We start from the raw sequence: 103343 nt of genomic DNA on the forward strand, positions 1-103343 counted from the left end.
CGAACAAATTTGGTTCGAATATAAATACTACATATTTAATATTTATTCGGTTTGATTCGATTTCGATTTTTTATATCTTTTTGGTTTGGTTATACCGAACCGAATATATTTATATATTTATATTATTATATTTTAAATTTTATATTAATAATTATATTCGATTCGATGGTTCGAATATTTACAAATATTTTTATTTAATTAGAATTTTAATTATTTTTAAATTTTTTTAATTTCAGTTCGATTCGAATTATTTACAAATATTTTCGATTAACCGAAATTTGAATATGGTTCGCAGTTTCGAATATTTATTTAATTCGACTCGAATATCAAATATCTATATATTTGTAAATATTCGAACTGCGTCAACCTCTAAGTGCAGTTTAATTATTAAGTTGTTTCTTATTGAAGTATTAAGTTGTTTTCCATTTATTACAAATCTCAAAATACACCTTGAAAGCATTTCAAAATACCACAAACTTCATATTCGATCGATCAATAGAGATGCGGAGGGAGCCTTGGCTTTATAACAACATTCAGCGGCGTAGCCTTAGCGTTGGTCAATCCCGCACTCTCCGTCATGTCAACCAATTCATCCGACGGCGTCGAGAAATCGAATGCCTGTAAGAACCTCGCCAGCCCAAAATGCAGTAATTGGATCCCAAAATCGGCGCCGGGGCAGATTCTGCGCCCGGCGCCGAACGGGATCAGCTCGAAATGTGTTCCCTTAACGCTAATGTCCTTATGCTCTGTTAGGAATCTCTCCGGTTTGAACTCCATTGGATCGCTCCACACTGTCGGATCCCTTTGTATCTTCCATAGATTGACGATGAGCCACGTGCCATTCGGAATGTGGTACCCTCCCACCATGCAATCCTCCCTAAATTCTCGCGGCCCGGCTAAGGCGCCGGCCGGGTATAATCGAAATGTCTCCTTGGCTATTGCTTGGATATACTCTAAGTTGTTGATGTCCGATTCGACAACTACCCTTTCTCTCCCGACCTTGTTGTCCAATTCCTCTTGCGCCTTTTTTAGGACATCGCGGTTGTTCAATAGCAGAGACAATGACCATACTAACATCACCGATGTAGTGTCCGTCCCACCGGCCATCAAAGCCTACAAATATAGTTCATTGTTTATTATTTGATATAATATTTTGTGAGAGAAAAAAAAAAAATTTATTATTGATAAAAAGTATTAAAAGGTTCATAAGTATCTATATAACGTACCATAATTGTCGACTTAATAATAGTGTCGACATTGTAATCAGCCTTGAAGTCGGTCTTATCGACGAGGGAAAGCATGACGTCGGTGAAATCCCGCGGCTTGAAATCCTTGCTCGAATAATTGACGGGATCACGGCGATGATCGTCGACCCATTCTCCGACGAGTGCCTCGATTTCTTTGCCGCAATTTTTCATCTTCTTTTCGAGCCCGCTAAAGTCGAGCCAGCCGAGGTAAGGCAGGACGTCGGCGAGGACGAAGAGGCCCGAGTAATAGAAGACCTCCCTCATGAGGCGGCGGCAGTGGTTGGCCTCCGGCGTGTCGCCGTAGAATCTCTTCCCGACGAGCACGCTGAGGATAATGTTCAAATTCAATTCTCCGATGTACTGCTTCATATCGACGAGGAGGTGTCCTGACGGATCCTTGCTGTCCTGCCATGCCCTGTAGAGCTCCTTCATGGTGTGTCCGAATTCCGACGAGCGCACGTGACTCATGAGCTCGATTCGGCGGCTCGAGAGCAGCTCGACTTTGGTGAGCTTGCGGATTTCCCGCCAGTAGGGGCCGTACGGAGTGACCCCGAATTGGACGAAGTCGTAGCCAAAGTGCTTGTTGGCACGGACCATCGGGCGCGACGAGATTGCCACGTCATGCTTCGTGTAGAGCTCTTTGGCGACTTCCCAGTCGCTGACGACCAGGGCGCGCCGCGCGCCGAGCCGGATGGTGAAAGCCGGCCCGTATTTTTCGGCTAGCGCGCCGAGGGTGAAGTGGGGGAGTTTTGGGTAAGGCCCGTCACTCATCACGTGGAGATGCCCTAAAATCGGCCACGCGCCGCCGGCCTCCGGCGGGGATTTGGCGGCGGCGATGGATTTGGAGCGGCGTTGAAGGTAACGACAGAGGAGGATTATGGCGATTGCGCCATAGATGGCTGAGGTCGTAAACTCCATTAAAATATCTATGGCTTCTCTGAACTTACGGTTTTGGAAGAATGGGGTTTGGGGATTATATATAGTGAGAGGTTTTTGCAATCATCAATTTAAAATCAAATCAACTTACCAAAATAATGAAATCATGCAAATAAAGCAAAAACATCTCTCATAGAATTATAGAAGCTACATAATGAAACGTGTGACCACATAAGAAGTATCATTTACACAATGTCTTATTTACTCAATACCATTTTTAATAGAAATAAATTATTTAATTTTACAAAATGTTATATATTAAGATAAATGTTATATATTAAGATACTATTTTAAACGAAAATTTAAATCAACAATTCATTTTAAAATAATTTTGAATCACAAATAATTAACAACTACGGATTCATCGTGTAAAAAAAAAACACGTATGTAGAAATAAAAAGAGAGGAAAATGAAAATTTGGCAAACAAAAATTTATTATTAAATTTACCGATTAAAAAGAAAATCAAATGTAATTTCATAAGTTGTTTCATAAGCTAGAAACATTAAAAATTCGAATAGGAAAGACATGTAGTCCGTTTTTGTTTCAAAGTTATCTATACGGATCTTTCAATTATGATGTTTATCAGATCAAATTATCACATTCAATCAAAACTGTATTGATTTGACACAATCAACATATATAATTAACATAGACATTACAATTATTATACAATATAATATATAGTTGTGTGATATAAAAATATATTGTATAATTTTATATTTATATTATATTGTATGTATATATATATATATATTTAATGTGTGGAAATCAATATGTATTTTACTATGTGTAATTATATTATGTGCTGTCAAAATAAATAACATATATTGTTAGACATAGAGATATTTATTTTGATTATATGTGTTGATTCTGACATATCCTATGCTATTAAGAGATTTTTTAAACTAATTAAATTCATTTTTACTTGGTAGATATTATAATTGTACATCTAATTATGCAATTACCAACTAATTAAATATACCTATTAAATAGTTGAGTATCGTGTTACTCTACCACATATTTTCACTATCTCCAAGTATTTTGATTAAAAAATAATTTACATACCATAACTATTCTAATATATTGAAGACTTTTCCTTTTAAATGTAGTATATATCCATTACAAATAATTTTAAATTTTTGAATAATATTTTTCATCCCAATACAATGTATTTTTTTATTATTATTATTTTCATTTACTTTTACAAAAACACTTGTATTTGAAAGGACAAAATTGTCAAGATCATATTACATATTTCTCTTAACTAATTAGGTATTATTTTTTTACTTTATTATCAGTTGTTAATTTTCGTGAAAATTAGATTTATTTAAGATGTGTTTGTTTGGGAGATTGGATTTTGAGTTGAGATTTGAGAAGTAAAAATTTTGAATTTGAATAGTTGTATGATGTGATGTTTTGAATGTAAAATTTATTTTTAGTATAATATAAAATGAAAAATAAGTGTTTGATTTGATGTTTTTTGGGAAAAAAATTAGATAAATAGTGTAAATCCAATTCAATCACCCAAACAAACAAACACTTTAGATTTTGTTTTTAATTTTAATTACAAAGAATGATGAAAACTATATAAAAAAGATTAATATCAAATTATAATTATACAAAATTTCTCGTTACTAAATTAATTTAAAGAAAAAAAAAAATTATAATTTAAATATATAAGGTGTGTTTAGTTTGATTTCAAATTGTTCATTTATACTAATATAAGTAAAAATATATTATTCAATATATTAAGATATTATTTTAAAAAAATATTTAATTTTGATTTTAAATTCAAATAACCATTGTTCAGTTTATATTATGATAAATAAAAATACATTATCATATCATGAAATACTTACTAGAATATTCTTTTAATATAATTGTGTGCTTATTTTATAATTCCTCCCTTCTTGATTTAAGAATTATACGATTAAAAAATAATTAAAAATATATTAGTAAAAATAATTATAAATTATAACAATAATTAATGTATGATTTCATGAATTTTAAAAATGCTAATTTTTATTATTTTCTTATTATTCTCCTTAAAAAAATATACACCATAAAAGACCATAGTCAATTATTATTATTAATTCAAAATTATCAAAATTAGAAATATAAGAATAAAATAATAGCAAAATCTAACCCACATGTTACAATTACCTTAGTTGAGTAATTCATTCCTTCTAGTAATATATTTGTGGTGAATAGTAATTTCACTTGAGTTTGTGCCTTAGCATCAGGTAGCACAAATTTTGCGTTAAGATAGCAAAATCTATTTTTTATTTAAATATTATATTAAAAACTTATTTTTAAAACAATACATAGTATATTCAAAATCGTATTTTCGATTAAAACCTGTTACATTCTCAAAAAAACTTCCACGAAACATATACAAACATGTGGTATAATCCATCCTCAGCATAATTTGTCGAGTAGCATTTTTCAAAATCAAGAAAAGCACCGCTGTGACTATCTCACCTAAAAACTTATAAGTAAACAAAAATTGGATCGAACCTGGCGGTCTGAGCCCGGGCAGAATTTGTGGGTATGGCTCGACAACAGTATACCTTTAGGACAGCATAGATAGCACTTGAATCCTGAGGATCATAACAACAAAAGCTAACGAGCCAAGTCAGCTAGCGAAGATGAAAGAGTTACTTGGAGATCGGTTTCGTGTTAATCAGAATCCGGATCTTCATCCACGATATCAGGGATTGATTCAATATCCGAGTCATCATCTGGTTTGACTCCCAACACCGTGCTTGTCTGCACGAGCGTTGCAGAAATTCTTTCGACTATAGTGTTCAATTTGTCGTCGTTGGGTTCTGATGCTTCCCGTTCTGGTGTAGCATTCATCTCTCGAAATTCTTTGTTCTCAACTGATGTAGATTTGATATTTCCTAGATCTGACACAAAAGGTGTAGAATTCATCTCTCGAAATCCTTTGTTCTCGACTGATGCAGTTTCGATATTTCCTCGTTCCGACACAATTGGTGCAATATCTTCCGCTATTCGCTGTCTTGTATTTCTAACCTGCGATTCGAGCATATGATCCTTGGTTGCATCGGTAAATTTGCTGTTAAGAACATTTGCTGACGTCGTAAGCCGGTTCTTTTCGGTCATGGGAATGGCAGAAGCAACATTAACACTCGGGAGTTCGGGAGCTCTTGCAGTAGCAGTAAGCCTTTCAGTATCGTCTGCAGTCTGCTGGGTCTCTGTCTCTTGATCTTCCATATCATCGTCATTTCCAAGCCAAGTTTCATTTAGGTTGTCTTCTTCTGATTCCGGCTCACCATTGCCTTTTCCCAGTTCTCCAAATTTGTATGTCGAAACTTGCCTGTCAGGCAACTTGTGACTTTGAAATTTATAACCATCTGAACTAGAATCCAGATCTAACGGAAGAGCCCTCGGGTGTATGAGAGCTTCCAAGGCAAGAAGCGCGTGCCTACAGTATTCAGCAAGTTTAGTGCCTGTAGCCTGCGCACCTGCAGAATGTATAAGCATTTAATTTCCAATGTAACAGTGTGAAGACAATTAAATGCAGCTTGTGTTAGAGATAAGGGATAATGTATTCATCGTATAATGACGGATAACCTCTTTGGAAAAGCTCTAGGCTTGGGCCTAGATGCGGTGGACGTACACGGTTGGGGCAGAGAATAGATGCCAAAAGCGTTCGCAAGGCAGCTAATTGAAAATCTTCCCACGTAAACGAAGGATCGCTTGAAAGAAGAAATCTTTCTTCCATGGAACATTCCCTTTTACAAGCATTTGTAGCCACACTAATGAGTAGCCGATCAACATTTCCTCGCCAGTTTTCAGCTCTTAAAGAACCACCCTGTAAACAGTTCAATATACCAAACATTTATATTAAACCAGGTGAGAATATGAAATGGCTACACTTACAGCAGATTAATCACAGGTATATCCATAAATCAGAGTTCTGCATAAAATGATATCGTAATAAAATTTATGAATTGAGCCATCTGAAATATACCACTGTCAGAAGTGCGTCTAATGCCTCCAAAGCAGCTATCCTCACAGATATTGGTGTAAGTTTACGTGCTGTTTCAACTTCCAAGGTATCAATAGCAGGTTGTTCTTGAATAGATTTTTCGGTGTTAGAATGCTTCCGTTTCTTCTGATGAGAACCTGTATGGACCTTTGAGTAGCTACTTGCACTTTTGCAATCCTTCTCACCTCCATGGACATCTAAATCAATAAACACATTGTTGACGATGGCCTGGCTCACATGCATCGTGATCCCTGCAAGAGACAAAAATAGGTTAATACAATGGCTTATTGAATCCACCATAAAGGGGTACAAATTATAGGAGTGGGACTATAATTTGTATTTCTATTCTAAAGGATAATTTAGTACCACACATTAAATAGAATATTATAATCCTATATATTGTATATTAATCACAAATTTAAGGATAAAAAGTAGTCTTAACCCAATAACATTTCTTCCCAACTTCTCAGATCGAAAGATTTAGATGCTAAAATTATAGTCATTTTGAATCCTCACACAAAATGCACGCACGTATGTAGTACGAAATACTATAAACACAAAATCCATCACACTTTTTAAAAAAAATTGGTTTAGAAATTAATAACAGAGATGATAAGTGAATATTCAAATACTTTGGATCCATACCAATGCCCATTGACATCAGCAAGACTTTCACAATCAAATATGATTTTCTCCTCAAATCCGGAACTTTGCTTCTCCTCAAGTATTCACTCAGCAGTTGCATAATGCTTGCAACATGTGGTAATGTTTGGCTGCAAGAAATTATTGGCCATTTTTAGAATCAAAACTATCAAAGATATGCATAGCAAAGCCAAAGCATTAATTGAAAAACAAATCAGATTCACCTGCCCAACCCCTCGATAACAGATGCAAGAATTTCCAGACTATGCAATTGAAGAAGTGGAATTTCTGAACAAATGAAATCATGATCCATTGTGGTCAAGAACTCATATGAGGATGGAAGCAAGGAACAGTCAATTAGCAGAGCTCTCTCAGCAAGGTATATTATAGCATGAATAGGAACAGAAACCTGCCATGTAATATTAAACTTATTTAGCATATTAAGCTATACACTTGTACGGTGAAATATGACTAGCAATGGGTAGACACTGTACCATAACAGGGTAAGTATTTGTGAGCAAGTTGCAACAGCATTGCATAAGAACAGAAATTCTAGACCCCAACAGCCGCTCGGGCCTCCTTGCTGAAAGATCTGAGATTTGTTCAAACACTGCTGGGCCTCCAAGTGGTGCTGGGGGTTCTTTTCCGGAAGGAAACAATGCTCTTGTAGTTTTAGAACTCCTAGCCTCTGCAAGTAAAAGAATGTTATGAGTCTCCCAGCAACATGGGCACTTTCAAAGAAAAACACTAGTCACACCTTCTTCTAGGCCATTTAAAATGGCAGTCAACAAATTGTTCATGCATAGCAATATCTTATCCATCAATAAGGACCAACTATCGGCATCTCCTCTTGATTTCGGAAGTAAGGACAAGCTGTAACCAAGCTTCTGTAAATGAAATTGAGCATTATTCATTAACTGAATACACAATAAATGCTAAAACATTGCAGAATTCTGCATTATTCATTAACTGAATACACAATAAATGCTAAAACATTGCAGAATTCTTACCTTAAACATGCTGCCACAGCCTTGGTCCAACAAAAGTCTTGAGGCAATAGCAACTTCAACCTGACAACGATCAATATGCTTTAGTACTTGTATGGTTGTGTTGACGGAAACTAATATAAATAATCATTGATTCACATTTAGCATATAAAACATCCAGTTGAAAAATCACATACTAAGATTATTCGCTTACACTATCATAATGCCGCTGGACAGATATTGGAAAGAGATTTATCAGGGTACATATCAGACAGACAGCTTCCTCCTGCAAATCAATCAGAGATGATTAAAAAATAATAATAATAACAACTTTGCATACATAGTCATCAGATATGGAAGGCTTAAAATAACGGAAAATAAACTTCATGAGATGAAACACAATAAGTGCATCTGCTTTGTGGTATATTCAAATGAGTTATCAAAATGTTTCAACGGTATATATATCTGGAGGTATATTAAATAGATACATGCAAATATAGCCCCGTATGTAATAATACAGTACAGCATCAGAGCAATAGTTTGATGAATTAAAAACAAACAAAAAAAAGCCTTGATATACTGACCAATACAATAGAAGATTTATCCTCATTTAGCAACTTCACTACTAGAGGAACAACTCTGGAGGCATGGGAAGTTGCATCCTTTTTCGCATTTGCAAAACCACTCAACCTAATACATATGACACGGGAAAAGGAATAAAATTTATTATTACGGTCCATTTGATATCTTGGTACATCTGTGGTGCTGAAAACAAGTAAAAATTATTGTATAATATGCACAAAAAGAAAATTTCAGTTGACAAGCTACAAAATCGAAAGACGATGACAACTTCACTAAGTCATTATATAAGCCATGGTTGCCAATATATGGGTGCATACAGAACAAGTTGTTTCAGACACGGGTTCAAGAAGATGATATAAATAACTTTGGAAACCTGCAAGTGAATTTGCATCGCCAAAAACTAAAACATGACTGAATAACCCATACGAAGTTACAAATTTACAGCTTCTCAACAAATATTCAGAAGATACATAGATTATTCACATATCCACATACCTGGTCAACAAATCCGATATTGTGGCACACGAGGCAACCTTCACAAAAGGAGATATTTCTGGAAGCTGAAAAGAGCAAAAAGGATGAAAGAAACATTGTTAAAGAAATATAACATTTGAGGCCACCACTTCTTGAAGTACAATTAAACCAATCTTGCAGCTTTACAATAATAATCTTCAGCCAACAAACTTGTAATGGCTTTCCTCACCCAAAAGAATTTCTTAAAATAGCTTAAAAGAACCTCAGAAACCTTCTGAAAAGATTTTCCAGAAAAGCTTTAAATAATTCTCAAGTTCTTTTATTTGATTGCAAGTTTGTGTAAACCAGCAATTGGCATTATTTATAGAATCAAATCAAAATATTGAAGATTGAAAACGCAACCATCCATCAACACCCAGCAAAAAATACCTGAATTTGTGATAGAAGTTTATTCAACCAAACATCGTATGAAGACACGAATCTCTCCGAACTGCATTCCAGACAGGTTATTCCAAGCAGACATATCCCAGCCCAGCACTTCTCTTGCTAAAAATCACACAAACACAGAATTCAAATATTGGAATTAATTGGCACGAACAGTGCCTGTATATGCAATCATAGCAACAATACGCACCAAATTACTTGATGCGAGAGTAAGCAATCTATTCATCCACGAATCAACAGCTAATTTCCAGGAATTCATCACATTATCGTCCGTGGGCTGCGGAGCCGATTCTGACAGCAAACTATGCGTCTTGATAACAGAAACAACAAACGACATATCCAAAGGGTTACTAAACGGGTGCTTGGCATCAGGAATGTAGTCTCGGAGAAGCGATCGGAGCAGCCTCGGCTTGCGAGCGACGTCGTGTAAGTCGTCCGACGCCATTGCAGCGGTGGCGTGGCTTCTCTTCTCGTCTCTTCGATTAAGGTGAAAGAGGGGTTTAGGGTTTAATGGTTTCAATTCGGTTTGCCTTAAGAGCCCGCCCCGAACAGACATTGTTCTAATAGGGTTCTTAGCTTCCTAAATTACTATTTTGTCCCTTACGACTTTCTTTAATAATAGTATTGGAGAAGGAATTTTTTTTTTTTTTTCTATTATCCATTTAAAAATAAGTGATAATTAATTTTATTTAAATATTTATATTTAAGGTTGTGATTGTTTAAGGTTTATTTAGATTAATTTAAAATATAAAAAAAAAAATAGAAGAGGTCAAATTTTGATTTTATATTTGAATAAATTTTTAAAAATATTTTCTTCAATATATAAAATATATAAAACGGAGTATATATTTGCAATAAGATTGAAAGTACAAGATTACCAACCGAACAGCCCAACCGCGTCGGCTCATCCGTGCGAGGCGAGATTCAGATGAACGAACCGATCCGCCGCCACCGGTCCGATTGTGCCAAATCAGCATTATTTTCTTCATTCTTTTCCATTATGCAATTCTTTTTCAATTCTTATTCCATTATTTATCCTTCAATTTCATTACTTTTGCAATTAATTTCAATGAATTTTCTATTTCTGCATGGATTTTTCCTCTTGCTTTGCCTTACTAGGTTAATTTTCATCACACCATACTCTATCATCCCCCGTCAATTTCAATGATTTTATATTAATTCTTTTGAAAATTTAACACGTAACTCCAAATTGTTTTTAAAGAAAGCCGAAGAACCCACCAAAAGCTTGACTGGCTCAATTAGCCAAACCATCGAATAATTATTTTCTACGATAACAGAATAGCACATCCAACGGTACACACTGTATGATTTAAATCAAAAACATTATTTAAATAAAAAATCCAAACCTCCAAACACAATCCAGACCTGAAAAAAATACGTGATTTTTAGGAGGTATTTTATATGGACTGTGAAAACAAAGAAGAATTCGTTAAATTCAAAGCCACATTTTCCTCAAAATGCCATTCTATTGATCCAACTTAAGAATACTTTCTCATCTTTAATCAAGATTGAGCATCCGAGCTTGCGAACCAAACTATAATTTGGGTCGACTCAGCTTGGTTGGTAGCAACGAGCACAAAACCAATGGAAGACATCGAATGAATGGCGTAGGCGCAGAAAAGCATCTAAAACACAGCATTAGAGAACGTAAAATCAAGGATTGGAACAGACCTGGAAAGCACAAAGAAACATAGGCGCGGTGAAACTGTAAATAGAAGCCTTAAGAAGCATTGGTGTGCGATTCCTGGCCCTCTTCGGCGGTCAAGTGGCTGTGCTTCTGCTCGCCCTCTTCTGCAGCAGCTTCAAATGTTTCACCAGGGACGAGCTCAGGAACCTCATCGTCGTCGTCCTGTGCTGCATTAGCCCCAGAACCTGTATTGCTGCCGGAAGCAGGTGATTGTTTCTGGAATTGCTCTGCCAATTTCTTCAAATTCTCGAGGTTATCCGGACCTGATGAGCATGTGCAGTAACCCTGACTGAATTACGATTTTCATATAAACAAGCTGAATGATTTGCGAGAGCAATGAAAAGCTGCACTCACCCAATTGGTTGATAATTTGGGGAAGAATGTCTTGTAATTCTGAAGACAAGCATGCAAATGATATGTTAGAAATATTGCTATCATTTTCTTTTTTTCAAATTTTAAAGAGAAGAAATAAAAATATAATTATCAAGTGAAAGTCTAAGATGGGCATTAAAGAAAGGAGCATACTCTTGTTCTGTGGAGTGCCACTGACGACCCAAGTGTTGGCTGCAATGGATGCTTGAACTGAAAAACAAAAAACAATCGAGTAAGAGATGGTAAAGGCAACCTATTCGACAATGTCAAGTTTCAGTTGGCACCTTTTGGGTTAGTGAACTGGATTACTACATCCTCCTTGAAGATATTGACTTCCTCGATTGCAGGAATGGCATTCACCCCAATTCTTTTAAGTGTGCTTTGAAGTCTCTTGTCATCTGTGGTAGTTGTCTTGTGTACAGCCTTCTTCTTTCTACAACAACAATCCAAGTAGAATAGTTTAGTTTTTCGAATTGGACTATGTTAAGTGTACACTAGAATACATAAAATAAAATTTGCCATATTATCAAAAGGCAAACCTCCTCACAGTGCCTTTCCCTCCGGTGCGAACCGAACCGGCCATCTTCTGTAATTTTTCCACATTCATCTGAAATTGAACAACATAGGAAGTTGAATTAAACTTCAAAGAGTATTTTTCTTGAGTTTTATCAAGTTTTTTTACTATTTGAACTTCACATTCACCGAAAAAAAATACATCTTTATCCTCTCATAAAACATCACATAAAAAGTCCTTTTGTAAGACCAAGCAGCAAGGATTACTAAATACAGATTCTTTAAAAGCTATCTTAAGCCATCCTAGTAGCAACAAAACTTCTCAAGTTGCTGTACCAAACAAATGGGGAAATTGAAGACCAAAATCTCTATGAGCATGATGCTTCACCCACTCCACTTAAACATAAAGAAATATGAAGGATTGGAAGGAACACATTGTAAATACATACTACCCAATTGCAAATCATAGGTATAGACAACAAAGCTAGCAATGTTGTTTAATCCTATCACAAAAATATCTTATTTGCAACTTTAACATTAGCAAAAACATCCTAAGGATAATGAAAATATAATTGACAAAAAGAACCACAAAACCCACAGCCCCAACCATATAAATTCCAGTTAATCGTTTCTTCTTCCAAAAATATAAAAATCGAGGGCTAAGATTTAGCTTTCAACAAATAATCCCACAGCCAAGAGCCAAATTCAAACTGAACTGAAAACCCTAATCAATAAATTACAAGACAATAATGCCAACAACAAAGATACACCAGAGTGCCAAAAGTTCAAAAGCATCAGTAATTATCAACTAGAAGTATATTAACAAATTACGACAATACAATCGAGCATCTACCAGATCCAACAATAAGCTCTACAAACAGAGGCATGTACCAAAAGAATTAGCCCCAAAATACTAAGCCTGACCGAAAAACCAAACAAGATTGTTAGAATCCACAATCGACGGAAGACGTGAACGATATAGTAATTACCCTTGCGAGCTGCGAAGCAGACGAGACGAAACGCCAATCGAGGGAGTGAAGGTCGAGTGGCTGCGAAGCAGGGAAAATGATTTGAAATGGATAGCTGAATGTAAACCCTAAATAAGGGGTAGTTTCGACATTTAACTTGTCTTTCAGTCGCACATCTTCAAATGATGCTATCTAAGAATTTGTGTTTTTAGATTTTTTTATTTCTTTTTATTATATAGATATAAAATCATTGTAATATAAAAAATAAGATATTAGATATTTTTTAAAATAAATAAAATATATATATATATATTATATTTTTATAATATTTATAAAAAATTATGCCATAAAAAATATGGGATAAACATATTCTAAATATGATAGAAGTGACCCATTATTTATATTTTAGATATTTTAATTTTTTTAAAACTAATTCTTATAAAAACATATTTTGAAATATAAATAAAATCTAGCACTTAAACAACAAATTGTTGGTGTGAATAACTAATTGTGTGTAAGTTTGAATTTTATATAATTAAAAAAAGAACTGAATAATTATATATATATATGTTCATATAAGTTTTATACATAAAATTATAAAAAAAAATAAATTCTATAACCATTAATATAATATCACACTATCAGTCACAATCCTATAACCATTAATGTCTTCTTTGTAAACCTTAACTGTGAGAAAAGCATCTCACGGAAAATGTAAAAATTACTTAACAAGATGGTCATATAAATTGCAAAAAATGGAGGTTAGAGATTCAGCTTTCTATAGACAAATACAAAGTACAGTGATATAAATATTGAAATGAAAACCTAATTAACAAATTCAAAATGCAGCGAGTCTGAAAAGATTTGAAAACATCAAATTTGGCATCTCAGAAAGAAGCAGACTAGCGAATTACGAGTATGAATCCAAAATTCGAGCCTCAATCAGATTCAACACTCAAATAGGATTACAGGCAGGTGCCATCATGTATCGAAAAAATTACCCCCAAATACCAACACTACTAATCAAAATACAAACAAGATTACTGGCATCCACATAAATACGAGTCGATTGAAGATGAAAAGAAGATAGCAATTACCTTGACGAGGTGAGAAACAAGCGAGGCACGTAGGCAGTGGAGAGTTCGTCGGAAGGGAAAATGTAAATGTTTGGATTGATAGCTAAATAAAAACCTTTAGATTCGGAGTAATTTTGTTCATGGGTAGTTTCGGCATTTCATTTGTCTGTTGGATTTTGTAGAATTCGGCCCGAAATCTACCATGAAAGTGTCTAAAGCCCTATCCCATCGGCTTCGTGTAAATCTGAAAGAAATTTATTTATTTTTAAAAGCCAAGTATTACTTCTCCTAATTATGACACTATTTTTTTTTTCATGAAATACATAGTGTGTGTTTGTTAAGTTTTGATTTTAAAAATCTTTTATTAATGTAAAATATAAAAAATATATAAATAATATAAAAATAATAAATATATTTAATATATTAATTTTTTTTAAAAATACATTAAATTATTTTTAAAATAAACAAACAAACACAAACATTCAAATCAACTCAGATTAACCTATACAATTTTTAATAAAAGTAATACTTCCTGGAAAGATATTTGGAATTTTTTAATAAATTAAAAAATAATATAAATATAATAATGAATATAAAAATATTTTTAATATTAATATCAACTTATTATTTTTTTATGTAATATTTAAATATTAATTATTATTAATAAATATAGTACAAATTAAAAAAAATAACAAAAATACTTCTATTAATGATATTTGTACAAAAATTATATAAATATAAAAATATTTTTAATATTAAACACAATGACAAAAAAATATAATTATAATTCTTAAAGACGAACATAAAAAATAATATTTTTAATTAATAAAATAAAAATTAACCTTTTTGTTTTTAAAACTTTTTTATTTAAAATAATTATATATATAATAATATATTTATAATATAAATAAAAATTAAAAATATTTTGATATTAGTAAATTATTACTTTTTCCCTTATAAATACTTTAAAATGAAATAGAAGTCAAAAAATGACAAAAAATACTTTGAATGGAATAATTTTTTTAAAAGAAAAAATCCAATCAAAATATTATTTGAAAGCAAAAAAAAAACTCTAATAAAAACCTCAAACTCAAGTAAAAACAAACCCTTTATTCAACTTTTTTTTTTTTTACTATTTAATATAAAAATATACTATTTCTTCTTACAAAACACCCCAAAAAAAAAAAAAAAGACCTAAAATACCACACACCAAAAATAATAGCAGATAAAATAAACCGGAAGCAATATTAATTTTGTAAAATAATTGTGTCTAAGAGCTCTCATTTTTTACTCTTCCAGGCGATCAAAAATAAAGAACACCCCTGCGCCATGGCTGGCAATAAAGCTCAACAAAACATCAATATAACAAATCAAAAAGGGGCCGAATCACTAAAAGCATTTACCAATTTTGTAAAGCATCACTAGATTTCTTGTTATGGTTCACAAAAGATGTAAAGTCGAGTATTGCAACAGACCTGAAAAGCATGAAGATAGAGAGACAAAGGCGACCCAAAATTGTAACAATGAAGCCTCAGGAAGCATGGTCGTGCGATTCATGCCCCTCCTCCACTGCCGAGTGGGTGTGCTTTGGCTCGCCCTCCTCTGCAGCAGCTTCAAATGTTTCTCCAGGGACAAGATCAGGAACCTCGTCGTCTTCTATAGTGTCCAGTGCCGAAGTAGCACCTGTATTACTTCCGGAAGCAGGGGCATGTTTCTGGAACTGTTCTGCCAATTTCTTCAAATTCTCGAGGTTATCCGGACCTGATGAGCATGTGTAATAACCCTGACTGAGTTACAATTTTCACATAAACAAGCTGAATGATTTTCGACGGCAATGAAAAGCTGCACTAACCCAATTGGTTGATAATTTGGGGAAGAATGTCTTGTAATTCTGAAGACAACCATACAAATGATATGTTAAAAATATGCTTATCATTTTCTTTCTACAAAATTTAAAGAAAATAAATAAAAACATAATTATCAAGAGAAAGTTTAAGATGGGCATTGAAAAAAGAGATCATACTCTTGTTCTGTGGAGTGCCACTTACGACCCAAGTGTTGGCTGCGATGGATGCTTGAACTGAAAAACAGATAACAATCGAGTAAGAGATGATAAAGGCAGCCTACTTGACATACTGAAGTTTCAGCTGGTACCTTTAGGGTTAGTGAACTGGATTACTACATCCTCTTTGAAGATATTGACTTCCTCGATTGCAGGAATGGCATTCACCCCAATTCTTTTCAGTGTGCTTTGAAGTCTCTTGTCATCTGTGGTAGTTGTCTTGTGTACAGCCTTCTTCTTTCTACAACAACAATCAACGTAGAATAATTTAGTTTTTCGAATTGGACCAGGTTAAGTGTAACAGGCACTTCTGTATGCACTTACTAATTTATTCGAGAGCACTACTTCTCAAAATTAACCTAGTGTACACTAGAATACATAAATAAAATTTTCCCTATTATCAAAAGGCAGACCTCCTCACAGTGCCTTTCCCACCGGTGCGAACCGAACCGGCCATCTTCTGTAATTTTTCCACATTCATCTGAAATTGAACAACATAGGAAGTTGAATTAAACTTCGAAGAGTTTTTTTCAAGCTTTTTTACTATTTGGACTTCACATTTACCGAAAAAAAATACATCTTCACCCTCTCATAAAACATCACATAAAAAGTCCTTTTGTATGACCAAGCAACAAGGATTACTAAATACAGATTCTTTAATAGCTATCTTATGTCATCCTAGTAGAAACAAAATATCTCGAATTGCTCTGCCTAACAAATCAACACCAAAATTGCTATGAGCATGGAACTTCACCCACTCCACTTAAACAAGAAGAAATATGCAGGGACTGGAAGGAACACATTGTAAATACATACTACCTATTTGGAAATCATAATTATAGACAACAAGGCTAGCAATGTTGTTTAATCTTATGACAATAATGTCTTATTGCAAACTTAAATAATGGCAAAAACATCCTAAGGATAATGAAAATATAATTGACAAAAAGAACCACAAAACCCACAGCCACAACCATATAAATTCCAAGTAAATATTTATTCTTCCAAAAACATAAAAATAAAAAAAGAGGGCTGAGATTCAGCTTGCAACAGATAATCACACAGCCAAGAGCCAAATTCAAACTAAAATGAAAACCCTAATCAATAAAAAAAACAAGACAAAACAATAGAGATACACCAGAATGCGAAAAGTTCAAAAGCATCAATAATTTTCTACTAGATGTATATTAACAAATTACGACAATATAATAGAGCATCTACCAGATCCAAGAAGAAGTTCTACAAACAGAGGCATGTACCAAAAGAATTAGCCCCAAAATACTAAGCCTGACCGAAATACAAACAAGATTGTTAGCATCCACAATCACCGTAAGACGTAAACGATACAGTAATTACCCTTGCGAGCTGCGAAGCAGACGAGACGAAACGCCAACCGAGGGAGTGAAGGTCGAGTGGCTGCGAAGCAGTGAAAAAGATTTTAAATGGATAGCTGAATGTAAACCCTAATATCAGGGGTATTTTCGACATTTAACTTGTCTTTCAGTCGCACATTTTCAAATGATGCTATATAAATATGAGAGAGGTTTTTTTATTTATATTTTGAGGAAAAAAAAATCAAAATAAGTCTTATTAAAATTAAAATTAATTAATTTTATTTTACTTTATATTAAAATTATTAACTTTAATTTCAATACGACATCTGATCGGGACCAATAAGTTCGTATTTAAGAAAATACAATCTTGTACAACATCCTAAAGGACTTTCGGATTAAATTCTGAATTTTCATTACACTATATAAAAAAAGTTTAGTAATGATAAATGGTCATATCTACTTGCGCAGTTCTTCAGGGAAGAAAGTTGAGATGAGAATAATAAAATAAGATTTTTTGTCCAATCTCAAATTTTTATCTAAAGATGTGACGATCATTTAAGACTTTTGTTTCTTCCTTGTAAAGTATAGCATTCTTGTTTGTTTCGCGTTTCTTTTCGAATATACTCTAGCTTTTAATGGCATTCAAGCATAGATTATTATGGATATTTTCAATGTTAACTCATTAATTGACTACACCGCCGTAGTCACGCCATTTCTAAAATTTTTAGGCTAGAGAAAGTAATAAGAGTGATTTTTGGATATTTTTAATATTAAATTGATGAAAATGATATAGAATTAAGGTAGCTATTGATGTTCGGCTATCTTGACACGTAGTCTGACATGTTCACATCAACCATTGTAATTAATTTTATAAAGATTGAACAAAAAATAATTAAAATTATTTATATTAAAATTAAAATAAAAAATAGTTTATAATAAGAATAGAAGAGTACTTCTTTTTCTTTTTTTCGTAAATACAAAAATTTAAATAAAATATATTTATAAGTAATTAATAAGGGTGTGTTTGTTTAGGGACTAGATTTACACTATTCATCCATATTTTTTTCTACAAAAAATATCAAATCAAACACTTATTTTTATTTTTTATATTATACTAAAAATTAATTTTACATTCAAAACATCACATCAACACCTATTTATATTAGATCATACAACTATTCAAATTAAAATTTTTATTATTCAAATCCCAACTTAAAATCCAAAACCCCAGACAAACACACCCAAAATATATTAATAAAAAATGAAACATAGTATAATTTAAAAGCTTCACAAAGTATGCGTATATCTAAATTAAACTACTTTATATTTTTTTTATATAACTTCATTAAAATTATATGGTATTAAAAATTTACTAAGATAAAGTAAATAAAAGCTCTACGAAGGACATACATATATGGTAATATATATATATATATATATCTTCTTAATTAGGTATTGAAAAATTTGAAAATGAAAATTGGAAAGTCAACAGAATGTTGAGCATCCTGGGACAACGGGAGAAACGTGAAGGTAGCAAAGCACAGACCGAACGAATCCGCAGGCCTCTCGAATCACGCCACGTGTCGCACATAGCTGCATCCACTCCATTTAAACCTTCGCGGCTTTTTTCCCCTCTCATTCTGTTAGCACAGAGCTGTTTGTGCTTCTCTCGTTCCATCGCTACCGGACCAGAACATTCCAAATTTTGTGAGATTTACCGATCGTTTTGCAGTTACTCGGCTTGTGTTTCCGTCGAATTTTTGCATGCATTCGTCCTGACGAAATTGGAATTTTCGCCTTCTGTGGTGATCAGGAAGGACAGGAGGATGACCGCAGGGCGGTTGAGAGGTTGTTGAGAGGACAACGGAATTCGCGCGGCTCGACTGACTGATTGAGCTGTTTAGGGCAATTGGTGAGTTGCGCATCGTAGAAGAGGACTAAGAAAGCGGAGGAGATGGCGGCAGCGGGGAGCCACGATCAGCCGACACTCTCACGGCGAGCCTCTCGCAGCGCCGCCATTACCGTGTTTTCCATGGAGGTGTTCGACAAGGAGGTAGTCCCTTCCTCCCTGCAGTCCATCGCCCCCATTCTCCGCGTCGCCAGCGAGATAGAGAACGAGCGTCCTCGCGTTGCATACCTCTGTACGTCACCATCCGTCTGTCGATTGATCTCCTTTTTCGTTCTCCGTACTTTGAACAGAAATGTCACCGAATTTATTATTGGATGAGTATGCTCGCTTTTCTCAAGTATTCGATAACATTGAGGTTTGAACGAAATTGTATTTTTGATTTAGGTCGGTTTTACGCATTTGAGAAGGCACATAGGTTGGATCCTAATTCCAGCGGCCGTGGTGTGCGGCAGTTTAAAACTAGTCTTCATCAAAGGCTAGAAAGGGTAATTATATGATATTAACAGTGTTTTAGCATATACAGCAGCGTACTTTAGCTTGAACAAAGAATTGTCAAATAGAGAGGATTAGATTGTTCCATGATGTTTCGATTCATCTGCATTGCAGACGTAAACTGTCATGTAGCATCAGGATAAAAATATTTTTTCTCATATACGTCTCTCATTCAGTTATTCGCTTCATATTTTTTACCGTTTTGTTTTTTTGATCTATTGATAATGATAACATTACTTCACGTTAAATAGTTAGTGTTGTGTACTTGTTGAGCATCTGGAGTTTTTTTTTACAATCCCGCACTGTGGAGGGTAGAAACTTGAAACATTCTGCAAAGCGATAGGACCTAGTTGTTTTCTCTCAATTTCAATAGTTTTCTTGGAGGTGAGTTAGAGATTAGCTGAAAGCAGCCACAACACCTAAAGCATTTGGTTTTGAGGCAGAGCTCCTGTTAGGAGGAGTCCATACTAATTTGATCCGCATAAGAGGGCAATATTAAGTATTAATTTAAAACAGAGATGAAATTTTCATTCCATGTAATGACTTGATCAAACTACACTTCACTGTAAAGCACATGAACCACAATGCAAGTATGCAATCTGTTTCTGTTTGGTATCTAGTTGATCTTCTTTTATTTGAATGAATGTAGAAACTTAATCCATATGTTGTGGTTCAGAATGATTTGGTTCCCTTGTCTTTTTTTTTTTTTAAAAAAAATAATAAATAAAATAAACAACACAGCTTCTGCCCTTTTAGTTTTTGCAGTGGTAGTACCCAGTATAACAAATGTTTGAGGCTATATGGATGGTTTAGGATACATGATTTCTTGCCATTTCCTTTCATATTAACAGTTAATAATTGTAATAAATTTGCATACAGGATAATCCAGTAACTCTTGCTGCTCGCGTCAAGAAGACTGATGCTCGAGAAATTGAGAGCTTCTACAAGCAATACTATGATAAATATGTCATGGCACTTAACAAGGGGGAGCAAGCTGATAGGTACTAACAGTTCTTTTGTCTTGCAGGAACTATATACATAGAATAGTGTAATTTCAGTAAAAGCATCTGAGCAAGGCTGATGGGGATTTGTAAAACTTGTGTGTCAGAGCTCAGCTTGGAAAAGCTTACCAGACAGCTGGAGTGCTGTTTGAAGTGCTTTGTGCTGTTCACAAGACTGAGAAAGTTGAGGAAGTTGCTCCAGAGGTTAGTTTTCACGTTACCTTATGCATGTTTTTATATGATAATCTGTAGCCCCTGCCTTTCTTCATGTCCAGCACATTTGGAGGTTGATATTGATGCCACACCATATTAAGTTTTCTGCATTTCACAGATTATGGCTGCAGCAAATGATGTCCAGGCTAAGAAGGAAATTTATGTTCCCTATAACATTCTACCTCTTGATTCTGCTGGGGCATCACAGTCCATAATGCAGTTTGAAGAGGTGATGCATATCCACCATGATGTTTCTATCCTAGGCCACATAATATTAAGACATTGCACCCTTTGCTGATACCAGGTTAAAGCAGCTGTGAATGCTTTAAAAAATACCCAAGGCTTATCATGGTCCACTTCATTTGAGCATCAAAGGCTAAAAGCTGGGGACTTGGATCTCCTTGATTGGCTGAGAGCCATGTTTGGGTTTCAGGTATGTTAATCTGTTCAATCAAACATAGAAACGATCAATTCATTCTTTTAAATAGTAATATTTAGCTGAATTATTTATGTTTTTGCAGAGGGACAATGTCAGGAACCAAAGAGAGCATCTGATACTACTTCTTGCAAATATTCATATAAGGCTAACCCCGAAGCCTGAGCCACAAAATATTGTATGTGCCTTTCTAGTAATTTATCATCAGGCTGGATGTAATGTATTTACCATCTCCTAAAGTTATTCATATGGAGCATTTAATATCCCATTATGTTTTCCATAGCAGTCTATAATTTTGGAGTCTGTTTTATCTTGAAATTTGTAAATCAGTTGACCAATAATATTGCCTCTTGTGCAGCGTTCCTTTGCCTGTAACTTCATTATATATATAATCCACATTTTCTGTATATCATGGTATTTCGATCTTGATTGTGTACTTTTCTGAGTAAATTATTTAACCTTGCATATGATTGTTAGCTTGACAATCGAGCTGTTGATGCACTCATGCATAAGCTTTTCAAGAACTACAAGACATGGTGTAAATACTTGGGAAGAAAACACAGCTTAAGGTAAAGTGATGGATTGTCCAGTAAAGAAATTTACGATGCTTACAGAAAAGTTGAATTTCCTGATTTAAACATTTGCACTCAGGCTCCCCAAAAGTCTGCCAGAGGCACAACAGAGAAAGATACTCTATATGGGTCTTTATCTTCTTATTTGGGGTGAAGCAGCTAACATTCGTTTCATGCCAGAGTGCCTATGCTATATCTTCCACAATGTGAGCAATCTAGTGTTTATCAAATTTGATATGAATGAACTTCCTTGATGTAAATAGTTGGAGTGAAATAAAAGAGCAACTTCAGAATCATTTTTGAAGCAGAACTGTTTGTACAGATGGCTTATGAACTCCATGGCCTCTTGGCGGGAAATGTTAGCATTGTCACAGGCGAAAACATCAAACCTTCTTATGGTGGGGATGATGAATCATTTTTGAGGAAAGTTATAACGCCAATTTATCGGGTGATTGAGAAGGTAATCCCTTGTTTGGGAGGATTGTGTTATTGTTGCAATGTGTTCCACTTCGTAGATAACAAAAGTGTACCTTTTCTTTGGCTCCAGGAAGCAAAAAAGAGTAAAAATGGGAAAGCCCCCCACACAAGTTGGTGCAACTATGATGATTTAAATGAATATTTCTGGTAATGTTTGAGATGAAAATTTTTTGACAGTTGTTGATATTAATTTCACTCTTTCGGCAACTTGGAATTTTATAAACTTTTACAGGTCATCGAGTTGTTTTCACTTGGGTTGGCCAATGCGCGATGATGCTGAATTTTTCACATCAACACGTGATACTGGACAGGTAAGGTTTGTGTCCTGGAGTGAATCTGTTTTAATGATTTAAAATGTAACTGCTTGCCTAATATGCTTATTACTCCAGAGGAAGAATCATACAGATACTTCTGGAAAGCTGGGGAAGTCTTTCTTTGCAGAAACTAGGTCATTTTGGCACATTTTCAGAAGTTTTGATCGTTTGTGGACATTTCTAATTCTTTCCCTTCAGGTACAAACTTAATTCATATTAAAAATGAATAATCCAGATTAATTATGCCCTATGCTGAATGTTGGGGTCGTTCTACTGCAGATTATGCTTATAATTGCATGGAACAATGTTTCTGTATTTGATATCTTCCAGAAGCATGTTTTATACGAGCTGTCTAGCATTTTTATCACTGCAGCCTTTCTTCGATTGCTTCAGAGTATGTGATGTTATCACTTATAGTTTATACTTTTCCATATACCAAAATTTTCTGGAAGAATATAACTTCAACTTTTGAATTATAACTAATACTCATAACATATTGACTAATCTCTTTTGAATTCCTTTAGGTATGTTGGACCTTGTTCTGAACTTTCCAGGCTATCTTAGATGGAAGTTCACTAGTGTTTTGAGGACTCTACTGAAGTTAATTGTTAACCTCGCCTGGAGCATCATCCTTCCCACATTTTATTTACTCCAACAAAATATTGAATTTGAACCACTGAATGATGTGCTGAAGTACCTAAATAATCTTAAGGGAGTACCACCTTTGTACATCCTAGCAGTAGTACTCTACCTGCTTCCAAATTTATTGACCGTATTCTTATTTGTCTTTCCCATGCTCCTACGTTGGATTGAGAATTCCAATTGGCTTATTGTTAGGTTTCTCTTATGGTGGTCACAGGTATATTTGTTATATCTTTTTCTTGTGTTCTTTAACTGCAAGCATCCAAATTATGTTTATAGGAGGGGAACATTCTATGATAGTTTAGCTGTTGCTTTCATTCTATTCGAAACATAGCATAATCCATGATATTGGTTTTGTCAATTAGTGGTGTTCTCTTTATCTAATTGATTTTGAACAATGTATTTGATCCCCATGAGGAGAAAATTTTGTCTCTGCAATTATTTTTCATTTTTCATATTAAATATTTCATTTCTTTTCACCGGGGACTCTGATTAGCTACACTGGTGTATATGTACGTCATACTAGGTAAAGGCATGCTTTAAGTTTCAGGATCTTAATTTCCATTATAGATGCGTCAGTTTTCCTGAGTTGTTTACGACCTTATTTTTCTGTTGAATGCTGTTAGATACAGTTCCTTATGTGATAAATAAGGGTAACCATTACATGAGATGACAAAATTGTCATTCTAAAGATAAGTGCTAACCTAGGTCTAACCCCTTTTCCTGATACGAACATCATACATCCACTTTCTTTTTTTTACAACATCATATATAAATGTATTTGTCCCTCTCTTTGGATATATTGAAATTTGAATCATTGCATTTGCTTTTTATATGTATTTGTCCCTTTTTTTGTTATAGTATACAACCTTTAATCTTTAACTGTTTCACTCATAAATTGTCAGCCAAGGATCTATGTTGGAAGGGGAATGCATGAAAGTCAATTTGCACTTCTACAGTATGTTTAGAGTTCTTCACTCCTTCAATATTTTTCTGGACACATAAAATACTGACTACTGATCTATGTTTTCATTGACAACAGATACACTGTATTCTGGGTGCTGCTTCTGTGTACAAAGTTTTCATTCAGCTACTTTATGATGGTAGGTACACTTCACCATTTGGCCAATTAACTATAAAAATGCTGCCATTGAATTTTTTCTCTCATTTTGCGTTCTTTTTATTCAGATAAAACCTCTGGTGTCACCTACCAAAGATATAATGCACATTAAACATATTGACTATGCTTGGCATGAGTTCTTTCCAAATGGTATGTGTTTGATTATTCTGAGTTTTTTTTTGCCAGCCCCTTCTCGACTTTTATGTATTGGTGTTGTCTTATACCAAATGCAGCTAAGTCCAACATGGGTGCTGTCATTGCGCTATGGGCACCAGTTATCTTGGTGTGCTTTTAAAATCCTCATCATTATAGTTTACTACTATAGTTTCTTATATGTAATTTTCTTCTCAGTTTTAACAAGAAATAATTTTCATGGTTTGATGTTTTTTTATAGTGTCTGATGTTTTGCTTGCAGGTGTACTTCATGGACATCCAGATTTGGTATGCTGTATTTTCCACTGTGTATGGAGGGTTTATTGGGGCCTTTGACCGTCTGGGTGAGGTAGCATCAGCTCTTAAATTGAACAAATTAATTTTATCTTCTTGCAATAAGAAAATTTTCTCCTTCATCATCACTGTTAGCTTGGTATATGAGCTTCTGCTGAGTTTCTGATATCTTGCATACAAACCAACTATAGTTCAGGAAAAACAATTTGAATATGAATGTCATCTTTATATAAATAATTGCAAACTGAATGTTAGAGAATATCATCGTAAGAAGCTTCACCTTACTTCTAGATTTCTAGCATGGTTTTCCATACAATCGAGGCACAGTAAATCTTTATATATATTGTAACAGTGGTTGTTTATCTTCTAAATATGGTCTTTGATACAAAAATGTGCGTAATGTAGTTGAGTTGGGAGATCACACCATGTTGTATTTTAGTTTGAAAAATAACTTAATGTTTCCAGAAACTAGTTCCTCTGTTCTCTCTGGCTTCAATATTGATTTTCCTCTCCACAGATTCGAACTCTTGGAATGCTAAGGTCACGTTTTCAATCTTTACCTGGTGCATTCAATACACACTTGGTGCCTTCTGACAAACCTAAACCGAAAGTGTTTTCTCTTACAAAGGCCTTTCATAAGGTTCCAATTTTTGCAATAAATATGTTTCATGTCCTCAATTCATATTTACTTCATCTTATTTGAATGTTCCCTGTTCTTTCCACATTCAGCCCACTGCAAATAAAAGAGGCGAAGCTGCTAAATTTTCCCAGCTGTGGAATGATGTTATTTGCAGTTTCCGTGAAGAAGATGTAATAAGTGACAGGTAAAACCACTGAAAATCCATCTCTTAAGTCATGCCATATTTTCCTAGCCTATTGACGTTGATCACATTGGAACTTATCTAATTATTTAACTCAGGGAGATGGACCTGCTTCTTGTTCCTCATTCCTCTGACCCTACCTTGAAAATAATTCAATGGCCTCCTTTTTTGCTTGCCGGCAAGGTATCACAGATCTTCTGAGTTGTTGCCATGCCAATATTGTTGTTTGATTCTGTATCTTTGCAGATTCCAATTGCATTGGATATTGCAGTTCAAGTACGATCTAAGGATTCTGATCTTTGGAAGCGTGTATGTGCTGATGAATGCATGAAATGTGCTGTAATTGAATGCTACGAGTCTTTTAAAACTGTTCTGAATGCCTTGATCGTTGGAGAGACTGAGAAAAGGTTACCATTTTGAGCTCATTATTTAGAATAGCACATGCTGCATTATCTTATGCAATATATTAACCATGGAAGATAATCAGAAAAATTTGATTAAATTTGCTCTGAGAGAGGGAGGAACTGATTTATCATGTATATTTGCTGATTCAATAGACCAGGCATATCTGATTACTTGTATCATTTAGTCATAAGCCTGAGCGTTTCTATGCAGTTTGAGGTATCCCTTTTTTTTTTTTGTTCTCTAGTCAATCAACTTCTTTTCTATATTCCTGCAACTGAAATTGACGTCTTCCCATAATTTATGTACCCATAATTTATGTAGAAAATTTATGAGCAGTCTCCTGTCTTACATTTTTCAATGTAACATAACATTTTTTAATGTTTATTTATTCATTATCTCAGTTTTTGTGATTAGAGTCGCTTAGCTATTTCGTATGTGCATTTTGTACAAGCTATTAGCAGATCTTATACATTTTCTTTTAACAGCTATCATAAAATCTCTCAGTTAGTTGAAGTCGGTGTAAAGACTTGGAATTCTCAAGGTGCTGTTGGTTCTAACAACTGGTTTTCTGGAACAGGATAATGGGAATTATCATTAAAGAAACTGAAAGTAGTATATCAAGGAACAATTTCCTTGCTAATTTCAGAATGAAACGTCTGCCTGATCTTTGCAAGATTTTTGTGGAAATTGTAGAGATATTGGTAAGTCAGTCGGTAGGTTTTTTTTTTTTTTTCCTTTTTAAATTTTAAATTTTTGTTATTGGCTGTCTTTGATGTTTGTGAATTTTTTTTTTACATTTTGTGTTTTAGAAAGACAGTCAACCTTCCCAGAAGGACAGACTTGTTCTGCTTCTGCAAGATATGTTAGAAGTAATCACTCGGGACATGATGGTTAATGAAAACCGGTTAGTAGATATTGCAGTATTTGATGCTATATATAATATATTCAGCGATCACCAGTATATTTATCTTATAATTGGTTTAACATTACAAAGTTTGATCTTTCATTGAATGCAGTGAACTTGCTGAACTTAGTCAAGGTAGCAAGGATTCTGGAAAACAACTTTTTGCCAATATCACTTTGCCTCTCCCTAATACACCACAATGGGAAGAACAGGTTCATTAAATTGTGTTATCCACCACTGAATTCTTAATCATCCAAATATGTTACTTCTAGATGGTGATTAAAAAAAGCTCCACTTAATTGTCTGTTTTATAGATTCGACGCCTCTATTTGCTTCTAACTGTTAAAGAATCTGCAACTGATGTTCCAACGAACCTTGAAGCACGTCGAAGGATAGCATTTTTCTCCAATTCGCTATTCATGAACATGCCACGTGCACCCCGAGTGCGAAAAATGCTATCATTCAGGTACAATAATATTATTTAATTTTCCTGAATTATTTTTGTATGTGAGTTATTACAACCTGCTGTAAGTTCATGATGAGTGGTTATAAGTCGGCAGTTACTTAACAATGTTGATGCAGATATATATTGTTGCTTATCATTTCTATATGTTATGATGCAATTTGCTTGGTAATCAACTTCATTGCTGTAGTTACTGCTCAAATAAAATAATGAGAATTGTAATGTTAAAGTACTACCTTAGGTGATTGCTTGCCATCTTCCTTGACACATTCTAAACAATGTTAAACTTCTTGATGATTTCAATTGGGTTGGCAGTGTGTTTACTCCATATTACAGTGAGGAGACTCTCTACTCCAACAGTGATCTTAAAATGGAAAATGAAGATGGTATTTCTATCATATTTTACCTTCAAAAGATTTATCCAGGTCTGCTTGATCTTCCCATCTCAAAGTTTTTGCAATGTGGTGCTTATCTCATGTTATTATACTAATCACTTTATCTATGGGCAATTATATAAAAAATTTCATCCAGATGAATGGAACAATTTCCTGGAGCGTATAAATTGCGAAGAAAATGAACTTTGGGAAAATGAAGAAACCATACTGCAAGTACGCCATTGGGCTTCCTTGAGAGGGCAGACACTTAGCAGAACAGGTTTGCTGAGTTCTTCTCACACTTTATCCTCATTCTTCCTTTATGACTATGTGGGTTGGAACTGACTATCTTTGTTATGCAGTCAGAGGGATGATGTACTATAGAAGGGCTTTGAAGCTCCAGGCTTTTCTTGATATGGCTTCAGAAGAGGGTAAGAGAAACCTTATCACATTGTCAGAGGGTCAATTGTTAACTATAAGAAAGATTTTGGAGTAATAGGAATTCGGAAAAGTTCATCTATACTAATGTCATGGAAAGGTGAAGTAAACTGAATAATTTGTCTTCCATTAATTTTTGGAGCCTTCCAAAAGTTAATAAATAGAATGTCTGGTTGACTGCTTCTACTTGTAATATTTGGAGTTCAGCATCAGAATATATGAGAAGAAATGTAGCTCTGTTTCTGATAAGTTTGCCTAAAATAAACAGATATACTTAAAGGTTATAGAAGTATTTCAGAACCATCAGAAGAAGATAGAAAGAGTCAAAGGTCCACACATTCTCAATTAGAGGCAATAGCTGACATGAAATTCACGTATGTTGCTACCTGCCAAATTTATGGGAATCAGAAACGAAGTGGAGATCGCCGTGCAACTGACATCTTAAATCTCATGGTCAAGTAAGTTGTACAATCTTGTCAATATATAAAATGATTCTGTACTCTGTAGTAGAATTTCAATTTATGCTCTTTTTTTCATTCTCCTTGTATGCAGCAACCCATCTCTTCGTGTAGCATATATAGACGAAGTTGAGGAAAGGGAAGGTGGTAAAAATCAGAAGGTCTATTACTCTGTGTTGGTAAAAGGCATTGATAATCATGATCAGGTAAACAATATCTTTCAGCTCCAATAGAATAGCAAATTAAGTTGGTTTCAACTCGGGGATGATTCACTATTACTTTTTCTGTCTAAAGGAAATCTATCGTATCAAGTTGCCTGGTCCAGCAAAATTAGGAGAAGGGAAGCCTGAAAATCAAAACCATGCTATTATTTTTACACGTGGCGAAGCTGTACAGACCATTGATATGAACCAGGTATAGTCAACGAGTTGTGTCAGAAAATTCTCAAATACATATTTTTCTTGAGATCTGATCATAAATCACTTGTTTTTCTTCTGTAGGATAACTATTTGGAAGAAGCCTTTAAAATGCGCAACCTACTTGAAGAGTTCAATGAGGATCACGGGGTGCGACCACCTACAATTCTTGGTATTCGTGAGCACATTTTCACTGGAAGGTAGGACATAGTTGTTATTTTCTCTCAGTTTTTATGGTTTTATGCTGTAGTTCTGACTGTTCATCCTCTATTTCAGTGTATCTTCATTGGCTTGGTTTATGTCAAATCAAGAAACAAGCTTTGTCACCATTGGACAAAGAGTTCTAGCAAGGCCTTTGAAGTATGATCTTTCTTTTTCCAAATGCATCACTGAAAATTATAATTTTCTCTATGCTTGTCTTTACTAGATAATGAAAAGAAATGTTACTAGATATAATGCTCTTTAATTCAACAACTTCAGTATTTCTTGGTTTGGATGATGGCATCATGACTACATCAAATACAGGAGATTTTATTTTTAGTTAGGACCTCGATTTCCTAGATACATTGCATAAACTGATGATACCCTCTAATTTTACCAGCTTCCAACAAAGAAAGAGAGCAATAATATCATCTGACTTTTGCGTAGAATAACTTGTTTGCCTCCCCCCTCATTATATTATCAGCCAGAGAATGAATGATACTATCAGCTGACAATTTCTTAGCATGGCTACACATTATCACACACAACTGTTTAATATGCTATTGATGCTTCTGGACTTGAACCTTATGTTTGATTCCTTCTCCTATGATTGATGTCACATAGGGTGCGCTTCCACTACGGGCATCCTGATGTATTTGATAGAATTTTCCACATTACACGTGGTGGCCTCAGCAAAGCGTCTCGGGGGATTAATCTTAGTGAGGATATATTTGCAGGTAAGATCTTGAACCATATTCCTTAATAATATTTCTGATGTACATGAGTTCTAAGACATCTTTACTGTATGAAGGTTTCAATTCAACTCTAAGACAAGGGAATATTACCCACCATGAATATATTCAAGTTGGGAAGGGGCGAGATGTTGGTCTCAACCAAATATCACTTTTTGAAGCCAAAGTAGCATGCGGCAATGGGGAACAGACGCTCAGTCGTGATATCTACAGATTGGGGCACCGCTTTGACTTTTTCCGCATGTTATCATGTTACTATACAACAACAGGGTTCTATGTGAGCTCAATGGTAATATCTTCACTTATTGATCACAATATTATAGAATTTAAACTAGAGTTTTGACATATAATTATAGCTTACTTACTGCTGATGACTTTTTACTTTTGGAGAAACAAAACCATCCTTTTGCATTTTTCCTGAAGGCAAGGAAAAAAACATCGAATTTATTATGCTGCTACAATTCACATTAAGTCAATAATTTGTGCACTTACATAGTTTATTTTATTAGTGGTTTGAAGAGTAGATGAGGTTCTTTCTACAGTTATTTCTATTTTTATAAATTATATTGTTGTGAAAATAGTTATTTTAGAACAATTTCAATACTTGGACAAATTATTTTATTTTATTTTAGTTTAAATATATATTTGACTGAGATGAGTGTTCCTCCATGCCAATGCAGATGGTGGTCCTTGTAGTGTATGCATACTTGTATGGAAGGCTTTATCTTAGTCTTAGTGGAGTGGAGAAGGCTATAGCACGGTATGCAGCCACGAGAGGAAACAATCCTCTCACCACTGTCATGGCAACGCAATCGCTCGTTCAATTAGGCTTGTTGACGGCATTGCCCATGATCATGCAAATTGGACTTGAGAGGGGCTTTAGGAGTGCAACCGGAGATTTGATAATCATGCAGCTTCAACTTGCATCTGTCTTCTTTACTTTCTCCCTCGGGACAAAACTCCACTACTTTGGGAGAACAATTCTACATGGTGGAGCTCAGTACAGAGCCACAGGGCGTGGTTTCGTCGTGAGACATGAAAAGTTTGCTGAGAACTACAGGCTGTACTCAAGAAGCCATTTTACCAAAGCTCTAGAATTAACAGTCTTGCTCATAGTATATGAAATTTATAACTCGTTCGCTTCAGATTCCGTAGGCTACCTTTTCATCACTTTCTCAATATGGTTTCTGGTGGTTTCCTGGTTGTTTGCTCCATTTCTCTTTAATCCCTCTGGATTTGAATGGCAAAAGATCGTGGAAGACTTTGACGACTGGGCTAAGTGGATGAATGCTCGCGGTGGAATCGGTGTTCCAGCAACTAAGAGTTGGGAATCCTGGTGGGAGGAAGAGCAAGTACACCTCCAATCCACAGGATTCCTCGGGCGCTTCTTGGAAGTTATCCTCGCTCTTCGATTCTTTGTGTATCAGTATGGCATTGTTTATCAACTACATGTTACTCAGAATGACAAGAGTCTTGGGGTGGGTATCATGATTTGCTTGTTTAATTTACTTGAATGTCTTTGTTGTTCTTCTAATCCTCCACTGTGTTTTCCAGGTATATGGCTTGTCGTGGCTGGTCATAGTTGCCGTCGTAATCATGTTGAAGGTCAGTGACTATGTACAAGCACTTTTATTCTGTTCTAGCAGAAATATATCCCCATGAATCGCCCGCCCTATATTGTTGAAGCTCATGTATGGTTACTAAAAACAATCAAACCATTGCCTGCAGATTGTGTCCATGGGAAGGAAGAAGTTCAGTGCTGATTTCCAGCTGGTTTTCCGACTTCTGAAGCTGTTTATGTTCATTGCTTCCATGGTCACACTCTTCATCTTCATGAAATTCCTCGACCTCACGGTCGAAGATATCTTCATTAGCCTATTAGGCTTCTTGCTAACGGGATGGGCTCTTATTCAGGTAAAAACACAATGCTTTGGAAGTTTAGACAGATTTTTTGAACTTTTGGAAAATCTTGCGAATAATATAAAGTCAAAAAGAAAATCGAAAATATATACATGTAAAATTGTTTCTCGTAGAGCAATCTGTTCACACACATACCATACCGTTTTCAATGATGTTTCATTTAGAGCTCGTCTTATTCGCAACGACGCAGATAGCACAAGCATGCAGACCAGTTGCAAAGGCAACGGGATTATGGGGATCTGTTAAAGCTCTAGCAAGGGGGTACGAATACCTTATGTGCTTGACAATCTTTGCACCGGTGGCGATCTTCGCCTGGTTCCCGTTTGTCACGGATTTCCAAACGAGGCTGCTCTTCAACCAGGCGTTCAGCAGAGGCTTGCATATTCAGCGCATCCTCGCTGGTGGAAAGAAACACAAATGAGGTAACCTAACCTAACCTCCCTCCTCAATAGTAGTTGATATATTTTGTGTGCGCCTTAGCCTTATATAGGTAGAATGTGTCGTAGGAATGCATGCATGCTCTACACAAGCACACTCTACAAACTCCATCTTTGTTTACTACCATTGTTCTTCGATCACACTAGATGAGCGAGAGAGGGCACATATACATAGACGATAGATATAAATACATATATAGATACATACCTATCTGAGAGGCGATCGAAGACATAATAAGTGTGTGTATAGATGCGATCGGGCTTATGGTGAGGTGAGAAACTCAGAATATTGGTTGATCCTTTGTTTGCTTTGGTGTTTAGTGAAATGGCATGATGTTAGCTTCATTTTTCAAGTATATGGATTAGTTGAATGATAGATATGTCATGTTACACTGCCCTTTCCACAAATGTAATTCCAATTCAGCAAACCTCTTAACTACTCTCTATCCATCTATCTATCTACTTCACCATTACAAGACTAAAAGAATTAGAGCTTACATATATATATTTGTGTCTGTTTTAGGGTGCTCTTAATTCTTATTATGTGTTTTTGAGATATTGTGGCTCTGTTTATTGGTAATCTCATTTCAGTTTGTTTAAAGGACAAGTCCCACTATAAAAATACTATATCTAAATATATGTTTTTGAATTAAATTACCAAATCAAACTCCAAATAAACCCTTTCTGCTGTTAAAACATATTTTAAGTGAACCTCACTTATTTAAATGAGGTCTACCCTATTAATACTTTTAATATTTAATTAATAAATGAAATTCATCATCATTGATGCTATAATCATATATAATTATAATTATGAATGGCAAAAACCTATAATCTAAAAACGAAAAATGGAAATCACTCAAATTAAGTAAACGAAGAAATCAAAACACACACAACACACAGAATAACATCAAACGTAGAACACAAAACCCAGACTATCAGAAACACACAAAGATTCAATTTTTCGAATGCATAAACATGAACACCACAGAATAGCCTAAGATCCACACTACATTACCAATTGCACAAGCAGTGGAACCCCAAACACCCTAAAAAAAACACAAAATTTTACATTACTTAATCTACGTTATTCGATCGTCACGGCGAGCCCGTCGAACAAATGGGCTCAAGCACAGAAAACACGAGATGAGAAAAGGTCGAGCCGAGCCGTGTCTCACCTGGATTCGATTGCGAAAGTTTCCGAACCCCTCAGAAACGATCTGCGCCACCATATTTGGAACGCCTTGCTGAGGTTCGGACATTCGGTTCCGCCTTTAGAGAAACAATAGAACCAATCCATGAACAACGAGTATTGCTCCTTTAACGGAAGCGTAAGCAGCGCTTGTCCCATGGCCTCCTCCAACGCCCGTATGTCGAGCCCCTTTTTGCACCTCTGCAACCACCCGAAGTCTGACAGCATCGGCTTGAACCAAGCCTGGAGAAGCCGCAGCCTCATCTCTGACGGGCAGTGGAGTTTCCGAGTGCCCACTGCAATAAACAGCATTGCCGAGACACGGCTAAGCTCGTACCTAACCATTGGCGATGCGTCTTCATGCATTTTGATCAGTTCGTCTTGATTCGCCCACAGATCTGCAAACTCGCCCGCCATCTGGTGATCAAGCAAGATATCCAGTAGCCAATTCAAGTTGTCGACCTGTTTCGAGATGCATTCCAGCGCGGGTTTATCGTTCGTCGAATTGGATGTTCGCCCGGCGTCAATACCGCACGCCTTTTCTAATAGATGGCTGAGGATGCTGAGACATGACTTGCAAACGGCGTATATATCGTCCTTGTTGAGCTCCGGGCAGTCCTTTTCGTATACCGAGCTTTTGCATAGAAGGTCTTTAACCAAAGACTTGAGTTCATTCCTAGCCGTGGCGTCAGTGCAAGTCGTGATGGAACAAATTAGCTGCTTGGTAAGCAATCTTTGGGAATCGACGGAATTAGGACTGCTAAATCTGTCCAAGATGTTGTTCGTCGCTTGATACTCGTCGATATTGAGTTTCCCGAACAATTCGCTCAGTTTCTCCTCTTCTTCTTCGGTCCACGGCACTGCCTCAAGATACTTTAAACACGACGAGATGCCTCTTTCAAACTTGATCCCAGCCGACACCTGAAAAACATCAGAACAAGCAACAAGAAGTCATTTCCGAATCTAGTATCGACATTATGGTAGTGTTTCTTTTCGTTTTTTACTATTTGAACTCAAAAAAAGCAATATTTAAATAAAAAACCCAAATCAGACTGAAAAGAAACAGACCGTTCTTGACAAGAAACAACCTCGGTCGCACGATAGTAAAATACTCTTCTTTTGTTCGATTTTAATCAGTATGAAATTGAGCTCACCATCAACACCACCATTTTCCATATCTTCTTAAATGTAAATAATTTTCACAATTGCTGAAATATGAAGTGGGATAGCTCCATTCGAAGTTAAGAACTTTTGCTAGCACAAAAAATATGGAACACCCGAAAAATGGAAGCCAAAGAACCTCGACAACAATCTAATGTGAATATGAAGTAACAATACTAGGCAAAAGAAAGTTGAATACAAACTACATCAATCACGCTCGTGTTGAAGAAAAATAAAAAACATGATTATTTATAACGAGAAAGCGCCAACACAACCAAATCTATTCGATGCCTAAATTTCTCCCAATGTTTAGCATTTCAAGTAGCGCACAACACAATTAGTTGAGACTTGAGAGTTATGTTGCTTGTATTCCGATCATAAACAAGAAAAATGAATCACAACCCAAAAACCATCAACTAAGCTCATAAACGAGCAAAATCACAATCCAAAAACCATTTACGATGCTCAGAAACAAGCAAAATCACAATCCAAAAACCATTTACGATGCTCAGAAACAAGCAAAATCACAATCCAAAAACCATTTACGATGCTCATAAACAAGCAAAATCACAATCCAAAAATCATCATCTGACATATTTTCCACACCTCTACCATTACAACCGAACAATCAATAATAGCTCCTGTTCAATAATAGTAATTCAGCTAGCATTACCTAGACAAAGAAAATTTCGAAATCATAACATCGAAGAAGAAGACATTAAACTGAAATCCAAGAATGAAACATCCCATAGCAGCTGCTTATCCATTTATATTATTCCAAGAATGAATTTGGCAAAGTAAAAAATTCAAGAAACACAGCTAATTCATTCATTGATTGATTAAGTTAAAAACAACATAATGATGGTTATGAAGAAAGAAAGAAAATCAGTTAAGGAAAATACCTCAAGAATGTCGATAGCTCGGAAAACCCCAATTTGGAGAAGCTTGGGCTGAATATCCTCCTCGAACATGAGCTCAATCGTCTCGCGGAAAACATTCAAGTTCTCGACGTAAGGAACTTCAATCCGACACAAGCTGCCGCCGCTCAGATTCCTGCGATAATCAGAGATCAAATTCGCGAAGACAGGGCTATTCGCGGTCAATACCTCCGAACCAAGCTCCAGGACCAAGGATCCGCCATTTTTCCCCTTCAGACTCAGCCTCACGTCGTAAATCCCCAAATTGGAACTATCTCCGGCGGCGATTTCCGAATCGGCGGCGGCGGCGGACTTTGGGAGCGTTTCGGCGAGAGGAGCGGCGGAGGGGATCAATTGGTGGTCGGTGATTGGGGAGACCCGACCCGGAGAGAGGATCCGGCGGGCTAGGGCGAGTTTTTGGTGTTGTGTTTGAGGAGACGCCGCCGGAATGGTTTTTTTATTGCAGGAGGAGGAGGCGTAGGAGCGGACGGAGTTGGCATTGTCCGGGCTGAGAGGCGGCGTCGTGAAGGAGCAGCACCAGCGGCGGCGGCGGTGGTGGTGATGGTGGTGCCGCGGTGGCTTAGAGGCGTGCATTTGCGGCGATCTGTGCGGGGAAGATTGAAACCGCCGATTTGGGGAAGGGATCAGAAGAAGGATGGGATTAATGGAATCATGGCGTGGAAGGAATTAATTAATTAATCGATTGGATACGATATCACATATGATACGATGAGGAAAAGGGGAAATCAAGAAATGAAAGAAGTGAGCTAAGGTTAGGGTGAGTGAGAGAGAGAGAGAGAGAGTGTGTGTGTGTGTGTGTGTTGGGGAAAAGAACGAATTTGTGAGTGAAGTGAAGGGCTGAAGGCTGTTCTGTTCTGTTGGTGAGCTGGAAGATGCACTCTCTCTCTCTCCTTACTTTTTCTCTCACCACCTTTTTCTTTTTAATTTATTTATTATTTTTCTCCTTCAAAACAATCAGATTACAATCGTATTTGTATTAAGGTGAAAATAATTGTATTGTATTGATAATATTTTATACTATTAAATACTAATTTTTATGAAAAAATAAAATACATATTATATGTGAGAATTTTTTTATTGGGAAACAAGACCATATATAATATTTTAAGAAGATATAAAAGGGTGTGTTCTGTTTATTGTTTTAATTTAAAATGTTTTTTTAGTTGTAATATGAAATTTTAGATTAATGATATAAAAATATTAATTTTTATGTGAGAATATAATATATGTACTCCATTTATATCACGTAGATGTATATAGCCAAAATACATATAAACACAGCAAGATACCCACATAACAAATATACCAACAGTGAGTGTAAAATATACTGAATTTGTTTGTTTGGTATTTTCTTATACAAAAGTATGTAAATAATAATATATTTTCAATACACTAATAATAAATACCATATAAATAGACCTAAAACTTTAGACAATACAAACAATCACAAAAATATGTATGACATAATTTTCAAAATTATTTCTTTAAACAAATTCAAACAAGATTTTTGACCAAATCCGGGCATAAAAATTTAAAACTCAATAAACTTTCAAGCCCAAACCCATCCCTAAAATTCTTGCATTTTCAAACAACAAAAAAGTAAATAGATAGATGAAAACTGTGTAGGTAGTTCACATAGATTGGTTCAAGAATACTAATAAGTTGAAGATTGTCGATGATCCCATAGCCAACAAAACAACAAACATCATCCTTACCCAAATCAAGAAATGCTGGTAAAACAAGACAGAAACTAACCAAGGATCGAATAAATTGCACCAACTGCTGCCCGACGACTCCGCCCATCATGAATAACAAAGCTTCGTTAGTGCATTCACCAGCTCTGTGAGTCACCTCAGCCTTGGTATGCATGGGAGAGCCACCACAATTACACAAATACCAACAACGAGCAGCAGCTCTAATAGGTGCGCGAGCTGGATCCCAATCTCTAGACTCTACTCTCACTCCTGGAATAAACACAAACATCATATCATGAGTGAGGCAGATCACGACGACGACTACTGCTGCTGCAAAAGAGAAAATGTCATCTCATAAATTTAAAAACCAGGAATACGAAACAAACTAATTTTTTTTGTGCCAGAAGCAGACCACGTTCGAATCAGAAGCCATGTAGAATCCCATTTCCACAAGGCACCAAATGTGATGCACCTTATAGATACACAAAAAACAAGGGTCCGAAATGATATAGGACTTTTGTGTTTCTGTTTTTCCAGGGGGTGTTGGTAGGGGCGTACGTTCTTAGAGAAGAACAAGGTCGGATCAGTAGCCATTGCAGAATTCTGTTTCCACAAGGTATGTGCGGTCCAGAAGGCAATTTTCCGAGTCAGACAGTTCATTATATATATGTAACTGAAGTAAATGCGAGCCCTCGTTCCAAAACCAGAAATATCAGTGGTTATCAGCACATCTACCTATTTCAGCGTCTTTGGAGAACTTGCCTGGTTGCTCGTCAGAGACATGTTGTGAAGCGTCTGATCCATTGTGAAACTGGTAGTTGAACTGCAAATCATGGTTACACCTTAATGAGTTAGTAACCCGAGAAATAAATAAGCAGAGTATTGTTAGGAAATCTAGTACTAATTCAAACATGGCCTAACCATCTGATATGCGCCCGTAAAATTGCTGATATTGTACAATTCATCAGTAGGTATCATTGGGAGTTGATTTGCATGAGACGATTCACCATGGCAGAGCTGACCCACATTCTCGAGGTTGTAGGATTCAAACATATCAAAATCTGTGGAATGGTCCATCCCCGGTACTCCATTTGAGCCATACAATGGAGTCAGAAGATTGTTAATTCCTAGGGAATGGTCTGTTCCAGTTACTCCATTTGAGCCATTTAATGGATTCAGAAGATCGTCGATTTCTATGTAGTCTGAATTGTTGATAGCCTGATCACACCCACAACCTTCTTTCAATATCTCAGTGAAATCAAGCCCGGCATCAGTCATCCTGAACCGACTATCCAGGTCACCAAGACCATCATATATCCCACACGTGTCCATGCAAGGTTTCTTCCCCTTGTCATTTGGTTCAATCTGAAAATCACAATTTGCTTCAGCATTAGATCCGTCAATCGATTGAAAGCAAAGGGCATACACAAAATATTGTTAAATAAAAAGAAGACTGTAGTGACGAAAAAACTTGGGGCACACATTAAAGAGCATTTTGAAATTAAAAAGAGCACAAAAGCATATAACTATACAGGCACAAAAAACTCATCCATAAAAATGCAAAAACAAGCACATGAATATGTACATAAAATTGCAGAAACAAAAAAGGGTCTTCAACAAAAGTAAAAAGCTTATAACTTGAGCAATTTAAGACTGTCTTAAATTGAAGTGTAAACTTATAACAACGTAAATCAGAGGAGATTTTCACATGTCCAAAAGTAATATATGATGTGAATGGGAGAATTCATGCTCACAACACAATATGCAAAAACACATGTGCAAAAGTATCTATATCTATCTATCTATCTATTTATTTATATATTTCGAAAAGGTACCTTGTGAATTTCATTCTCATTCAAAGGCAATGTGCCTTCATCTGTCAATTGGGCCAACAACCGAGCAAGCTCGGGATTAGTCTCTTCCACAGGAACCTCAGCTCTTGAGAAGCCTACTGATGGTACTCGATCAGCCGAAGGAAACCTAGACATACTTCCAGGACAGAATGAGCTGGTCGGAGGAGGGCAAATTCGTCCTTCAGGCAACATAACACTAACAGGTAATGAACCGTTAGTTTCCACGGGTACAGCCTGGAGATGTGTATTGTCGTCTTCATCATCCGACCACTCTTCTTCATTGAAGGGTGCTCCATATTGAGCACCATTTTGGGGACCCGGACCACTCTTCTTGAAAACCTTACACAGCACATATGAGTCCTGTAGTGCAATGAAATCAAGAACAATCAAAAACCATTATTGGAGAGCGTATAGAGAAAGTCAATCGGAAATCAATATTATACCAGCAAAGAACTAGTTAAAAATGCATAACAAACAAGAAAGATATGGCTTTTTTTTCCATATCAAAAGCTCTACAAATCAACTCGTACCGTTTGCAATAAACATACAATATTTTCTCTCACAAAACATCACATAAGAATACTATTTAAATAAAATCTCAAATAAAAAACTTAAACTCAAATCAAAAACCAAACAAACCCATAATGATACAGTAAGATTTGTACATGAACATGGCGAACATATAATTTAAATTATAAAATAATCCCTTGCTGATTCAATGAAGGCTTCAATCCATTATGCATTGACTACCTGAAGTCCTGCTGCAGCCACCTCGTCGTCAACGATCCTATACTCATGTAGAACCCAATCGGTCCTATCCCCTTTAGGAGCATGACCAGAATGAAAAACTAATGTCTTTATATTTCCAACAGTTTTTTCATTCAACCGGACGGGCCTATCCTTTCCAGTGGTTTTCCAGTATCCATTTTCAGTAGCACGCTTCACCCGAGCACCAGTTGCATATTTTTTCTCTATTGGACAGAGAAAGTACCACTCTAGATCCTTACTTTTCAGACAAGATTTTTCTGCACCCCAAACACCACATTAATAGAAAGTTTGTATGCGATCAACATAAATAGAAATGTAAATTTGAAAAGAATATTTTTTTTTAGAACAAAAAATTAGGGAAAATTAGGTAGAAAGTCTGCACAGAAAACAAAAACAAAAATGTATGTGAAATTTCGTCTCAGAGTGTCCAAAATCCCAAATTTTGGAGGCCGAAGAGGCGAAGATGTAGCTTACCAGGTAAATCTGATGGAAAGAACTTATAGATGTTCACTTCCGCAATAGCTTCGAATCGAAGTTTCTTCCCCAAGATCTTCCTCTTGAGATAGTACATAACCAGCTCAACATCAGTAGGATGAAATCGAAATCCCGGAGGGAGTGAAGACCTCACCATCACAGCAGACCCGATACTTCAATCGACAATAAGCCTCTACACAACTTTATTCAGCCCAACCAAACCCTTCTCAATAAGCCAACGGTCTTCGAAAGCAAAGAATGAAATAATACAGTATAGTATAGTTTACAGAAACCAGAACTTCCTTGACGACAGATCTTAAAACAAAGAATACTACTTCGAAAAGCCTCTTAGGTCCAATGCCGAAACAATATCTTTCTAGAGCACCACAGCCGCCCCCGGTTCATGAAACAGAAAGCACACCAAACAGACCACAGATGCACCTTTCTGGAATCAAAAGACATCTGGTGTCGAACACAACCTACCGAGCATTTTTAACTGTGTCATAAACCTTTATATACATTCAATACATTAACATCATCGAACTACAAAATTCCATCCCAAAATCCCATTCCAATCACCATAACTAAGCCACAATTATCAAATACAAAAGGGGGACATTCAAACAGGCTCCAATATATATATATATATATATCAGATTATAGCGTAATTAAACAAGACCTAGATGAAATATCGTCCCAAATTGAATAAACCCTAGATCGAAGACCCACACATAACGCTCGAACTTCCCCCAAAATTAACCCAACAAAATCAGAATGCAAAAAACGATAATAAACATAATCAAACGAACCCACCACACGGCACAAACAGATTCCATAAGAAAAAAACTTAGACACACCTTAAAAGGTTAAAGAACCGGAGAGGGCAAGGGAGAGAATGCGAATGCGAAGAAGAATGCCAGTGAGAGAGAGCTGAAAATTGGAGGGTTGAGTGGCTTAAATAGTTGGGAGGTCAAAAGCGTACAGAGTAAGCCAGCGTGGGTGACTACAGTGTGGGATTACTGACCTTAATTTACAGCTTAGCGTGTGTTTGTTTTAGGAATTTTTTCAAGAAATCCACAATTTGTACAATTTTTTTCTTTCAAAACTATTAAATTAAATAGTCCCTCTGTCCATATAAAAAATTTATTTTTTGATACTATTTTTAGTATAATGATATTTTTGATCTGATATAAAATAAATATATTTATAAAAAAAAATATTTAATAAAATATTCTTAATTACATCATATTATTATTTTTTTAAAAAAAATATTATTTTTTAAACTTTGCGTGCAAGTAAATATAACTTGTAATATAATTTGAGCACACTCGTTTGAATAACAAGAAGAGTAATATGTTTAATTTTAAAATAACAAAAATTGTAAAAATAGAACAAACCTAAAATTACATAATAAAATGGGAGACTTGGATTAAAATCTACGTCTGACAAATATACTTGCAATTCATTCCCTATTAGAAATTAGTTAGTCTGCAGTCCCTACGTTATGAATTAGGTTTGTTATAGCTCCTTAATGTGTATTTTTCCTTCAATCACAGTTATATACGCAACATGTACTCGAAATAGGTTGATCAATACTTCAAATTTTTTAATATATACCTATATTACTTCCCGCTCTACCTCTATTGTAACCTTATATACTTCTAGTTAGAAATCGCGTACCTTTTCTTTTTGTGAATTAAAAAAAAAACAATTAATTCACGATTTAATAAGGGTAAAGGCAGGAAACCTCTCATAACTCCCCTCACACCGATTTTAAACCCTTTTTCTTCAATCTCTAGGCAAACCGATGCTCTCGAACCTCCGGCAATTAAGTAACAACCGATTCGGTGCAAAAATGTGAAGAAAACAGCTGACCGCTCCCATCTCCCAAGACAAGCTCGAAAAAGTAAGTGCCAGGTTGGACCTTTTTCAAGTTTTGATTTGTTGACCTTGATATTATACCGAAGTATGTTCGATTATTTGAGGTGTAAATCTTGGTTCCGTATTTGTATGCATTGGTTTGGTGTTGAGAAGCCCTAAGTGATCGGTGTAGTTTTATTTGTTAATCGGATTTGAAATCGTTCGTATATTTGCCCAGATACACCGAGTTGAGTGTTTTATTTTGGCACCAATTTTGGATTATTTTATTTATTTAATTTGTGATTTTTGTTAATTTTGTAGATGTACATTTTGTTTAGTTACCCGAAGTTGCATATTTTAGTTTTTTTTTTTATTGTTCGAGTAATGTGAACTTGTGGTATTTATTTACAAATCGGGGAAAGAATACAAATAGGTTATCATCCGATTTGCAGTACCATGTTTTCATCACGAGGTGGAGAAAATGAAGAAATGCATATTGGATGAATATATTAGAGCCATCAAAATGACTCAATTCGGCCATTTTCTGGACTGCCCAAAGATAAGGTTGCAGTGGCACCGCCTGCTTGCCTTGATTAATAACTTTAGCCCGGAGCCCACGTCATTCAACATCGGAGCTGACATTATGGAAACAACATGATATTATTTTTACCATTTGTTCCCACATGTTAGCATCATGAGATAGCTCATTCCATTACCAACATGCTTGCAAAATACATATATACATGTAATATTAACGTATATAACTTTATAATAGCAATGTAGTTGTGTGAGATGTGGAAATTTGATGTTTAGTTGTGCTATATAGGTAATGGTTGTACTTAGCAACAACAACGGGTTCCATGCTTAATATTATATTTAATAACATGAAAAATAACATGATATTATATTTATCATTCGTTCTTACAAAGTTGCATCATCAAATACCTCAGTACATTATTAATATACCTGCAGAATATATTTACAAACCTCTACTATTTCATTATATACTTGTGTAATAGAGTTACATACCACTTACTACAATAAAATATACCAGCAGATCCAACCGGTTATATCCTATTGACGCATAAAGTAATTATATTACACCCATTGAATAACGTTACATGCTTTGTAATCACGCTATTGAAAAATATGGCATAAGCTGTTGAATTTAAATGTATCATGTCCAAACCTTTCCACCAAGTATATATGCCCTGGTAACTTGTGTTTCAGAAACCGACCGTTCTTTGTTTGAAACATTCAATTATTGTCGGTAATCAGGGATGAATGTATCATTATAGTATTCTCGTGAATCCCAGAAATCTACGTAATGGATAAACAATACATATTTACCGTAGATGACTGAACAAGTCATAAAGGACTTAGTTAAACTATGTTGGTTGTTACTTGTACATGCTTTATTGTTTTGCCATTGAAAAGTGTGGGCATGTGCTGTCGAATGTAAACGTACTATGCCCAAGTTTTTCCATCGGGGTTGGGAGAAGAAGTACTCACACCGAGTTCGTGAATTGACCCTTCCATAAGAGGATCAACTACAATCAAACACATTCATGGATACTTGCTACTACACAGATAATACCTAAGCAACCATTATTTATACCTTAAATGTCGGTGTTTGTACCCGGAGCACATACTAACATACCTGCATCAAATACCGATATGCCCTAGCGCAGATCTTACGTAACGATAAAGTTGGTATCACATGCTTCAATATCGGGTATATATACCCTGGTAACTTGTGCTTAGGTAACCAACCATTTTCGGTTCAAAATATTCACTTATTGTCGGTAATCAGGGATGAATTCATTGTAATAGTATTTCCATAACACTCTGAATTATATAAAGAGATAAACAGTATATTTACTATAGATGACTAAACAAGTAAAAAATGACTTAATTATATTGTATGATATATGTAAAATTATACTCTAACCTCCACTTGTAGATGGCTAAACAAGTTATAAATGACTAAATTAAATTATATTAGTTGTTAGAATATATAATTTATGTCACAAATTGAAAATCTTTAGACTCATTACATAGTAATCTACATCGTAGCACACACAACAATATTCAAGTGAACACGCTAGTCGTAATCTACTATTAGGACTTCAAGTGTTTTTGGCGTAATAGGACAAACACATCTTGTCTAAAATATTTTGACCCATGACATAATAATCCAAACTACTGCACACTTATAAACTCAATATCAATTAGCCAGAAACATTTCAAAGAAGTATAACTTGGTTGAGCTGGTAAGTACTTCAGCATGGCTCCGATGTACCCCCTATTGATTTTAATGTACCAATTCTTATCAAATTATGTACCCGGGCTCTGCTTTCATGTAAATAAAAAATATAACATTATGACATAGGTGGGTAATTGTGTACCTCCATACTTTAAATGAATGCCCAAAGTGTATGAAACGGTAATCAACACATATTTACTATAGATTGTTAAACAAGTAATGAGTTACTAGGGTAAGTTATGTTGATTGTTACTCATATACCACTGTTCCCATGGATTGATTGGTTATTAAGACCTATTACCCAGTAATACACACCGTAACACACAATATAATATTTGGTCTACAAAGGTAGAGAGAGGAAGTACTCTCACCGAGTTCGCGCATTGGACCCTCTGCATGAGATTGACTAAAATAAACTACATTTGAAGATACCTGGTACTACAAATCTAACGCCTATGAAATCATTATTTATATCTCTTATATCGAGGTTTATACTCGGCTCACATGGTTACATACCAGAATCATAAATGTAGATACCCTATATAAGATATTACGTACCTACAATAACAATCAAATATACTTCAGTTACGATTACATATGCTCTGGTAACCTATAGCTGGAGAACATGCATTTTTGCTTAAAATATTCACTAAATGACAGTAACCATGAATGAATTCAACCATGGTAGTATTTCTCGTAACACCCCAAAGTGTATGGAAAGATAAACAATACATATTTACTATTAATAGTTAAGCAAATCATAAATAATTAGTTAATTTGTATGATAATATTCCAACATTCACTTGTAAATGACTAAACAAGTCATGAGTAAGTAAATTAAATTATGTTGGTTGTTAGTATAAATGACTGATGTCATAAATTGAAATTCATTAGACTTATTACGATTAATCCACATTGTTTCATACACAACAACATATAGTGAAGAACATACTTGTATAGCGCATGACTCAACTAGATAGGAAAATGCTCCAGAGCGGGCCTTCCATACCCCTAAACTCGCATAGTGTACAAAATCCTAATAATTGTGTACATTCTGTAGTCTAACGTGTAACTGAACAACGTAATCTTATGGCAAGGTTTTCGAATTGTGTACCTTCATGGCTCCATTTAATGCCTGTAAGGATTTAGCATATAACCTTCATAGATTCCGAAACAGATTAAGACTTAATCCTCATTTGTATGTTTCTAACGGATGTGATATGATTAACACAGTATGTTCGTGTACTTTATGTCACTGCGATTATTAATTATCAAGACCACATTGATATTGTTGGGACAGTAATACGCTACCACCAGATGTGCTTCGATAGATCAACTAAATACTCATCCAGATAATTCGTGTGTCTCTATTCATTTATTTGAAACCTTGTGTCATTGAATTATCATACATAAAGGAGAACTGTCACATACCCGTTGTTCATGTTCATATACCATCAGAATATCCAAATTACAACAACAGTTATATTCTTGCTATTGTATATTTACCTTCTGCATTACATTTTTATCAATTATATCAAATGTAATTACACACCAAAAAGGGCATTTAGAACAAAAACAAAAATTACACTTCAAAAGGCCTACGGTACCGCAGCTTTACAATTTCTTTTGTCATGCCCGAGATGACCACAACGTCTACATTTTCGTGACTATTTTATTTGCTGCGAGTCATAGCATCATTTTTTCGATTCATATTACAATATGTCTTCTCCTTTGAAACAATATCATGAATAACTCCGTCGAGCTACATCTCGATGTCTTCTCAACATTCTGCCAACTCATCGCCTTTCAATCCCTCTGCGCCCAGCTGTGTCTCCCCACCGCTGCATAAACATTAGGAAGATAATACATACATCTCATTATTCCGTTCCAATGTCACAACACCCGCTCCACCACCACCTCCATGTCGCCACAACACCTGCTCATCAATGCCCTCCAACTCGCCGCCTTCTCCGATCTCAATGGCATCATTTGAATCAATTTTTTTCCCTATCCGACAAGCCCCACTCGGCTTAAAAAAATTGACAATGCATCCAAAATGCTCGATCCTGGGCATGACGCCATACACATTTCGCAAAGTCCTCACCAAATCCAATCATTTAATCGTCATATCCAAATAAACACATGCCACGAGAGAAAAAGTAAACGTCACCTGATCGAGATGAATTCCCGAGTCCTCCATCCTCGAAAATAAATTGACATCCTTTTTTTCCTGCAACATTTGTTGCAAGCCTGGAGATCATAGCGTTCCGTGTTATTGTATCTCGTTCAGGCATTTCGTCAAACATCTTCTCAGCAGAACAATCGCTTGAAAAACCAAATATTCACAAATAGATTTTGAATATATTTACAGATGGATATGTTTGAAAGTTTATTAAATGTGAGTAAGCATCATCGAGTAGGGCATTATAATTTTCCACAAAATACCCTGATATTACCCCTAATCGATATATAGTTACTAACTTAAAAAAAAAATTGAAGTTTGTCGATTTGAGCGTGGAGCAATGGGTGTTCGAGATCGACAACCGGTGAATGAATAAGTGATGAAGATCAAAAGAGTGTGAGCGACCAACACGGACCGGTTCAATTTTGTAGTTGCTGGTGTTTCTTCGTGGATTTTGCGATCGAAAAATAATTGTAGAGGTTTCTTTTTCGTTGGGTGGGGAAGGAGGGTGAAAAGGGATGAAAAAATAAATAATATAAAAAATGAGGGAGTGCAGCCCAAGTTTTATCAAATAGGGATTAAATATAAATAATTTTTGGCAAATAGGAATTTAAATCCAGTTCTACCTAATAATCATTGAAGAAAGAAAAATAAATAAACTAAAAATGAACATAACAATAAAGCCAACACAAGAGAATTAAAGAACAGAGCATAGAAATGTATGAAAGCACAAAAAGCTTCACATATTCTCATTCAGACAAGACCAAATTTATACACAATACAACAAGCAGAACAAACATTATGCTGCAAAAGCATTGCACATAAAAGAATCGAAACCCTTAATAAGATGGAACCAAAATGGAGAAGAGAAAAAATTCGCACACTTAGTCTAACAAGAATGCATCCACACGCACACACACACACTCGAGGTCGAGTTCGAGTTCTCGGCTACATGGTTATCGGTGTAGCACCCGACTCAAAAATGATTTTAGGCTGAAGCCGGTGTTGAATTCATTTAGTCGATCACTCTGTACAGTGTGTTCCCACTGAAAAGGGATTCGTACAAGGACACCTCCCGACCAGTCGGCTCAATATCTTTCTCCAAACGGACTATACACCTTTTGAATACAGAAATCAAGAACTCTTCGTAAAATGTACCTTAAAGCCTGTTAGCCCTCTACAGAGATCTCTGCCGGAACTCGTGCAGTGACTTGAACAGGGATGATGAAATTCATCACTAATGATGATCAGAATCTTGTATCCTCAGGAAGCATTCGCGGGGTATCTCCAAGTCAACTATATAGAACACTATGGATGGAAAAATGATGTGGCGTGTGTTTAGAGAATCCCGTTCAAGACTCGCTGGTAGTAGTCGTATTGTCGTGTTCGCCATGCATCCAAGCTGCTGCTGATCAGCGAAAGTACCAAGGAGACGCATTGCTGCTAGAGAGGAACAGCTACTGTGAATGGGAGTAGAGTAAGGTGCGAATTTGTAAAAGTAAAATTGGATGAAAATCGAACCTCTTCTGGCAAACTAAGATGAAACCGTTTCCTCAAGTTCTGTATTGTTCGTGGACCTCCCTTGAAACAAGGAAAATCGGAATCCTGAAAAGAAAAAATAGCAGTCGGGTCAGATTGAGCAACACCAACAGTTAGGCTCGTACTTCACTATATTTTTCTGGATGTGCAGCAACGAGAAGAAGAACTGGTTTTATTTACAGGCAGCATCAAATTTAACATATACATTAAGATACCACAACGGAATGAACTTCCTGTCTATAGAAAGTTCTATGCCAGTCATTTTAATATTTTCCATACGTACACGAGAACTTTTCGAGGGTCTATTTAGATATTGTTAAACAAGAGTAAATAAGAGCTGGACAATCTGCTCAACAATAGTTGCTAACATCAAATTTACGTTTGGTGGTCGAATGTCCGGAAATGGTGTTTGAAATACTTTTAGCTTAACTGCTGTTCAGAACCAATTCTCACTATTTGGATAAATTTTGTTTGTTTATTGCACACATAATAAAGCTATAGATTTGCCATAAAGGAAATTCAATAAATCAAGTTATAATGTCAAACATTCTAGCGAACAAAGGCAAAACAAAAATTTATTTCCACTGATCAGTATGATAATTGATACCTATTGCCTGCGAAGCCAAAAATAAACCCACATTGATTGAACATCATCGACTAACATGTATAAAGGTGGAAGTTCACAAGATCAACGTACTCAATCAAATTAACTAAATTTCTTAGCTGTGTACAGAAAATTTGTAAAATCACCATCTTACCAAAAAGTTTGTGGATGGAAGATGTCTTTTCACATTCATTTAACTCCTTAAAAGAAATCAACTTTTTTAAAATAGACAAACTAATCTCACCTGCAACATCTCAACAAGAAGAATTATGCGTTCAGCATGTTTCCGACAGGTGAGGAAACCTTGAATACACAACACCTGGAAAAAAGGGTAGTAGATTATAATGAACCACGGAAACATAAAGCATTACCATGGAAATCAAGTATTGGGAGCCAAGAGACAATTTCATTACCTTAAAATAATCAAAAAATTCACTTGGAATTCCCTCAGCATCAGAGTCCATCACCTAGCACAGATCAATATCCTACTTGTTTATACATATTTCATTACCCAGACTCTAAACTTATTTGGTAAAGGACCTAAATATGTTAATCAAAGCGACACATAAACTCATGAAACAAATTTTGATTCCCTCTGAACGTGGAAAAACAAACTCACCTCAAGAAGTTCACGGGTCAATTTAAAAGGTGCACTTTCAAAATTTACACCTCCAGGTGAATTAGAAAGCATGAAACCAAAGTCGATGTGTATAATATGGCCCTCTTCATCCAATAACAAGTTTCCATTGTGTCTATCTTTTACCTATCAATAAAAGTTTCATGAAAGGAAAATGAAACAGTAAATTAAAATGTAAAAAACAACATCAATTCCAACAATACATCCAACAAGCTTGAGCCAATGGCCCACGCGTAGCCATTTGTAGGCCCAGAGGTTAAAGATACTCTGCAAATTAAGAAAGTTGAACAACACAGTATTCATGAAATTGATATAATCCTCTTCACCTGTAAGTTTTAAATGTTTTGAAACATGCAAATATGGCCCCCAAAAATGACAGAATAAGTGGCAATCAACAATGGCATCATCCAAGCATCAATTCTTAAAAATTTGTTAGCATTCATAATGATAAGACTGTTGGTAAAAAAGTAGCAAAGACATTGAGTTTGCATCGAGATAGAAAGATGGTTCACCTGTAAAAGGTAGCAAACTAGAGAGTAACCAGCCATGCTTTCGACAAAATTCCTCTACAAAAAATAATAATGCAGCAAGTTCAGAAAGACAAATCAATATCAATAATTCAATATATCTGGAACTTATTTTAAAGTTTAAAAAAGGAATGTAATCAGTATTAGCATTATGATATTTAGAGTATTTCTACTGGGACCATTCTTGGAGTCTCAGCATCATTATCCTCCATATAAGGGTGACAAGTGCAGTCCCGCCAAGAAGGGTAGGGAGCGCGAAACTCAACATTCTTGGAGACACAAATAAGGACCTCACTTGTTGCAAAGAACTATTATGCTAAAATATTTCCATCATAAGTAGAAAAGGGCCAACAAGACACATACGGCATCTGCTCACACGCCATCTTCATTCATAAAGTAGCTGGTCAAAATCTTTTACTGTTAGGTTTAACAAAGGCACAGGTAGGCGACTAGGTGGAGAATTAAAGGCAAAAACAAACCCTACATAAATCACTATGTTTTGCTTTTGTGACTTTCATACTTCAAAACGTTATACTGTTGAATATTAATATTGCACAAAACAACAAGTTATAAATGAATATGACATGAAACATTACTTAGGTAGATGCAGAGTCAGTATTTGACTAAAACAGTGATCTAGATTTTGAGTTGCACTGTTGGGGTGAAGCGGGTCTTTAGGCGTCGCTGGCCACTGCCATTGATACCCTTATAACCAAGGTTTTTGCAGCCCAAACCAGACAACACTATCACTTGGAACAGAAATAATTTGAAATATTGATTTGGTAGGATTAGATATGCCGATTCCTTTGGATTCACTTGGATCAATCTCCACTGGAAATGCAACAATATTATTCCTTGTAATATAAAATTAGCAAATAGCATGGGCAAAAGACGTAGCTAAATTTTCAGATTATATATTAAATATTCATGGCAAGAACTGTAAAAAAGATTATATGGTGAATTGGAATAGTTTTAAAGAGAGGAACAGTCTACTACTTTCCACCAAAGGTATTAACTCATTGTGATTGATAAAACGAAATGAGGTCATGAGGTGTACAATTAAGTGCAAATATATAACAATATCAAAACCCAAAAAAGAGGGTCTTAATATAAATAACTTTGATAAACAGAGAAACCATACTTAGTAAGCAGAAAAGAGGTATGGAACATGACTAGACTTCTCAACATAAGGAACTCATTTACCTGTGCAAGCTTATAACTGGGAGAATTTTCTCCATATTTAGCAACAAAAAAGTCACGTAAACTTGAAATATTTGGAAATCTACTTTTGATAGAATGAATTGATGCCTGGAAATAAATATTTGAACAGATTAGTATTGTCTGCATATGAAAATTTGATTCCAGGATATTTAACTTTTCTAGTAAACCATTATAATTACCGTGTCTGGAATAGTTTCAATAAGAGCTGTATAAGAGGAAGTAACTAATACTTCATAAGGACGCAGCCACAACGGGAGTCCAGCTTCCTGGAATATATCTAGCATTTTGGAATTGGTAGAAAAGAACAATTAAAATGTTTCTCAGATGAATAAGGATAATACATGCAACAATATTACAGTCTACCATGAATCCATGATCATTGAGTGCACTAACAAAGAAAACTGCAAAATATTTAAAAAGGAAAAGCTAGAGTATCAACTACAGTTGGTAGCCTCATGATTTTGGAACGTGAGATGTACAAATGCTGTTGTGCATACATCTCTCATCATCAGAACACTACTTGAAACTTGATTACATTAACAAATCAGACAATCTGTCCTTACTCCAAGAGACATAATTATCATACAGTTCAGCTACATTTTCCACCAGTAATATGTGGTCAACATATGCTTTATTGTTACTATTTAACAAACATACATGAAAGAATAATATGAATAAATAATAATAATAATTTATATGCTGGAAATAAAGTCGGTAACACAACTAAATGTTAAATACCATAAAAAATTCCAGTTTTACATAATTGCATATGTACAGATTCAGGATCACACTTTATTTTCCTGCTGTATCAGTGTGTTTAGGTTCGGACAGAAGGAAATTGTTTCTTGTCTTCTGAGAAACAATTTCCATTCACAAAGAAATTTTAAATTACACTTTACCTTGCAGGACTATCATAGAAATAATTGTATGGAACACATACTTCTGCCTCATTTCCTTCTCAAGCACATTTTTGTCAAGGAGTTGATGTTTAAGGTAAGGAAATGGTACTAAAGGAGCAAGATATATATATAGATATATTTCAAAAAAAGAAGAAAGAAAGCAAATAACAAATGAAGCATGCAAAACATTAATCTATTACAGATAAAAAAGCTCCAAAGCAATGTGGACCCAAAGTTCTAAGAGGCACCTACCATAAAAGTGTGATATTAGTTGCACAGCAAGGTGCTCCTGCCTACAGTCGTCCCCGCTCTTCACAATTGCCTATATATCACAAGAACCAAATAATTTAGCCAATGCAGGAGCCAAAAAGAAATGGTTGGTAAAGCACAGCTATATGTCAAACATGAGTATGTGAACTTAATAATCACAACATGTATTCATGCAATTATTATGCATCCAAGGATCAAACAATATCTACACGGAGCAAGAAGGCTTCTGCAAGTTAGGATGTCAAATTCTTTGCAGGATAGTCTCCATTACATATCTGATGAATTAGACCACTCAAAGCAAATTACATGATAACTATACCTAATTGATAATCCAAGACATATAAAATACACACACAAACACACGTTTTAAGCTTGTTTCTCTATTCTCTCATTCTTGACCATGTCCTTCCATTTTGTTACCCCACCTCACCTGATTACATTTTATAAATATCATATCATTGTTATACAAATATAAAGACCCCAATTACATTTGGCATCACATACTTACAGGAACAGTTATGATTTAAATGCAGCAACAGTAAATCAATAATACTAATTTAGAACATCCAGAAAACAAGTCCCGCGCATACACACAACCTATTTTAGCTTTCAGTTGGAATGCATGGGGAAGCTACATGGAATCATTCCTCTAAGAGGGTCAAAACCAGTTCAAGATGCATCATGCCCAATACCATTGTACACTAGGGTTGCAGGTGAATAACGATATCTAATTTGCTTCTATTATGTGCAATTATTTTCGCAGGCACTCTGGAGTTTTTACTGAACCATGAATTCCAAAGAGACTCAGCATCCTTCTTATTTATGTAGGGTGTGTTTGTTTGGGGGATTGGATTGGATTTACACTATTCATCTCATTTTTTTCCCCCCAAAAACATCAAATCAAACACCTATTTTTTATTTTTTATATTATACTAAAAATCAATTTTACATTCAAAATATCACATCAACACCTATTTATATCACATCATACAACTATTCAAATTCAAAATTTTTACTATTCAAATCCCAACTCAAAATCCAAACCCCCAAACAAACACACCCGTAGTAGTTCCATAAATATTATGAATATGTTTACTTATGTTTTTTCTACCTGCTTTTTACTATTCAATCTCATGATTCCCTTCAAAACATCGTATCAAACACCCATTTTCCATTTAAAACCTCACATTCAACAACTATTTAAAGTCAAAACCTTGAGGAAAAACAAAACAGAAAAAGAAAAACCCATATGTCAATTTAAGTATTAACATAATAGAAGCCATTCAACCCATTCAACTACTATCAGTGCCTCAACAAGATCATATAACTTTGCCAAAATAGAATCAATTATTATTGAAATATTTACCAATGCCTGAGTGATACTGAGCAATATTAACAAGTTCGAATCGTTCATTAAGTCCAACAGAATCAACATATCTCAATTGCAGTCTCATATCAACTAAAGTACCATATGCTACATACATCAACTAACTTTGTAAACCAATCATCTGAAACTGCAGCACTTCGTCCATCCCTTAAAACTCCAGTTTTAGAAGTTTTTATTTACCCACAAGATTCTACTTTGAAGACATTAACAAAGATGCACAGCCCCAAACAAAATTCCAGAAACAACGGTCTAAGTATCCAACTATATATTTATGTGCCAAACAACTGAAATTTCTCTTATATAGAACAGTAGAGTTACAAGCACAACTTACAGATCTCAAGTCCCAACCAGGTAACTTCCCATATAAGGAGGATTTACGAATTCTGTCCTTTTTCAACTCCCAAAGCTCACCTGATAATGCCTCACTAAATTTTGGAAGACCCCCATTTGCAGCCTGTTCAACTTGGAGAATTCAAAAAATGACAATCCATGGCATCATATGAACGAAAAGAAAATTCATTTTGTCTCTTTATTCACCTTTGGTTGAGCATCTGATGAGTCCTGGCCAGCCCCTTTTAAAGGAAGTCCTGGGGGTGCTTCCCCTTTCAAAGCAGCAGCCTATTGATGGGGAAATTAGTGGAGCCCAAATGAGAGGAAAGCCAAAGACCAGTCACATACCACCCCCCCCCCCCCCCCAAAGAAAAAAAAAAAAGAAATCCAAGTAGAGATTCACATGATAAGATTACCTTGACTTCCGCAATAGCTACAGTACTTGGGACTCGCCGATGTTCTTTCCTCCGAGGTGGATCTCGGTCCACCACGTCATCCATGCTAATCCCTGGTTCAGCTGACAAGACAACTCTCACCCATTCCAAATCACAGCCTCCCTTCAATTGACATGCACAACCACCCTCTCCATGATGTGAATGATTAGTAGAAACAGGTTGAGATTTGAAATACTGATTGGTATATTCCGATTGCTTTTCCACACATAATTCAACATGAACAAATTTCACATTGGCCTCCCATGATTGAGACATTGCTTGGTCGATAGCTTCAGATGTAGACCTTGACATCCTATCATAACTGTTGTGGTACATATCCTGCCCTGTTCCCAAAGGACAAGCCCATTGTGGAGGCTTTGGTAAAAGGGCATCACCATTTGCCAATGGAATTCCACCTTTGGAAAGCTTTTGTATACTGGATGAATCCTTTGAATTACTATTAAATAGTCATAGGCAAAGAATATCAATCACTGCCTCTGTCCAACGAATTATGACAAATTTACCAAGTTATTATTATTGTTAACACAAGTACCTTGGAGCTTCACTCTTCAACACTTCAACACAGATCAGATAAGGAGCTTTTTCTCTGGAGTTTAAGAGAACAGCTTCATCTTCAGGTATGTGAACCACACGACACATACCCTTTCCCATTGGAAAACAAATTCCTACAATATGAGAATAAAAAACCTTACTTCATGCAAATGAGAGATTTAATAATTAATAAATGTATTTCAAAAGGAAGTTAGATATCATTGTAGCAATACCATTAATCTACAAAATATTTACTATTGCATGAGATTCAGAAAATGAGCTCTCACCAAAACATCAAAACATATTCAAATTTCAACATTAAATGATTCTCAGGAATTGTAAGGCCCACAGAACATTGGACAAGTAGCAATTCTTTCTCCAAATCAACCATGTAACTAGCCCTCTTTCAAGTGAAAGAGGCACATGGAATCCCTCCACAGATTATCAAGACCCAAAGTATGCATAGCATGCCATATAATGAATAACATAACCCATCGATGCAAAATACAGGTTTGCATTAGGAGTACATAAAGCAACCCTATCGATGGCATCTCAAAATTACCATAAAAATCTCTGGAGAACATAGTTGCTCCTTGGTTGAACCATAAGATATTTTTTCCCAAACTTTGAGTCTGATATGCTACAAGGATAAAACCAGCAGACACAACTACTTCCAAATATGGTTTCTCAATTACCTATTAGAAATCACTCTTATCTGAATATATAAAGGCTACAGGAAAAAGTAAATAGAGAATCTCTAGAATTCCAAATAAATGTTGAGTAGATATAATTAGAAAATATTCCATGCAAGTAAACAAAAACAAAACAGCACAGCAATAATACACAAGCTCCAAGATACAACCATAAAATAAGTTCGAGGATATCATATAATCAATAAAGATAGCCAATGTCAAATTATATTTACCTCCACTGCTTTGAGCATCATCTATCCGCACATTGATATCTACAAGTGACTGAAACGCAAAAAACCAGAACATCAGTATAGCCATAATGTATGCAACACAAATATTTTGGTGCGAGAGGGATTATTATAACAAGTAATTAGGACCTCGCGAAGGGCAGTTTTACGATCTTCAACGGGAAATACATCAACGAGGCCATAAGATGTCTCACATAAAGCTTGAACGAAATCCAAAGATTCATGATAAGCCCCCTTTCTGTAATGTGATGCATTATCAGGAAGAGGCGGCTTATCATTTTGCTTTTTGTGTTGCTGTTTCAACGAGCCAGTAAATATCTGCAAGAGAAGGGTATAGTGATTGCTTGCTTAGATGGAAACTTTCAACAAGAATTTCATAATATAATTTGATAGGAAATGTCAACAACAAAAACTTAAACTAAGGAAAATCATAACAAAAACAAAAGTAGAACAGAGGGTAATAGATCATCAAACAGCTAATAAAGATGATGAGTTCACCATTCACCATTCACCATTACAAGGCCCTTCCACTTCTTATGCCATTTGAATTTAGACTAAAAGTTACAAAGAAAAATTTCAAGCGACCACCCATCCCATCCAAAAGGGTCTAACTCAATGAATTAAACCACTATCACAAACTATTACCAATAAGTCTTGGAATGTGATATAGAAGTGGACAAACAATTTCTCACGAGATAAGATATATACAATTGCTATGACTTAGCTACCTAGCATAAACAATGAAAAGTCATTTCCTTTTGTATATGTACATTCTTTCCCTCTTTATCTTCATTACATCCAATATTTCTTCAAGCCCCAAATCAACCCACACTGCCCCTTCCCTTCTCAAAACATTTGTGACAGTACAAACCATAAGGGCTATAGCTTCATAAATGAACACTTCAACAATATACATATTGCACTCAATAGAATAAATAGTTAGACCATAAAAACACACTCCGCCTCCATTCCTCCTCCTTAAGCAGAACACTGACTGAAAACTATCAATGAATTATGATGATCCAAACTAGATTAAATCGATAAATTGTTTACTTATCAATTGGTCATGCACAATATAAGTTTATAGCTGGTGAATTACAAACATCACTGAAAAAAACTCTATATAAATACACTGTGCACCAGATTAAAGCAAGGTGCAATTCAATTAATTAAAAACTCACAGGGTGCGTTTCTTTTCAGCTTGGATTGGGTTTGGAGGTTTGGATTTTTTTTTATTTATATAATATTTGAGGTAATGTTTTGTGCGTGGAAAAAATGTATTTTTTTCGGTGAATGTGGAATCCAAATAGTAAAAACATTGTATAGAAACTGAAAAGAAACACCCGCATGTTTATACAATAAAACAAAAAGAATAATTTCAATAGAATATAAAAGTTTAAGTATTTAATATTAAGAATTTAAGATATCTAAATATAAGACCATTTGGTTATGCTGTTAGATAGAATTTAAGCAAAATAGTATAAATGGAAACATAAATTTGTTATACCAAAAACACCCAAAAAACAAGAAATACAGAGGCAACAAATGGAAAAATAACAACAAAATGTGAGTTGAAAAGGAATTAAAAATCCAAGCAAGGGACAAAAAGTACAGTAGGCAAACTCACAAACACCATAAGCACGAAAAGCAAGGAACTGACCAGGTTGCTCTTTTTGTGGCCATAGAGCTCCGAATCCTCAACTGAGCGGTCACGATCCTTGAACAGCTTCTGAAAAAAATTCTCTGTTCCAGGACTGCTTTCCAGAACATTGGTATCAGAGGTGTGGTCACTGGCCATTGAAATTTTGGAATCTTCTGGATGAACACGGAATAATCTACGAAACAACAAAAATTCTGAAGAGTCTTCATCTTCCCCATTTGCGTGGTTCATCCTCTCCTCATCATTATGTTCAATCAAATCTTTTTTGTCATCAAACATTTCCTTAAAAAACTTTTTGATGAACCCTTCTCTATCATCATTTTCTGACCTCCTTGCAACTCTTTCTGGATCATCATTTTTTTCAGAACCATCCTTCTTGTCCTCAAATTTATCCTTGAAGAGCTTCTTGAAAAACCCTTCCTTTTCTTCATCTTCCATGGCTTTAGATAACAATTTCACCTCTTGCTCATTTTTACTATCACGAAACAGCCGCTTAAAAAACCCATCTGTACTGGAGCTAGCTTCTTCTTCCTCATCTTTGTTGCTCAATAACCTTCGAAAGAAACCATCTTTCTCCAATTCCTCCTCATTCTTATGGACAGCTTGCTTCATATCATCATCTCGACTGCTACTTAATAACCTCTTGAGAAACCCACCATCTTTCTCTTGTTCCTCCTGAGCTTTATGTTTATCCACTGACTTCTTTGTATCATCATCTCGACTATCCCTCAATAACCTTTTGAAAAACCCAACATCCTTCTCAGGCTCCTCATCAATCTCTTTATCTTTGCCCAATGACTTCCCCACATCCTCATCCTTATCCCTCAGCAACCTCTTAAAAAATCCACTATCCTTCTCAAACTCCTCGCCATTCTTTTTATCTTTACCCAATGACTTCTTCACATCCTCATCCCGACTATCCCGCAATAACCTCTTGAAAAATCCACCATCTTTCTCCGGCTCGTCATCATTCTCTCTATCCTTACCCACTGACTTCCTCACATCCTCATCTCGACTGTCCCTCAACAATCTCTTCAGAAACCCACCATCCTTTTCAGATTCTTCAACGGTCTCCCTGTTCCTATCCACCGCCTTCTTTGCATCCTCATCACGACTATCCCTTAACAGCTTCTTAAAGAATCCCCCTTCCTTCTCAGGCTCATCATCTTCCTTGTCCATAGATTTCCTAAACGAAAGAGCATCTCTCATCTTCGGCCCCGGGATGAACTTCTTAAAGATCTTATTACTGTCCTCTGGTGATCCCACAACCTTACCACCATCATCCTGTACATTTGAGCTCCCTGGGGAGGACGAAATTGATAAAGATCGGGGAACTGACACACTGTTTGGAGGCGAGGATGTCATTGATAACAGCTTCTGCTTTGAAGACAACAACCTGTTTAGCACCTGACTCTTACCAGTTGGACTACTGCTACTCCCACTATCATTATTACTGGAGAAAGATGACATAAAAGTACTACTGCGTGAGTGGGGTTTAACCAATGGCGGCCATTCCCCCATTAAAGTTGCTGCAACCTGACACTTCTCCTGAATCCTACTAATTCCTTCATTATCATCAACATCCTCCAGCTCCGCCATCAAAAACCAATGCACTTTGAGCGCAATTTTCAGAGATTTCGAGCAAATGTCGATTACAAACTTATCGAGCGAGGGGCTGGGCTTGTGAATTAACATATAACAAATTTGAAATAAGTAGTTCTCGAGGCCGGAGAGAGGAAGAGCATACATACGGTTGCACAAGTAGTCCCGAACCCCAGGATGATCGTGCTTGTAGAGGTAGCTGACGGCGATCCATTCGCTGAAAAACGCGGAGTCAAAGAACCTGATTAGCCACCCGTTCTCTCCGATGCTTTCACTGGTCGGAATCGTCCGCGTCACCTCGCGAGGTGTCTCAGCCCACTCGCCGAAGGCACGCGTCAATCCCAGCAGCCTCGCCATCGTCAAACCCTCCTGCTCATCCTAAAATTCCCTCTTCAATCCAAAAACCCCCAATCTAAGAGTTAAACGTAATTCGCTCAGCTCTGTATGTGTGCACTCCGAAATTGGAAGGAAGATCGAAACTGGATCCCCAACGACGTCGGGCAATTGGCCGGCTACGGCGGGGAGGTGGCGGAAGTGCTAACGTGCGCGGAAGAGGAGGGTGTTGGGGCAGGCAGAAGGGAATTGCTTTTAATTTTTGTTTTTATTTTATTTTATTTTAATTTTGGTGAAATTTCGAATTGGGAGAGGGACTCTGTGACGAGACGGCATACCCAAAAAATAATAAAATATTAAAAATAAATCAATCGATGATTTGCTTTTAATAATTTTCGTGACTTATTACTGCTTAATGATTTTGAATTTTGAAAATTATTGTTAATTTGAACAACGTACAGTTTAATAGTAGCACGGTGTCTATAATAGTTGAATTATCTGTGTTTATTTATTTTACTACTATAATTTTGTTCTTTTAACATAAATTTTAATATATTTTTCAAAAAAAAAAATTAATATATTACATACTTTTTATTTCTATATTATCTATTCAATTTATTATATTTTACATAAATAAAAGTCAAAATACAAAATAAACATACCCTACTATTTTCTTTTACAAAAATACTACTCTTATAATTAATATTTATTTTGTATATAAAATATTTTATTTAAATTATTAAAAATATTAATAATATTTTTTCATTTAGAAGAAAAGTATTCATGATTTATTCATATGAAAATTAAAAAATATTTATATTTTAATAATCAGTGATATTGATTATATATATCTAATTATAGAAATATTTAATTTATTCACTCAATTTATTTCTGAATATTACTATTTTTAATAAATATTATTAAAAAATACAATCTATACATATTAACACAATATATAATACAGTATATAATATCTTCGTCCGACTCTAATGGTTCTATGTATTTTTTATTTGTTGATCTTTAAATATTTAGTTATTTTATCAAAATTAAGTATAAACTATAAAAAACTTACAAAATACTAATAGAATGACATTCGTAAAAAAATATACAAATATAAAAATATTTTTAATTTTAATTATAATGACGCAAAGGACAAATGTGACATTTGGAGACGGACAAGACGGAGAAATTTATTTTATTCATTCTCAAAAGTCAATAATGCACCTATATTATTTTCTATATTACGGACATTATTATTTGTACCTAAGATAAAATATATATATATATATATTCAAAATACAAACGATATGTTCTTTTACTCAAAATAACCCCACATATTTTTTTTAAAAAAAAATACAAAATTAATATATTACACATAATTTATATTTTTATATTATCTATATAATTTTTTATATCTTGTATATATATAAAATAAATAAAATAAAATAAAATTCATTCAAACTATTTTCAAAACAAAATACAAAATTCCCCAACATCATTTTGAATTGCGACTCTCAAAATAATAATATAAAAAAATTTATACAAAAATAAAAATAAAATTAAAAAATAATAATAATATCATTATAAAAAATCAAATATTCAATTTAGAATAATATATTTTATATTTTTAACTCAATTCTAATTGTCATCTTCAATTCTTACAAGATTTATATCTTATAAAATTAACAAGCTGCATTATTTTCTTCACGTGCGCCGTACCGTCTTTTCCGGTGTTGGAAAAAATTCAAGGCCTCGGCGAAGTTTGCCTCATCAAAGTCAGGGAATTTTTTTTCGATGAAATAGAATTCCGTGTAGGCCAATTGCCACAACAAGAAGTTGCTCAACCTTTGTTCGCCACTAGTCCTTATGAGCAAATCGGGATCGGGGACTTCGATGAGACTTGTCATGAGGTATTGCTGTACTACATCATCGTTTATATCGTTTTCTTGTAAAATTCCGTCTCTCACTTTGATTGCAATTCTCTTTGTTGCTTGTACAATATCGAGACGACCGCTGTAGCTAATCGCCACCACGAGATGCATCCCCTTGTTTGATTTGCTCAATTCTTCAACATGAGATATTTTTGATTGCATTGATGGAGGCAATTTAGATCTTTCGCCAATGACTGAGATGCGCAAGTTTTGACTGCATTGAAATAAAAGAATGAGAATCGAAATCGACAAGTAACAACCCAAAAATTGGTAAATGAGATAATGAATTTTGTTGATTTATTTCTACATAATTTCTCAAATATATTATTAGAAAATACTATCTACACATAATTGTAAAAGTTAGTAGAAGCATACAAAGTCAATCAAAATACACAAAACAACATTTCATATAAGGGTGTGTTTGTTTGACGGATTTGTTTGGATTTCCACCATTCATTCTATTTTTTTCCCCAAAAACATCAAATCAAATACTTATTTTTTATTTTTTATATTATACTAAAAATCAATTTTACATTCAAAACATCACATCAATACCTATTTATATCACATCATACAACTATTCAAATTCAAAATTTTTACTATTCAAATCTCAACTCAAAATTCAAACCCCCAAACAAACAGACCTTCAAGTGTAATACTTTAAATATAATTTTTTTAAAAATAAAATAAAATATTTTGATGTAATATAATTAAATTTTGGTGCTATACATATATTAATATTGTTTGAGAGTTATTAGAATTTTATAAAAATATTATGATGATTTGAAATATTAAAACAAATAACTCAAAACAAACAAACCTCTTATCATTTATTTTAATTTAGGACTCAACCATTTCAAATCCAATATTTTAACAGTCACTTATATTAATTAAATTAAAGTCTATTTTATATAAAACTTTCTTCTTCTCTTTCGTTGTTGTTGTTTTTTTTTTTTTTTTTTTTTTTTTTTTTTTTAAATTAGTATTACACCATACATGCAGACGCTTAGCACATTGAAACCATAATCTCAAACACGCTATGTGTTCAACCTCTTGAGATAGTTGATTTGGATTTAGAATTTAAAAAGAATAAATTCTTTTAATTTCTTCATAAAGTTTGTTATTTTGTAATTTTAAACAAAAAATTAATATTATTTATTCTATGATTTTTAATAAAAATATTATTCAAATAAAAATTCAAATCAATATTACATTTCACATCAATTTCAAATCATAATTAAACAAACTCCTGTATTTTTCAACAAAAATACTTAAAATTATAAATACAAAACAAAGACATCCCAAAGTTTTCTTTTAAAACAATAGTGAATTTGTTCACTTTGTAATTTTTTTAATGTTAATTATGATAAATTATTTTGATAATATAAAAAATAATATATGTTAATTGTCTTTTGTGAATTGATAAAATATATATATATATTTTATATATTATATTTTTTAAATAATATTTACGAAGAATTGTTCCACTAAAAATAGTATTAAGTAAACAAACTCAATATAGATATTAAAGGCGTGTTTGACAATTAGACAGTAGTTGTTAGTTGATTCAATTAGCTGATAGCTGTTAACTGATTCAATTAGTTGGTTTGACTAGCTGATTCGATTAGCTGTTTGTATGAAAATGTTTGGTAAAACAACTGTTTGATATTAGCTGTTTATACGTAAAATGACAATTGAGGACATTTTTATTTTATTCTTGTTTCTAATATATTCAATTATGTTTTTTTGAGTTCAGAATGTTTAAAATTTTTTGTTATTAGTTATTGAAAATTGTAAAAGTGTTATAAAAATATTTATTTTTATTACAGTTAGAATTAAAATATATAAATATTTTTTTTATTGAAAATGATGTAAAATATAAAATAATAAATTTTTCGTGTATATATTTATTTCGTTAGTTATCGATTAGTTCATTATATTTATAATTTTCAATAAATTTAATTTATTTTTAGTATAAAATTTATATAATGTAATTTTAATAAAAATAAATAAAATATTTATATTTATATTTTTCATTTATGTTAGATTTTAATAAATTTATATATTTTACAATTAAAATAATTTTTATATAAAAATTAATTATTTTAAATTTATAAAAGTAAAACTATAATATAATAAAATATTCTAATATAATTAATAAATAAATAAAATATATTTATTTGTGTAAAATGTATAATAAATTTTTAAGGGCATATAAGAAATAAAAAATTTTTTACAGAAAAACTATTTCAAAACGCTGGATAAGTTAGCTTTTCAAAAATTAGCTTTTTGGGTCCAAAAAACTAATTTACCAAACACATAAATTAGCTTTTTGACCGATCAAACAGCTAAAAGCTCTTTAAAAAGCTATTTACCAAACACCCCTAAATCTAACCTTTTTATTTCGTGAATCAGATATGATGCTATCGCGTCCTCAATGCCCTTAATCAAGTAGTCAGTTTCCACCTACAAGAAAAACTTCATTCATACTTAATATGCAAATTATACTATTATGGTGGCGGTTACAGTACTGAATATAAAATTCAACACTATATTGAATAGCACATCGTGTGCTAATGGACAATACACTGTATTATAACAAACATCACACAATATGCGTTAATATAATATAAATACACACATGAACTAACAACATATGATATAGTCTCGTAGAACACATACAACACAAGTTGTAATTATAAACAAAAAACATATGTTGTTGTTTGTAATAAAAACATATGTTGTTATTTAAAAAACATATTATCTCTGTCCGGCTCTAAATGTCTCATTTTTTTATTTTTTTTTGCGTATTGATATTTAAATGTTAATTATCATGGTAAATTATTTTTTAGTTCTGTAACTGGACCCTTTTATCATTTTAGTCCCGTAAGTGGAGTATGTCACAAACTAATCCCATAAGTAAAAACTTTTCGTTGTTTTAGTTCTCCGGCTCCGGAGACGTCCGTGTGGCTCGCCGAAGGCTACGTGTCCGTCAGGTCAGCGATACCTGACGGATACATGGATTTTAATATTTTATTTTCATTTTTTTAAATTTTTTTTAAAATTGATTTTTAATTTTAAAATTTTTAAAAAAATAAATAAATAAAATCCACGTATCCACCGGATGTCGCTGACTTGGCGGGACACGTGACTTCCGGCGAGCCGCGCGGGCGTCTCCGGCGCCGGAAATTTTTCACTTATGGAACTAGTTTGCGACAGGCTCCACTTAAAGAATTAAAATGATAAGAAGGTCCAGTTACAAGACTAAAAAACAGTTTACCCTAATTATTATATCAAAACGTAGTACAAATTAAAAAAAAAATTATAAAAATACTTCAATTATTGTCTATAATACTAATAAATAAACATTTATAAAAAAAATTATATAAATATAAAAATATTTTTAAAAGCGAACAGAAAGAATATTATTTTTATTGCACAAAATATCATGTCCAATTATTATTATTATTATACAAACTTAAATCACCTATATACAAACTCAAACCAATCAAACTTACAAGTTTTGAATTCACTTGGTAAATATTTTTATTTTTATAATATTAACCATTACGATTCTATGTAAAACATATTAATTATTCTCACAAAAATCACATAAAAAAAACTTCGAATAAAAATTAAAAATAAAATGATTTTTATTTTTATTTTTTATTCAGTCTCACAAAAGAAATATTTTTCTATTTTCGGTGAATTTATCAATTTTAAACACACTTAATAAATATAAATTAATTTAATTAAATTTTTAAGCTTTACACACAGTACACCTACTCAAAATCTTTCTATTTTCATCCCTATTTAATTAACAAATATTTTTATTTATATTTAAAAATTTTTATTTTTTTTATAAGTTTAGTTTTAAATTAATTATAAATAAATAATTATTTTATTTATTTGCATTATATAAAATTTTATTTTCTACAAAATAATAATCATATTGTATACTTCCTCCATCCAATTTCTATTGTCTTTTTATGAATTGATAAATTTGTCCTTAATTGTATGGTAGAGATTAAAAGTAATAAATGAATGAAGGGTAAAAATGTAAAATTTATGTTTAAAAATGAAATAGGACAATAGTTGTTGGGCGTCCCAAATAAAAAAGTAGGACATTAATTTGTGAACAGAGAGAATATATTTTATTGAAATATAATACAAAAATATTTAAAATACCAATAAACTACTCATATAAAAAAATAATATTATAAAGGGTAAACTATTTTTTAGTCTTGTAATTAGACCCCTTATCATTTTAGTCCCACAAGTGGAGTCTATCCCAAACTAGTCCCATAAGTGAAAAATTTTCGTTGTTTTAGTCCTCTGGTGCAGGAAATGCTCGCGTGGCTCGCCAGAGGCCATGTGTCCGCCAGGTGTCCCACCATGTCAGCAACACCGGGCGGACACGTGGATTTATTTATTTAATTTTTTTTTTTAATTGGACCGAATATAAAAAATTTAAAAAGACAATAAAATTAAAAATAAATTTGACCTGGCAGAAACGTGGCCTCCGACGAGCCACGCGGGCATCTTCGGCGCCGGAGGACTAAAATATCGAAAATTTTTTACTTATAGGACTAGTTTGCGACATGCTCCACTTACGAGACTAAAATGATAATAGAGTGCAATTACGGGAGTAAAAAACAGTTTATCATATTATAAATTATTACTAATTATTTACTAATCTATATTACCTACAATAATTTTATAAATTTAATTTATAAATTAATTTAAAACTGAAAATAAAGGTAAATTCATAAAAAAGAAAAAAATATATCAAAATTACTATTTTAAAAATCCTTTCAGAAGGGGTGTGTTTGTTTGGGGGTTTGAATTTTGAATTGAGATTTGAATAATAAAAATTTTGAATTTGAATAGTTATATGATGTGATATAAATAGGTGTTGATGTGATGTTTTGAATGTAAAATTGATTTTTAGTATAATATAAAAAATAAAAAATAAGTGTTTGATTTGATATTTTTGGAGAAAAAATGAGATGAACAGTAGAAATCTAATCCAATCCTCCAAACAAACATATATTGAAACATAAGCAATATATATATATATATATTAATTTAAAATAATCATGTCAAATGAGATGATAATAAATTTACCTTGGATCGTTTCCAATTTTCATTAGAAAACATATAGACAGTAAGAAACTTGATTCCGAAAGCGAATGCGGTCCGTATAAGCCTTTCAAGGCTTTTGCCTCCAGCAAAGTGGCCTTCTTTCGTCGACAACCCTCTCTCCTCGGCCCACCTTCCATGTCCGTCCATGATTACGGCAACGTGTTCCGGGCAGAGGCCACCGGGCAATTTGGCTGTTCCATTTTCTTCATTTTCACCCCATTTTTCATTGCCCGAATACACGGTGGTGGTTGGCGGCATTCCTCCCACACGGAACCTCCGGGATGAGGAAGAGATGAGCCGGTTCCGGAGAGCCACCCGCGACAGCGGCGACGGCGCCAATTTTGGATAATTAGTAATATTGATGAAGGAGGGGGGATGATGGAATTGGTCACAATTAGGGAAGGGTGATTTGTTCTTGATAAAAGTTGAGGATGATGAAGGTGATGTTGCCATTCCTGCAATTAATGAAAACATTATTATTGTGATTTTTTTTGGTATGATTTTGATGTATATGCTTAATTATATGTATATATATATAACTAGATTTATTTTTTACGTCGAGTTTAAGAAATATTGTATTTAAAAAATAATTAGCAGATATATTTTATTTATAAAGATTTTATTGTCTTGTGTTTTAATTTGATAATATAATATTAATATAAATAAATGTGAAATTAAAGATAATTATAATTATAATGTGGAATGGAGTGCACCATTTACTAAAAAAATATATATATATATTTTGTATTTAAATATATAAAAATAAGAAAATTATATATTTTTCAAGTGAAGAGATTATTATACTTTTTAGGCATCCAGTGTGCCGAGTGAACTTCTGATCCTGATCCTGAAATTATAGATTCAAATTCCGACACTTTCCAGTTCACTTGAATACATATAATATTCATATATTTCTTATTTGTCCCACAAAATGATTAACAATGTTTTTTATTTTAATAAAAAAATACTCTTACATTTTCCATAATATTAAAATTAATATTATTAAGAAATATATGAATTTAAAGACAAATATATCTTTTATCTTTCTATTGTAGTATTTTTAAAAAAATGAGAAAAATGAACTAGTAACAAACTAATTTACATGATGAGTGTGGTTTCTAAGAGATTTTGTTATATCGCACCAAACTATTATTTTAATTCAATTTTTTATCATTCAAAATTTAATACCAAAATTCAAACTTTCAAAAAAAAAAAAAAAAAAAATAATATATTTTTATAAAAAAAATTATGAAAATTATATATATAATAGAGATAATTTTAAAGAGAAAAAGACCATGAAATTAGGAAGAAAATATAGTTTATTAAACTACGTACAAACTACGTAGAATCCTAACTTACGTATTCATTAATGATCAATTAAAGCTGCTTGTATCGTAAGTCATTAGCTGCGTAAAGCGATTCCCCAACGACCGGGTGTATTATTGATATTATATATATATATATATATATATAAGCAATATTAATTTTAGATTCGATATTTATTATTAATATATTTTTTTAAAATATTAAATTAATTTTTTTATTATATTGAGCTAAATATTAATTTTTATTTAAAATATCACATGAATATATATTTACAACACATTAAATCATTGATAGAAATAAAAAATTAAATCAATAATTTTTTTTTAAAAATTATTAAACTAAAATTATTTTGCATATATAATAAATATATTAATTAATATTCATTTATATTATAAATTGGTTGTGGTGTCGGGTTCGGATTGAAGACATTAACCCTAACCCGATCTGTTTATTCTGTGTTGAGTTTGTGTCGAATCATCGTGGCGTAATAGTTTATGCTACGTCTAAATAAATATAGTTAAAATTTGTAAAATTTTCAAAAATAAAAAACCATAAAGATAATGTCATAATAGAAGTATAAATTTATTTAGATAATATAAATATATAATATTAATTTTTATGGTTATTAATTTAAGTGAATGCAGAATTAAGTTGAGTTTGAAAGAATTTTATTATCAAACTTGTAATTCGTCTCAAATCCGGTCGAATTTAAATTTTCAAAATTTATAATCTGCCCTGCTATAAAACTTTTGAACCCAAATCTGCCCGTCAAAAGCGGATCCATGGCGAGATCTGCCCCATTTGCCGTGGATCCCTTCTTGAAAATATTCTAATTGTTATTTACAACATATTTTTTATTAAAAGCTTTTAATCCTTCAAATTTTAAGTGAGTTATCTTCCGCGACTAACCATTCTTACTTTATTAGTTATTTGTTCAGCTGAATATAATATTTTATATAAAAATATAATTTTTTTTTTTATTGAAAATGACAAAATTGCATAATATTGACTTGCAAAGTTGTTGGCATCTTCCATCCTAGGATGTTTGATTAGACCATTACAAGATTAACTAATACCTTTATGAAATTAACAAGTTGCATCTTTAATATCACGTGCGCCAAACCGTCTCTTCCGATGCTGGAAAAAATTCAAAGCCTCGGCAAGATCGGGCTCATCAAAGTCGGGGAATGCCTTTTCAACGAAATATAATTCTGTGTAGGCCGATTGCCACAACAAGAAGTTGCTCAACCTCTGCTCGCCACTAGTCCTTATGAGCAAATCGGGATTGGGAACTTGGATGAGATTTGTCATGAGGTGTTGTTGTAATACATCATTGTTTATATTGTTAACTTGTAAATTCTCATCCTTCACTTTGCTCGCGACCTTCTTGGTCGCTTGTACAATGTCGAGATGACCGCTATAGCTAATCGCCATCACGAGATGCATTCCTTTGTTGGCTTTGCTCGATTCTTCGACATGAGATATTGCCGATTGCAGGGATGACGGAAGCTTAGATCTTTCCCCGATGACGGACAAGCGCAAGTTGTGACTGAAAGATATAAAATTTTCGTATTTATGCACAAAAATATTGGCTGGATAAATATCTTGTACATTTTTTTTTTCCGTAAAATTAAAATTAAATAAAAAATAAAACTAATAGTTTATGTATCTATATATAATTCTATAATTAATAAAGTTACCTTTTTGTTAGTTCCATAACAGATGATATTATGAATTCCTCAATGATTTTCATCAATAAGCTAGTTTCCACCTACAAGAATAAATTCATTCATATTTAATGTAAAATTTTATTTACTTGATATATGTATTGGGTAAAATAAATATTCAATATGATATTTTATATAATAATAAGTGTTGAATATAATAAATGAAGGAGTTAAAAAGAAAATATATATGCATGGAAACAATATATTTTAGTGTTATAATTTGAAGATATGATTTATTGCATAATTTATCCTCATTTAACACAAAATTTAGATAAAATAAAGATAGTGTGCACATTAATCAACACATAAAATAATTATTTTTCATACTAGAATTAAATCAACATTTGTTAGTACAAATTATTATCATATGGAGTTGGTACTATAAAATTGTACTCCTTCCATCTCACGTACCGTGTCTGTTACACCGTAGACACAGTATTTTAGGAGGGGTGTAATTAGTAGATAATTAAAAATGTATTAGCGAAAATAATTATTCTATAATATAAATAATTATAAATTAAGATTAAGATAACTAATTAGTATAATCAAAATTAAAAAAAATAAAATTAAAAAGTTTAAAATGAGATTAAAGTGTATAATCATTTTCCAAAAAAAGAAAATGACATGGTATGTGGGACGGAAAGAAACGGCAACGTAGACATAATATTTGAGACGGAGAGAGTATTATGTTATTGTACCTCTTGTGTTAAAGATCAATTATGACATATACTGTGTCCATTATTGTTACATGATGTCTTGTGATGATATTAATTATGTCATATTATGCTCGAACTATTAGCGTATGTCTGTCGGTTGATACTTTTACGTGGTGATTTTATTTTATTTATGTATTTTTATTATCTAATATATTTCATTTTTCTTTAATTACAAAATTTTATTTTTATCATTCTATACTTTTTTTTATTAATTAATAAAATATATTTTATATTCCATGTTTTGTTAATAATGCGCATAATCTTTTATATTTTACTTATTACATAAAATATTCATATTAGCAAATAACAGCACCAAATACTCCTTTTCTCCCAAAAGTAAAAAGTAAGAATCATGAGACTATTATGCTGATGGTTCGAAGATGAACATGCTCTTGACTTTTATTTTTTTAGATAAGATTGAAAAACCAATATCATCAATTATTTAAAGAATAGATAACTATGTTAAAAAATGAATCACATTTTTAACAATATCATTTGTATAATAGATGCTATGCTTATAAAATTATAAGAAATATGTAACATTAAGTTACGAGGCAGACGAAGCCAAATAAAAATTATGGCTTGTGAAATTATACTTTTAGTTTTACTATTTTTTTTTTTATTTTTTCTAAAAATATATAGAATAAAACACATATTTTTTATTTATTATTATTTCAATTCAAAATTTTACTATTTAAAATTAAAATCCCTCGAATAAACAAATTGTCGAATGAGAAAACAATAGATTACCTTGGATCGTTTCCAATTGTCACTAGAAAACGCATAGACAGTAAGAACCTTAATTCCGAAAGTCGACGAGGCCATTCGGACAAGCCTTTCACATCTTTTGAGCCCTGCAAGGTGGCCTTGGTTCGTCGACAACCCTCTTTCCTTGGCCCATCTTCCATGCCCGTCCATGATTACGGCAACATGTTCCGGCATCAGCTCCGGGCGGAGGCCACCGGGCAATTTGACCACTCTATCTTCTTCATTTTCACCCCATTTTTCATTGCCCGAATCCACGGTGGTGGTTTGCGACGTTGCTCCCATACTGAACCTCCGGGTCCGGGAAGAGATGAGCCGCTCCCGGAGAGCCACCTGCAGCGGCAATTTTGGGTAATTAGTAATATTGATAAAGGAAATTGGATGGTGGAATAGGTCACAATTAGGGAAGGGTGATTTGTTGTTGATAAAACTTGAGGATGATGATGTTGCCATTCTTGTAATCAATGAAAACATTATTATTGTGATTATTATTATTTTGTATGATTTTGATGCATCTGAGGGATACTCAAGGCCTTTGCGCACAATATATATATATATATATATATGCGCATATATTTGAAGGTAAATTGGTGTCCATAAAAATAAAATAATAATAATAATTATTATTATTATAATAATTGATTTTAAATATTGTTTTATTCAGTCAAATATATTACAACAGCCTGTGCATCTAATATAGAAATCCACAATACACAATTTAATTATATTAAGATAATACAAATATATAAAATGGCAGTATATAATATAGTCTTACATAATACATGTTGTAATTGACGGTGACATATGCAAACTCATCATCCACCAATTCCTCGTATATTTGATCCACAATATCTCTGTCAATTAAGTACATCACCTTGTAATCGTTGATACAGAAATTAACAAGCTCAAAAAAAATATACAAAAATACAAAAGAAATTGATAATCTAGTTTGATAATTTTACGTTTTGAATGGTTAAGTCAGATATTTGCACTAATAATTTTAGAATATTAATACCACTCAACAAAAGTGACAATAAACGAAATAATAGGTTCTTCTTAAATTCAACTTAAGTTTCATAATATATGATCTGCCACATCATTGTCTTATTCAAACGGATGCTTTCAAATATGAATATATTTCAGAACACAAAATATATTAACAAAACAACTACAATATGTACTAGTAACATTTTTTTTTTTTTTTTATAACGTGAGAATCCCATCACTATCCAAAAATGAATAAATCCCCAATTAAATCTAATACTCTTGCAACACATTTTTATTTAATACAACAAATGAGGTTTGTTTGTTGTATCTTTGCGGTCTGAACAAATTAAAGCATTATCATTGAAATGATATAGTACGAGTAATATATAATTTTAAATTTAAATTAAATTATTAATTTTATATCAATTTTGATATAAATATAATTTTTTTTATAAGATATCACGTCAAAATACTATTTAAATAAAAATTCAAATTAATTATTTATTTCAATTTCAAACCACAAAGTTATGTTTTGTTTGGATGTCTGACGCCAGCCCATCGTTCATTAATGCTCAGGTGATGCTGATATTTTTATTCATTTGTTTTATTATTATTATTTTAGATTTAATCTAATTAAATCTAAAATAATAATAATAATAGAAAAATACAGTCTAATCAATATTAAAAGATAATTTAAGCGTATAAAGTGGAAAATGCTCGAATATAATGGCATAACATGTAAATCTTTTTCTTTTATTTTACTAACAAATCAATGCTGCTATTTTGAAATGTAAAATGCTTAAAAATACAAACAAACTGTTCTTTGGAATTTTGTTTTAAAATTTTATTTCAATAGTATTTGAAAAATATAATACTATTTTATAGAAAAAATTATTTTTTAACTCGTAACTCGAAGTTGTATAAAAAATATTTCGTAAATGAATTGTTTTAGCACAGTTGGTTCTCCGAGTTGAAAATACGCAGGGGGCACCGACCTGATAAGCCAAAGCACATTGTCCGTCAGGTTCTTTTATTACAATTTTGTTTAGCTGTGATTATCACTAGTTATTTTGTATTGTTTTAAATAAAAAAAAAATATATATATATATATAGTATTTTCTTTTTATAAAATATTATGTCAAAATATTATTTTAACCAAAATTCAAATAATATTTCATTTCAAATCACAATAAAAAATTAAAAATTTTACTTATATTTTTTTAATAAAATATTAAAAATTAAGGATAAGAAAAAAATATATTTAAAAACACTAACCATGATGATACAAGTATGGGCGGTGGAGAGCGAGATTCTCGGGGATATATATATCTTGGAATTAATTTGATACCTTAATTGTGTTTTTTAAAATCAATTTTCAACTCTCATTTAATTTTTTATACTGTATATCCATGAATACTAATTTCTTAATAATGCGTTTTAAAATCAATTATCAACTCTCATTTATATATTTTTTTATTCAAGCAGTGTTCCATGAATAGTGCAATTATTGATCATAATAATTGCCAAATGCATAGCACTTGATCCGAAGCTTAATTTATAACGAGTAAAAATCAATTTTAGTTCTAATCAAATCTTTCTTTTTTTTTTTATTAAAAAAAAAATTATCAAAATTAATCATACACAAAATATAAACTATCATTTTTAATTTCACCGTTAAATTTCAACAAAATAAGCTGACATGACCATAAAGGAATCTAATGTGACAAGGGACTTGGAACAAACACGCCAGTTTTAATAATAACACGAACATATTATTTCTAATAAACAATATATTAATTTGAACACGCCCGTGTTGAAATTCAAGGCCCATGTTCAAATTGATTGCGAGGGTTGTGGGTTATATAATAATGAGTGTGGGTACCACACTCATTGGTGTGGATCTACACTCATTATGCCGTTAAATATATTAAAATTTTAAACACATTTATATTTTAAACATTTAAAATAATATTTAAAATATTTAAAATACCAACAATACTATTCGTATAAAAATAATAAATTAATGTATTTAAAATTAATAAATTTATCAAAAATAAAAAGATATTATCTTTTTATAAAGTGAAAAAAGAAAAATCATCTAAAATATAATATTTTCAAACAAAAAAATAAAAATAAAAATGAAATAATGTTGAAACATAGAAAAATAAAATCTAATTTTAAATATTATTAAATACTATCAATTAAATTTAATTGTTGGGGGGTTGGATTTTGGATTGAGATTTAAATAGTACAAATTTTGAATGTAAATAGTCGTATATTGTGATATAAATAGGTGTTGATACGATATTTTGAATGTAAAATTATTTTTTAGTATAATATAAAAAATAAAAAATATGTGTTTGATTTAATGTTTTGGAGAAAAAAAATTAAATAAATAGTAAATTTTGAAAAAAATCCCCCAAAAAACACACCCTTAATGTATATATAACTAAATATATTAAATTAAAAAAAATAAATAAATATCATAGATAAATTATTATATATCATAATGACTGTAGGACCTACACGTTTGTTTGGGGGTTTAGATTTTGAGTTGGGATTTGAATAGTAAAAATTTTAAATTTGAATAGTTGTATAATGTGATATAAATAGGTGTTGATGTGATGTTTTGAATGTAAAATTGATTTTTAGTATAATATAAAAAAATGAAAAATAGGTATTTGATTTGATGTTTTTGGGGGAAAAAAATTGGAATGAATAATGTAAATTCAATACAATCTCCCAAACAAACACACCATAATATAAAGACTGTGGGATCCACACTCATTATTATATTACCCATAGCCCTTGCAGCCAATTTGAATATGAGACTTTAATTTCAACAGTGAACGCGCTTGTGTTGGTATAAATATAGTAATATATTGCTTATTAGAAATAACACGCCGGTGTTATTATTAACACAGACGTGTTTGTTCTAAGTCACTTGCCACATCAGATTCCGTTATGACCACGTCAGCTTATTCCGTTGAAATTTTAACGGTGGGACTAAAAATCATAATTTTTTTTTGTATAGAATTAATTTTGATAATTATTTTTGAACGAGACCAAAAATAAAAAAAAAAAGACAAATTGATTTTTACTCATTTATAATTATACTTGTTGACCAGCTCTCATTTTTATTTGTATAGTCTATTTCAAGAAATATTCCATGAATAGTGCTACTTGTTGATCAAAGTATTATTATTATTATATTCTATATTTTATGTACTGAATATCAAATCAGAAAAAAAAAAAATTAAATAATTATTATACAAATTCAAACTATTTAAATTATTATTGTCTCTGTAATGACTATTTACGCCATGATGTCTCTATTCTGACTATTTATGGCATGATGTATGAAAATAACAATAATAATATTTTAATATAAAAATTTATTATTATTTATGTCATGATGTATGAAAAAAAATAATAATAATATTTTAATATAAAAATTTATTGATATTTCTGATAATCCAAAATACAATAAAAGAAAAAAAAACTAGGTTGATCAAAAATCACGTGTGACAAACGAATTTGAAGGGGGAGAGGTTTGAATCATGACTCAAATGGTCACAAATTCTTTTTTATGACGTGGATATCCGCAGTCTGACAAGAACTACAAACTTACGGACACAACAAGAGGATCTTCACCGGCGTCGACGACAAACGTCTTCACGGCGATCTCCCCCGACAGAGCCCCGATGATCTCGACTTCATACGATCCATGAAATCCCCGAAACCCGAATTCACATTGTTCGTCGACGTAACCGTGCGCTCTCGATGACCACTCGTGCTTGAGCGCAAGAAACCTTTCCCCGGTGACATTGACGTCTCCTTCGGCGTTCACCAAATGAGCGTTGTCCCGACTCATGAACAGCTCCCAGAACCCCCACAGCACCACGCCTTCGACGGCGGGGTGCGCGTAAGCTTCCCGCAGCATAACTTCCAAGTCGTCAGCTCTAACATATTCGTTAGTCGACGACACGTCCAATTCCGTGAACCAAATAGGAAGTCCAAGAATCCCGAGCTTGTCGAGCGCCGAACAGACGATTGCCCCGACCGGGCTGTCGATGTGTCCCTGTATGCCGATCCCTCCGACGGGGGCGCCCTGCGATTGTAGATCAAGAATTTGATCAATGTACTTCTCGGGCGACGACTGGGAGTCGCAACCGTCCTCAATATGGTAGTCGTTTACGAAAAGAGTTGCGAACGGGTCGAGCTGATTCACCGTCTCGAACATCTTCGCCCGGATGTCCTTTCCGAGACGGGATTGATAGAACGAACCATGCAGCATTTCGTTGTTCACGTCGTAATGCTTGAACTTCCCCTTGTATCGGGTGAGAAGACCCGTCATTCGGTTCTGCACAGCTTTCATCAGATCTGGTTTGCTCAGAGAGCGTATCCATGGCTGAACGGTTGCTTCGACTTCCCAGAATACACAGTGGCCCCGGAGCTGAATGCCGCGGCTTTCACAGAAGTTTAACATCTCGTCGGCATCTTTGTAGTTGAAGGTCCCTTGCTGCGGCTCCGTCCAATACCATTTCAGCTCATTTCCGAAGACGGACCAGTTGAAGTTTTCGGTAAAGAAGTCGACAAAATCTTCATTGTCGAGGTTGCTCCTGCTAATACACGCTCCAAAGGGGAAACTATTTTGCGTTTGTCTGATTCGCACGAAGGTACCGGCGAGTGTGTCCGAATCGGAGGTCACAAACTTTAAGGTAACATCCCGCTTGCGAATCTACACGGTTAATTACGAACAATGAACTTAGTATAGAGATCGATGCTGTTAAGCTAGACGTGTAAATTCATAAGTTACCTTATCGGTTTCTTTCTTCAAGTATCGAAATCTTGCATGCCGATCAACTGGAAAGATTTGAAGCCCGGCAACCATGAAATCGACGCCGGCATCGGGGCCCTGTACGTAAACCATTATCTTCTCAGGCTGCTTCTCAATTCGAAAAGATCCCCCGATTTCATGCCATTTCTCGTCATCGCTGATCTCGACTTGCCCGCCGTTTACCCATTGGTTGTCCACACCAAGGGCAACATTAACACCCTGAGGTTTAGTCACCCTGCTGCCGATTCGAACCCATCCCGATACCTGATATGTTAAATAGAGTTTCACTTTATCGGTAATCATCTGAGCTGGACCCATCCACGTTTGCGTCCGGTTAGTAACGAGAATGTAGCGACCGCTCAAGGGCTCGTGAGGTCCAAGGGAGGCTTCAGCTATGGGAGGAAGGATATGAGGCGAACCATTTCTAACAGACAACGAGCAATTTCCGAGGGGGAACCACCCGTTGGTGCCGTCACTAAGGTTGCTGTTAGTGATAATATTAACTCCAAAAAGAGCATTCTGGTTAAACAAGAATCCTTCATTATACGGTTCCATTAACATTCAGCTCAAAAAACTTATCGTAGTAAAATTTGCACAGTTATAAAGGTTTGTATTCGATTACCTCAATGACCGGTGGAAAAGCAGGTGGAGCTCGGGGAGCATGCTTTACAACAAGACTGTTGAGAAGAATGTCGATGCCTGGAGGCGGACCTTCTAGATAAACAACGACCCGTGACGGGAAACCATTTAGAAGAAATTTTCCTTGCAATTGTACCCAATCTTTGTCTGTCGCCTGAATGCTGTACAAAAAGCAAAGTCCCGTGCAAATAACATTACGCTAACTATCTAGCAGTCTTCATTAAAGGACTAACACTCAATTTTAGCTTGCAAAACTACACATATGTATCGCTTTAAACATTTATTCATGTTCTAGTGCAAGACCAGCTCAAACTGTATTAAAGCACAGTATCATCAACGCCGTATAATGCAATATGTGAACCCAATTTGCTAGAACAGCAAATTTTTTTCGGATGCAGAAAAAAGAATACCTTCCAATCCCTATGTACTGTTCACGAAGATCTGCTGCTTGAACCCACAGTGTAGCTCTAACATCAGCCTTACTGACGTTATTACCAAGTATCCGAACCGCAGCAGTCACCTCATAAGCAAGCTTCCTCTGGACTCTCCCTGTTATCTCCTGCTGAATCCCGTTCCAGTTCTGTGTGCGATTTTCAGTCGAGGCAAAGAACTTTCCAGATGCAGGTAGTACTTTCCCATTTGCCATAGAATCGTGCAATGCAATCTTGCAACCTCTACCAGACCAATTTTTCAATCCATCTTCAAAATTTGAATTCTGTATGATGTTCTCCTCGTCATCACAGAAAGACCTCGTACTTTGAATATGCCGTGTCTACACACAACATAATATCAAAAATGTATGAATGATACTGAACATGCAGTCGTGAAGCACAAATTGCATTCCACGTAAACTCACATCATTTTTGCTTGGACTTGGGCCGGAAATCATTACTGTTCTTATGAGCAAGTCAATACCAGGTGGAGGCCCTTCCAGATAAAATGTAACTCGATGAGGCATAGTTGATAGTAAAAATGTGCCCTCAATCTTCTCCCAGTGCTCCATTGAAGCAGAAGTTCTGCACAAAATTTAGCTGAATCAGGGATCAGATGCGAGGGTGATAAAACCATGCAGAAGCAGAGAAAAAACCATACTTTCCGATGAACAAATAGCTAACTGGCGAATCCTTGTACTCAAGTTTCAGAGTGGCCTGCACATTTGCAACACCTTGAGAAGCCCTTGATAGTCCAACCCAAGCACAAACTGTGTAATTAGAACCAGCAGAAATTCTGCTGGTGATGTCTTGTTCGAGGCCCTGCCAACTTTCTTTTCGATTTGTAACAACAGCGAAACTGCCGCTTAACTTTGTAGACAGCCATTGAGGCGATCCAGACTCAGAGGAAATCACAAACCCATCACAACAATTCAGATGCCATAGATGAAGTCCTTCGGAAAAATCATGGTTTTGGATGACATTAATAGCTGGTCTGCTGATTGAATCCTTGAACTCCTCATCGAACTTCTGCTAGACATAAAAAGTCGATACATAGCTTGACATGAGCATGATGAAAGTTCCGCATTTTAGAACTTCACAACAAATGTTCTTTCGAACATAGTAAAAAACATTCTCAACGGATGGACACACATGCAAACATCCATAGTTATATATCAGCCAAACCAACCCTATAACACGTTTTCCCTGCTTTGAGTAATTCTTACGAGGAAAGGAAAAAGACTTCAAACTTGAAGTTTCCGAAACCAACTAAACATATTGTAGGCTTTTAAATTAAATTGGGGCCCTGTATAAAAGAATTGGTATTCATTCCGTCCACCAAATCTATGACTATTTTTCATTTTTGTTTGTCTACAAAAAAATATGTACTTTACATTTATAACAGATAATTTTTGCATATTCTTTTAATTTATACGCTTCAAGATTACACTTGTGTTTACAAATATGTGACAACTATTTACACGATCAATTTATCAAATATGTTCTCTCACATTGTTAACTTACTCGTATACTTACCCAAATATCGCTACTTTATCTCACAATTAACCAATGGAATACTATATTCATAAGAATTCGTGTTCAATTTGAATAAGCATACATTTTATAAACAAGGGGAGTACTATATAACTTCATCACCAAGAATCCAATTCCTACAATCGAACACGAAGTCCTTCTTTTCATTTCAATTATACACAATATTCAAATCCAAGAATTTTTTCAACACTTGCATCTAAACATACACAATTACAAAGACAGGATGATCCATTAAACGAACAATCAAATTCAAATCCATTTATTCATCATCAATAAACTAAAAAAAAAGCCAATAAACCAATCTCACCACTTTGCCAACGTTAGCCTCAAACTCGAAATTGGCATTGCTCGTCGACGGCCTCTCCATAACACCTCCTGATCCCTGAAAACTCAACATCGAATGATCAACAAATCATCAGACAGCAGATGAAAATCCCAAATGCGAAGGAACAAACACCAATACAAATCCCAGCACCTGTGAATCTGTCCTTCGCCTCGCAACCGGACTGGAGAAGCAGCAATTCATCAATCGGCTCATTATATACACTGCCTCCGCGAAAAAAGTTTGCAAGCAAAGTCTAATAACAGCGCGGGGTCATGTCAACCAACCAACCTAAGTTTTTGCCTCTTTTAGCCGTCCTTTTCTGCTGCGTAATCCCCAACATAAATCGCCATAATCTCTTCCTCTTCTGAGATTAAGCCGATCAAATTCCGAACCGAAAATGGCCGACTCAAATGCAATAATCATTAAATAAGTTTCCTTTGGATTGCAGATACGTGTTGCTGCCTGGAAGCTTGAATTGGAACGAAAGATTCAGAAGGAGTCAAGCAGTCCAGTTTGCTTCGATTAATCGACTTGCTGTTTCTTCCAGCTTTCGATCTTTCACCGAAAGATAATAAATGTCTCCGTCTCATACCCGAAATTGGAATTTGGAGAGGGTTTGGTGAGATGAGAATTGTCATACCTCAACGGCTCAACCAACGCAAACAGTCGTATGCTAACTTCGGCTTGTTTTTTTTATTTCTTATTTATTTCTTCCTCTGTCCCAAACACTTACGTTTGCAAAACATTTGTATTTTTGACAGTATAATAATTTAAGATAATTTAAATATTAAATAATATAATTAAAAAGATAAATAATTATTTATTTATTTTATTTGAATAATGTGATAGGATAAAATAAAATATATATTAATATATACATATAAATATTATTAATTATTTTTAAATTTAAAAATATTACATAGGATAAACAAAAACTATATGTAGGACGAAGGAAATATTATAATTATTACTACTATTTTTTTATTATTTAAATACTAATTAAACGTAACATTTTATATAAAAAATTAATAATGTTATATATTTTATATAAAAAATTTCAGAAAAATAAGGTTTAATTTATAAAAATATAAATTATTATTATTATTATTATTATGTTGTGTATTTATATATTCCATCTGCTTTATAATTAATATTACATTGGAATATAATAAAAATACAGTAAAAATGATTAAATATTGTGTGATATAATGATAATAACATTTGATTAATATATAAATTATAAGAATATTTGTAATATTTGGTAAATAATTTTTAATTAATAAAAAAAATGAATATTTTAGTTATGAACGGATGTTATGTGATAGAAGGAACATTATTTTTTTATTAAATTTTTTTTTACTGCAGAAGTATGATATAAGAATAATGGATAGAAAAATATTTATTTTTGATGTAGATATTATAAATATAGGGTATGTTTTTTTTCTTTTTATGTAATTTAAAAATTTTTTATTTAAATTTAATATTAAAATAATATATAATAAGATATTTCGTGAAAAAAAATAATAATAATAAAAACTACAAAATTAAAATAGTAAGAGATAGGGTTTGGGATTAACGAAACAAATAATATATCTGTAATGAAATATATATTTTAGTAACCGCCCTTCCAATTTAAAAAAATTTAAATTAAATCCAAAATCGTCTAAGCAAAAGCAGCATACAACAGCAATGCAACGACGACGTAACGAACTCCGACGATACTCCCCACCTTCGATCCTCCGGCGATCTCCAGCGCGAGCGGGAAGAGGCAGCCGTCGCGGGAGGCGTTGCTGTTCACAAGGCTCGCCATTCCGTCGAAATTACACGCACGCACATCCTGATTCTGCATCTGGTAGTACGAATTGAAGGCGTACGCCGCCTTGTCGGTGGTCCCCATGGCGCTGCAGCTGCTGTTGTGATTCAGCGCCGTGCAATCCCCACTCGAGCACGCATACTGGACGCGCTCCTTAACGCCGTCCATGATTTTGATATCGGTGTTGAAGACGCACCACTTCCATTCCATGTACTTGACGTCCTTCGCGGCCACCGGCATCTTCGCCTCCCCGTCGCCTTTGAAATCGATCGGAAACTTAGGCTGACCGTCGTACCGGAAAATCCCCCAGTGACGCTCGAAATCCCCCGGCGCGACGCTTTTCTGGTTCTCGTCGGTCAAGCTGAAGAGGTAATATTCGATTTTCTTAGGGTAAAGTGGAGTTCCATTACCCGAAGCTATTTTCTTCAAAAATCCGTTGCAGAATTTCTCCGCCAGCGCCGCCGTCGCCTGGTCGTCGCCGTCCGTCGGCCATCCGATTTCGCCGATAACAATATTCGGCTGAGACACTCCGGCTTTCTTCAACGCCGAAACTAAGGTATCCAGATTTGCTTCAAACATGTTCTGGTACTGAGCGTCCTTGTCCACAACAGGCTTAGCGCCGCCGTCGAAGAACGCAAAATCGACAGGGAAACCAGGATTCTGATACAGACTAAGGAAGGGGTAAATGTTGACGAGGAAGGGAGCGTTGTTTTGGTGCAAAAACCCGACGATTTCGGCCATAGTTTCGCTGATATCGGAGCGGAATTGGCCGCCGGAGGGGAGTCCAGTGCTCGTCTCATAAACGTCGCCGTTTTGAGGGATAGTTGCCTTCACATTGCCGCGAAGCTCTGCTTCTTCATCTATGGCTTTCTGAATGTTCTTCAGTGCTGGAAAAGTCGTCTTCAAATGGGATCCGTTGTACGCTTTGAGGAACGGTTCATTTCCAACAGCAACATAGCTGCCATGGACAGATTCAGGTCAAGCTTCTCTCTAATCATAATCGCTTCATGATTTTTCAATTGTACCTGATTTTGACACCATGATTGTAAGCTTTAGTGAGATTGTGTTTAACCCAATCCTTGGCATTGCCATAGCTATCAGCCAAATAAGCAAGGTGATTGTTAGGGATGCCAAGCATAACATCAATGCCAGTGTTGGCAAAATAGTTAACCGTCCAAGGATCAGAATCAAAGAGCTTGATCTTGTAAATATGGTTGTCTTTGAGGAGTTGTGCGATTGTTTTTGGATGCAGATACTGGGCAGATTGAGTACCCCAATTCACCCCAAGCCCCTCTACAGAATCATTCCACACAATGATGAAGAAGAAGAAGATCAGGGCACAAACCCATGAAACCTTCATAACAAATTAAGGTATGTATGCTTATGCTACTGTGATGCTTAATTATCTATGGCTGTTTAATTTGCAGAAACTAATTAATGAGTGTTGGTTTTGTGGGGTGGAAATGAAATGAATTTTGAGGTTTGGGATCCTTGAACGTAGATGAATTGGACATTAAGAGAGAAAATAGGATTATGAACACATGTATATATGACACGCACACACATTATTATTTTATTTATTTATTGATTTCGATGTAGAGTAGTAAGAAGGGAGTCTAGCATTGCACGCATGGATCCACTATATATTTATTTAAATACTATAGTAAATATATCTTGTTTATTTAATATATATATATATATTCTACACATGGATTCACTATATATTTATTTAAATACTATAGTAAATATATCTTGTTTATTTAATATATATATTTTATAATAGATACATCATATCAATTTTTTTTATATATAAAAATGATAAATTCAAATATATCATTATACAATTAATTTATATGTAAAATGATTTACTATAAAGTTTACAAATAAGTATAAATCCCGAAAATTCTCCAAACAATTGTGAATAAAATGGTAAAAAGAGGGACTGCACGATGTCGACGCACATGCAAAAATAATTGTGGCAGTAAGGTTTTAGGCGTGTGCATAGCGTGAAAAGTGGCACTGCCACGTGTCAATCAACGTGGCGCAGCAAAAGGCACCAAGCATCCAACATAAATGCGCCCCTTTTCTTCTTCCTTTCACCTTCCGTTGGCAACGAAGAGCACGCCATTGATGTATTCACACACATAGCCAGCTAGATTCATAGATAGATTATAGATACACTGTACATATCTATATAGACATCTAGGGAGAGACGCACGCAGTCGTTCGTCGCCGGCCGGCCGCTGAAGTAGTAATCTAGGGTTTCCTTGCATCTCCGGCGATTTACTTTCTGGTGTGTGGTGTGGTATGGGGAAGAAGAGGAAATCCGAGGCGACGCGGTTGGATGAGGTGGATCAAACCATGTACTCCGCCTTCTGTGGCGCCGCCAATTCCCTTTCCCAGCTCTACTCGCAGGCTATGCACCAGCAGCGGGCCTCCTTCCATGCCGGTGAACGCCACGCGCTGGTTTGTGCTTCCGTGTTCGTTTTCGCTTTTGCTCGGTTGTTCCTTTTGTTGATTTTGGGTTCATATTTGGTTTTTAATCTTATTAGATTGAATTAGTTGGATTGGCTTGAAATTGAGCGGCTATATATATTTGTTTCACCTTTATTGTGTAAATTTTTGGTTATACAAGTTGTTAGCACGATTTGATAGATTTTTAGGATTTTACTGCCGATAGTTTTTGATCAGGATTGTTCTCGCCCTTTTTGTTCTGATTGTAGGAGAAGCTTTATGCTTGGATGCTGAGACAGCAAGAAATCGGGGCTAGGTTGATGCCTGGTGATGTTTTCGCCTACGTGCAGGTTCTTTTGAATACTTGAATTGTTATCCTTGACATGATAATTGCTTTTTTTTTTTTTTATCTATCCATGGATTCATCATGTAGCAATTGTGCTGCTCTGCTGACAAGCATATGTGTTATACATTTTCATTGTTTTGTTAATGATGTTCTGCACTTCTATTTATTTAGTGAAGAAATTGCTCTCAAGTGCGTTGTTATTAGTCTGTTTCCTCTTTCTGGAAATATAGGTGTATACCTAAGGAAATATTGAATGTCAGATTGTTCTGTGAGTCCATGATCTTTGTATCATTGTAATTATTCCTGCTTCTACTTGAATTTTATCTAGGTATGTATTTCTCTTTGGTGAATGTGCGTTTGCTACAGTCTTGTGGCTTAGCCAAAGACTTTTTCATTGTATGAAATTATCTTCTGGGAGCTCATGTGGGCTTTTAGATGAATTTGCAAAATTATACTGATGGTCTCTTTGAATATGGTACAAGTAATATAGAATAAATGTGCTCTCTTGTTGTTGTATACTCTATCTCCATTGACTGCTCTCTTGTTAGTACTACTATTTTTGCTTCTGTAATCTTAATCACCTTTGTTTTGAGATCACACCTGGTTCAATTGTATCTTCTGCAAGTATATTGCTATTTGATAACTTTTTTTGACTTGTATGTGGTGTAGTTTGGAATATGTTGACAGACCATTCTCAACAAGCTAATGAGACTTGGTCCGACTTTTAGTTTGTTCTAGAAAATACCAGTTATGTTGCTTGTAGTCATCTGTTACCACTCTATTAAGTAAAATTATACACATTGTGAACTTTCAGAATTCCTAAGCTTAAAATTGCCTTCACTAAAGGGTATGCTACAACTTTTCAACCTCTGTGACTGATAGAAAGGGAGAACATAGGGAGTTTTAAAACTGATAAAGATTGAGAGATGTTTGGTGTATATTATTATGTATGTATTTAAGATGAACTTCATGGGACAAATAAAAAATGTTGGCTTTACATGTACTATAGAGGAAATAAAACTGTGGAAGACATCGCAAGATCTTTGGAATATTTTTTACATTTCAAATCATGCAGAGTTGCATCTTGTTACAGCTTCACACATACACACACAAGCAATCATTGCATCTTTTTCAAATCATTCAGATGGATCATATGCATCATATCATGATCAATTTTATATTGCTTGTCAAATATCATATGAAGAATACTAACATGGTGTTTGGTTCGCTTTTCTTATGGTTCCAATTCTTATTAACAGATTGCTACTAAACTCCTAAAAACACATTTATTCTGATGGGAATTTGGATTGCAGAATGAGTTCAACTATGGGGCGGAGGAACCTCCACCACAGCAACAACCCCACGGCACAATGCAGTCGACGACTCACTCTGCAAATCCAATGTTTTCAAATGCCTCTGGTCCTGCAGCCATTGGACAGCAGGGACTGCCTCTGCCCCGTGCTCTGTTTACTCGCGATCCCAACCCCCCTAGTTCGAACGATACTTCAATGGACATGCACATGCACGCCGACAGCCCCGGCCATGATTCTCCATACTGAAAACAAAAGGGACTCCTCAAAGAAAGGTTTCTTTCTTTCCTTGTCAATATTGTCATTATTACCATTATTCTTAATGATTTAATTTCATTATTGATGTTGTTAGTCCTGCGTTCATTACGTAGGAGACGACTAAACATGAATGTCACTTCTTTTTTAAAGTTATATTGTCAAATTTTATGAGTTTGTTGAGATTGGAATCTTAAAAGTTATAACTAAGGTTGCAATTTTTGGACTTGTGGCTAGTATAAATAATGAGCATAAGAATTTTTTTATAGATCAAAGCATGAGGTGCGAGTCAAAACATGAAAAGCTTGAGATGCCAGTTAAAGCATGAGGTATCACTCTCTTCTATATGAGAATCTTTAAGCATTAGGTGATTAGATGACACATTGAATATATTATGATAGGTGGTGAATCTGTCTTTGAATTTCGAGAATAGCATATGTCACATGTCCTGTGGTAATGAGATTTTGAGCTTTTTAAATTTTACACAGTTTGTATAGTGTTATTTTTCTTGTTGGTTTAATTTGCATGCTTTTAGGATGTCTAGTGGTTGAGGCCAATCTATGCTGGTTTATTGCACCAACAAAGTCGATTCAATCCTCATTGTATGTAGTATGAGAGTAAGCCAACCCTAAGGCTTAGGAAACTTTCAAGATGTTCTACTGAGAGAGCCCACAATAAAAATATAAAAAAATGAGTGTGGGCTTTAAAAATAGGCTCAAAGAATTGGGCTGGGCTGGGTCAGGTCAACCCAGTTGAAAAACTGTACCAGGCTTGGGCCTATCAAGAATCCAGTAAAACTAGTCTAGCATCAATTTTTCAGATACAATCTCGGAATTACGGCGTTTCGAAAAATTATAAAAATATATTTTTTTCATTCGTTTCTTTTTATTATATGCTAAACTTATATATAAATAATTTATAATAAACAATTTTATATACTTATGAATTTTGTTATTTATATTGTAAAACCAATTTTTATCAATCGTGTATTAAATTTCAATAGTAAAATCTTAAATAAACACAAGTTAGTTTGAAATCAATCTATGCAAAAACAAAAAATACACATCCATAAATTTAATGAGCCCAAAATTTCTAATAAAATCGTGCAGGCATTTTAAATTTAATTAAAAATCAATATTTAATTATTTAATATGCTCGTTTAATTACTTTCATCTATCCATAAAATCTCTATCCAAAAATAGAATTAGACAAAACCCTACTGCCCAAAAGTGACCAAAGCGAAACTAACCTGGATTCAACGAGCAGCATTCTTTCTACTTTGAAACCTTCTCATAGAACAACATACTTGCATTTGCCATCAGGACATCCTTCTCCCCCACCGGATACACTTCCGAATCCGATATCCGAAACCACTCCTCGATGGCCGATTCCAGCAGCCCGACTGCACCTCCTTCTTCGCCCACCCGCCCCATTACTTTTCTGTATACCGTGTAATGCCCGCTTCCGCTGCTTCCAAAGTGCTCCACAACTGACACCAGACGGTACATTTGGGGTCGTGAGCGCCGCGGTGGTTCCAAACGGCGATCACTATCTGCCTGCAACACATGAGAACAATGCCGGGGGGCGAGAAAGTCTAACTTAGCTTTTTGTTTATATAGAAGTTTTATGAGAATTTTGAAATTTTGGAAGAAGACAAAATTTATAATTTGATTTGATTTGTTGAGAAAAAATCTATTTAATTTGATATTATTTTAAAAATAAATAGTATGAAATAAGTGAAAATATGTTGAGAGCATAAGACTTTGCTTAAATAGAAAATTTGAAATATTTTGGCAATAGATTTTTCTTTTTCTTTTGAAAAAGTTTGGTGGACGAATAGTGTCTAAAGCATGAGTTAGAGCTTTGCGTCTAAAGCATGAGTTAGAGCTTTGCGTTGCACCTTTCCATCGTCGCAGCATCTTGAATCCGATAAGCTCGGTAGAGGCTCAGAAACTTTCGAGCAGTGACCACTCCCGATTGTGCCGGCATTTCTTCTTGCTTGTTCCTCGGGTGGATCTGTTTCGGCACAATCGTTAGCCTCATTCCTCGCTTTGCTATTTAGCATGTTTTGGTACACGGAGTAAGGGAGCGGGCGCATATTGTTGCTGCCCAGTTTCAACTGTCCGAATTGCAGATTCGAATCCATACTTTTAAGCCCCACTCGACTCATTACATATGACGACAGATCAAAGCTCAAAGGAAAGGACACATGGCCCTATACAGAAGAACAATAATAGTTAGCCGGACGAACTAAACATTTAAGCCTTACCGAGAGAATATCGAGTGATTAGTTTTTCAGCATAACGTGTTAAGGAAATTCATTGGACATATAGGCATGGGCAGTTTGTATAAATTAGGAAATAATGCAATATCACATTCAAGAAATCTAAGTACCTGAAGTTTTACGGATTGTCCAAACATGTCATATGAAGCTCGTTGCAGATGAATGCACAGAATCTGCACGAAAAATAATATGGGAAATCCGATCCCAGATTATATGGACATATTCCAATGTACTCCCTACAAATTCTAATGACCGGGATGTAATAGTATAGCGATTACCTTAGGGCTCCGAGCAACACTCAATTGCTTGAAAGTGCGGGAGAATCTATTCAACCAAGGAAACGCGCCAAGGGATGGAAGAGACTTACAGTTACAGGAATCATTTTTATTACAGAGTTGAAGCGTTTCAACATCTGTCTGCACGAACAGCGCCAATTTTATATGGGAACTAGTAGCATCGCGGAAATAAAAAGTGTAGCATAGGTTGTTATACAATTCTACGATGGCATATAAACTCAGATCGGTAAGAGGATTAACTTAAAAAATAAATATGAAAAGGCGCATTCAATTAGAACTGTTACATGAAATAAGTGGATCTACTAGTATTCGTCCACCCCACATAGTATGCAACTATGCATCAATAGGCATTCTACTTTAGAGTGACTATCTCTTAACATAAAATGATCCTAACTGAGGAGCTATTTTTAGGTACCATAAAAATTCTTCTAGAAGGGTCCACTGATTAACTGAAGGAGAATTCATGAACTGACTTACGATACTAACTGCAAAAGAAATGCCTAGACTAGTTACAGATAAATAGTTTCAACTTTCTCACAACTCTTCAATATCTCTCAAGTTCATGAAATAGTTCATCATACCTTTCCATGATTGTAAATTGGAAGCCCTTGGGATGCTGCAAGGGTTGACTCCTAAATGTAAGACACTTATCGCAAATCTAACGATCCCTAAATGTTAGAAAGCAGTGGTATTATAAGTAAATGTCTAAAATTAATGTTTGAAGATTATAAAATAATTGAGGTTTTAAGAGGTCTTTTGGCTAAGGGCAGGGAAAATATCCTTAATAGAATGAGAAGAAAGTCTAGTATATCTTTTCTTTTCTTTTTTCCCTCTACTCCAAATAAGATTTTCACTTAAAAATAGGTGGGAACAAATGAAGTGTGGCGCTTGCCGCCAATATATCTACCATATGTATCTATAACAGCTTTAATTGTGTATGTATCTTGTCCTTTAAATCATTGCAATTGATTCTCAAATTTCATTACCTATATGGCTCCCATTGCCTCCTCGAATTCCCAAGTTTAGCCTTACTTAACAGGATCGATTAGGAAAATCAACTATAGAATAAACTATCATGTCTGAAGCCAAAGCTGTTAAAATCAGAAAAATAAAATGAATGAAGTTAGTAAGAACTAAATAGAAAGATTACTTTTTCAGAAAATGAACAGGCGTATTCAATTGCAGCTGCATGCCAACAATTGCTGCAGCAATAATTCTCTAGACGTTCTGCCGCAAAATGATTCTTAAGGCAATCATCCAGTGTGCTTCCATCCTTCTAAATTTGGAAAGAAGAAAACATTAGCATAACAATGAAGTAAATATATTGAGGAATATGAAGCCTGATGGATATATTCAATTCAACATACAATTGTAGCATCACTGCTCATTGGGGGTGCAAGGTGTAGAGTATGGAACATTTGAAATTCAAGAGAGATCTGCACACACAGAAAAAGTAAATATTGTAAATAACTGAAGTAAAAAAAGCACTAAAAAGACAAGAGTTATGATGCTACAAAATAAAACTTAATATATATGACATCAAAAACATATACCTATTGCCAAATAGATATTTAAACTACAAGAACCTATACATCAAACTATTATTCCACCACCTCCCCCTATACCTCCTTTTGCCAAATATATATTCAATGAGCAATTTTATAGTAACTTTTGTAGGGAAGCAAATAGCTACCAATTAATCTGCAAAGAAGTAACTACGAAAAACAAGATTATGGAATCCATTCAAAATTCTTACTAGTACCATTCAACCTGAAACGAACAGCTTTGGCATACTAAGATGCTGCCAAGGATCCCATCGAAAGGCTTAAGAAATGTCAGCTTCCATTTTTGCCATCTGCTCTCCTCATCAGTTTGTGTTCTGATAACATACCTACCATTAGGGAGTACAGGCAGTTGTGCCAAGTAGCTTTTAACTGGGACACAATGTTCCGATATTTCTTCTCTCAATGAACATAAAAGATGAGAAAATGCTTCCTCAGCATCCTACATCCAATCCAATAGTTAGAAATTCCACAACGACATTGATAAATACATAACATTCTGATTAGAATAATGACCTGCTGCTTAGTTAGGTTAAAGTTTGGAATATAATGATCCATTGCAAGCATCACTTTCCGAGGACTTAGAACTGTTTGCCCATGGCGTACAGTACGTAGTTCTGCAAGAAATAATAATGATCATCAAGCCACAGAGCAGATGAAACTATCATGTTTTTCTTTAACTGAAAAATACGACAGTTGGTCGACTAGGCTGTCATCATTCTTTTGAAACTAAAATAAAGCCCTGAATGGCTGAATCAATAGATCACAGATAGGTTCACACCAAAGCAATACATGGCTAATAGGTACTCATATCTCTCTCTCTCTCTCTCTCTATATATATATATATATGTGTGTGTGTGTATAAGAAAAGCCATAAACAACCAAAAGAAGGAAAGAGCTTCGCAATCAAAGGCATTCAATGCTATCTTAAAAATGGACATATACATACGAAAATGCAATTAGAAATGCACAAGAGGTCATAAACATCATTAGGGGATTCAATTTTCCAATTACAACAAGCAATTTACACAAACGAAACTCAAAAACAACTTAAACTGATAAAATCAATTCACCTTCCACTAGTGAAGCTAGCGACGTAACAAGCGGCATATCTTCATCTCCATCGTATGAAAATGATCCATGCTCCTCAACCATCTCCAAAAGATACTTCCAGAAACTCGGACAGCTTGACAACGCCTGAACACAAAAACGCAACCAAAGAAACCAACAGAATCCAAAATCCATCAAAACCAAACACTAGCAAACATTCAAAACACATTAAAAACAAAAAAAAACAATACAACCTAACTTGCACAAAAATGAAAAATCACAACTGAATTAATTTGAAAACTAACTCGCTACCTGCAAAACAACATTCAGGAAGCAGTTGTTCCCGAGATTTTCCAGCCCAGGGACAATCCAAGCCCTAGGAGATACGGTTCCTTGGTCCAAAGGATTTGATTCAATCAAATGTTTGGCTTTAATCACCAAAACACCAACAGCACCCAACGCGACTACAGTGACTGAAAATCTCAGCCCAGGAGAAACAATCCAAGTCATTTTCGATCCATTTTTCGGTTTCCAAATCGAAGAACTGAATTTTGTGCTCGGAATTATCATATCATCCAGCAGTAAATTCGATGAATCAATTCGGCTGCCGCCTTTTCGCCGTCGCCACGACAAGTACTCCGAAATGACGAACTCTCGCACATTCTTTACAACCCACCGTTTCACTTTCTATTTATATATGCACTTTTTGTTTAGCAAATTTCAGTTTAAATCCCTGGAATTTTAGTAGTGTTACTTTTGCCCCTTTAATTACAGGGAATAACCTATCAGCCAAAAAAACATCTTCAGTGTGTTCATTTTTATTTTATTTTACTTTATTTATTGTGATTTGATATAAATTTTTTGCTAGAAAATATTGAATATTAAATCGTAAATTTGCATTAAAACAACTATAAAAAAAAAAAAAGGACAAGTAAAAACATCTCTTAATAACATATATATAAATATATTATTCCCAAATGTTTTCAAAATTCCAAAATGGAGTCTTCAATTGGGATTTGCAAACAGAAAATCCAAGCAAAACCCAAGAATCATATTATTATGCATCTCCCCTATAAAACAAAATACTCAAAATTATAAGTTAAAAAGAGAAAGAGAACTCAGACAAACACATTCAAGAATTCTCATCCAGAGGATGTCTGCTGCCCGGAATCTGTCCTCTGGCTGCCATCCGCCGGAATATCCTCATCGGCGGCCTGACCTGCCGCCGGAAGCGTCGGAGCCACCGGAAACGGCCAGTACTGATCGAGATCAAACCGGTCCGGATTACGATAAGCCATCAGCTCATCCAACAACCGATTCGAAGTCGAACCACCATCGCTTCCGTGCAGCCGTTGCACAGCGTCGAGCGTCATAAACCCGGCTAAATTCGACGGCCCATAATTCCCGTCAGGCTGCTGATGAAACTGAGCCTGGCTATGCACAATCGCCTCGTCTGAAACTGAGACGGGACTAATCTGACAGTCAGGATTGAACGAGGAGGACGACGATGATGCAGCCGGATGGGTGTTAAGCAGCCGGACATTCTCGGGGAAGTTGAGCTTAGCCTTGTTGCCTCGGAACCGGAGGGCCGCCTCGTCGTACGCACGGGCAGCGTCCTCGGCCGTGTCAAACGTCCCGAGCCACACCCTCGCGGCTTTGTAAGGATCCCGGATTTCGGCAGCCCATTTTCCCCAAGGCCTCTGCCTCACACCTCTGTATCGTCGGCTCAGCCGCATGGCACCCCCGACGCCCAATGCCTGGTGCTCGGTCGGGTGCAGCAGCGTCGGCGTGTACATGTACACGGCAGATGACCCTGTCGTAGGTATTACGCTCGTTCTCGGAGCCGGAGCCGGAGCCGGTGGACTTGCCTCTGCAAATAGTTTCGTGCAATGAATTCGTATTAAGTACTCAACTTTTTACCAGTTTCAAAATTTTTCAAAACTACAAAATTTCGATCTAAATGGAGCATAATCTTCGTCTATCAATCATGTCAAATATTTACTTTCAATTCAAATTTTTTTACTATTTACAATTCATGCGTAGATGCGACGAAAATAAGTAACTATAGCAACAGTAAATGTGATCACTTTGCGCGTAAATTAAGTCCTTAATACACGAAGTCGAAAATTACCTAATGAAGCTAGCGTCGGACTTGCCTCTGCAAATGGTTTCGCACAATGAATCAATCGTCTAAAATATCATATCAAACGACAATTTCTCATTGTCTATTCGGAACAATTGTATCGATCGCGCCAAACTTTAGTTTCAATTCAATTTTTATACTATCTTCAATTCATGCATCGATGCAATGAAAATGCATAACCATAGTATCGTGTAATTTATTGAACTCTCTCTCTTCTAAATAGAAAGAAGTTGAAAATTACCTAATGAAGCTGCCAAGTTGAAAGGTGCAATGGGAATATCAGCGGCAACAAATTCAGGTCTCTGCTGATCACCGCCATTGATTTGTTCGACAGCACCTTCGTCTCTGCCGCCGGAGACGACACGAGACAGAGCAAGCACCATAGCAGACATCTCTCGCTGTCTGTCGATTCCAGGAAGCAAAGGAGAAGCCAATGAATCCCACACGTTGCTATTCCCCCTTACGTCGAACACCTCGTGTGCATCATCGCTGCTTTCACCCCTCTTCCCCTGAAAATCGTCCCTTCGATTCGCCACTTTGATTTCACACATGTAAGATTACACCAACAAAGATATATCTATATATATACGCATATAATATATTTAGCCTCAGGGACTTTGCTGATCTTGTTATCAATTCAAAAGTCAGAAAATTCAAATTTGATGGATTTTCTTCTCGCTACCAGAAGAACAATCAAATTAATGCTTCTTAATTCCAGAAGTTTGACGCGATCCAGCTCTCCATTCGAACTTCCTGCACAGACCGTTATAGTAAATATATATATATGTGTATATATACAGAGATGTATGCAAGTATCAACTACGGACAAGTTGGGGAGGTGAAGTCCATTCTTCATAATTAAATATCCGCCGCCAAAAGATGAGAATTGTCAACGCTGAATTTGGTTGTTGTTCTTCTTCTTCTTCGACTGTAGATGAGATCAGATTTATTTAAGGAGGTTTTTGGCGGTTTCAATTAGGATACGGTGGGCTCCATTTGACTAGCTAGGTTTTGGTGAGCGATTAACAAGTGCGATTTGGCAAAGACGGGAGAAGTGTGAATTCACATTGAGCAGGGAATCGCCGACGCGGTTTCGAGCAAACTCTGTCGGCGGCGGAGGCAGGGCGGAGCCGACATCGCCTCCGCCGCCCTGGTTTCGAATTCGGTGGGGGTGCAAGTAGCTACTACACAATGTGACTGAATTTATGAGATTGAAAAAATTGGAACTACTTCTGTACATTATTTTTGTAGTTGATTTTAATGAGCTATATTAAATTGTACCGAATTTATTAGGGTAGTTAAATTATTTATTAAATATGTTTTATCTAAATTTTTGTATTTATAATGATACACTCAAATTAACTAAGGCAAAATGAGTATTATGTTATAAATAAATTATTTTCAATTAAAATTTCAACTTAAAACTAAGACTCCATTCATAGTGTGTTTGTTTGGGAATTATCCGTTCATTTTTTTTTTCTTTAAAAATATTAAATTAAATATCTATTTTTTATTTTTTATATTAAACTAAAAATTAATTTTACATTAAAAATATCACATTACAACCTATTTATATCACATTATACAACTATTCAAATTCAAAATTTTTAGTATTCAAATATCAACTCAAAATTCAAACCCCCAAACAAACACACTCTTAAAAGAAAACTTTTATAGAAGATTTTTAGAATTTTGAAGATTTTAAAAAAATAATACTATTTATTTGATGTTCTCTAAAAATATATATATATTTAGTACGATATTTTTTAAAAATGAATAAAATATTTTATTATAAACATAGCCTAAGTCGGTAACAAAATGCACAGTGTGTGTTTGTTTGTACAATTTGAAGAATTTTTATTATTTATACAAATTTTTTTGTCAAAAAATATTAAATTTAATATTTAATTTTTATATTATATAAAATTAAATTTATATTTAAAATATTATATCAATATTTATTTATATCACATCTACTATTATTTAAATTTAAATTTTTATTATTTAAATATCGAACTCCAAATAAATAAGTGGTGGGAATTAATTATGTGCCACAGGACCAGTGCACCGTACGTGACGTGGACGAGTTTGGGTCCAAGACGATGTCGGTGTTGACTCAGGTCAAATTATTCACTGCAACGCGCTTTGCTTTACCGTGCCCACACCCAATTATATTTTTATGGAGTATATATTTATTCAAATTTAATCATTTATCTAATAATCACAATTAGTTATTTAATTATTTTTAGACCCTAATCTACCATTTCAATAGCCTTCTAATATTTTCATATACTTTAATAAATTACATTGAAGTCAAAGTCAAATATAAGTTAGGACTGTAATAATATTTATATATAATATATTATTTAATCAATCTTTTTTTAATATTACAATTAATAATTTTATATTTAAAACAAATAAAGAATAAGTTAAAACTAAATATTTATTTTTTATTTAATATATTACTAAAATATAATTTTATTTAAAAACTATAAAATAGTATATATTTATACTTAATAAAAAAATATTTCAATTCCAAATTTTTATTATTCACATATTTAAATCCAAATCTTAATTAAACACAAGTTTGTCATTTTTTCCTACCTAAAACACAACCAAATAAATTATTAAAATGGCATGATTAATAAGAGAATATATAAGATCGATCCTTTTAGCATTTTAAATCAAAATTAATAATATTTATTTTGTATAATTTTTAATAAAAATATATTATTTTATTTTACCAAATATCATATTAAAATAATATTTAAACAAAACCTTAAATTAATATTTTATTTCGAATTAATTTCAAAATCACAATCAAATAAATAATATTTTACCAATTTCCTTGTTATTTTGAAATTTTAAAAGATGGGAATTGAGAAATATATATATATATATATATATAAATAGATCATTTTTACTATTAAAAAATCTCCAAGTTGATGTATAATCCACTATCATGTACATGACACATTCCTTTTGACATTAGAAATTTTGGCTTTATTATTAAATGAAGTCAACAAAAAAAAAATAAAATTTTGACATGTTTTTTTTAAATAAAAATAAATAAGTCAATGATTGGAGCACGATATTAGAGTATGTTTCTTTGATGTATTTAAAAAAATTTTAATTTGAATTTGATATTAAAATAATATATAATGAAATATTTTATAAATTCTAAAAATACATAGTGTAAATAATAAAAATTTTAAATTTTTGAGTAACAGAAATATATATAAATATATTTTTCTTTTGTTCTTTTAAAACATATATATTTTTTAATAAGAACATTTTTACATAAATTTGCCAATATATTTCTATCTTATTTTATAATTTATTAGCATATATAAGAACATTTTCGTCTATACATTCCTACAAACAACGCATAGGATTTTGTTTTGGTCCTGGTTTCAAAACCAAAATTTTACTATTTAATTTTGATATAATTTTACATAAACATATGTTTTCTTCTTTCACAAAAATCATATTAAAGTATCATTTAACTAAAAAAAAAAAAAAAAAAGAAAATCAATTTCAAACATATACCGAACACACCCAAAAAATTGATACACAAATATATTTAAGAAATTGTACAAAAAATTAATAAATAAATAAACGCAATGAGAATAGAATATGCTTCAAACTTTGAAATTAAGACTAATAAATATTTAAAATTATGTTGTTGTTATTATTATTATCATTATTACTACATATTAATAATATAGGCAAATATGTCAACCTCTTTTTTCAATATAATTCACACTATAAATATTAACTTTTGTCCATTAAAAATAGAGGAAGAACTCTGGTCAAAATAATAATAATAATAATATATATATATATATATATATATATATATACACTTAGTATTTCATTTATCAATTTCAAATCTTGCAATTTGGATATTAGGGATTGGTCCATTCTAATCCAATCACAATCTCAATATCAAATGGCTAGAAACTCAGGGCAAAATTATATAACATAAAATAATAAAATTTCATCGAATATTATACTATTTAAAATAATATTAATTTTAATTTTAAATCAAAATCAAAATCAAACAAAATCTACATAGGAATGCAGCATTTAGCTTTTGACCTTGACATTTTCAACTATATGTAAGAATGAATGGTTCATATGAACCACCTTAATTGGCTTTAGGTTGTCACCCCTACAAATTAAAGTTGATTTTATCAATCAATTATGTGCTGTATTTCTTAATTCGCTTCAAATAATTCATGCATGCTTTTGACTTCAATCCAAGTGGTATCTCTCATACCTTCATCCATATTTTGCTTCAAATTTTTTAAAAGTATATAAAAATTAAAATTTGACTTAATATTTTTTTATAATATATATAATATTTCTAAGATGTGAAAATAAAACATGATATAAATTATATATTGCCAAAAAAAAGAAGAAAGTAAACACTTCATTACTATAACATACCTTTGTCTTTAATTTTTTTTTTTTTGTACATTATAAATAATACTCTATTCGTCCATAATAGTTATATCATATATTTTTTAATGTCGGTTGAATTTGTATATAATTCATTTATAATAAATAATTTTATTTATTCATAATTTTATTATTTTAATATTAAATATTATTATCTTTTAATTATTATGTTCAAACAAACTTATGCAATTCTACCAAGTCGGATGAAGTATTCTTCTACCGAAAAAATTATATAATTTTGGTTGAGCACCGAAATAAAAAATCAGTAATATTATAATATTGTTAATTGTTCAGCTGACGTTCGAGATTTTGCCTGTAACATATGATTCATCTAATGTGATTTTTTTTTTGTCAGACTTAGTTTATAATTATAGAAAATTTATTAATAAGCTGTTAAAAAAATTTAAAGGGTAAATTAAAAAAAATAGTAATAAAATTATTACTAGTATTTGTTAAAATAGAAATAACAAAATTATGTGTAAATGTAAATAAAATATACAAGGAAAAAAAAAAAACTGAGATAATTTTGGCGTGGAGTATTAAATTACATCATTTTTTATGCTGTACTCAATTTTATAGTGTGACTAACCAAACATTTGTCAACTATTAATCGTTGACTCCACACAGTAGTACCTCAAGCTTCAACAGTAGTACCCCTCGTTCCCCTTTTCTTCAACAGTGGAGACGAGACTAACACGGTATTTTCAGATTTCCGAGTCCTCCGCAATTCTTGACAGGTTTCCCAGCTTCTGCAACACCTAAATTTTCGATCGGACAAGGTGCTGAGAATTCAGAGGATTTCTGGTTTTGGAAGTTATGGCGGAGGAGAAGGACGCGACGTCGGTGCCGCTGAGTCAAATTAGTCGCCAAGAGCAAGAAGATGAAGAGCGACCAGATCCCGAAGATCCATTGAAATCTACTCCATCTTCTCCCGATTCTTCTACTCGTACGGTTTGTATTCTTCAACCAATTATTATATATGTGCGTATTTGTCTCGATAGATATCTGAATTGAATCACTTGTGAACTGCGATTAGGTTATCGATGGTAGAATCTTGCGGAGATAGTTGAAATTAAGGTTGATTCGACTTAGTTACAGAGAAATGCGCATGGTGAATCGAGATTTTTTTGTTAATGTGCCTAATTGGATTGTTAATTAGCTCCTTTGATGATGAATCCATGAACGAAAATGCAATAACGAACTTGACCTAATTTTTATCCTAAGTATTGGAAATGGATTCGTTGAAAGATTCTCATTATGATTTATTGTATCTTCTCAATGTTCGTTATCAATTTGGTTTGCTCGATGTTTTAATTGTTCATTCTGTTCATTAGATTTTTGTTTTACATTCAATTATTTGAGTTGCTTCAGGACCGTCAAGATAATTTAGTGTTGCAGGTTCCTTCAAGATCCTTTTAGTGCAGAAACTTGTTTTAATCTCTTGAAACGAAACTAAGTTACGTTTATTCGACTAACGGAACTTCAAAGGTGTAATGCCGGCTATAGTTTTTGGTTTGTCGATGCCTAAGTTTTGTTTTTTCTGATGCTACAGGCGTGCTGTTTTTTCCTTCAAAGTTGGGTTTCTAAGAAGTTCATGACTGGATGGTACTTGTTGCTCTAGCATTTGTCATTGATCTGTGCGTATTTTTTCGTATTTTCCACGATTAAGTGTTAAATTAACCCTTACATTGAAATCACAGTGTAGTTCTGTTCCCAGTTGCTGTTACATTTTTCGTGACTTGGTGGTTCGTTCAGTTTGTTGATGGATTCTTTAGTCCTCTGTATGATCGGCTGGGAATTGACATATTTGGTAAGTTTGTTGCCTATATATATATACACACATATGTTTTTGGTTGTGTCATCAGATCGTTATCTTGTCATTTCTTAAAGAATTATATTTGCATCTTCTTTACAGTTTTGTACTTGTTATGTCGTACTGTGATGCATATTGATAACTCCAAATCTCTTTTGTATAAGATGAATCTCGTCTATTGGTATTAGTTCATATGCCGTCACATTGGTAAAGATCAATCATTACCCTCTGCTTTCTTATGGTGCTTGGGAAATGCTTCTTGAATCGATTATTTTTGGGTGCAGGGCTTGGGTTTGTGACGTCATTGCTTTTCGTATTCCTTGTTGGTGTCTTTGTTTCCTCATGGTTGGGTGCTACAGTTTTCTGGCTTGGGGAATGGTTTATAAAGCGAATGCCATTTGTTAGTTATATTTACTCCGCCTCCAAGCAAATAAGCTCTGCAGTTTCACCTGGTAACTTTTCTTGGTTGCTCATGTATTTGTTACCGATCCTTTAAAAGAAATGTGCAAACAAGCAAATAATCTCCTGACATATTGAAAATGTTTTACTTTTTTACTTCTTGGCAATATATCAAAAGGATCTTATACGATTTTAAGTATCTAATTACCGATTAAAAGACAAAGCGCGCAAACAATTCATGATCTCAAACACTGTTGGTTACTAGATTTGTGCATATCTCATAAGAACATTATTGATGTTGTTTCTTATATATTTATTTTGGTTACAGACCAAAACAACACTGCATTCAAGGAAGTAGCAATTATTCGACACCCTCGTGTGGGTGAGTACGCATTTGGCTTTATCACTTCGTCAGTTATACTTCAGGTATAATTATGCTTTTCTCTAATTTGTTGTACTGATATCGTCAATCATTCTATCTCATATCATTTAGATACTTCTTCTTCTTCCCTTTTTTTTTTTTTCATATTAGAAACATAATTCCAAAATATAATCATGTTTGTGAATCTATTCTTATTTATTGTCTTTGTTACCTGATAATCACTTTTGTTTGTATTATGTACAGAAACCTTACTGTTAATAGTTAGAGAGGCCATTTACATATTCACCCAAATTTTATCAAACTTATGAAAAGCTGATTGTGTCTTTAGTGGATAAATAGTTGACAATTTAAATTCTAGATATTGCCAAAAAATAAAAAGCATACAATTGCTTCGCGTAGTTGGAGATGGAAGTTGAGATTTTTTTTGAACTATAGACACATTATTCATGGATTCACTCAGTCCAGAAATGCACCATCATTGTAATATACTTACTACAGAATAAAAGGATGAAATTGACTATGTGAAATCAGTTCCGAGAAAATGGCTGTGAATTTGCATTTTCATTTTTAACAATGAATTTAGTGTGACAACTTCCCCATATTCGATGTTTGCCTTTTTTTCGCAGTACTGTTTATGTACCTTATTGTTTGCTTTTGTCATCTTCTAATTCAGAGAGACGACGGAGATGAAGAACTATGCAGTGTATTTGTTCCCACAAATCACTTGTATATTGGCGATATATTCCTAGTTAATTCCAACGACATTATAAGGCCCAATCTATCCATTCGGGAAGGGATAGGTATGTTGTGTTGTTAAGTTACTACTTTTCACTTTTCTTTCAAACTTTTTGAAGTGTGTGACAACTCCATCTTTTAGAGGCCTACAATTAGAAGTACTAAAATTGACAGTGTACCCATTATCATTACTTGGGCTCGTTTAGATAGAAGTTTTGAAAACAGTGAAAAATTGGATATTTGATGTGATATTTTGGTAGGAGAAAGAATATTTGATTCGTTTTTTTTTGAAAAAATTAGTGTTGATAAATAGTGACAAGTTCAAAAAATATCTCTACGTAAACGAAGGAACCGTGTGTTGTGCGATTATATAATATAGCTTATTTCAAGTAAAATAAAACCTTTTTGCTGCCAAAGTTCATTATAATTCTATTGATTTATTTTATTATTATTTTTTTTAAAATTTCTTTAAATGCTAAGTTTACCACTTCATAGAATATGATATGTTTCGAAAGATTACTTCCTCAGCTGTTTTGTGTGCAACAGAGTTCGATCGAAGCTCTTAATTTCCTTATTTTCGACATTTCTGTACATACTTAATGCAGCTTACCGATCTTTTTCTTCAGAAAAAAATTGTGGGAAGCAAAAATGTAACCTTACCCGAAATCTAGAGATTCTTTATTATAACTATGTTGTTGAAACTGCAGAAATAATAGTTTCTGGAGGCATGACGATGCCGCAGAAGATCACACCTATCGCTCCTGTGGATAGAGTTATTCGACAAGGCGACAGAGTTTCACTCAGCAGACTAATGTAAGGTCGAATGCTCGATACTCTGATACTGTATTGTGTCGATGGGATTCGGCATCGAAAAAAGCAGAATAGAGGTAAACATAGAGGTGCCTTTACTGTCATGTTTTTTGTGTTCCTTATGATTGATATGTACAAAGAAACAAATTGCAGATGATGATGATGATGATGATGATGAGATGAGATGTTCTTTTATTTGTGGAATGTGTGTTTTTCTTTCTTTCCTTTTATTGTGTGTGTGTGTGAGAGAGAGAGAGAGAGAGAGAGAGCAATTTAGGTTTGTTTTTCTAAATTGATTTAAAAATAGAATGTAAATTTGAATTTTTGTTTAAAAAAGTAATTTGGAAATTACAATAATATTTTTATGATTTTTTTTTTTTTTTAGAAAGTTTACTTGGTGACATTGTCGTAAATATATTGAATTTTAGGGTTATGATTTATGTAACATGGTAAGATTTTGGGTTTGTTCTCTAGTGTTTTTTAGGGAATAATTTTAATAATATTATTAAAAAAATATAATATATATACACATTAATATAAAATATTATTTTTATATTATCAATACAATTTTTTATATTTAATATAAAATATTTTTATTTAAAAGACGCAAAGGGAACAAAACCTTGTTTATATATAAAATTTTGAAAGTTTTTGATAATGTTCTTAATTTTTCAAAGATTATTACTTTGTTTTCTCTTGTAAAATATTATATTAAATATTTAAAATTTGGATTTGGATTGATAGTTTGTATATATAAAAATAGCTAGTGATTTCAATGTGTTTTTGAAGTAAAAATGATAGAATTTTGTTGCGTTAGAAAAGGAGATAAAATAATAGAATGCATAGGAATAAATGAAAAATTAAATGACATAGTAACACATTTTGTGGTTTTTGTATTTTTTATACTAGTATGTTTTTATTATTCAATCTCCTAATTTAGCCTTAA

At 33.9% G+C, this 103343-nt stretch overlaps 16 protein-coding genes across 24 annotated transcripts; 3 read left to right on the top strand and 13 right to left on the bottom strand.

Annotated features, from left to right (window-relative positions):
• Positions 1-420: 420 nt before the first annotated feature.
• Positions 421-2180, bottom strand: LOC127258377 (cytochrome P450 CYP82D47-like). The gene is made up of 2 exons (XM_051285191.1): positions 1227-2180; positions 421-1113 (listed from the first exon to the last, which is right to left on the bottom strand). Exons 1-2 carry the CDS (start codon positions 2163-2165, stop codon positions 493-495), a joined length of 1560 nt encoding a protein of 519 aa, XP_051141148.1. The 5' UTR covers positions 2166-2180; the 3' UTR covers positions 421-492.
• A 2314-nt stretch (positions 2181-4494) lies between these two features.
• LOC127258473 (uncharacterized) lies at positions 4495-9905 on the bottom strand. Its single transcript, XM_051285321.1, has 13 exons — positions 9518-9905; positions 9313-9429; positions 8905-8969; positions 8412-8517; positions 8042-8113; positions 7852-7911; positions 7599-7728; positions 7336-7529; positions 7066-7250; positions 6845-6972; positions 6182-6450; positions 5782-6022; positions 4495-5672 (listed from the first exon to the last, which is right to left on the bottom strand). Exons 1-13 carry the CDS (start codon positions 9881-9883, stop codon positions 4864-4866), a joined length of 2742 nt encoding a protein of 913 aa, XP_051141278.1. The 5' UTR covers positions 9884-9905; the 3' UTR covers positions 4495-4863.
• Positions 9906-10710: 805 nt separating this feature from the next.
• LOC127257933 (basic transcription factor 3-like) lies at positions 10711-17448 on the bottom strand. 3 transcript variants are annotated; one of them, XM_051284517.1, is made up of 6 exons: positions 17383-17448; positions 11947-12014; positions 11692-11840; positions 11561-11617; positions 11390-11428; positions 10711-11298 (listed from the first exon to the last, which is right to left on the bottom strand). In XM_051284517.1, the coding sequence occupies exons 2-6, from the start codon at positions 12012-12014 to the stop codon at positions 11069-11071; spliced, it is 543 nt and encodes a 180-aa protein (XP_051140474.1). In that variant the 5' UTR covers positions 17383-17448; the 3' UTR covers positions 10711-11068. The 3 variants fall into 3 exon arrangements, with proteins under 3 accessions (XP_051140474.1, XP_051140475.1, XP_051140473.1); XM_051284518.1 differs by lacking the exon at positions 17383-17448 and adding an exon at positions 13986-14004; XM_051284516.1 differs by lacking the exon at positions 17383-17448 and adding an exon at positions 12910-12969.
• LOC127257934 (nascent polypeptide-associated complex subunit beta-like) lies at positions 15351-17506 on the bottom strand. 2 transcript variants are annotated; one of them, XM_051284519.1, is made up of 6 exons: positions 17383-17506; positions 16440-16507; positions 16119-16267; positions 15988-16044; positions 15817-15855; positions 15351-15725 (listed from the first exon to the last, which is right to left on the bottom strand). In XM_051284519.1, exons 2-6 carry the CDS (start codon positions 16505-16507, stop codon positions 15496-15498), a joined length of 543 nt encoding a protein of 180 aa, XP_051140476.1. In that variant the 5' UTR covers positions 17383-17506; the 3' UTR covers positions 15351-15495. The 2 variants fall into 2 exon arrangements, with proteins under 2 accessions (XP_051140476.1, XP_051140477.1); XM_051284520.1 differs by lacking the exon at positions 17383-17506 and adding an exon at positions 17248-17319.
• Positions 17507-19029: 1523 nt separating this feature from the next.
• Positions 19030-33157, top strand: LOC127257935 (callose synthase 5-like). The gene is given in 43 exon segments (XM_051284521.1): positions 19030-19067; positions 19174-19501; positions 19654-19754; positions 20641-20762; positions 20870-20966; positions 21094-21204; positions 21280-21408; positions 21497-21589; positions 21889-21980; positions 22063-22189; positions 22306-22443; positions 22531-22607; positions 22693-22771; positions 22850-22972; positions 23054-23168; positions 23299-23633; positions 24322-24374; positions 24459-24519; positions 24605-24686; positions 24770-24819; positions 24952-25038; positions 25501-25623; positions 25713-25807; positions 25903-25987; positions 26051-26211; positions 26787-26910; positions 27019-27113; positions 27226-27325; positions 27428-27579; positions 27892-28001; positions 28108-28230; positions 28313-28381; positions 28657-28846; positions 28941-29072; positions 29074-29260; positions 29347-29462; positions 29539-29622; positions 30088-30200; positions 30275-30504; positions 30896-31693; positions 31770-31820; positions 31944-32129; positions 32326-33157. Coding segments are annotated over 42 exon segments (5814 nt in total). The 5' UTR covers positions 19030-19067; positions 19174-19314; the 3' UTR covers positions 32557-33157.
• A 279-nt stretch (positions 33158-33436) lies between these two features.
• LOC127258150 (BTB/POZ domain-containing protein At2g13690-like) lies at positions 33437-36806 on the bottom strand. The gene is made up of 2 exons (XM_051284858.1): positions 35828-36806; positions 33437-34685 (listed from the first exon to the last, which is right to left on the bottom strand). Exons 1-2 carry the CDS (start codon positions 36434-36436, stop codon positions 33747-33749), a joined length of 1548 nt encoding a protein of 515 aa, XP_051140815.1. The 5' UTR covers positions 36437-36806; the 3' UTR covers positions 33437-33746.
• Positions 36807-37444: 638 nt separating this feature from the next.
• On the bottom strand, positions 37445-41635 carry LOC127258149 (NAC domain-containing protein 82-like). Of its 2 annotated transcripts, none has more exons than XM_051284857.1 (7): positions 41510-41635; positions 40653-41131; positions 40161-40435; positions 39393-39770; positions 38479-38922; positions 38320-38380; positions 37445-37827 (listed from the first exon to the last, which is right to left on the bottom strand). In XM_051284857.1, exons 2-7 carry the CDS (start codon positions 40807-40809, stop codon positions 37448-37450), a joined length of 1695 nt encoding a protein of 564 aa, XP_051140814.1. In that variant the 5' UTR covers positions 40810-41131; positions 41510-41635; the 3' UTR covers positions 37445-37447. The 2 variants fall into 2 exon arrangements, with proteins under 2 accessions (XP_051140814.1, XP_051140813.1); XM_051284856.1 differs by having other exon boundaries at positions 38293-38380.
• Positions 41636-47680: 6045 nt separating this feature from the next.
• Positions 47681-60175, bottom strand: LOC127258148 (phosphatidylinositol 4-kinase beta 1-like). Of its 2 annotated transcripts, XM_051284854.1 has the most exons (16): positions 57961-60175; positions 56430-56618; positions 56286-56334; positions 55362-55494; positions 54791-55265; positions 54582-54662; positions 54376-54498; positions 52640-52709; positions 51668-51765; positions 51471-51575; positions 50253-50306; positions 49723-49866; positions 49517-49570; positions 49348-49422; positions 48482-48565; positions 47681-48400 (listed from the first exon to the last, which is right to left on the bottom strand). In XM_051284854.1, exons 1-16 carry the CDS (start codon positions 59917-59919, stop codon positions 48299-48301), a joined length of 3795 nt encoding a protein of 1264 aa, XP_051140811.1. In that variant the 5' UTR covers positions 59920-60175; the 3' UTR covers positions 47681-48298. The 2 variants fall into 2 exon arrangements, with proteins under 2 accessions (XP_051140811.1, XP_051140812.1); XM_051284855.1 differs by lacking the exon at positions 51471-51575.
• A 1370-nt stretch (positions 60176-61545) lies between these two features.
• Positions 61546-67456, bottom strand: LOC127258101 (cis-prenyltransferase 7, chloroplastic-like). The gene is made up of 3 exons (XM_051284753.1): positions 66954-67456; positions 64222-64292; positions 61546-62040 (listed from the first exon to the last, which is right to left on the bottom strand). The coding sequence occupies exons 1-3, from the start codon at positions 67443-67445 to the stop codon at positions 61578-61580; spliced, it is 1026 nt and encodes a 341-aa protein (XP_051140710.1). The 5' UTR covers positions 67446-67456; the 3' UTR covers positions 61546-61577.
• Positions 67457-69300: 1844 nt separating this feature from the next.
• LOC127258102 (cis-prenyltransferase 7, chloroplastic-like) lies at positions 69301-72008 on the bottom strand. The gene is made up of 3 exons (XM_051284754.1): positions 71491-72008; positions 69998-70068; positions 69301-69846 (listed from the first exon to the last, which is right to left on the bottom strand). The coding sequence occupies exons 1-3, from the start codon at positions 71977-71979 to the stop codon at positions 69384-69386; spliced, it is 1023 nt and encodes a 340-aa protein (XP_051140711.1). The 5' UTR covers positions 71980-72008; the 3' UTR covers positions 69301-69383.
• A 3897-nt stretch (positions 72009-75905) lies between these two features.
• LOC127258096 (endo-1,4-beta-xylanase 1-like) lies at positions 75906-80946 on the bottom strand. The gene is made up of 8 exons (XM_051284745.1): positions 80432-80946; positions 80264-80338; positions 79064-79431; positions 78828-78987; positions 78382-78743; positions 77955-78132; positions 77312-77851; positions 75906-77233 (listed from the first exon to the last, which is right to left on the bottom strand). The coding sequence occupies exons 1-8, from the start codon at positions 80492-80494 to the stop codon at positions 76112-76114; spliced, it is 2868 nt and encodes a 955-aa protein (XP_051140702.1). The 5' UTR covers positions 80495-80946; the 3' UTR covers positions 75906-76111.
• A 987-nt stretch (positions 80947-81933) lies between these two features.
• On the bottom strand, positions 81934-83454 carry LOC127258027 (glucan endo-1,3-beta-glucosidase 8-like). The gene is made up of 2 exons (XM_051284666.1): positions 83120-83454; positions 81934-83052 (listed from the first exon to the last, which is right to left on the bottom strand). Exons 1-2 carry the CDS (start codon positions 83452-83454, stop codon positions 81945-81947), a joined length of 1443 nt encoding a protein of 480 aa, XP_051140623.1. The 3' UTR covers positions 81934-81944.
• Positions 83455-84168: 714 nt separating this feature from the next.
• LOC127258106 (uncharacterized) lies at positions 84169-86955 on the top strand. Of its 2 annotated transcripts, XR_007840210.1 has the most exons (5): positions 84169-84560; positions 84818-84898; positions 86208-86479; positions 86729-86788; positions 86861-86955. XR_007840210.1 is itself a non-coding variant. In XM_051284760.1 (4 exons), the coding sequence occupies exons 1-3, from the start codon at positions 84402-84404 to the stop codon at positions 86451-86453; spliced, it is 486 nt and encodes a 161-aa protein (XP_051140717.1). In that variant the 5' UTR covers positions 84170-84401; the 3' UTR covers positions 86454-86479; positions 86729-86955. The 2 variants fall into 2 exon arrangements, 1 of the variants encoding a protein (XP_051140717.1); XM_051284760.1 differs by having other exon boundaries at positions 84170-84560; positions 86729-86955.
• Positions 86956-87485: 530 nt separating this feature from the next.
• LOC127258097 (ubiquitin carboxyl-terminal hydrolase 27) lies at positions 87486-92430 on the bottom strand. 2 transcript variants are annotated; one of them, XM_051284748.1, is made up of 10 exons: positions 91964-92430; positions 91675-91798; positions 91118-91218; positions 90810-91043; positions 90407-90475; positions 90190-90312; positions 89022-89159; positions 88854-88916; positions 88360-88674; positions 87486-88015 (listed from the first exon to the last, which is right to left on the bottom strand). In XM_051284748.1, the coding sequence occupies exons 1-10, from the start codon at positions 92219-92221 to the stop codon at positions 87734-87736; spliced, it is 1707 nt and encodes a 568-aa protein (XP_051140705.1). In that variant the 5' UTR covers positions 92222-92430; the 3' UTR covers positions 87486-87733. The 2 variants fall into 2 exon arrangements, with proteins under 2 accessions (XP_051140705.1, XP_051140703.1); XM_051284746.1 differs by having other exon boundaries at positions 87488-88015; positions 90190-90315; positions 91964-92429.
• Positions 92431-92593: 163 nt separating this feature from the next.
• LOC127258100 (ethylene-responsive transcription factor ABR1-like) lies at positions 92594-94969 on the bottom strand. Of its 2 annotated transcripts, XM_051284751.1 has the most exons (3): positions 94622-94969; positions 94036-94547; positions 92594-93521 (listed from the first exon to the last, which is right to left on the bottom strand). In XM_051284751.1, exons 2-3 carry the CDS (start codon positions 94343-94345, stop codon positions 92794-92796), a joined length of 1038 nt encoding a protein of 345 aa, XP_051140708.1. In that variant the 5' UTR covers positions 94346-94547; positions 94622-94969; the 3' UTR covers positions 92594-92793. The 2 variants fall into 2 exon arrangements, with proteins under 2 accessions (XP_051140708.1, XP_051140709.1); XM_051284752.1 differs by having other exon boundaries at positions 94036-94969.
• Positions 94970-98940: 3971 nt separating this feature from the next.
• On the top strand, positions 98941-102592 carry LOC127258104 (protein LIKE COV 2-like). The gene is made up of 7 exons (XM_051284757.1): positions 98941-99209; positions 99811-99863; positions 99959-100068; positions 100356-100523; positions 100799-100896; positions 101526-101652; positions 102295-102592. Exons 1-7 carry the CDS (start codon positions 99075-99077, stop codon positions 102402-102404), a joined length of 801 nt encoding a protein of 266 aa, XP_051140714.1. The 5' UTR covers positions 98941-99074; the 3' UTR covers positions 102405-102592.
• The last annotated feature ends 751 nt before the right edge of the window (positions 102593-103343 follow it).

This window comes from Andrographis paniculata, unplaced genomic scaffold (assembly GCF_009805555.1).
Source record: "Andrographis paniculata isolate CXL003 unplaced genomic scaffold, ASM980555v1 Contig59END, whole genome shotgun sequence".
Taxonomy (NCBI): Eukaryota; Viridiplantae; Streptophyta; class Magnoliopsida; order Lamiales; family Acanthaceae; genus Andrographis; species Andrographis paniculata.

What these genes read in the sequence shown, in the direction of transcription:
- LOC127258100 (XM_051284751.1), bottom strand. Translation starts at nt 94,345, where the DNA reads ATGTGTGAAATCAAAGTGGCGAATCGAAGGGACGATTTTCAGGGGAAG. An exon ending in CAACTTGGCAGCTTCATTAG is followed by an intron (nt 93,522 to 94,035) that starts GTAATTTTCAAC and finishes AACTATTTGCAG; the next exon opens with AGGCAAGTCCACCGGCTCCG.
- LOC127258027 (XM_051284666.1), bottom strand. Translation starts at nt 83,454, where the DNA reads ATGAAGGTTTCATGGGTTTGTGCCCTGATCTTCTTCTTCTTCATCATT. An exon ending in AATCATGGTGTCAAAATCAG is followed by an intron (nt 83,053 to 83,119) that starts GTACAATTGAAA and finishes TGTCCATGGCAG; the next exon opens with CTATGTTGCTGTTGGAAATG.
- LOC127258106 (XM_051284760.1), top strand. Translation starts at nt 84,402, where the DNA reads ATGGGGAAGAAGAGGAAATCCGAGGCGACGCGGTTGGATGAGGTGGAT. An exon ending in CCGGTGAACGCCACGCGCTG is followed by an intron (nt 84,561 to 84,817) that starts GTTTGTGCTTCC and finishes TTCTGATTGTAG; the next exon opens with GAGAAGCTTTATGCTTGGAT. An exon ending in ATGTTTTCGCCTACGTGCAG is followed by an intron (nt 84,899 to 86,207) that starts GTTCTTTTGAAT and finishes TTTGGATTGCAG; the next exon opens with AATGAGTTCAACTATGGGGC.
- LOC127258097 (XM_051284746.1), bottom strand. Translation starts at nt 92,221, where the DNA reads ATGATAATTCCGAGCACAAAATTCAGTTCTTCGATTTGGAAACCGAAA. An exon ending in TTAACCTAACTAAGCAGCAG is followed by an intron (nt 91,044 to 91,117) that starts GTCATTATTCTA and finishes GATTGGATGTAG; the next exon opens with GATGCTGAGGAAGCATTTTC. An exon ending in TGAGCAGTGATGCTACAATT is followed by an intron (nt 90,316 to 90,406) that starts GTATGTTGAATT and finishes TTCCAAATTTAG; the next exon opens with AAGGATGGAAGCACACTGGA.
- LOC127258102 (XM_051284754.1), bottom strand. Translation starts at nt 71,979, where the DNA reads ATGTTTTCATTGATTACAAGAATGGCAACATCATCATCCTCAAGTTTT. An exon ending in ACAATTGGAAACGATCCAAG is followed by an intron (nt 70,069 to 71,490) that starts GTAATCTATTGT and finishes TTATTCTTGTAG; the next exon opens with GTGGAAACTAGCTTATTGAT. An exon ending in GTTATGGAACTAACAAAAAG is followed by an intron (nt 69,847 to 69,997) that starts GTAACTTTATTA and finishes TATATCTTTCAG; the next exon opens with TCACAACTTGCGCTTGTCCG.
- LOC127258148 (XM_051284854.1), bottom strand. Translation starts at nt 59,919, where the DNA reads ATGGCGAGGCTGCTGGGATTGACGCGTGCCTTCGGCGAGTGGGCTGAG. An exon ending in TGATGCTCAAAGCAGTGGAG is followed by an intron (nt 55,495 to 56,285) that starts GTAAATATAATT and finishes CTCATATTGTAG; the next exon opens with GAATTTGTTTTCCAATGGGA. An exon ending in TAGCTATTGCGGAAGTCAAG is followed by an intron (nt 54,663 to 54,790) that starts GTAATCTTATCA and finishes CCCCATCAATAG; the next exon opens with GCTGCTGCTTTGAAAGGGGA.
- LOC127258149 (XM_051284856.1), bottom strand. Translation starts at nt 40,809, where the DNA reads ATGGTGAGGTCTTCACTCCCTCCGGGATTTCGATTTCATCCTACTGAT. An exon ending in ATGAGAATGAAATTCACAAG is followed by an intron (nt 38,923 to 39,392) that starts GTACCTTTTCGA and finishes TGTGATTTTCAG; the next exon opens with ATTGAACCAAATGACAAGGG. An exon ending in TTACGGGCGCATATCAGATG is followed by an intron (nt 38,381 to 38,478) that starts GTTAGGCCATGT and finishes CATGATTTGCAG; the next exon opens with TTCAACTACCAGTTTCACAA.
- LOC127257933 (XM_051284517.1), bottom strand. Translation starts at nt 12,014, where the DNA reads ATGAATGTGGAAAAATTACAGAAGATGGCCGGTTCGGTTCGCACCGGA. An exon ending in CCAGTTCACTAACCCAAAAG is followed by an intron (nt 11,618 to 11,691) that starts GTGCCAACTGAA and finishes TTTGTTTTTCAG; the next exon opens with TTCAAGCATCCATTGCAGCC. An exon ending in CCAAATTATCAACCAATTGG is followed by an intron (nt 11,299 to 11,389) that starts GTGAGTGCAGCT and finishes CATGCTCATCAG; the next exon opens with GTCCGGATAACCTCGAGAAT.
- LOC127258473 (XM_051285321.1), bottom strand. Translation starts at nt 9,883, where the DNA reads ATGTCTGTTCGGGGCGGGCTCTTAAGGCAAACCGAATTGAAACCATTA. An exon ending in ATATCGGATTTGTTGACCAG is followed by an intron (nt 8,518 to 8,904) that starts GTATGTGGATAT and finishes CATATGTATTAG; the next exon opens with GTTGAGTGGTTTTGCAAATG. An exon ending in GCTGATGTCAATGGGCATTG is followed by an intron (nt 6,451 to 6,844) that starts GTATGGATCCAA and finishes TGTCTCTTGCAG; the next exon opens with GGATCACGATGCATGTGAGC.
- LOC127258101 (XM_051284753.1), bottom strand. Translation starts at nt 67,445, where the DNA reads ATGTTTTCATTAATTGCAGGAATGGCAACATCACCTTCATCATCCTCA. An exon ending in AAAATTGGAAACGATCCAAG is followed by an intron (nt 64,293 to 66,953) that starts GTAAATTTATTA and finishes TTTTTCTTGTAG; the next exon opens with GTGGAAACTGACTACTTGAT. An exon ending in CTGATTCACGAAATAAAAAG is followed by an intron (nt 62,041 to 64,221) that starts GTTAGATTTAGG and finishes ATTTCAATGCAG; the next exon opens with TCAAAACTTGCGCATCTCAG.
- LOC127258104 (XM_051284757.1), top strand. Translation starts at nt 99,075, where the DNA reads ATGGCGGAGGAGAAGGACGCGACGTCGGTGCCGCTGAGTCAAATTAGT. An exon ending in CCGATTCTTCTACTCGTACG is followed by an intron (nt 99,210 to 99,810) that starts GTTTGTATTCTT and finishes CTGATGCTACAG; the next exon opens with GCGTGCTGTTTTTTCCTTCA. An exon ending in ATCCATTCGGGAAGGGATAG is followed by an intron (nt 101,653 to 102,294) that starts GTATGTTGTGTT and finishes TTGAAACTGCAG; the next exon opens with AAATAATAGTTTCTGGAGGC.
- LOC127258096 (XM_051284745.1), bottom strand. Translation starts at nt 80,494, where the DNA reads ATGAGCCGATTGATGAATTGCTGCTTCTCCAGTCCGGTTGCGAGGCGA. An exon ending in GGCGAAGGACAGATTCACAG is followed by an intron (nt 80,339 to 80,431) that starts GTGCTGGGATTT and finishes TTGAGTTTTCAG; the next exon opens with GGATCAGGAGGTGTTATGGA. An exon ending in TGAAGAAAGAAACCGATAAG is followed by an intron (nt 77,234 to 77,311) that starts GTAACTTATGAA and finishes TTAACCGTGTAG; the next exon opens with ATTCGCAAGCGGGATGTTAC.
- LOC127258377 (XM_051285191.1), bottom strand. Translation starts at nt 2,165, where the DNA reads ATGGAGTTTACGACCTCAGCCATCTATGGCGCAATCGCCATAATCCTC. An exon ending in TTATTAAGTCGACAATTATG is followed by an intron (nt 1,114 to 1,226) that starts GTACGTTATATA and finishes CTATATTTGTAG; the next exon opens with GCTTTGATGGCCGGTGGGAC.
- LOC127257934 (XM_051284519.1), bottom strand. Translation starts at nt 16,507, where the DNA reads ATGAATGTGGAAAAATTACAGAAGATGGCCGGTTCGGTTCGCACCGGT. An exon ending in GGGAAAGGCACTGTGAGGAG is followed by an intron (nt 16,268 to 16,439) that starts GTCTGCCTTTTG and finishes TTGTTGTTGTAG; the next exon opens with AAAGAAGAAGGCTGTACACA. An exon ending in TGGCACTCCACAGAACAAGA is followed by an intron (nt 15,856 to 15,987) that starts GTATGATCTCTT and finishes GGTTGTCTTCAG; the next exon opens with AATTACAAGACATTCTTCCC.
- LOC127258150 (XM_051284858.1), bottom strand. Translation starts at nt 36,436, where the DNA reads ATGCACGCCTCTAAGCCACCGCGGCACCACCATCACCACCACCGCCGC. An exon ending in GAGCTATCGACATTCTTGAG is followed by an intron (nt 34,686 to 35,827) that starts GTATTTTCCTTA and finishes GATGTTTTTCAG; the next exon opens with GTGTCGGCTGGGATCAAGTT.